The sequence below is a fragment of the Engraulis encrasicolus genome, chromosome 1, assembly GCF_034702125.1.
Source record: "Engraulis encrasicolus isolate BLACKSEA-1 chromosome 1, IST_EnEncr_1.0, whole genome shotgun sequence".
Taxonomy (NCBI): Eukaryota; Metazoa; Chordata; class Actinopteri; order Clupeiformes; family Engraulidae; genus Engraulis; species Engraulis encrasicolus.
Genome location: NC_085857.1, coordinates 57,543,012 through 57,678,448, shown reverse-complemented (window position 1 = coordinate 57,678,448; position 135,437 = coordinate 57,543,012). Strand labels below are relative to the sequence as shown.

Here is a 135,437-nt window from a genome sequence, read left to right as displayed (position 1 = left end):
GGATCCACTGCTTAAGATCCTGCCGGATCCGGAACCGGCTACCGGATCCTACGAAAGGGTTGAAGCACATAGCCTACTCGCACACGTGGGCCCTTTTTGTCATGTTGGCTCAAACTTTTTTGACTGAAAAGCCTTGGCTACGGGATCCTGGATCCTGGAACCGGATCCCGTGAAAAACCCTATTATCCTGCCAGATCCGGAACCGGATCTTGGATCCTGTGCATCTCTAATAAAAACCTTAGTTGCTAAAAACTGGATTTTTGGATTTTATGTAGGGTGCATTCAGGTAAATTGGGCCACTTTTCGGCAAATTCAGAAAGACTGATGAAATCTGAGGAAGAACATCAATACATAACCCAAACTTAATAAGTTTGATTGCATAAAGTGACTCAATCTTCTATTTCATGACAAAAAAACAAGATGATTAATGTAAAAAAATTATATTTTTACAAGTTTTAGTGACAGGTGTGCCATCCTGGATGGAAAAAAATGCATTCAGGTAAAATGTGCCACCTGTTCATTCCAATGGTAAAATTAAGAATTGCACAAAAGAAAAATTGATGATTGCTGATTTTAATATTCCTCCATTTTTTTGCTTTCAACGCCTCTGTTTCCAAAAAGATATCTCGACTTCTTTAAAAGAGCTCCCCTGACACCTCCACATTCAATAATGGCCACATTGTTTTTGTAAAAAAATATGAATGGTAATTCTCATAGAAAAAAACTCACATATTACCTGAAAGGGGCGGCCCACTTCACCATGGGCCTGTGTTTTTTTTAAACATTATTAGGTATTTAAACATCACAATGTTGCCACAGCTATGTTTTTCCAGATAAAAGGCACATATTCAAACCTAAAAACATATCAGTTTTTCCAGTTTTTATCACATCTGAAAACAGTATCATCCTTATTTTGTCTAGATGATTTCTTATTTTGGCAAGACTGAAAATTTACTTTCTTCTGTCACTCTCCATATGAGGATTCCCGCTGCCCATCAAAAAATCGATATGCTATTCAAATGACTTTAAAGGTAGACTCTAATAGAAAACTATAAGTTTACATGGTTTCAAACGTGTTTTCATGTGTCTAGAAACAGAACTCTAATGTACAGAAGTTGTTTTGTTCAGTAGTAAGGACTGTTTTTAAACTTGTGTCAGCCAAAATATCCAATATCCAAATATATAATTTGCCTTTGAATTGAGGGTGGGAAGTGCACTGCATCTCAGCACACAGTGCACTTTGTAAAGAATGGAACGCACACCGGGTCATTAGCAGCGCCTTGGCTAACTGGATCTATGCACACTGTGGGAGCCGTGAAATTTGAGTGCCGATACGATAGTGATGTTATAGTTCAAATATACAATCTCTTTGTGATATAGAATGCATGGTGTTCATTATACAAGACAGCGAACAGTTTGCAAATGTGTGTGTAACTGCTAATGTATGTTTTTGTAATGGCCAGGACAACAATTGCGGTGTTTACAAATTACCTCAACATACTGTGTTTGAAAAGGGATGAAATCTGTAAGAACTAGGTTGTAATGTAGAAACCACGCAGACTCGGAAGTAGGGTTGGGTATCGAAAGGGTTTCATTCGATACCGGTGCCAAATCGATACTTTTAAAACGGTGCCGGTGCCTAAACGATACTTTTTTTCGGTACTTTTAAAAAATGAATAATAATAATGATAATAAAATGAATTTTAAAATCAGCACATATTTTCTAATGAAACAAAGACTTTATGTAGCCTATGTAATAGCCAACAGTAGCCTATGCAGTCCATCTTTCAAATAGGAAATTTCAGAGTAGAAATGTTGGCAATATAACTTCAGTAGGCTATTATTATTTACTATGTCAGCATACAATTATTAAACTGTTTAAAATAAAAATGGAACTGAATTATTACAAAGTCAAATTGGTCTCTACTCTAGGCCTACATACAGCAAAGCAACTTGTCACTGGAAATGAACAACAGGCAGACAGCTGTGTGCAAGAAGAGCTCCTCCTCTCTCTCTGTCAAAGCGCGTCCGACCCACAGACCTGCACAAACCTAGACTAAACGCATCTCCCCCTCATCTGCAGGCATTAAGCCAATTGCAGGTGTTTCATGGTTTTAAAACTAATTGACTTTAAAACTTTAAAAACAACACCGCTGATATGAACAACGTTAGCGCTGATGGTGTCGTGTGTGTTCAGAGTCACAACTAAACTAGAACAGCGTGCGTAACTCAAGTTAATAATGACGAGCGTCAGGTTCATGCCATGAGGCTCGGCGAAATCGCACCACGTTGAGGCAGATATGAAAAGTGAGTGAATATAAAGAAGGGGTGCGCCGACGTTAAAAGCAAGTATAGATGCATTTTTATGCCGCTGATTTTCCAACTCTGCACAGAGCCTGCGCTACCAGTGCAACGGCAGGGAATGAACCTGTTGGAATTCGTCTCGACAAGTTTCTCACTACTCGGCATATTCGGTTTAATGCCGCATTCTTAGATGTTTGACATGATGAAATGGTGTTGAACTGTCGATGGATACTTCCATTAGCAACACTAATACTAGCAGTGCTGCTGACATGCGTTTACAGAGCACCAAAACATCAGCACTGAGGGAAATTAACTGCTTCTGCTTTCTTCTGCTCCTCCTGCGAGTGGAGTGACTGAAAACGGTGCCGCTGTTAACAGTGGGCGTAGCCTAATTATGCCGCGGCTGCATATTTTGAGGCACCGAAATCAGGCACTGAAAATCACGTTGTATTTCGGTCTGGTTACTACCGCTAATATTTGCCCCGGTGCCATACTAGCACCGAGTTTCGGTACTCAACCCTACTCGGAAGTGCGTTTTCAAACTTTATAGTCAGGACAGCATCATGTCAGCAACTCATCTCGCACTTTGTCTCGCTAGCTGTAACTCTACCTGCATCATCTCGTTGGAGTAAACAATACTCCCCACGGCCACGGCTCTGAAATCTATGAGGTAACGGTGCCACCTAGTGGTTTGCCAACATGTAGGCACAACAACTACCCACATCATTAGTACAATGCAATGTAGACCTCCCTGGTATAATGCCATATAAAACAGCGTTGAAGCATTAAAAAATAACTTAATTCTTGTAAAAATCGATATTTCCGGAGTCATGAAATTCACCGTGTGACATCACATCCAATCAGAAACGTTTATTTTGTAAATTAACTAAAAGCTATACAATAATAAACCCAAATTATTTTTTACTTAATTAATGAATCAGGTTTATGGGTTTTGAATAATGGTGCACATGATATGTAAGAATGGTTTTCTAATAGAGTCTACCTTTAAACAGATAGAGTAGTAATGTTGCAACAATTTCAGTGCATTTGTGGTGGTTGGTCTGTAGAATTAAAAGAAATGAGACATCCAATGCTTATCCGGCCCAATTTAGCTGATGGCCCAATTTACCTGAACTACTATGAAATAAAATGTTTTTGAACTCAAAAACCCACACTGTCCACTATGGGTATTTTAGACCACATTTGTCTTTTATGAATTACACTAATCTGGTTGTTCTCCAGTATGGCTTCTCTGGTGTCGTTTTAGAGTACGGAAGTCTGCAAAGGCCTTTCCACATGAGGTGCACTGGTACGGCTTTTCTCCAGTGTGGACCAGCAAATGCCTCTTGAGTTGACAAGTGGTTGTAAAAGCCATTTCACATGTGGTGCACTTGTGCCGCTTATCCTCCATATGCCTTTTTTGATGTTTTGAGGCATATTCGTGTGCAAAGCTCTTGCCACATATTTTACAATGATAGGTTTTTTCTCCTGTATGACGCCTCTGGTGCCTTGTCAGTAAGTGCATATAAGCAAAGGCTTTTCCACATGTTGGACACTTGTGCTGCTTGGCGCTTAAGTGGGTTTTCTTGTGTGCATAAAGACCGTTAGAAGTTGCAAAAGTCTTTCCACATATCATACACTGATATGTTTTTTCTCCAGAATGAGTTTGCTGGTGTAAGAAGAGACCGAAGTTTTGAGTAAAAGTCTTTCCGCATATGGCGCAGAGATATGGCTTTTCCCCTGTATGACATCTAAGGTGCTTCTCAAGGCGTGCTGCATTCAGGAATTCTTTTCCACAAGTGGTGCAAGGGAGTAACTTGGGTGGGTCTCCGCAACAAAGACGGCCTTTTTCGGTTTGGGACGTCTTGTCCTCTTCTCCTCTTTGCCCCACAGGTTTGACGGTGTATCTTTCCTCATGCCTTTCCAGGTGCCCTCGTCGTATGAAGAGTTTTCCACATGTACCACACTGATGTGACTTTTCTGCAGTGTGGGTTTTCTCATGTCTCATCAGTTGAGATCGTCGTGCGAAGGCCTTCGGGCATGTAGAGCACTGGTATGGCCTTTCTCCAGTGTGAACCGTCTGATGTCTTTTAAGAACGCCTTTGCTTGCAAAAGTCTTTGCACATGTGCTACACTTATACGGATGCTCACCAGAGTATTGGTGCGCAATTAGATGTTTTTTTTCTGTGAATGGCTTCCCATTTCTGTTTGTAGTTTTCCATTCTGCATCATGACCTGCAACGAGATAGAGGCTCATTACTAAATAACATGGCACGCCAACACTGTATTCCACTTATCTGATGCCCTGTACTTTTCCTACATACATTTTATCCTTTTTTCAACACCCCCCCCAACCACATAATAAGCCTGCTAGTTTGACACTACCCCCAAGCCCCTCCCCCCCCCACCCCCCAAAAAAACCCCTCTCATTATCGCTCACATTTAGAAAGGGGAGTGACGTTCAGAACCAAGCGCCTCCTCACACACAATCACAGTGCTTGTGCAATTTAATTAGTGTACACCTCCAAGAAATGACAGATCAGCCGAATTAGGGAAAATGGCAGGTAACTTATCAGTCTCTCCAGGAATTCGCGATTTGCAACATCAGTGAATTCCGCGCGATAACGCAATTTTAACCTATCATCGCTACTTTCTGCAACTTTTGCCACCTTTGGCACCCTCTCCCCCGTCTGAAAGTCACTAAAGGGGTCTTATTTTGTCTCAAGTAGAAATGTAGAAAGGTTGAAATATTAGGCAGGCAGTTTATAGTTTCCGATTTTGACAGTTATTTCATATCAGAGGTTATTTATTTTGCGGCCATTTAAAAAGTATTTTTAAGTCATGGGGTATGGTATGACATTGTCACTCTTTTGCCACCTTTCTCTCTTTTACCAACTACCCCACCAAAGAGGATGATAGCATATGAGATTAAATGTAATTAATTAAATTGATTACCGTATTGGCCCGAATATAAGACGTGGTTTTTGTCATAAAAATAGTACTCTAAAAGGGGGGTCGTCTTATTTCTGCGCGCTAGACTAAATAGCGTCATTTTAAAAAAAAAACTTGACCTGAATGCGGCCATTATGCTTCACAACACCACAAAACTGATGGATAGGTTAAGAGATTGTTTTGTCCAGATCAAATTTGTAGATGATTGTTTCGTGATGACTGTTGCACCGCACGTCTATCAACTGTCAATGTCAACGCGATGCGGACGACAGTGCAAGGGGAAAAACAGTCAATCGCGGCTCGTTGCTCTGCTTTTATTTGCTTTCGGTATTACAGTCTAATCAGGAAAGCTTTAGTTGTTCTCTCTGGTCACCCGACAACACCACTTGAAACTAAAGAAATGAAGGGTGATTTGACGAACAACCTGTAGGCCAAGTTTTGGATGCTGTCATCAGCCAATGCTGTGTGCGCGAGAGAGCGGCGCCTTTTGACAAGCGGTCCCTATTTAACGATATGCCTTGCAACGATGCAACAACACAGAATAATGGTTTGGGCAAGAGATTGTCCTGTACATATAAAATCACTTAGAGTAATGAATACCAATCGGACTTCTAATGTCAACGTGGTTCTGGCAGCGCATGGGTTTCAAATGCAATGCGTCAATCTGCTTTTGGTCATGTTCGGTTTCTAGAGTCCAACGGAAAACTTTGGATGCCTAAAATGAACGGCGATTTGGCGAGACGGCTGCTGGTTAGATATTGCTGTCAACTAAGCATTTTGCAAAATCTGTGCATTGCACAATAGGTAGCCTATCTCTACTGGACTGGTTGTCTGGCTGGCGCATACTAATGCTCTCAGTGTAGGCTATGTTGCGTCGCACTTAGAACAGGCGTGTCCAGGCGGCTGTTGCCTACTGTCGCTTGATAGGTAAAGTGAGCAAAGAAAGGAAAAGGGTATGAGTAGCCATCTATGGTCTTTAATCATGAACATTTCAAGAAAATTATATTGAGAAATTTGTTCTATGTAAAAAGCCTCAGATTTTCCAACAAATTAAAAACTGCATTTTGAATGAAGTTAGCAATGTGAAACAAAATTAAGTCTTCAAAAAAACTTTTTTCCCCAAAACATGAACCTGAAAATGGGGGTTGTTCTTATATTCAGGATCGTCTTATATTCGGGCTAATACGGTAATTACAAACTCGAATTAATTGGATTTTTTAAAATCAGTAGTTCAAATGAATTAAGACAATTTTAATGTAGATGCCTCATCATTCTATCTCCTTCTCAGCACCCCCAAAGGGCCCCTGTTGAGAAACACCTTACATCAACAGGAACAAAGTCACAAAAAAAACGTGCATAGAACTGTGATATCAATTTTCATCAAGAAAACCGTGATGCACATGATCAATACTGCTATTGACAAAGGGGCTTTTAATTCAAGTATCAACAGTGCAATAATCACATTACTTCTTAAACCAAACAAGGACCCTTCTGAATGCTGTAACTACAGACCCTTATCTCTTTTAAATGGAGATGTGAAATTATATGCCAAGGTTCTTGCCTCACGGCTTGAGGGTTTTTTGACAAAGTTAATACATAATGATCAGACTGGATTCATCAAGGGCAGATTAGCATCTGATAATGTACGCCGGCTACTCCACATCATCCATGCCGCTAATGAGAACGATTTACCATGTTCAGTCCTGTCACTCGATGCCGAGAAAGCGTTTGACAGATTAGAAAAAGATTATTTATGGGTCACTCTTGACAAATTTGGATTAGGTTCAAACTTTATCAAATTGATCAAGGTCTTGTACGCAAACCCCTCTGCCATGGTTTATACTAACAATACTTTCTCTTCACAGTTTCCCATATCAAGGGGCACCCGCCAGGGTTCCCCCCTTTCTCCTTTACTTTTCGCTCTCTCTCTTGAACCACTGGCTCAAAAAATCAGGCAACACCCATCTGTTGTTCCCATCTCTATCAATAATTCTGAACACCGTATATCTCTATTTGCTGATGATATTCTTCTCTATGTTGGTGACACAGGCACTTCTCTTCCACACATATTATCTATGTTTGATACATTTAGTTCATTATCTGGATATAAAATAAATTGGAATAAATCATCACTGATGCATCTAAATTCAATTAGATCTGTGACGCCTTTGCCTTCTAATATCCCTGTGGTTGGTCAATTTAAATACCTTCCATTTTTCACACAGCATCTCATAACTTTCAAAACATACTTAACCAAATTGTAAAGGATATAGAACGTTGGTCAAAGCTTCCAAACTCCCTCCAAGCCAGAGTATCAATAGTTAAAATGGATATTCTGCCCAGTGTCAATTTTTACTCCTCAATGATCCCTCTTCCACCCCCAAAAGGGTACTGGGATAAGTTACAGTCTTTGATATCTAAATTCATATGGAATGGGAAGAGGCCCCGACTGAAGTTTAAAACTCTTCAGAGAGATAAGATGCAGGGAAAATGTATTTCTGGTCTTTTGTTCTTAGACCTTTGTATGTATGGTTAAATTCTAGTGTGTCTGTTTCTTGGAAATCAATCGAGGAAAATATCTCCCAACCATACAGGCTCCAAGACCTGATATTCTCTAACATACCACCTAAGGCAGCTAGAACACACCTAGGTCCTATAATTTCCTATCTACTCAGGACTTGCAATACTGTAATGAATCATACTAAGGTCGACTTAAAGTGGCATAATCACTCCCCTATATTTAATAATTTTCCCCTCCTTGTTGGAAAAAAGCCCATTTCTTTTTCATTGTGGAGGGATAAGGGAGTTCAGACTTTTAACAATTTGTTTAATGTTGATGGTTTGCGTGCCTTTAGTGATATACGAGCTCAATATGACCTCCCGGGGACATCATTTCTCTTTTATTTACAACTGAGATCTGCTATGAAGGCATATGGCGTTCCTTGGGGTGTTCCCTTGTTAACTCATCCACTAAATTTACCAAGTACCAATTTCGTTGTACCTGTACAATGACAATAAAGTTTCATTCATCAAGAAGTTACTTGCCCCCCAAAATCATACACGTGGGTTGGTTTCTAAACTTTACAAATTTATTTCTGATCCCTGTTTATCATTGCCAGTGGAAAGTGTATGGGATAGGGACCTCACCCCTGTATTAGAGGAAGATATCTGCTGGGGCACAGTATGGGAAAATCTACATGGTACTTCCAAGAACCCAGACCACCAACTCATACACTATAAATGCATTCATAGGTTTTATTTAACCCCCAGGAGACGACATGCAATGAAAATTATTGCATCTCCTAATTGTGACCTTTGTTCTCTGAATGCTGTTGGATCTTTTATGCATACAGTCCCAGGAAAAAGTTTGTACACCCTTTGAAATTTCTCACCTTTCTGTCAAAATTGGTCATAAAACATGGTCTGATCTTCCCGAAAATCACAAGAAGGAACGACCAGAGTCTGCTTTAACTAATTCAACCCAAACATTTATAAGTTTTCATATTTTCATTGGCCATAAGATGTAAACATTCACAGGACAGCAAGGCATAAGTAAGTACACCCTTGCATTCAATAGGTTTTAACCCTCAGTTAGTCGCAATAACCTCAACCAGATGTTTCCTGTAGTTGCAGATCAGATTAACAAAATAATCTGGATGTATCTGGTCTCCCTCTTCTTTAGAAAACTGCCTCTCATCAGCAAGGTTTGTGGGATGTCTGGAGTGCATAGCTTTCTTGACTTCATGCCATATAATCTCAATTGTTTTTTGTCAGGGCTTTGACTGGGCTATTCCAGAATGTGTATTTCATTATTATGAAGCCATTCTAAAGTCGATTTGCTTCTAAAGTATGGGTTGTTGTCACATTTCAGCACCCATCCTCTTGTGTGCTTCAACTGTGTGACAGACTACCTCACTTTTTTTCTGTAAAATATCTCGATAAACTTCTGAGTTCATTGTTCCACTGAAAATAGCAAACTAAAAAGGGCCTGAGGCACCCAGGTAGCCGCATATAATGATGCTCCCGCTACCATACTCAAAGGTGGAGATGATGTTTTGGTGAAGGTGTGGTTCTCCAGTTCTCCTCCAAACATGACATTTTGTGTTCCCCTGAATAATTCAACTTCGGTTTCAATGCTGGTCTACAGAATATTTTGCAGTAATTCTATGAAGCACATAAATGCTTTTTTCGCAAACCTCAAAGGTGCAGCAATATTTTTTGGACAGAAACCCCATTAATTTTAGATTGGCAGAATGAATCCCATTTTTAGCTATTCTTGGTTACATCTCCTCTTCTGAGTATGGTAGCGGGAGCATCATTATATGCGGCTACCTTGCTGCCTCAGGCCCTTGACAGTTTGCTATTATCAGTGGAACAATGAACTCAAGTTTATTGTGATATTTTACAGAAAAAACGTGAGGAAGTCTGTCACACAGTTGAAGCACACAAGAGTATGGGTGCTGAAATGTGACAACAACCTATACTTTAGAAGCAAATCGACTTTAGAATGGCTTCATAATAATGAAATACAAATTCTGGAATAGCCCAGTCAAAAGACAATTGAGATTATATGGCCTGAAGTCAAGAAAGCTATGCACTCCAGACATCCCACAAACCTTTCTGACGAGAGGCAGTTCTCTAAAGAAGAGGGAGACAAGATACAAAACAGATTGCAAATCTGATGTGCAACTACAGGACAAGTCTGGTTGATGATATTGCAACTAACCGAGGATTAAAACCTACTTAATGCAAGGGTGTACTTACTTATGCATTGCTCTCTTGTGAATGCTATGGCCTTATGGCCAATAAAAATATGATAACATGTAAATGTTTGGGTGGAATTAATTAAAGCAGACTCTGATTGTTCCTTCTTGAGATTTCCGGGAAGATCAGACCTGTTTTTATGATCAATTTTGACAGAAATGTAAGAAATTTTAAAGGGTGTACAAACTTTTTCCTGGGACTGTATGTACTGGGAATGCCCCAGTGTGTCTGCATTTTGGAGACTAATTTCTTCCACCTTGAGCGATATGCTCGAGATCAATATCCCATGTTCACCCACTTTACTCCTGCTCAATGATGACTCCACCTTTGACTTTTCTTTGCAACAAAAGCGAACACTATGGGCAGGACTTACAGCAGCGAAGAAAATGCTGGCATTGAGATGGCAGCCACCTCATACCTTGCCATGGCGGCAATGGGCAAACTCTTTTTTGGACATTGTCATGATGGAGAGATCAGTGGCTCGAATGCATGGAGCCAGCAAAAAAACAATTCAAGCATGGGACGCAGCATACTCTCTTGTAAAAGAAAAAGTACAGGACAATCAGCCATAATGTATAAATAGAATGATTTCTGTTGTTGAAATATATTTTCAAGTCTTTTTATTTACCTATGTTTTGTTGGTATTATATTCTGAGATCCAGGGTGGGTTGGGGGGGGGGGGGGGTGTCGCCATGGGGTGGGTGGGGTGGGAAGGAAATATGTGTGTATATTGTTAACTGTTTTTTCTTTGTCTTTAACTCAGACTTTCTGTAATATCTTGTATCATATGCTATTTGGAAAATAAAAACATTTTATCAAAAAAAAAAGATTCTGATTCAGAGGAGAATCAGAAGTCGAAACGTAATCCAGCCATTAAATAATAAAAGACAACAGAAAGGAAAAAAAGAAAAAAAAAAGAAAACCGTGATGCACATTTTTTTCCAGAACCGCCCAGCCCTTGAGCAGGGGTAATAATATTATGGTGAGGTGATGTGATGTAGCAATGTACAGCAGAAATCATTTATGAACAAAAAACACTTTTTGAGAATGATCTCAACATCATGTCCATGTTGTAAAATAAAATAGTCCATATTGACATTGAGTGAGAAATTGATAAAGTAATGGAGCACTATATGGCAGTCCACCGATGCGGCAAAAAATATCACATAAAATAAAATGAGGGATGGGCAAACATGAAGAAATGTTATCACATTAACTCAATGACTCTCTGTGATTAATCACATTGTGCGGAATTCTCCCGTCGCCACTTAAGTCGGTTTTACGCGCGCAACTTTTCCGCGCTTCCATCCTGCTTCTCCCCTCTGAAATATTACCACACCCCTCGCGCTTAACTCCGAACAGAACTACAGCGCGTAGCCCAACATGGGCATGATATATGCTAAATGGAGGGCTGAGTCTTTACCAAGTTCATCAGTTGTGGCTACGAAGAAACCACGGAGCATGGATTTTCAGATCAACCATGTGAAAACCTCGGCAATCCATTGAAAGCAAGCCAAAACTTAACTTTAACTTTGAATTTAAAACCATGTGGCAAAAGTTGTCGTGCAAAAGCATTTCAAAATCTAACCTTCACTCCTTTTCACAAACACAAGGTGAGTAGTGGAGGTGAGATAATGAGATGGAAACCCGATGTGTCCCATTCGCGGGAACTGTAGCTCACCATTTTGGAGCACAGCAACAGTTTGATTGAAAATAATTAACATGATGAAACGTTTTGTTAAAAAATGGAGTTTGGCGTGTTGCCTAGACAATTTCGGAAATCAAAAACTGATTTAAAATGCTTATCATTGCCTCTTAATTCCCACAGTAACAAACACATTGTATTTGCTGACTTTCAAAAGCGGAATGGAATTAATTGGACATGGGCATGCAATGCCAAGCCAGGACTTTGAACGCGTAGCTGACGGGGTGTAATGGAGACCAGAAGCTAAATGCCAAAGACATGTTCTGATATGTAGGTCTACCTTTTTACTTTATTTTTTATTTTTTTATTTAACCTTTATTTAACCAGGAAAAATAAACCCGTTGAGATTAAGAACCTCTTTTACAAGGGTGTCCTGGCCAAGTGGCGGCTCAAGTTACAAAATTAAAATTACACAGTTGCATTAAAATAACAAATCAAGTAAAATAACACGTCAATTGAAACAGTTACAGACAATAGACTCTGTCTCAAGTGATCTCATCTTGGAATTAAAATCGTTCAATGGAATCAGATCTGTTAGTTTCAAGTCCTTCTGTAGATTGTTCCATGAGGTAGGGGCTGAAAACACAAATGCCCTCTTCCCCAGTTCTGTGCGGAAGCAAGGGACAGAGAGTAACAAATGGCCTTTAGAGCGCAGACCATAAGACTCAATATTCCTCACTTTGATTAGGCTGCAGATGTAAGGTGGCAGTAGTCCGAGTATTGTCTTGTAAATAAATGTATACCAGTGAGTAAGTCTCCTGGTAGTCAGTGAAGACCATTTAACTCTGGCATAGAGTTCACAGTGATGAGTTTGAGCCCTACAGTTAGTGATGAACCTCAGGGCACCATGATACACAGAGTCAATCTTACTCAGACATTGGGATGAAGCATTCATGTACAGCAGGTCTGCATAGTCTAAAATGGATACAAACTTTTAGCTGTAATGAGATTCAGAAAATATTTTCTACCTTACAAAAACAGATAAGACAACCTGTATCCTACCTTAGTAAGTGGTGGTTTTGTACAGTGCCTTCAACAAGTCTACACACCCCTTCTCAAATGTCAGGTTTTTGTGATGTAAAAAATGACAGAAAGACAAATAAATTCACAGCTTTTTCCACCTTCAATCTAAACTATTAACCTGCACAATGCAATTGAGAAACAAGCATAAGGCTTTATATGGAAACAATAGAAAATAAAAAACTTCAATTAACATGGTTGCATAAATATAGACACCCTTAAATTAACACTTAGTTGCAGCACCTTTGGCTTGTCTGGGCCATTCCGAAACCTCAATATTATTCTGGTGAAGCCATTCTTTTGTAGATTTAGGCGTGTGCTTAGAGAAATTGTCGGGCTGAACGATTAGGTCCTCTGCATCTTCAGCTTTCTACCAGGGGGGAAAAGATTTTGTGCCACTACCACGGCCCCTGTGGCAATGTTCATAATTCCTTCCTCTACAGCTGAAGAAAAACAGCACAAAAGAACAATGCTGCCACCACCATACTTCACGTTAGGTATGGTGTTATTGCGGTGATGTTTTGTGCCAAAAATACCCTTTTGAATTATGTCAAAAATGTTCAACCTCGGTTTCACCTGACCATAACACATCTTCCCACATGCATTTGGGAGATGACAGAAGTATTTTTTGCAAAATGTGCCTCACCAAGACTGAATTTTTTGGTCATAATTCAAAAGGGTATGTTTGGGGCAAAACATCACCGTAATAACACCATACCTAACATAAAGTATGGTGGTGGCAGCATTTTTCTTTTGTGCTGTTTTTCTTTAGCCGTAACTGGGGCCTTAATTAGGGAGGAAGAGAATTATGGAGGGAATTATGAACATTTCATTTATTGTGAACATTTCATTTATTGTTTCCATTTAAAGCTTTATGCTTGTTCCTTAATTGCATTGTACAGGTTAATAGATTAGATTGAAGGTTGGAAAAAGCTGTGAATTTATTTGTCTTTCTGACATTTTTTGTACACCACAAAAAGCTGACATTTGAGGAAGGGTGTATAGACTTTTTGAAGGCACTGTATGTCGGGCATCAGTTCAGAAAGTTTAAAGGTGCCGGTATGCTTGCTGTGAGCTGTAAATTACGCGCGTCACCGCGAGCAACCGGCATCACATGTTTGCTTCAAAAGCAGTTGACCAAGACGCAAAATACTGGCGGACAAACTCTAATGAGACGCTCTTAAAAGTTGCTGCCATTGTCGTTTTCATATCAAGCACACGCGTGGAACTGCGCAGTCTATCTTACGATCGCCCCCAGCGAGTTTGAAGATAGCCTATTGCACCTGACGCACGCATTTGGCTGCCGTGTCCAACGCGCGCGAAATTGACATTAAATACGCATGTTAACGCGTTCATGAACGAATCGTGCACGCGCTCACGTATCTTGCAGCAAGCATACCGGCACCTTAATAGGCTACATGCACATATGCACAAGTTCCAATAAATCACAAAAGTGGGGGAGTTTCAATAAAAACCCTTTACTTAACGTTGTGGCTACAACATTGTAAAAATGGTGAAGGTTGTTTTTGAATAGGCATACTTTGGGTGGGGTGGCTGTTAGGACGACTGGAACAGCGGTCTTTAGTCTGACATGCCTCGTCAACTTTCGCATGGTTCAACGAGGTGTTTTTGGTTTTGGTTACCGTCCGTGGGTACATCATGAGGATCCTCATACTTATTAATTAATTACTTGCTTGCTTTTGTTTGTAAGTTCACCGATATGAGAACATGCTCTGTGCAGCTGGTCATATTTTGTCACAATTAAGGATGTTAATGTGGAACTGTGAATGAATTTCGATTTGGAGGCTGACGCTGACGGTAAGGAACATCAACAAAGCCGTGTGACATGTTCAAAATGCGAGCATCAAATGCAATATTAAATTTTAGCTCACAGTGGCGCTTGACCTTAATACAGCCCTTTGATGTGTGATGATGAAAAGTGCGTAAGTGCACGGGAGAATACGCTTAGAATTGATTTACATGAGAACCTCCCCGATTTTGGCCTGGCCCCACCCAAAGTGCGCAACTGGTAAAACTTAAGCGGGTGGGAGAATACAGCCCATTGCGCACAAAATCCAAAAATCACCCATCACAGCCGACCAAGGAAAGAATTGGAATCTTTGCTCATTACCCATCTACATTGATATTTTCTAAAATGATGTAGACCAATCATAATCATAATTTGCACATGTACTGTAACCTATGTATAATATATCTATGTTTCAAAATGGAAATGTATTTGCCAATCAGACTAAATTATAGCTACAGTGTTAGGCATATCCAATGTAGGCCTGATTAAACAAATTATTGCATACAATTATTATATCCCCGAAACGCGGAGCGTCGGGGATGTAATGGTTTTGCGTGCGCCGCCGCCGCGTCCGCCGCCGCCGCGTAAGGTCTTTCGTGTTAACGCGATAACTTTTGAACGGATGTTTGGATTTGTCCCAGATTTTTTGGGTGAATGCTCTAGGGCAGGTTCATGAACTGATTCGAGTTTGGAGGTCAACACTTTCAAGATGGCTGAATTCAAGATGGCCGAATTTTTGTTTGGTCCATAACTTCTGACCGGGTGGATGGATTTGTCCCAGATTTGGTGTGTGAATGCTCTAGGGTAGGTTCATGAACTGATTCGAGTTTGGAGGTCAACACTTTCAAGATGGCTGAATTCAAGATGGCCGAATTTTTGTTTGGCCCATAACTAGTGACCGGGTGGATGGATTTGTCCCAGATTTTGTGTGTGAATGCTCTAGGGTAGGTTCATGAACTGATTCGAGTTTGGAAGACAACACTTTCAAAATGGCGGAAATTTCATTTGGCCCATAACTTCTGACTGGGTGGATTGATTTGCCCGGTAACACCTTATTTTAATGGTTCACCATTTCAGTGAATCTACCATATTAGGTACAGTGTAATAACCAATGTAACAATATTTAATACCATGTAATACTAGTGTAATACCAGTGTAACAATATGCAATATCAGGTACAGTGTAATAACGAGTCTAATAGTATGCAATACCATGTAATATAGTGTAATACCAGTGTAACAATATGCAATACCATGTAATACCACTTACGTACAAACACATGATGTAATGGAAAAAAATGGCAGTGTTACACTGGTATCACATTGTATTAAATATTGTTACACTGGTTATTACACTGTACCAAAAGTGGTATATCCACTGAACCATTAAAACAGTATTACCATTTGCTCCATTTTTTGCTTCATTTTCACAATAGTCGTTTGGTTTTAAGCCTATGCACGTCATGTCACGTCTGTATGTATCATATACATTTACGAAATGGTGGACCGGAGTGGTAGGAATGATGGGGGACTGGAAGCGTCGCGTTTCGGGGATATACCTTAAGCAGTCGAAGGCGACTGCACAGGCAGTCTAGTTAAACAATGCTATTTAAGATTGAACTGAAAATATTAGACACTCAAATTAGGATAGTGTAGGTACAGTTCCTGGCACTTCTCTACGAAGAGAAGCTCATGACAAACTTGTGAGAATCATGTGACTCAAACTGATGATGGTGGAGACTGAAGTCCTCAATAATCAGTAAGATAAGAGTTGCTTCTCTGATGAACAATATCTAACTTCCCCTCTGATCGCCAAATGGCTGGCCAAATCCCTGTCCACATTGTTCTCAGTCCTCCTCCCTTAGGAGGCGCTGTGACCAAAGCCCCACTCACAATCACCTGGGTCCCCTTTGGTAACCCAATGGCCCTTTGTTTTAACCACTCTCGTCTTGGCCGCTGGACAGGCAGGACACTAGAGCGACTTGCGCAGCTGGACAAGCTATTGTTTTTATATTTCGGCCGAATACAAACATAGACTGCTTAGTTCACCTTACACACGCTGTAAGCTTAAAACACCTTTGCAAAGAATTCCTCACTTCAAGTCTGAGACCTTGCCTGGACATATCTCAAGACTTTATCCGGACACTTGATTTATTTTTCATGTGCATATGTTTATTTGCATTTATCCTGCTTCTCTGTCCATCCTTCTGCCTAGTTTAGGTTACACTCTGCTAACTCATTCTGTATTACTGGCTACTAAGCCTAGCGACCCCGCTTGTGGCGTTCGCACGGAATAGTTCAAATATTGATTAACCATCAATGTTCGGAACTCTCCGAGGATCGTCATAACGTGACCGTTTTGCTTACTAGTCCAGAAATACACGCGCTGCGCCTTTTGTAGTAACAGGCCGTAACAGGCCCTAGGTTAGCTCAACGCGACGCTAACCATTTGTTTACACAGACACACATAGCCACCGAGAGTTCCATCTCTCTCTCGCTCTCTCTCTTCCTCGTTCTTTCACTCTCTTCCCCTTTGAAATGTTAGATTCTCATAACCCTCCGAGCATTTCAGTACTCTTTTATACACTTTTAGTGCATAATCTGTAGTAAACCATTCTCTGAATAGCCAACTCTGCTTGAAGCACTCTTGTTAAGAATTGTGGGCCCTGAAGGGTGGTTTATGCCTCGAGATCAGCGTCACTGCATCATGATGCAGTGAGCCGCGCAGTTAACGGAGTGAAGCCCCCCCCATCACGCAGGGACTCTGGGGCACCTCCCCGAAATTGTGTCTCGACGCAGGGAGCGACGGCGTGAAAGGGCGAAAATAGGTCTCTGATTGGTCCTCTCGACCAGCCTGCTCTGTCCTCGAGTCGAGAACAAGCGCTACTTCCTTGTTCTAACCTTCGTCGGTCTACGGACTGTGAGCTCTTCATTAAATAAGTTGCCCGTGCTTTGTTGTTTGATTTATTTACACGAACCAAAGACAACACATGCGCTTGCAAGTTACGACGCTGAAGTTATTTGGACAATTGAACAGTGGTTCCGAGGTCGAGGAAACATTCCGCTTCGTCCTCGACAAATGAGCCACTTCTTTGTTCCAAACTACCACTGTGGCTGCCAGTGCGATCAAACATGCACGTGATATAAAGATTTAATGTTTCATTTTCATTCTCGTCGAGTCTGTGATGCTAAAAAACAACCGACACGTCTAGTTTACTCTTTGTATTGAAGGCAGTTTCAGCGTGGAATGACATCGCGCAGACCGTGCTTCAAAACAGGGCATAAACCAAAATTAACTGCATCATGGCTGCGACAAGCTCACTCTGTGGCACAAGTAGGAAGCATAACCCGCCCTTCAGTCCCCTGAGCCCTCAAAGTCAGGTCTCTCCTCACTGGCCTTAGCAAGCTGCCCATCCCCCGTTGCTGGTGGGCTACCTGTCCCCCCTCCCTCTACTGCTCTGCTCTCTCTGCTTGACCTGTACACCGGTGATTTTCCACTCCTGGCCCTTGAGTGTGTTGCTAGGGGCCCCCGGCAACAGGCACACCCCCTGGCTCGGCACCCTGCTGTGCTGCCGTGTGCATATAGGGCCAGGACACAGAGGTCACTCCTCAGACCACTGTTCGGACGGGGAATCTATGGGACCCAACTCTCTCTCTCTGCTCTTGGACGTATCGGGGTCCCAGCGTCCACTCGTGTACTCTTTGCATTGCCGTGCGTCTCTGAGAGTGAGTCAACTGTATTATGTTGTTACTATGTTATGTCATGTCTGTATTTGTTTACTGTACTGTTTGTATCTAGTGACTGCATAGTATATTACTCATTTCTCCATGCCATGGTTCTGCCAGAGAGTACATTGGCTCAGTAATGTACTGCTGTGGTGGAGTAGTGCTTACATTTCACATGTTTCTGTTTAATGCATGCTGTATGTGTCTGCTGTAGGCATTCCCATATCCATGCTCAGGTCCACACAGCTACTGTAGGTAGCTGTGTGTCATGTTGTCCCCTTCTCATTCCCCCCTGCTTAAGATGGCTGCTTGTAGGCAGTCACCTTCATGTTCCCCCTCCCCCTTGGTAAGATAGCTGCTGTAGGCAGCTATCCTCAGTTTCACCCTTTGTATATATTGTATATTGTATATAGTATTATGTGTATTTTCATGAATGTATATTTTGCTTATGTCTTGTTTGTATTTCTTTACTTTTATAGTAAAACCACGGTTTCACGGTTTGCATTCCCATCTGTGTGTGTCTGACTTCATTGGACATCTTCATACTGTTCTGGCCGGACAGCCTGTGGTGTTTGTTGTATACCTGATCCAGCCCCTATCATACAGTCCTTTTTCGGGTGCACACAGCACTATATTTTTTTCAACTCTGTTAGTTAGCCATTGCCACGTTGGGCCCGCAGTGTTTACACAAGTACGCTGAAACCCCATTTCCTGTAGTTTTACTATAGTAGTTTTTTATAATGGCTACGTAGAAGGCAACATCTCCCACTTGCTATATCTTTTATTTCGTTTTCCTCTCTCTTCCTACTCGGACTTGTTATCGATAATTCCAGAACCTCTTGAGACATTCACGCGTCCACTACGGGACTTGAAGCGCCTGAAACCACAACGGTTTACTTGCTACATAGTCGCTAGCTATCCCTATTGTTCACGGTTCTGATGCTAACGTTAACCTAGCCGAGCGGACGCCATTGTTGGCCAGCAACAGACACACACAATCAATGCATTCCTCCCACTGACTACTCTATCATTCCCCATCATTTCTCTTTCCGTTCTACTCGGAATTGTGTACATTTATTATAGAAACCCCAGACATTGTTGTGGACCCTTTGGGCCCTGCCTAGACGACATTAAGCCTTTGCTAAGCTGCTACTTATCAGTAGCCTTTCCATTGTCTATTCTTTCTGTAGCTAATGCTAGCTTAGTCAACAACACACACACACACACACACACACACACACACACACACACACACACACACACACACACACACACACGTGATGGCCTATATAGCAACCAGACCTCTGCCACACACACACACACACACACACACACACACACACACACACACACACACACACACACACACACACACACACACACACACACACACACACACACACACACACACACACACGCTGAAAGCCTGCCTCCCCTTTCTTTCTTGTCCCCTCTTTTATTTTCTTTCTTGTTTTATACTATTGTGCCTTATAATTTTTATTATTATTCCATTTAATCGATTTTGAATGTAATGCATTTTATTAGATTACTTAGTAGTTAATAAAGTTATTAATTTGATTGCATTTTGTTGTCCTTGTTGCTTTGTACAACCAACCAACCTACTATAGAACTTTGCCTTCAGATCTAGTTTTGTGCTTGTGTACCCAAGCTGATCACAGAGAATAGGCCTTACTGTTCACTGTGCCCTGCTGAGGAACCCAGTACAAAACGTATTATTAATTCTGTGTTCAGGAATTTATTGTTGAATATTGTGATTGATAATCTTAAGGATTTTATGAGACGGCCCTTTAATTACATTTTAATTAATTTGTTTATTGCTATTAATGAATTCATAATTCATTAAATTCCCAAACGAGAATTTTGCCTTCAATTACTGGTATAGCCGCATGAGGAGTAAATCCACACGCAGCTTCCCCTACAATAGTCTACGTGGGATTACAGTACAAGAAACAAAAGACTTATCACTTGAAATGAACAGGCAACAGGCAGGTGTGTGTCTGAGAGAAAAAGCCCCTCCTTCTCTCTTTGTCAAAGAGAGTGGAGTTACCGGCGTCCACTCTCCCTCCATCTCTCTCATCTATAGCAGTTATTCAAGGGGTTTCAGCAACTAGAAAATAATCAACAGGCTGTTGTCAGCAATTACAATTTTCAAAACAATAACGTTAGCATGACAAATCAATAAGTTTAATGCTGACGACATGAGGTTGTCAATGTTGGGTAAACTTAGTGGGGCTCAGCTAAATCGGACCATGTTGCTACATGTTGAACTTAAAAGCAAGTAAAGATGCATTCTTTTACAGCAGATTTCCCAACTGTGCCCTGAGTCAGCATCTTCGGTTAGCCTACTATGCAAGTGCAGCATCAGATGTAGAAACCAAAATGTTTTGGTGGAATTTAATATTTCGCAGTCAGCTTCTTGATCAGGGCTTTAGTTTTCAGCTATGCACACCGTCAGTCCATGTGGTGTTATTGACAGCTGATAGACAGTCAGCATAACAAGGCGTTATGCCTACAATAGGCCTATTCTTATAACCTTGCAAGCTGCCAAGGCGAGCCAAATGCTGCTCGAGAGCCGCACAATGGGCTGTAGAACTTTGCACCGAAAATGTCCATTCAGAAGTTGACGCAATTCTGTACACCTATTTTGTTTTCCCTACTTTTCTAGATCCTGTTGTCTTTTTTCTGTCAGCTGTCACTTGAAGCAGTAGCATAGGAAAACTGTCACTTTCAAAATAAAAGGGAACAAATGATGGCCATAAAAGGCTTAAAAAACACACACAAAAAAACCCTGCTGCGTTAAACGTTAACAAAATGGTTGGGTGATACTGACCTCAAAAGCACCGTAACATGTTAACGTTGCCCATAAAACATTTTTGTTAAATCTTTTTATTTCAAAGGACACTCAAAACATATTTTCTCTGTCTTTTGTTTGTACAGTCTCCAAGTCCTTTACAATTATTTCCCCATCCCCCCCCCCCCCCCCACGTAGGTTTTGTAGATAAATTTGAAATTTGCTTCTTTAATTTTATTACTAGTAAAAGGGAAATTAATATTATTACCAGAGGTGGAAAGAGTACAGAAAATGTGTACTCAAGTAAAAGTATCTTTACTTTGCCTAAATTCTACTCAAGTACAAGTAAAAGTACCTATCTAAAAATCTACTCAAGTAAAAGTAAAAAGTACTTCACTTATAATGTAATTTGAGTAAAAAGTACTTAGTTACTTTTAATTAGCTTTCCTCTTGAGAATGTCATGTTTATTTTTCTTGAATATCGTCCTCCATAACCTCTATCTCTTGCTTAGCACCAGCCATCATCCAATACATTGATACAAGATAGTAAAATAGTGGAAATGCTGTGTGCCATCCTGCACAATCTTTCATTTCTGGCGGATTGTGGCATTATTGTGCATGGCATTTTGCCTCTCAGTCATTTTTTTTACTCAGTACTCAGGCCAGGTTCCAGTGTAATTGAGTAAAGTACTTGGGTCAAAATGTACTCAAGTACAAGTAAAAGTATTAATTTAAAAATGTACTTAAAAAGTACAAAGTATTCATAAAAGCTACTCAAGTACAATATTGAGTAAAAGTAATAAGTTACTTTTCCACCCCTGATTATTACAAATATTTAACCATGCATTATCATCAAATATTTTCCCTATATCATTCTCCCATATCTTTCTCAACCCCACAAATGATGATGAGCTTTCTTTTGTCATAAGGTTGTAAAATATACTTATTTTCTCTTTTAAAGTTTCTGAAGAAAATAACAACTCCTCTATTTCCGATAAGTCAAACCTCAATTGCCTTTCTTTCATAATTGCTGTGATATATAAAACATTTTTGAACTCAAACATGTAAGTCAAGTCAAAGTTTATTTGGAATCTAAATCAATTCGTGAAATAACAGGGATCACACAGGAATGTCAATACATAAGGAGGGTAAAAGAGGTGGGTTAAGTATGGAATAGCGGACGACGAGGTGTCCCGATATCAAGGGAAATAATGGACGAGGCGGAGCGTTCTAAACAGCCCGACGGCTGTTTAGAACGCTCTAAACGTTAATAAGTATTAATTTATTAACATGTTGATCTAAGGCTTCGTGAGAAGGTAGATTCACCACTGCGCTTGGTACGTTGCTATGGGCACCACTTCCTAATCTAGTGAGACGCGCCTCTATCGGAGGCATAAGGACGCGCGCAGAATGTTGGGGTGACTTCACAACCAAATGCGATAGAATTGACGACTGGGTTTTTGACTTGACAACCAGATGCGATAGAATTAGTAACGGGGTCTTGACTAGACAACCAGATGCGATAGAACTAACGACGCGGTCTTGACTAGACAACCAGATGCGATAGAACTAGTAACGGCACTTCGCCAGAAAGTTAGAAAAGAAGCAACTTGAACGCCCGCATGCCCGCATGACATCATAGGTGTCCTGCTACCGGGGAATAAAGGACACCTGCTCAGCCAATCAGAAGACGTTCCGTCTGCTCACTGGGTGATTAAAAAAAATACAGAAATAAACAAATTAATAAGGCCCAGGAGAGATTAAAAGACAAGAAAAGGATCAAGGGGAAATAAAAGCCTGGGCATAAAAATGGGTTTTTAGATCTCTTTTAAAAACAGCTAAGGAGGGAGCCAGGCGGATATGAAGTGGGAGCTCATTCCACAGTTTAGGGCCAACAACTGCAAAGGCCCAGTCCCCTCTTTTTAGTCTGGAGCGGACGCATTTTGTCGCATTTTGCGCACACAAAGTTGATTAGAACTATGGCAAATAAGTGCCCTGTGGTCTTGGTAGGCATACAGTAGTAGCCTAAATGTGTCCTGATCGCGTTGGTGTGTGACATTTGTTACTGTATTGGCCCAAATACAAGACGCGAATTAAGCCTTGTATGTTCTAAAAATAGCGCTTTAAAAAGGGAGCACGTCTTTCGATGACAAGACAAAATAGCGGCAAAAATGTTGTAACCTGAAAGATTTGGCCATCACTCCTCAAGGCAATACAACTCTCAATAAGGTTAAGAAAATGTATGGTCCATATTTATAGATTCTATCGTTGTTACTATGCTTCATGAATGAATGCCTAGTTGTCAATGTCATGACAGACGCAAGGGGGGAACAACTTCTCATTCGCACTCGTCTCCCTGCGCGTACAGTTTTGTCAGTGGTTTTTTTGTTTGTTTCAAAAGGAAAGGTCTGCTTTCCACGATCTTTTGACGGAACCAGTTCAGGCTACAATGCAGTGTGAAAAATGAACAGTGATTAGGCGAACCACCTGTAAGTTTTTGATGCTGTCGTCAAGCCATTCAATTGTGAAAATAGCTGGTGTGCGAGATCAACGTGTAAAATTTAACTTAAGACGCACCATGTGTCTCCTAGCCGCCGTGAACGGCTGTTTATCTGTCATCCCAAGTCAATCGAGCCCCACGTTGATCTTGCACACCGGTGTGAAAAAATCCGGTCACATGGGCTGTTGGCTCAACTGCTGGGACAGCCAGAGAAACTAGAATACAGGGAGAAGAATCAGTCTGATTGGTTCCCATTATAGCCAGCTTTGCATGCATACTGCGGTTCCTATTGAGTGTCCACTAGTTGGCGAGCGTCGGTAAGTCTGTCATGTGGGGAAATGTGTGGAATGGAAAAGGGAGCCCATATGCTGAATACATTGCTACTGCAATTTCCAGTCACAAATTTCATCAACAAAATATTCCTGGTAAGCACTATGGCTGGTGTTTAATAATAGGCTGTATTGTCAAATCTTTCAGGTGTCTAGTTTTACAGCAGGAAAGAAGATTTCGACCTGTACTCGCTAGCATCCCGCCATTGTTTATGGGTTTGCCCTCATAAATATTGAGCTTTGTGTCCCAGTATAAAATAATCTAGTTGCGCAAAATAATCGAAATGCTACTCAAACGAGGTCTTATTATTTCTAGTTCCAAACTGAATATTAATATTTCAGGGCAAAAAAATATATAAAATCACAAAAATTATAATAGTAGAAAACTCCATTGACACCCATTAATTTTGCACTTGTTCAGATAGGGTTAGCCATTTGTGGCTAGCTAGTTCCGAGACCGCGAGTGAACACCCCCTGGGACAGCACAGATAGGCTAAGCTTTGGCATGGCGGCAGAGGTTGCGCTAGACTTTGTCATAGTCAGGGTAGAAAAAAATCTTTCATCGCAATTTTTTTATTCGTCCTCTTCTTTCTCAATGTGGGGGGTCGCGACCCCGCACCGGGAACAACACATGCGCAATTGCGGCCAACTGAGAGTAAACAGCTGTGAATACATCCCCTTTCACTCGACATTCAATCGCCAAGTTAACCTTCTATACCACGAATCATTTCTCACTTTGCCCCCCCAGTCTAATTGCACTGTTTCAGGCAACTTTTGTCAAGCGGTAAAAAGTTGCCTGATAATGTTTAGGATCTTGAATATCCGTTTTTCCTGATTCATGTCCAGCAGCCGTTTTAAACCAGCATATTGCCTTTGAGTGAATGTTCTGGCTAGCAAACATGCTATTCGCATATTTTTTTTTAATCTTTCAAGCGAGGAGTGAAGCGACGGCTGAGGCGATTACGATATGAAACCATGCTTTTATGAAGGGCGGTATGAGGACAACCTCGTCATTGTCATAAAATCAGATAGTCGGTAAATGTAGTGGGCTTGGGTCTGCAAATCGTTTTGAATCTTAAATTAATCGAAGTCACACGTGTATGGTGGCAACATCATCGTTATTGTAATTCATTATTTGGAGCAAGTGCAAAGGCGCGCTCTGCTGCTGCGCATGGGATGAGAAGCAGGGAGAGGGAGAAAGGCGAAGGATATAGCCAGAGTTGTCTCTGCGCTGATAACCATGCCAAATTGAAATACACAACGTTTATGTACACCCCTATCAAGGAGAGCAAATGTGTGATTTATTTATTATCACCCTCGATATGATCCATCAAAATGACGGACAGGCTACAGAATTTTCCGTCATCCTTCAAAAAAATCCGACAATGACGGACATTTGTCGGTTAACGCGACCTCTGCATGGCGGTAATAAATGTGCAAATTATCATCTGCTCAAGAGAGAGGCGTCTGTCTGGAGCAGAGATGAGCCAAGAATCTCTGTGCTGCGTCGCCTATCCCAAGAGTGCACGTGGCTATTGGCCCGAATGTGAAATTATGTTTTTGGTCTCAACAAAGTCTCATTTTCGCGGACTACAGACAAAATGGCACCAAAAATAATGTTCCAATTTTCGCTGTGAATGTCGGCCGTCTATCAGCTGCCACTCAAAGCGGCGTGGGCAGACAGCGCAAAGGTGGGAATTTGAAACAACAATCAATGGACTTGTCGCTTGTCCACGTTCAGTTACTTTCAAAAGGAAAACTTTGTTTTTTACCTGGCCACCTGTCAGCACCCGTTGAAACAATAATGTGGAAAATGAACGGCCATTTGACGAATCACTCGGTTAAGTTTTGGATGGTGTCGTCGTCAGACATCCAATGATCATCTGTGCGCAAGAAAGCATTGCCTGTCTGTGGACGCGCCTGAATGAGCACAGAGGCGGAGAATTTTTGTTCCGAGTTATCATAAATTGATTAATGTGCTCTGTTATAAAGAGTGCTCATAGAAATTATACTGTGACACGTGTTTTATTAAAATGTGAACAGAACAGACTTTTAGCTTGACTAGGCCTACCCTTTCCTATGTAAAACAAAATGTTGATCTTGAAAAAAACTTTTTCCCCCCAAAAAAATGAAGTTGCAAAAAAAAGAGGGGGGGGGGGTCATCTTATATTCAGGATTGTCTTGTAGTCAGGCCATCAAGTTGGGGTGTAACATCAATGTGTGTGTGTGTGTGTAAGGAAGAGATGGTTGATGTTCATGCTAGGGGTCGACCGATACAGGTATTTTAATGGCCGATGCGATACCGATATTTTATCACCCTTGGCCGATATCCGATTTCCGATACCCGATACGGCCGATACCGATATTGTTAAAAAAGTGTTAAAAATGACAAAAATCAGTAACAGGAAAATATCAGAAAAATAACAGGAAAATAACTGTCATGTACAAAGCACACTGAGCAACTAGTATTTCAAGTTTTTCATTATAGCCACCTAAAAAGGTACATAAGGCATTAAAAATTCAAAGGACTGTGGCTTGACAGTGGTACAATAGCATAGAGCTTGACTGTAAATTTGAAAAATGTTGGGGATGACCCCAAGATTATTAAGGGTTTAAATATTTATGACTATTTTTTCACCTGTATAGGTGTACTTGATTAACTACGGCCTTTCACAAAATAAATCAAATCAACTAAATAACAAACAAAAGCCCAAAATAACAAATCAAAGAAATGCAAACAAAACACATAGACAAGTAAAACCATGTTCTTATTTTCATATTATAAAATACATTGCAAAGAATCCCACCAGTAAAAACACCCCTGTTCAAAATGATTTGGTCCGCCAAACGGCGGACACCCCTCTATTTTACACAGATTGGAACATTCACTTGTTGCGAACGAGGAAGTGGCAGCATGCCGGTGATCTGGGGTTCATCCCAATATGTGACCTTGCCTCCTCCACTTGCCTCCTCCACTTGCTTCTCGTCATGATGACATCACTGACAACAGCGTTATATTTCAATATCTTGCAAAAGCTCAATTGTCCTCAAAAGTTGTTGTGGCGAGGCTGACAGCTGGGAAACTTTATCGTTTTCTCCACGGAGGAGGGGCCAGGAGGCGGGACGAGGAGACAAGCACAAGTGGAGGAGGCAAGGACACATATTGGGATGCACCCCTGGTCAGTTAAATGTTACAGAAATGTTTTACACAGTATTTCTAAACAAATAAACTTCTATGAATTGAAATAGCCAGTTTGCAAGTGATGTTTGTTACTCATTGGAGATCGCTAAACAGATGGAAGTTAATGAATGAATGACGCTACGAAATGCGCATTTTGAAACGCGGTGGAAATGTACACTGAAACATGCTGGAAGGCACTCGTTACAACACTAGGTAAGAGTTATGGCAAATGGGAGTGATAGATGTCCGAACAATGAACCAGGGAAATAAAAACAGTAGTTTACCCTCGTTGGAAGAGCTGGTTGGTTAAATGGTACAGAAATGGTTTACAATATTTTAATTTAGCCAGTTTGCATGTCGCTAAAACAGATTGGAGTTGATAAATGAATGACGGTATGAAATGTGCGTTTTGAAATAAGACACTGAAACATATGCCGGTAGACAGTTACGGTAGGTAAAAGATGGCAAATGGTGGTGATTATTGACTGGACAATGAACCAGGGAATTAAAATCAGTACAGAAAATGGATGGAGCTGAAACATTCTCCCTTTAGGCCTATTACATGCACATGCCATGTCATTCAGTGTCCACATTAAAATATTATGCGTCTGAAAGTCTAAAACTTTGTGGCAGCCTGCAAGGCTGTTTACTTTACTCAATGAGAGGGGGAGGGGTGACGCAGCAGCGTGCTTCGCGGGTCTGTCAGCAACACAGAGCTGCCCATCTATAGTCAAAATCTCGGCCGATACCGATACACTTAATAAACGCAAATATCGGCCCGATATATCGGTCGACCCTTAGTTCATGCCCATGTGTATGTTGTTGCTGGTCTGTGGTGCGAGAAGGATGGGGATGTTGGTGTGTGGGCGCATGTTTATATGCCCGTGTGATGTTTGTGTGCCGATGTGCCCATGCTGGAGGTGTACTTTGCTGTGACACATTACAAAATGTGGCTCTTGATCTGCGACTGGTTGGCCACCCCTGCCTTAGTTGATAAAAACTGGATTTTATGGACATTTGGATTTTGGATTTTGCATGTACTATGAAATAAAATGTTTTTGAACTCAAACATGTTTTCGCTATTTTGCTTGCTTGGTATGAGTTACACTAATCTGGTTGTTCTCCAGTATGGCTTCTCTGGTGTTGTTTTAGAGTACGCAAGTCTGCAAAGGCCTTTCCACATGAGGTGCACTGGTACGGCTTTTCTCCAGTGTGGACCAGCAAATGCCTCTTGAGTTGACAAGTGGTTGTAAAAGCCATTTCACATGTGGTGCACTTGTGCCGCTTATCCTCCATATGAATTTTTTTTTATGTTTTGAGGCATAGTCATGTGCAAAGCTCTTGCCACATATTTTACAATGATAGTTTTTTTCTCCAGTATGGCGTCTCTGGTGCCTCGTCAGTAAGAACATATGAGCAAAGGCTTTTCCACATGTTGGACACTCATGCTGCTTGACGCTTGAGTGGGTTTTCTTGTGTACAGATAGACGTGTACAATTGGCAAAAGCCTTTCCACAGATCATACACTGATATGCTTTTTCTCCAGAATGAAGTTGCTGGTGTAAAAAATCCTTTCGCTCTCGCACACATTTAGAGAGGGGAGTTAAATTCAGAACCAAGCGCCTCCTCATACTCAATCACAGTGCTTGTACAGTGCTTGTGCAATGTAATTAGTGTACACCTCCAAGAAACGACAGCTCAGCAGAATTAGGGAAAATGGCAGGTAACTTACCAGTCTGAAAAGAAAATAAAGGTCCGCAACACTGTTAAATGCTCCCAAATATTTAATGGCACAACGTTTCGGACTAACCGTCCTTCATCAAAGTGCTACCATATCAGTCTGTCCAGGAATTTGCGACGATCCAGGAATGTGAATTCCTACGAATTACGCAAGATAGCGCAACTTTAACCAATCATCGCAACTTTCTGCAACTTTTGGCACTCTCTCTCCTAACAACTATCCCACCAATGAGGATGTGTCTGTGTTCACAAAAGGTCAAAACAAGGAATAAAAGAAAATATTTATTTTTTGTACTTTTCATAACATTTAACATTTCAATGTATTTCTATTTTGTATTCATCCTCCAGACGCACTTTATTTGCTGTGATTTTGAGTTTCTTTATGGTACCTTTATTTTGACGTTGTCCTGTCGTTCATGTTGGTATATGTCACTTTCCGTTTGTAAACAAAGAGAAATTCATGAATGAAAGCGGTAGCGTGTGAGTGAGTTGCTCCACGCAAGTTCACGTTCAAGTGCGCTTGTAAAGTCAAGGGCAAGCGTTACAGTTGTAAGCCTTTTAACACATTGAATACCAGGGGTGTTTTCAGAATTATGTCGTAGGCTCCCAGCGTTCTAAACCATTTAGGTGTTTTTTGTACAGTCATAGCATATTATGTGATATGGCCACTGCAACATGCTTTGGCTCGTTTGAAAGGTGAGACTTTCACCTCTTAGTGCGCGAAAACCGCATGTCTGTACGTGCTTTCATTGTCGAGCTATCGTGGGTCGTTTCAGAATCTTGCGCTTTTTCACGGAGTATTGGTGTACTAGACACGTCTCTCCTGCTCTGCCACCTCCCCCTCCAAATGTATCAATCAACCAAACACATTTTCGCCTCCAGAAGTACGTTTCAGTTCCTTGTGTACAGTCTGTTCCTGCACAACTAGTCTTTGCACACACCACACGAAACGGGTCGTAGTCACACCACCACACGCAGTAGGCAAAACATATTCAAAAACACGTCACTAAAGGCATTTAGTCCAACGTCTACAACAAAATCCGTTAATCGGATGCGTTTATTGTCTCCGATCCTTGTGTGGGGAAACAGCTGATTGTGCTGTGCCATGCATGCGTGCAACTGTTTACATAGCGATGCTAGCTTCACCGACAGTAGCAGCCAGCTTCTGCTGTTCACCACAGCCTCAAATTTCATCATGGGGGTAATAAAAGAACAAAATGAGAATGAACTTATCTGGTTGCCGATCAAATCCGAGGTAAGGGTAATAATCCAATCACAATGTGTATGGAGGATCTGGCCAAGGTTTGCATTATTCCCCAGGTGTGTTCAGTCGAAGTGAAAGTGTTGTCTTCTGTACGCTAATTATTGTGTGAACCATAATATAAAGCGCCATAGAGTGGACGCTGACTGTAGCCTACTGTAGCACTAAGGAAACAACATACAAACACGATCCTTGTGTTTATAAAGATGACAGCATTGCAGACACTTGGCAAAGTGTAGGCTACACAGAGAGGGGGAAGGGCACAACAGTGACATAACCGACCAACAGTTCCATACAGTAGGCTACAGTTATGAAAAATATTCTTGGGTTGGCGCCGATCCTGGTGTTGTGATTAAAATGTCCAGATGATGACACAAACTTTTGACTGTCATCTATGTCTGTTCTACTCATCACAGAGCTCCCAAAATCACACACAATAAGCATTGAGGTGTCTAGTTATGAAATATGCAATAAAACCTCAAAAACAGGTTTTTCAGTTTTGGGAGCCAACACATGGGAATTAAAAACGGGTTTTCCAGTGATTTGGTAGTCAATGTGTTAAGAAGAGTAATCTCAAGTCTCCAAGTCCTTTCTTAGTAGAGATGCACCGGATCCTGATTTTTAGGATCCTGCCGGATACCGGATCCACTGATTAAGATCCTGCCAGATCCGGAACCGGATACCGGATCCTACGAAAGGGTTGAAACACATACCCAACTTGCACACGTGGGCGCTTTTTATTACGTTGCCGCAAACTATTTTTAAGACTCATTGGCTTACCAGGGCCGCGTTAACCCTCGCCGAGGCCCGGTGCAGACGCAATACAGGGCCCCTACACCATAATGAGCCATATTCAAAACGCATGAAAGAATGCAGGCTACACGTTCTACTCCAACACAAAAAAGGGTGCGCTGAACGCCCTGCTGAGTTCACCAGTCGCAACGCAAGCCATTGGAAGCATAGCCAGCTGACAGAGAGGAGATTCTGTGCACTACCGTTTGGCAGAGTAAACGTCGGCTCAGCTAGAACTACCAAACAGAAGCACAACCAAAAGTCTCTTATTTTTGCTACGTTGCTGCCGACCAATTTGTCGAATCGAAACCGTCGTGGGAAACGCGTGTTAATTAATGTAACCTCCAATGGCCTTGGAAAGACTGGCTGTCTCAAAGGACTCAGCTGTCGCTTGTCGCGAGGAAGGGGAATCCCCTTAGCAGCGAACCACAGCGAAGCTGTCACGAAATCCCCTCAAAATGTATCATATAGGCTACCAATTAAAAAGTCAGCAGTTTTTTCATCTAGATGGTGCATTACACTGCAATAGTATGCAATCATTACAGTAGGCTAGACTACGGTGCAAACTTGTAATGTTTAGATGTGGATGTGGACTTATCACACAAGTTTTTTTCTCCCAGATAAGAGCCACTTGCTAACTGAACAATCCGCGAGTGGTACCCAGGCATGTTTTAACTGAACACAAACCCGAACGCAAAGATATAGGCCTGACAGAGCATCGACATTTTACAGTGCTTTAGGGAAATGGCCATAATTAGGAAAATGCGACTATATCATTTTAGTGTTTGCTAGATTGGCTTGCCCTGTTGTTGTCAGACTGTCGAAACTTTGAGTGCTGGTTGGTGCACTTGCTACGTAGCATTATTGTGAACACTTTTTAAAAAACACCTCAGAAGTGGTCCTCGCCGCGCCATGCAAGACTTTTGTTTTGCGAATGCAGTTGGGTGCGTGATTTATTTCCCCATGTTTTAACTATAGAGTAAGATAAAGTTAGGTTGGTGTGCTGTGCTCTGTTTGCTTAGCCTACATGATTGCATAAGTCCATGATCGCTATGCAACAATTACAATAAGCGATTATAACACTGACATTACAAAAATGGATAACGTTGCCAACCTTCTCTTCAATGCGTTATCCATGCCGAGCAGTTTATCCGTAGCCTACAATCTGAAGCAAGTGCTGACGCCGACTTTCTCGCATCTTTTTTTAGACAGTAGCCCATCATCAAACTCAAACATTATTGGCCACCGTTTTCACTGGTGGCACACAACCAGAAGCATCTGACTGAAATGATAAGTTCCGAAGACCTCCGATTCCTGCATGCAAGCAGAGGCGATTCTAGGTTCAGTAGGAGGGCCAAGCGAAAATTAAAAAGAAAGAACACTTGTGACAAATCGCCACTACTGTTCCCCAGCTACAGTCTTGGGGGGCCCAAGCTACCTGTCTAGCCTGGTGACAAGATATGCATATGCACCTCTGCTTGCCTACGGATGGCGAAATGCGTCAAAAGTACAATTGATCGTCTCAAAATATCGTTTCATATTTTCCAATCTCACGACGTCCGGGGCCCCCTCTAGTGGCGGGGCCCGGTGCTACAGCACCGGTTGCACAATAGGATAACGCGGCCCTGTGGCTTACTGCCACACTGCCTTCAACGGCCGCTTCCAAAGGGCTTTCACTCCATGCAGCGATTGGGGTTGTGAAAGACTGACTGACTGACTGAAAAGCCCAGGCTTACGTAAAAAGTAGAGATGCCCCAGATCCTGATTTTTAGGTAACTGCCAGATACCGGATCCACTGCTTAAGATCCTGCCGGATCCGGATAGTCTGAAAAAACCCATTATCCTGCCGGATCCGGAACCGGATCTTGGATCCTGTACATCTCTATTTCTTAGTCAACAAGCGGGAAAAGTGGTATGTAAATTCGTCTTTTGTCATTTTGATTTTGTTTACGTTTTATTATTTTGGTGTTTGAGAGCATATGATTTAGTCCTGTGTTTTTTGTTTGTCTTTTTAGTTCTACGGTGTTTCAAGGGTGTCTCAATGTATCTACATGTCGTAAGAATGCTCTGGTGAACAAAATAAACATCAGTAAACCTGGACCTCGACTTTGCCTGTTGACTGGGAACGGCACAGAGGATGATAACATACGAGATTAAATGTGATTCATTAAATTGATTAATTACAAACTCTAAATAATTGGATTTTTTTAATCGACTAACAGCAATAGTTCAAATGAATTAAGACAATTTTAATGTAGATGCCTCAGCATTCTGTCTCCTACCACTGTTATCAGTTTAATCACAAACAATGATGAAACAGCTTACAGGAAATAAACAACCTCATGGAGTGGTGTAGAGGAAACTTGTCTCTGAATGTGTCCAAGACAAAATAATTAATAGTTGACTTCAGGAGGAAAGAACACCAGTTTGAAACCATTAACATCAACGGTGAGACAGTGGAGAGGGTGAGAGACTTTAAATTCCTTCCTTCGTTACCATCTCAGAAGACCTCACCTGGGACAGTCACACAAAGCGCATTGTAAAAAAAAAGCCAGCAACGTCTGTACCACCTCAGACGATTGAGAAAGTTTGGAATGAGACCCAAGATCCTGAGGTCGTTTTACAGAGGCACCATTGAGAGCATTCTGACGGGGACCGTTATTGCATGGTGTGGGAACTGCTCTCAAGCCAACAGGAGAGCTCTTCAGAGGGTTGTGCGTACAGCTCAGAAGATATGCGGCTGTGACTTACCCTCCATACTGGCCATACTGGAGTTATTCGAGGGAAGGAGCATCAGGAAGGCAAACAAAATCTTGGCTGATCCTAGTCACCCCAACCATGAACTGTTTACTAGATTACCATCTGGGAAACGGTACAGAAGCCTGAAGTCTCACACTACCAGACTCCAAAGTAGTTTCTTCCACCAAGCAGTTAGATTACTGAATTCATGCTGAAGACAACAAGGCACTTTCTTTGCACTTTTTTCCAACCCCCCCCCCCCTCTCTTTTTTATTTTTATTTTTTAATCTTTTTGAGGACACAAAAAAGAAACACAACAATTTTTACTCTTTATAGGCTTTATAAGACGTAATAAACTAATCTTGAATCTTGAATCTTGAATCTTGAAATCTTGAATCCTTCTCAGCACCCCCTAAGGCCCCCTGTCGAGAAACACTTTATACAGTGCTTAATTTGTGAAGTCGGAGGTCCCGGAGCGCTGAGGAGGAGTAACTCCGGCGTGAAAAAAAGCTCATGAGGGGGTAGTTAGGCAGATTAGTGAGAGAATATTTCAGTTGGTCATACAAGCACCATATTTGGCACACTAGTGGTCATTGTTTCGCCGTTTTGAGTTTAAGCCGCGTACATTTCCATGCCACCCCCCCCCCCCCCAAAAAAAACGAATGGCCCGCGTGAAATGCCCCCCCACCCCCCCCCCAAAAGAAAAAAACCGGAGTGCCCCCATAGTTTCCAAAATTTCTGTGGGAAACACTGTACTGTATTGCAGAGAGTCTTACTATAACTGGGTGGTTGAATAAAAAAAAGTTTTTCCAATTCCTGAAAAAAATGATGGAAAAAATTGGAAAAAAAATACAAAAAAATAAAGCACTTAGTGTTCCGTGGAATTTCGCCTTATTTTTGCCATTTTTGGGGAAATGTGTCCTGCATCAACACATTGCATAGGCATGTCACACCACAGGAAATTCACTGCATTATGGCCATTTTAACTATTTTGTATACATGACTGACATCTGAGCTCATGCTAACTTGATGATGATATTGTGTTTAATCTTAATATGTGTTTTCATTTACAAAAAAAGCTTTTTTTCCTTCTATAAGAGCAGTCACACCACAGGACACCATAAAATGAACCTAAGCATTGCGTGACAGGAAATTGCAATATGAAGACATATTAAGAGGTTAATAGTCACCATAAACTTCCACAGCACTCTCCAATAACTGAGGTACTGACTGGTTAGGAGCCAGTCTTGAAGACCCTTGTAGTTGGCCTTGCAGCTGCCCATTCACAAACATTGACATACATGTCACCCCACAGGATGCAATTTGTGTTACGAAATTGAACTGGTAGTTAACTCATTGGCTGCCTTGGCCGTCGAATGACGTCATTTCAAATAGTGACGCCCCCTACCTTCGACGTCGTTTGCCGACAATTGCGTTTTTTTTACAGCCAGGCCTCGAGGACGGTCTGACCTATCTTCTGTATGAATTTCAAGCCTCTAGGCATTTTCTAACTGTTCCTGTAGGTGGCAGAAGTGTCCTTAGGAACAGTCAAGGCAGGGCTTTAGCTCAGAGCAAGATGAAATGTCAAGACAAAAACACCCCTTTTTTACTATTATAATATAATCTCAAAAGTAGCATAGCAAAATCATTTTTGAAAGTAAAGCACCTGTGACAGTAGTCTACTTTCTTGCCCTCTGATTTTAACACAGGTAGGCTACTGATTTTAGTGTCAGAGCCTGACCAAAAAAAAACCTTCCTCTCATGACCAAAATACAATCCCCTGTTGCTATCTAGCTAGAAGGCATTGTAGCTAACTTGCCCAAAATACACCATGAGATGATCTGTGTGACAACCTTTCATTTTGGATAATGTGATCAGCCTACACAACATCAGGATGTTGCTTACAAAATATCATCTAACAGGAGAATGCACGGGACTAGTGGTGATGTGTCCCAACTGAGGTAACTTGGGTATAAAGTTTGCTACGCTAGCTAGCTAGCTAGCACGAAATCGCTAACAACTTACAACTAAGCCTAAATAAAGGAGCCTTGGTAAGTCAACTATTTTTTACTCAATCCACAGTTATTTTTATGGATCTGTATAGTATGATCAGCTTACTGTATCATCAAAAAAGACAGGGGGGTTGCAGATTCTTGGAACAGAGTAGCCTTTGTGTCTGGTCAGATGCATTCAGCTCACATGAGAAAGCATTGCACTTAGCCTACCTGCCTCCCTCCCCACAAGACACAACACGGTACTATTTCTGGAGGAAATAAACCAGCTGTGATTCGTTCTCCAACGAGGGGAGAGAGAGAGGGAGAGGGAGAGGTAGGGAGTTACCGGAGTTAGGGGCAACTGCTGTCATGATCCATGCTGCGCGCCAGCAACTAAACCAAAACACCCTTGTTTTCGAGTCCCCCCGTTATATTTCAGTATATTAGGTTGAAAAGGTCATACAAATGATCTTTTTGTTCAGGCTACAGATGACAGAAGACTGTGTAATAGCAGCTGATAGGTTTGGAGTTGTTAGGACGATGCCATTACGGGCAAAAACGTTTGCAGTTATAGTTCTACTTCAAATGGCGTTTTCTCAGCTTTTTGGCTAGAAAGCAGCATTTTGGCGAATTCCACTTAATTTCAACAGATGATTATGAAAGAACGGAAAGGGGTAGAGAGACACCGTTTTTTTCTGATGACAGATGAGCGTCTAATCTGTGTTTTGATAGGTATGGTGTTGACATAGACACAGAACTCAATTTTCTGTGAGCCTCCAAAAAACACCCAAAATGCTGAAAAATCGCTGGCACTCCGAGGTACTCTTTTATGAAAATGGCTGGCAGCCAATGAGTTAATATTACTGTCTTGAGTTTTTTTCACATTCACATATCTTAATACAAAGTTAATATTTATACAATCATGCCAAATGCTTCATACATTATTCAAAATGTTGTTGGGCAATTTTTATATATAATATTATATTCCAGGTTTCATTAATGTTACAGTCACACCGCAGGATATTTGACATATAAACCTTTACATAAATCTTAACAAAAATGTTTCTTCTCATCTAAGACTAATATGAAACATAATGTACCACATCTTCTTTCATTGACATTTGTTTTTTAAAGGAAAAATAACAGTTTTGTAGGTTTTTAACCAATGTTACGAAAAAACAAGGTGTCACGTCTCCCACCCAACTACAATGACATAGTGAACACGGGGAGGGGAAAGTTGTTCTCTTCAACTCAGGTGTTGCCAAAAGATGTTCTGGGTCAAGTGAAAAAAGGGGATGTTGTTTGAGTTGAGTGTTTTGTTACTTTTTATTGTTTCTATCTATTTAGTTCTCACATCTGCAAGTGCATAACTGGATGCACCTCAGGCTGAAGTGAGAACATTTGCATAATCCTCTGCATTCTGTCTTGCAGCCACATTTTGTCAACTGCTGACAGGCCTGAGCGATGGGTGGAAGAATTTACCAGAACACTCTCCAGACCTCACCATCTTTATGCCATCCCCAGTTGCATAATCCTCAGTCTGCATTTTGCACATATAGTTGCCTGGCCCCTTATGCAGGCTGTCTGGAATGGAGACCGTTTCACATGCTGTACCAGAGATGCACTTGTTGGTGGAATCGAATCATATGATCTTTGCTTCCGAGCAAATAATTCCAGTCTTGCCTCATCAGCCTTGGCTGTAGTGCTGTGCTTGTCATACATGGTGACAACAAACCTCTCAAGGATATTGAGGTCTGCTTCAGCTATGGTAGGTCCTGGTATTCAGGTGTCTAGTTTTACAGCAAGAAAGAAGATTTCGACCTGTACTCGCTAGCATCCCGCTAATGTTTATGGGTTTGCCCTCATAAATATTGAGCTTTGTGTCCCAGTATAAAACAATCTAGCTGCGCAAAATAATCGAAACACTACTCAAACGAGGTCTTATTATTTCTAGTTTCTGAACTGAATATTAATATTTCAGGGCAAAGAAATATATAAAATCACAAAAATTATAATAGAAATGAAATGATGAAATGAAATGAAAACTCCATTGAGACCCATTCATTTTGCACTTGTTCGGATAGGGTTAGCCATTTGTGGCTAGCTAGTTCCGAGACCGCGAGTGAACACCCCCTGGGACAGCACAGATAGGCTAAGCTTTGACATGGCGGCAGAGGTTGCGCTAGGCTTTGACATGGCGGGGATAAATGTGCAAATTATCATCTGCTCAAGAGAGAGACGTCTATCTGGATGCGCCAAGAATCTCTGTGCTGCGTCGCCTATCCCAAGAGTGCACGTGGCTATTGGCCCGAATGTGAAATTATGTTTTTGGTCTCAACAAAGTCTCATTTTCGCGGACTACACACAAAATGGCACCAAAAATAATGTTCCAATTTTCGCTGTGAATGTCGGCCGTCTATCAGCTGCCACTCAAAGCGGTGTGGGCAGACAGCGCAAAGGTGGGAATTTGAAACAACAATCAATGGACTTGTCGCTTGTCCATGTTTAGTTAGTTTCAAAAGGAAAACTTTGTTTTTTAGCTGGCCACCTGTCAGCACCCGTTGAAACAATAATGTGGAAAATGAACGGCCATTTGACGAATCACTCGGTTAAGTTTTGGATGGTGTCGTCATCAGACATCCAATGATCATCTGTGCGCAAGAAAGCGTTGCCTGTCTGTGGACGCGCCTGAATGAGCAGAGAGGCGGAGAATCTTTGTTCCGAGTTATCATCAATTGATCAATGTGCTCTGTTATAAAGAATGCTCATGGAAATTATACTGTGACAGGTGTTTTATTAAAATGTGAACAGAACAGAATTTTAACTTGACTAGGCCTACCCTTTCCTATGTAAAACAAAATGTTGATCTTGAAAAAAAAAAACAATTTTCCCACAAAAAATGAAGTTGCAAAAAAAGGGGGAGGGGGGGGGTCATCTTATATTCAGGATTGTCTTGTCGTCAGGTCATCAAGTTGGGCTGTAACATCAATATGTGTGTGTGTGTGTGTGTGTGTGCGTGTGCGTGTGCGTGTGTGTGTGTGATGGTTGAGATGGTTGATGTTCATGCCCATGTGTATGTTGTTGCTGGTCTGTGGTGCGAGAAGGATGGGGGATGTTGGTGGGTGGGCGCATGTTTATATGCCCGTGTGATGTTTGTGTGCTGATGTGCCCATGCTGGAGGTGTACTTTGCTGTGACACATTACAAAATGTGGCTCTTGGTCTCCGACTGGTTGGCCACCCCTGCCTTAGTTGATATAAACTGGATTTTATGGACATTTGGATTTTATGTACTATGAAATAAAATGTTTTTGAACACAAACATGTTTTCGCTATTTTGCTTGCTTGGTATGAATTACACTAATCTGGTTGTTCTCCAGTATGGCTTCTCTGGTGACGTTTTAGAGTACGCAAGTCTGCAAAGGCCTTTCCACATGAGGTGCACTGGTACGGCTTTTCTCCAGTGTGGACCAGCAGATGCCTCTTGAGATGATGACTTGATGTAAAAGCCATTTCACATGTGGTGCACTTGTGCCGCTTATCCTCCATATGAATCTTTTTATGTTTTGAGGCATAGTCATGTGCAAAGCTCTTGCCACACATTTTACAATGATATTTTTTTTCTCCAGTATGGCGTCTCTGGTGCCTGGTCAGTAAGAACATATGAGCAAAGGCTTTTCCACATGTTGGACACTCATGCTGCTTGACGCTTAAGTGGGTTTTCTTGTGTACAGATAGACGTGCACAATTGGCAAAAGCCTTTCCACAGATCATACACTGATATGCTTTTTCTCCAGAATGAAGTTGCTGGTGTAAGAAGAGATAATCTTTTTGAGAAAAAGTCTTTCCGCATATGGCGCAGAGATAAGGCTTTTCCCCTGTATGACTTCTAACGTGAATCTTCAGGCTTGTTGCATTAAGGAATTCTTTTCCACAAGTGGTGCAAGGGAATAACTTGGGTGGGTCTCCACAACACATACGCCTTTTTTCGGTTTGGGACGTCTTGTCCTCTTCTCCCACAGGTTTGACAGTGTATCTTTTCTCGTGCCTTTGCAGTTGCCCTCGTTGTGTGAAGACTTTTCCACATGAACCACACTGATGTGACTTTCCTCCAGTGTGGGTTTTCTCATGTCTCATCAGTTGAGATCGTCGTGCGAAGGCCTTCGGGCATGTAGAGCACTGGTATGGCCTTTCTCCAGTGTGAACCGTCTGATGTCTTTTAAGAACGCCTTTGCTTGAGAAAGTCTTTGCACATGTGCTACACTTATACGGATGTTCACCAGAGTATTGGTGCGCAATTAGATGGTCTTTTTCCGTAAGTGGCTTCCCATTTTTGTTTGAGGTTTTCCATTCTGCATCATCACCTGCAACGAAATAGAGGCTCATTACTAAATAACATTCTAAGTACAAAGAAGCCAACACACTTTTCCTACATACATTTTATCCTTTTTTCAACAACACCTCCCCCCCAAACACACCACATAGTAAGCCTACCAATTTGACGCTATCCGCAAGCCCCCAACCCCCCCCCAAAAAATTCCTTTCGCTCTCGCTCACATTTAGAGAGGGGAGTTCAATTCAAAACCAATTGCCTCCTCATACTCAATCACAGTGCTTGCACAGTGCTTGTGCAATGTAATTAGTGTACACCTCCAAGAAACGACAGCTCAGCAGAATTAGGGAAAATGGCAGGTAACTAACCAGTCTGAAAAGAAAATAAAGGTCCGCAACACTGTTAAATGCTCCCAAATATATCATCGCGACTTTCTGCAACTTTTGGCACTCTCTCTCATAACAACTATCCCACCAATGAGGATGTCTGTGTTCACAAAAGGTCAAAACAAGGAATAAAAGAAAATGTGTATTTTTTGTACTTTTCATAACATTTAACATTTCTATGTATTACTATTTTGTATTCATCCTCCAGACGCACTTTATTTGCTGTGATTTTGAGTTTCTTTATGGGACCTTTATTTTGACGTTGTCCTGTCGTTCATGTTGGTATATGTCACTTTCCGTTTGTAAACAAAGAGAAATTCATGAATGAAAGCGGTAGCGTGTGAGTGAGTTGCTCCACGCAAGTTCAAGTTCAAGTTCAAGTGCGCTTGTAAAGTCAAGGGCAAGCCTTACAGTTGTAAGCCTTTTAACACATTGAATACCGGGGGTGTTTTCAGAATTATGTCGAAGGCTGCCAGCGTTCTAAACCATTTAGATGTTTTTTGTACAGTCATAGCATATTATGTGATATGGCCACTGCAACATGCTTTGGCTCGTTTGAAAGGTGAGACTTTCACCTCTTAGTGCGCAAAAACCACATGTCTGTACGTGCTTTCATTGTCGAGCTATCGTGGGTCGTTTCAGAATCTTGCGCTTTTTCACAGAGTATTGGTGTACTAGACACGTCTCTCCTGCTCTGCCACCTCCCCCTCCAAATGTATCAATCAGCCAAACACATTTTCGCCTCCAGAAGTACGTTTCAGTTCCTTGTGTACAGTCTGTTCCTGCACAACTAGTCTTTGCACACACCACACGAAACGGGTCGTAGTCACACCACCACACGCAGTAGGCAAAACATATTCAAAAACACGTCACTAAAGGCACTTAGTCCAACGTCTACAACAAAATCCGTTAATCGGATGCGTTTATTGTCTCCGATCCTTGTGTGGGGAAACAGCTGATTGTGCTGTGCCATGCATGCGTGCAACTGTTTACATAGCAATGCTAGCTTCACCGACAGTAGCAGCCAGCTTCTGCTGTTCACCACAGCCTCAAATTTCATCATGGGGGTAATTAAAGAACAAAATGAAAATGAACTTATCTGGTTGCCGATCAAATCCGAGGTAAGGGTAATAATCCAATCACAGTTCACAATGTGTAGGGAGGATCTGGCCAAGGTTTGCATTATTTCCCAGGTGTGTTCAGTCGAAGTGAAAGTGTTGTCTTCTGTACGCTAATTATAGTCTTAAGAAATAAATGCACGGCACTGATACATAAAACAAAATCTAAATATTACTTAAATGAAACTTCACAAAATATAAACAATCCTATCAAATTTTGGAAAACCATAAAGTCGCTTTCTCCATTAACCTCTTGTAATGATTTCACTGATCACATTGTACTGAATGATCAGTGTATCACAAATATGCTTGATATTTCGAATAGCTTTAATAAGCATTTTGTTTCATCAGGATCAATTTTTAATGAATCCACTGGGAGTGACGTAACAAATACGTCTCCTCCCCTGAGAAGAAATGTCCCAACATTTAGCTTTTCTGCCATTACACGAAACGAGGTCTTAAAGGCCCTAAAAAATCTAGATTCCAAGAAGTCTGCAGGGCCTGATGAAATTGAGCCGTATTTTTTAAAATTAGCAGCTGAGATTATTGCTGGACCTCTGTCTTATATTTATAATTTATCCCTTGATCAGAATATTGTTCCAGATGTCTGGAAATCTGCCTTAGTTGTTCCCCTACTTAAAGGTGGTGATCCAACCATCTTGGATAATTATAGACCAATATCTAAGCTGTCAATAATTGCCAAAGTTCTTGAAACTATACTCAGTGAGCAACTAAAGGATTATCTGGCTAGGAAGTGTATTCTTTCAAAGTTTCAGTCTGGTTTTAGAAAGAACCATAGTACAGCCACTGCTACTATGAAAGTTTTAAATGATGTTACCTATGCGTTAGATAGTGGAAAATCTTGTGCTGCAGTGTTTATTGATTTGACTAAAGCCTTTGACACTGTCAATCATTGCATTCTTTTATCACGTCTGCGCAGTATTGGCCTTTCTGATTCTACAGTAGGTTGGGTCTCTAACTATTTAAATGGGAGGACCCAGAGTGTGCAAATCAAAGGCTCCCTTTCTGACAAGTTAAATATTGATACTGGAGTGCCGCAGGGGTCCATTTTGGGCCCTCTGCTATTTACAATATATATTAATAATTTTGGTGACAACCTATCAGATGCAGATATTCACTTATATGCAGATTATACTATAATATATTGTTCTGCACCTTCCATGGAAAGCTGCATCTCAAAATTGCAAGAAGCATTTGAAAGAGTCCAGCGCAGCCTTTTATCTTTAAAATTAGTATTAAATGACAAGAAAACCAAATATATGATCTTTGCAAGGAGCCGAAGGAATATCCCTATTCCACCTCTTCTCACCTTGCAGGGCAGCTCCATCGAGTTGGTTTCCTCGTATAAGTACTTAGGTTTTGTGTTAGAGGAGGACTTGTCTTTTAAGCTTCATGTTAAACAATTGGTGTCAAAGCTAAAATTAAAGTTGGGGTTTTATTACAGAAACAGTGCTTGTTTCTCACAATCTGCAAGAAGGAAGTTGGTAGAAGCTACATTTTTACCTGTTTTAGATTATGGGGACATTTTTTATAGAAATACCACCAAGGCACCTTTACAATCACTTGACTCTACTTATCACTCTGCTTTAAGATTCATCACTAGAAGAAAGCATTCTACGCACCATTGTGTGTTGTATGACCTAGTAGGCTGGCCATCACTAGATTTTAGACGTCATAAACATTGGCTTTTATTCGTATACAAGGCCTTAGTTGGCCAGCTCCCCTTGTACAGTGAGTCCAACATGTATTTGATCCCTTGCTGATTTTGTTGGTTTGCCTACTAACAAAGACATGATCAGTCAATAAATGTTATGATAATATGTATTCTAATATGGAGAGAAAGAATATCAAAAAGAAAATCCAGAAATTAACTGAAGAGAATATATATTAATTTATTTCCATTTCATCGAGCAAAATAAGTATTTGATCCCCTGCCAACTGATTACAGTTCCGGGCCCACAGACCAGATGGGCACTTCCGATCAACTTGTCATCTGAATTAAAGACACCTGTACATACTAACATACATAAACTAGACTGCCTGTGCAGTCGCCTTCGACTGCTTAAGGTATATCCCCGAAACGCGACGCTTCCAGTCCCCCATCATTCCTACCACTCCCGTCCACCATTTTGTAAACGTATATACAGACGTGACATGACGCGCATAGGCTTAAAACCAAACGACTATTGTGAAAATGAAGCAAAAAATGGGGCAAATGGTAATACTGTTTTAATGGTTCAGTGGATATACCACATTAGGTACAGTGTAATAACCAGTGTAACAATATTTAATACAATGTAATTTTTTTACTTACATCATGTGTTTGTGCGTAAGTGGTATTACATGGTATTGCATATTGTTACACTGGTATTACACTATATTACATGGTATTGCATACTGTTACACTCGTTACTACACTGTACCTGATATTGCATATTGTTACACTGGTATTACACTAGTATTAAATGGTATTAAATATTGTTACATTGGTTATTACACTGTACCTAATATGGTAGATTCACTGAAATGGTGAACCATTAAAATAATGTGTTACCGGGCAAATCAATCCACCCAGTCAGAAGTTATGTGCCAAATGAAAATTCCGCCATTTTGAAAGTGTTGTCTTCCAAACTCGAATCAGTTCATGAACCTACCCTAGAGCATTCACACACAAAATCTGGGACAAATCCATCCAACCGGTCAGTAGTTATGGGCCAAACAATAATTCGGCCATCTTGAATTCAGCCATCTTGAAAGTGTTGACCTCCAAACTCGAATCAGTTCATGAACCTACCCTAGAGCATTCACACACCAAATCTGGGACAAATCCATCCACCAGGTCAGAAGTTATGGACCAAACAAAAATTCGGCCATCTTGAATTCAGCCATCTTGAAAGTGTTGACCTCCCAACTCGACTCAGTTCATGAACCTACCCTAGAGCATTCACACACCAAATCTGGGACAAATCCATCCACCCGGTCAGAAGTTATGGACCAAACAAAAATTCGGCCATCTTGAATTCAGCCATTTTGAAAGTGTTGACCTCCAAACTCGAATCAGTTCATGAACCTGTCCTGGAGCATTCACCCAAAAAATCTGGGACAAATCCAAACATCCGTTCAAAAGTTATCGCGTTAACACGAAAGACCTTACGCGGCGGCGGCGGCGGCGGCGGCGGCGGCGGCGGACGCGGCGGCGGCGGCGGCGGCGGCGGACGCGGACGCGGCGGCGGCGCACGCAAAACCATTACATCCCCGACGCTCCGCGTTTCGGGGATATAAAGACACATTGAATCAGCAGAATCAGTCCATAGTATGAGTGAATCAGTCACACTCCAACCTCACCAGCATGGGAAAGACCAAAGAGTGGTCAAATGATATCAGGGACACGATTTTAGACCTGAACAAAGATTAAATGGGCTGCAAAGCCACAAGAAAGAGACTGGGTATTAATGACCCAGCTGTTGATGCATTTCTTCCAAAATGTGAGGAATACAGCATGACTATCCATCAGCCTGTCTGGGGTTCTATACAAGATTTGACCTTTTGTAGGGATTTGATAATCATGAGAACAGAAAGAAATCACCCTAGAGCTGTACGTGATGAGCTAGGCAATGATATCAAAGCTACTGGGACCAAAATCACTGAGAAAACTACTGGTAGCATTTAATGCCACGGAGGTTTAAAATCCTGTAGTGCACACATGGTACCTCTACTTCAGAAGGAACCTGCGCAGTCCCACTTGAGGTTTGCCAACGGACATCAGACTGGTTTTGGATATGATAAGGAGGTGCTGTAGTCAGATGAAAACAAAATCAAGCTGTTTGGCATTATCACAATTCAATGTGTTTTGAGAAAGAGTACTGCTGTCTAAGATCCCAAGAACACCCTCCTCACCATCATGCATGAAAGTGGTATCATTATGGTTTGAGGGTGTTTGTCTGGCCAAGGCACAGGACAACTTCACATCGTCAATGAATGGATGGAGGGAGACATGTAATGTGCAATCCTGAGTGCAAACGCCCTTCCCTCCACCACTACACTGAAGGGTGGGCCATTTTTGGATCTCCCAACATGACAATAATACACAACATACAGTCAAAGCAACGAAGGAGTGGCTCAATAAGAAGCATATTAAAGTCGTGAAGTGGCCTAGACAGTCTCCAAATATTAACCCTATAGTAATTCTATGGAGAGAACTGAACCTCCCATTTGCCAAGATACAGCCACAAACTATTAATGTTTTAGTGATAATGTGCAAAGAAAAATGGGCAAAAATAGTTTCTACTATATGCACAAACATTGTCATTAACTAAAAGAAGCATCTAACCTCAGTGCTAGAAAACTAGGGCTTTGCCACAAAGCACTTTATCTTCTTTAGCTAGAGGGGTCAAATACTTGTTAGCCTAAATTAAATACAAATAAATTAAAATATATTATTTTAAGCTATTTTCTGGAATTTCTTTTTGATATTCTGTCTCTCCATGTTTGAATACATATTATCATAAATTTATAGACTGGTCATGTCTTTATTAGTGGGCAAACGGGCAAAATCAGCAAGGGATCAAATACATATTGGACTCACTGTATATACAGAGCCTTTTTATCTTTTAGCAGTCAAGGATACAACCTACACTCAAGTAGCTACATTGTTTTAAATGTCCCCATGATAAAAACTGAATTTGGTAAAACTGCTTTTATTCATTGTGCCCCAACTCACTGGAATGAACTGCAGAAATCTCTTAAGCTTGCTGTTTTTATGTCTGTAGCTGAGTTTAAAACCTATCTTAATGGCACTTTTAAATCTGTCTGCACTTGCTTTTAATATTTTAATCTCCTTCTAATGTTGTTTTATGATTATTATTTTATGGTTTTTATTGTGTAATTTTATCTCTTTATCTATATTGATTTGTTCTGTTTTGTCTGTGTCCTGTAAATGTAACTGTTATGTGTGCTGCCGCCTTGGCCAGGGCTCACTTGTAAAAGAGAATTTTATTCTCAATGTGATTTTATTTCCCTGGTAAAATAAAGGTAAAATAAAAAAAAAATTGTGTGAACCATAATATAAAGCACCATAGAGTGGACGCTGACTGTAGCCTACTGTAGCACTAAGGAAACAACATACAAACACGATCCTTGTGTTTATAAAGATGACAGCATTGCAGACACTTGGCAAAGTGTAGGCTACACAGAGAGGTGGAAGGGCACAACAGTGACATAACCGACGCAGACCAACAGTTCCATACAGTAGGCTACAGTTATGAAAAATATTCTTGGGTTGGCGCCGATCCTGGTGTTGTGATTAAAATGTCCAGATGATGACACAAACTTTTGACTGTCATCTATGTCTGTTCTACCAGAGAGAGTTTATGGGTAGTACGAGAGAGGAATCTCGCTACTTTTTCCGGGTGGTACTGTCCACTAAGTGGCGCCATCCAGACAGCGCAGAGGAGCGCCAAGGAGCGCAGAGGCTGTTGAAATGAATGGGGTCCCATGGAGCTCAACCACGATGCTGCCATTGCTTTGGATAGAGAATTGGTATCATCGTTTCATTTTATTTTTCCAAAAGGCAGGATAGATTATCCTTTCAAAGAGCAGTTGGTTTGAATGTTTAAACTTGCTGGATCTTTGTAAAATACGTCTTTATTGTCAATATGACGTCACGAGTGGCTTCACACTAGGGCTGCACAATTAATCGAAAAATAATCAAAATCGTGATAACATAGTGAAATCGAACTCATGATTTTAATCGTGATTTAATCGTGGCAATAGTGACCTACTTTTGAGAGCGTCCTTGAAGCCAGAACATACTGACAGGCTGGTGTTTCTGGCCTGAAATCTGTCCACTTAAGTTTCATGCTATTGCCTTTACATAATTATTACAATTCATTTTATTTTGCTCATCCCGTATGTAATTCATTCTTGGTTATATTTCATCTTGTTATAATTTTCAAAAAAATCTGCAAAAATCAATTATCGTGATGAATACTCGTGATTATGATTTTGACCAAAATAATCGTGATTATGATTTTTTCCATAATCGTGCAGCCCTACTTCACACACTGCGTTTGGATTGGTCGGCCGGCTGCATTGCTGTGATCACGATGGCTGTAAAGCAATTTTGTTAGCAAGATGCTAGCGGAGTCTGACTCATAAATGCCAAAGCTGTAGGAAATCAGAAGGACATAACTCCAATGTTATTGTACATTTCATTGAAATCCACATTGGTTTCTCAGAACTTACAGTAATATTGTCAAGTTTCAGCAGACAGCGAGCACAATTGTCAGTTATTAGCGCCAGCCTTATGAGCTCTGCTGTCTCGACAGCGCTCCCTATGTGAACTGCAGGCAAGGGTTTGAGGGCGAGATTCAACACTGTATGTAAACCCACTGTGGTTCTACTCATCACAGAGCTCCCAAAATCACACACAATAAGCATTGAGGTGTCTAGTTATGAAATTTGCTATAAAAACTCAAAAACGGGTTTTCCAGTTTTGGGAGCCAACACATGGGAAGTAATTCCAGTGATTTGGTAGTCAATGTGTTATGAAGAGTAATCTCAAGTCTCCAAGTCCTTTCTTAGTAGAAAACTTTTGACTGTCATCTATGTCTGTTCTACTCATCACAGAGCTCCCAAAATCACACACAATAAGCATTGAGGTGTCTAGTTATGAAATATGCTATAAAAACTCAAAAACGGGTTTTCCAGTTTTGGGAGCCAACACATGGGAAGTAAAAACGGGTTTTCCAGTGATTTGGTAGTCAATGTGTTAAGAAGAGTAATCTCAAGTCTCCAAGTCCTTTCTTAGTAGAGATGCACCGGATCCTGATTTTTAGGATCCTGCCGGATACCGGATCCACTGATTAAGATCCTGCCGGATCCGGAACCGGATACCGGATCCTACGAAAAGGGTTGAAACACACACCCAACTTGCACACGTGGGCGCTTTTTATTACGTTGCCGCAAACTATTTTTAAGACTCATTGGCTTACTGCCACACTGCCTTCAACGGCCGCTTCCAAATGGCTTTCACTCCATGCAGCGATTGGGGTTGTGAAAGACTGACTGAAAAGCCCAGGCTTACGTAAAAAGTAGAGATGCCCCAGATCCTGATTTTTAGGTAACTGCCAGATACCGGATCCACTGCTTAAGATCCTGCCGGATCCGGATAGTCTGAAAAAACCCATTATCCTGCCGGATCCGGAACCGGATCTTGGATCCTGTACATCTCTATTTCTTAGTCAACAAGCGGGAAAAGTGGTATGTGAATTCGTCTTTTGTCATTTTGATTTTGTTTACGTTTTATTATTTTGGTGTTTGAGAGCATATGATTTAGTCCTGTGTTTTTTGTTTGTCTTTTTAGTTCTACAGTGTTTCAAGGGTGTCTCAATGTATCTACATGTCGTATGAATGCTTTGGTGAACAAAATAAACATCAGTAAACCTGGACCTCGACTTTGCCTGTTGACTGGGAACGGCACAGAGGATGATAACATACGAGATTAAATGTGATTCATTAAATTGATTAATTACAAACTCTAAATAATTGGATTTTTTTAATCGACTAACAGCAATAGTTCAAATGAATTAAGAAAATTTTAATGTAGATGCCTCATCATTCTGTCTCCTACCACTGTTATCAGTTTAATCACAAACAATGATGAAACAGCTTACAGGAAAGAATAATAAACAACCTCATGGAGTGGTGTAGAGGAAACAACTTGTCTCTGAATGTGTCCAAGACAAAATAATTAACCCTTTTAATGCCAATGTTATTTTGGTGAAAATGCTCGATTTGGGCATCACATATTCAACAGGCTGTGGCTGGACAGTGGTAACAGATAGAGCCTAACTGTAAATTACAAAAATGTTGAGGAAGACCCAAAGTTTATTTTGGGAGTAAATATGCATACCTAATTAGCATATTATGGCGTCATATGGGGCGGCCATTTTGAATTTTTAATTAGTAATGGAAAATATTGATAATTTTCAATAGATTTTCAATAGATTATTGAATTTATTTAGAAATATGTGGCATCCCATTACTGTCATGTTGTGCACATACATTATGGTCAAGTAAAAAAGTAGTTTTAAGCCTAACATATAGTAAATATTGTAACTAATATTGTAATAATAATAACTAGCAAGAAACGGAATAACTGGGAGGTTGTTGCCTGGAGTGCCAAAAGTGTTTGCATCTACTGTACCTGTGACTTTTTAGTCTGTGAAAACCTTTCTCAGACAGGGTAAGCACACATATTCAGTACACATATATGCCTATATAGCCTATTTTACTACACCTGTGACCTACAGTGAGGAGAATAAGTATTTGATCCCTTGCTGATTTTGTTGGTTGGCCCACTAATAAAGACATGATCAGTCTTTAATGTTAATGATTATATGTATTCTAATATGGAGAGACAGAATATCAAAAAGAAAATCCAGAAATTAACTCTAAAGAATATATAATAATTTATTTACATTTAATTGAGGGAAATAAGTATTTGATCCCCTGCCAACCATTAAGAGTTCTGATCCCGCAGATCAAATGGCACTTCCAATCAACTTGTTATCTGAATTGAACACACCTGTTAATAGTAACCTGCACAAAAGACACATTGAATCTGCAGAATCAGTCCATAGAATCAGTCAATCAATCAAACTTAACTCGCCAACATGGGACAGACCAAAAAGCTGTCAAAGGATGTCAGTGACAAGATTTTAGAACTCAACAAGGCTGAAATGGGCTCCTGGATATTAAAGAGCAAACTGTTGGTGCATTTCTTCCCAATTTTAGGACATACAAAATGATCATCAATCATCAATCTGAGGCCTGTCTCTGGTTCCATACAAGATTTGACCTTGTGGGAATTTAATAACCAGAAACAAGGCCGACAGGCGGACAACAGATGCATCCCTCTATGCCAGTTCCAACTATGCCATTTTCCCCCCAAACGCCCCCCTGGCCTCCTCCTAGCCTGTCAACGCCCCCCAAGGATGTACTTTTTGTTTATTGGTCATCATGGACACTCCAAATATTGTGGCAGACAGCAAGGCAGCAAAATGGCGAGACATGGCTTTATTTTTTGCAGTTTAGGGTATAATAAGCTTATCATCATTCTTGGATTTGGAAAAGAACCATAGGCTATGATTTGAAATTTCACATAGCCTAGATGAAGTAGGCTACATTACAAATTACCAGACATTTATTAGGCCTAACAACCTTTAGTATCACGCCATTTCAGCATTATGTGCATGTGGGAAAGAATCTAAACATCGACAAATAATAAATAAATAAAACTGTTTGGGTGAATCATGCGCTTATGGGTTGACCCTTTAGGTGAATTATGGACTTTTTTTCAATACCAGCTTCACCGTCAAGGCACAAAGCAGTGAACTTCCGTGCCAGAGTTTATCAAATGCACACGACTGCAAAGCAATTACGAAAGACGCGTTCTCTCCTGTACTCTCTCTGAGCGCAACGAAAAGCACCATTGCCCTTCCAAATGGCAGTTGGTTTGATTTTTTAAACTCACTGCAGCATTATTTTTTAAAAACACACATTTTGTGCATTAATAACCTCCTGACTACCAGCAGTTCATTTTTGTCCTCTCTAGAGGACATTTGTAAACTGCAATATCTCCCACCCCATACACACTACTGTGCTAACTCCCAATAGTCTTTAACCCTCTAGCTACCATAACGGCCGTGAACGTCCGGCTGGATCTGTACCAGAACGGCCGCGGCCGGCCGGAATATTTTCATATGAAAATACGGCTGAACGGGCGTCATCGTGCAGTTTTTCCAGCTTTCAAACACTTTAGCTCAATATTACAGACCCTCCTCGATATACTTTCAGTATAAAAACTATATGTTTATATTATTTTTCAGTATTTAGATTTTATTACGAGATGCGCCGCTTTATGCGATTTGGCAATCTGCCGTGAATTCAAATGACGGCCGTCCGAGATTGGATGGCTACAAACACAACCATTCTGTTTCTACAACCAATATACACTAAATATGAAAACTTCCAACCCTCTTCGATCTATTTTCATGGTCAACAGCACATGTTTATGACTATTTAGGCTATGTTTAGATCATGTTGTTTTATTAGGCTTATGAGATGGTGTTCAACTGTGATGAGTTCTGCCATGGTCCTAAATAGCAAACACAACTGTCCAGCCGATGTCTACACGCTACATATTAAACATGTAAACTTCGATGTGTTTTCAGAGTCAAACCATATGTTGGTATCCAACTATCTTAGTTTCCTGGAACAACGGACAGCGACAGCTCTGCGTAACAGCGCATCTGGAAGCGCAGCATGATAGGCTACTCATTTTGCGTGTCAGCTTTGGCAAAGCAGTCAAGGACTGTTACTACTCCACGTGTCCTTCATAAAAATGTGCGTGAAGACGTTGAGTTGAATGCTAACTTCCAATAATAGCTTACCAACGTGGTGTTTGTAGCACTTCAATTCCGTATAACTCGGTGATGCCTGGCGCGTCTTACCTGTGCCAAATTGGGAGGGGAAACTTCCTTACAGCTCCACTCATGTCCTGTCTGCTATCGCGGACACTTCTAAGGTTATCCTTACACGTGTTATCCTTACACTTTGGCATGGTTTAGTTCAAACATTATTAGCTAGTGTAGTCCATTACAGTTATACCGCTTGAAACCGCTTGAAAACAGGACTTTTGGGTGAACGACATTTGTTGTCGTCACATGATCATTGTTCAACTTTGACCCTGGATGGATGGATGGATAGACGAAGGATAGATAGATAGATGTATAGAGAGATCGATAGATAGATAGATAGATAGGCCTAAATATATAGATATATAGATAGATATGCCTAGATAATATCGGATTTTATCACATTTTTATCATTTAATCCACATCAAAGGCACTCTATGGGAATACTGAACAATTAATTATCCATAAATGATATACCATTTGAAAGTGTGTTTTCTCTACTTTAATATGAAAGTAACTTGTAATTGACACTTTTCATTTCTTTTGAAGTTATTTCACATTATTTAAAATATGACCAAAATGTCAATTTTTCCTTAGAATTCCTGGTAGAATTCCGACCTATTCAAAAAAAAATCCTGGTAGCTAGAGGGTTAAAGAGGACATCCAGAGCTTTCCAATGATACCATGTGTGTAGGGGTGGGGTTTTGGGAACTTTCTATTTCTTAAGGAAAATGGTGTCCATTAAAAATAGGCAGCTTTTGGTTAAAGGGAAAGTAAATGCATAATACTTTAAAGTGGGCAATTATTGTCTTAAAACATCATCTTTATATGTTATTTCAATCTCTTCAGAGTACAATTAAACCATTTCTAAATTAATGTAACATTATTTAATTCCCATATTTAGGCGTTAAAGAAATGTCCTCTAAAATGGACATTGGTAGTGACATCTTCCATTTTGTTAGTATTTTTCCAGTCAGAAAGTCAGTATCAGAATCAGAAGGAGAGACACTTTACAGCACATTATTGATAAATAATCCTAGATGTGATGTTTGAGGAAGATGCTGAAGATTCAGAGACCTCTTAGGATTCATTTCAAGCAGGAAAAGTAGAATCAGAACAAGCAGAACGTTTCCTATTGATGCATTTGTCGCCCCATGTGGAGCATGACTCTGATGTGTGTCTGAACTTTGCAGGACAATATTTCAACCAAAAATTAAATTAAGACTAAATTAATCCTATAGACATGAACACATGTTTGTTCCAGAGATAATAACCCATATTTCACACATCAGAACTATAAAATTAGTCAACTCTGGTGAAAGTTCTCAGTTGAGGGACCACATGTCATTCAAGCTTCAACTGCAAGTCCAGTTGCTTGAAACAAAATTGCTTTGACTTGAGATGACCTGCATGAATGATAATGGTCACAGACACATCCAGTTTCCACCTCAAACCAATAAAACACTCATTGTTAACTCATAAATGCTCAAATTTACTAATAATTAAACTGATTGTTGTGCTTTTTCATCAAGATTGATTGATAGCAATTAAGGTACATTTTCAATGTACGGCCTTCCAATGTCCACTGTAGTGGACACATTAAATCTTTAAAATAAAAAATAAAAATTCGAAAAAAATGTTGTCAATCTCATTTTTTGCCTTCAAACAATTGGGACAGTAAAAAAAAGATTTTAAAACTTTTTTTCCCCTGGTAGTCAGGAGGATAACGTGAAACTCAATTACCCAGAATGCTGCACGTGAGCTCTCTACCCGGGTGATTCTGGAAAACAAACATGGCGGCAACTCGCTTTACTACCTTAATAATGTGTTAATCCGACGCTAGATTTCTTAACTGATGAAAATCGAAGGCAGAAATCAACATTGTAGTGTCTAAATATGAGGTCGATTGGTCTATTTGTGGCGTACATCACGATCGGCTGAGTTGTTGGCCTCACGTTTGTCAGTTAGCCTGTGGCTAGGCTACTTTTCGCCAACGTTAGCATCCGGTTTAGTATAGAAAGGCTATGCTTGCACGCATTCGCTCCGTAGTCTGCCGCCTTGTGGCCACAGGAAGGAACAATTTAAAGAAAGCGTTTCAGACGGACAACAATTGAATGAAAGCGTTTCAGACGGACAGAAATTTAATGAAAGCGTTTCAGGCGGACGGACGGACAGACAGACCCTGTTATAGAGATGCTGGACGCATCTAAAAAGGTGATAAAGCACCTTAAAACTGCATGGGAGGAGCTAGGAAATGATCTCAAGGCAGCTGGGACCTCAATTACTAAGAAAACTATTGGAAACACTTGATACCACAGCGGATTAAAATCTTGCAGTGCATGTATGGTACCCCGGCTTCAGAAGGAACCTGTTCAGGCTCACCTGAGGTTTGCCAATGAACATCAAACTGGATTAGGATATGATTGGGAGGTGCTGGAATCAGATTACACCAAAATCAAACTGTTTGGCATTAACACAACTCGATGTGTTTGGAGGAAGAGAAATGCTACCCATGATCCCAAGAACAACAGCTTCTCCAACATCATAAATGAAAGTGGTAACATTATGTTTTGAGGTTGTTTGTCTGGCCAAGACACAGGACAACTTCACATCGTCAAGAAATGGATGGAAGGAGACATGTAAACGTACAATGCTGCATGCCAACCTCTTTCCCACCACCACTAGACTGAAGGTGGGTCATGGATTGGTCATGGATTGGCCTCCCAATATGATAATAATCCATAACATACAGCCCAAGCAATGAAGGAGTAGCTCAAGCAGAAGCATATTAAGGTCATGAAGTGGCCTAGACAGTTTCCAAACATTAACCCTATACTAATCCTGTGAAGGGAACAGAAGCTCCCATTTGGCAAGCTACAGTCATACAACTTAAGTGATTTAGAGATGATCTGCAAAGAAAAGCGGACAAAAATCCTTTCTAATATATCCACAAACATTGTCATTAACTGAAAGAAACATCTGACCTCTGTATGAGAAAACAAGGGCTTTGCCACCAAGTAATTTTGTCTTCTTTGACTAGAGGGGTCAAATACTTATTTTCCTCAATGGAATACAAATCAATTAAAATATATTCTTCAAAGTCATTTTCTGGATTTTCTTTTTGATATTCTGTCTCTCTATATTAGAATAAATTTTATCATTACTATTATAGAATGATCATGTCCTTATTAGTGGGCAAACCAACAAAATCAGCAAGGGATCAAATACTTATTCTCCTCACTGTATATAGGCTACTGTACGCTATTTGGATAAGGCGCAGGGGCAGTGACCTCTGTATGCATAGGATCATCCTGGATGATCATCAGCATAGCTCAGTGAATGAATGTTACAGATTACCCTTAGTCTCATTGCAGGGCCAGCCCCGGGCTGGCCCGGACAAAAGGGGGCTGACGGTGATCTCATCAAAAGGGGGCTAGGTGCTAAAGATGGCCGCCGGGCCAGGTTGTGGGGCTAAGGGCCGCTTTTCCTGGCCCGTCGAATTCGATGGGCCATCAAGCACCGCCGAGGCTCGGAGGCGGGGTCAACCTCTGTGTAATAATGTGGCTGCATGGGGGACTTATCGCTAAATTCTGGGCAAATTATGGTTAAGCATTAGTTTGGGGTGTTTGGCTTTCTTATGGCATAATTTCATAAGATGCAACCTTGGCACTTCTGTTTGTGTTTTTAAAGTTATTTAGCCAACATAACTTTTTTGTTGTTATCAGGGCATCATGGGCACCACTACACTTAAACTTGGGATGTCATAGCTAAGTCATGTCGGCTTTTTTCTGCTTTTAGCCGCCAACTCTTGTGCCATTATCGTGATTTGGCATGCTTTCCACTGGACACCAATAAAAAGTGTCTCACAAATACTCACACATGACATTTATGTCGGCTTATTTAGCTTTTGCGCTATTATCGCCGAAGGTCTGGTAGGCTATATCGCACAGATCGCCAAACACAGTTTGAAATTTACACAAGGGCTTTAATGTCAAATGGATGGATATAACATGAATGAATAGACAGGTGGCACGCCGCAACGAGGGGGGGTGTCGCTATGTCCGGGGCTCATAATTTTCTATAGCAACTGATGAAGGTGCTATGTCTCCGGGATTTGGTCTCCTTTCACATGGTAACTTATTCAATTACCTGCACATTCATGTCTCGCTATGTCCGGGGCTCATGCTTCTGTGCGCGGGGGGATTAACTGGGCATGTTCGCACGTCTCCTTCTGTTCACTCTCAGTTGTCGAGCTGCTCGTATTTTCATGCGTCTTTGTCTTCTTAACATGCGCTGCGTCCCATACAGCTTCTGAATCGACAACTTTGCCATGTAATAAAACTGTTCTTGAAAGGCAAGCCATTTTCTTTGCAGTTCTTGTCGTCTTTGTCCGTAGGCTACGAGCCAAACGGCGACCTGCTCCAGCAGAGTTTGCTCCATTTTCTTCTCCTTCTTTGTCGTTGTTCTGTTGTTGTCCTTCTGTGATTTGGGGCGAAAGTGGGCTGTGCCCGACTGACGTTTCACAAACAAGGCGTGTACCTGAATGTGCCTGGGGTCGGCTATGAGTCCGATCAGGCAAAAAATGGCCCCGGGCCGCTGAAGCGCGGCTAATGAGATCAAGGCTATTGTCACTTACATTTCACAGAACTAATGGGCACAGCGTCAAGATAATGGGCATAAAAAAGGCCTAATTTGTATCATGAGGTGTACCCTTGTGAAATCAGTTTCAGGAAAAGGGGTGGAGAGGCGGTGCAAATCAGCATCACCTCTCCTGTTATCTCAGCTCTATTGACTTATAAACTGCTTCTATTCATTTTGGTATCATAGGCTACTGTTAGGCATACAGACATGGATCGAAAATACACACAGCCCAATTAGGCCGACGTTATCATGTTATAGTAGGCCTATACTTTATAAGTAACACCTAAAGTCGGCGATCAGAAGCGGCACCATCCACCCCAGCGCTTTCCTCTCCAGTCTCTCCGGTTCCGCCCCCTCTTCCATGCTGCTTTAGTGACATGACAAACTCTAATAAAGACAGTCCAACCACGGCGACCAGCCTAGTTTTCAACAAGCTTAAAATATTCATGTTATAGGGTATGCGTCTTCATCTCGCCGTGCGCAACGGTAAAAAAAACAAAAAAAAAACGCGGATATTTCCCCTAGCCATGAATCGAATTTCTACGGGATGTACAACGTCTAACAGGATAATCCATTCTTTTTTGTAGCAGTGGTTTTCCTTACGGTCTTTCATAGAGGGAAATGACATACGTTATCTTTATGTTTTAGCTTTTTCGCCTACTCCAGCTTAGGGGAAGACGCACGTCAAAGTTCACCACCAAGTGAAATATAGCCTATTTCGATGAACACATGATGACTGCAATCACTTTAGGGGCGACATATGGCATTGTATTGCATATAAAACCCACGACATAGAAATGGTGGTTGCCTATTTAGAGGTTTATTCAGTGAAATTACGCATATCGCCCTGTGGGTTTGGATGACAATAAACGCTTCTTGCATGTTCTAAGGAAATCCCCCGTAACCATTTACAAATCGCCAAGCAAACACATTCTCACAACCCCGCAAATGTTCATTAGTTTGTGTTCAGGATCACGTTTCCTAGGTCTACACCGTGTTTCTGTGTTTGACAGGGGAGGTCCCAAACAGCCGATTGATCGTCTGTGTTGCAATCTCAGCAGCAACATATTTTTTCTTATAATAATGGCTGCAATTACTTGAGGGGCGAAATACGCAATTGCATTGCACACAAAACATCATGACAAGTTGTCGTCTGGGGGCAGGCCAACTTGCTTCAGATTTATTCAGTGAATGAAACCAGTCGCATGGGTTCAGCTCGCCTGGAACAGGGCTTCGCCTTCGCGTCGCGTGTGTTCAAATGGGAACTCCCCTACGTAATGAAGTCTCCAAACAAACCACTTCTCTCAATCCCGAAACTTTCCATTGAGTTGTGGTTAGGATCATTTATGTTTGTAAAACTGTTTATGTATGTAAAACTGACGCAATGTTTCCCTGTGTTTGGCAAGGGGATCTATTTCACTGCCTATTCGAATTGGCTGTTCTTCTCTGTAGCGACGGCTAAGCTAGCAATAGGAGACGCATTGCATAAGGCCATATTATAAATGTCTACACATATACCGTATTGGCCCGAATATAAGACGTGGTTTTTGTTCTAAAAATAGTACTTTAAAAAGGGGGGTCGTCTTATTTCCGCGCGCTAGAGAAAATAGTAAAAAAAAAAAAAAAAAAAAAAATTTTTTTTTTTTTTAAACTTAACCTGAATTCGGCCATTAGCCTATGCTTCACAACAATGCCACAAAACTCAATAATGGATGGGTTAAGAGATTGTTTTGTCCATATCAAATTTGCAGATGCTTGTTTCGTTATGACAGTTGCACCGCACGTCTATCAACTGTCAATGTCAACGCGATGCGGACGACAGTGCAAGGGGAAAAACACAAGTCAATCGCGGCTTGTTGCTCTGCTTTTATTTGTGTTTGGTTTTACAGTCTCATCAGGAAAGCTTTGGTCGTTCTCTCTGGTCAGCCGATAACGCCACTAGAACTAAAGAAATGAAGGGTGATTTGAAGAACAACCTGTAGGCTAAGTTTTGGATGCTGTCATAAGCCAATCAATGGTCATCTGTGTGTGCGTGACAAAGCGACGATATGCCTCGCAACGATGCAACAACACAGAATAATGGTTAGGGCAAGAGATTGTCTTGTTCATATAAAATCACTAGGAGTTTTACCCTTGGTACGAAATGAATATCAATCGGACTTGGTGGTCAACGTGGTCCTGATAGGCAGCGCATGGGTTTCAAGTGCAATGCGTCATTCTGCCTTTGGTCACGTTCGGTTTCTACAGTCCAACGGAAAACTTTGGATGAATAAAATGAACGGCGATTTGGCGAGACGGCTGCGGGTTAGATATTGCTGTCAACGAAGCATTTCGCAAAATCTGTGCATTGCACAATAGATTGCCTATCTCTACTGGACTGGTTGCCTGCCTGGATGGCGCAGACTCTGAAAGTAGGCTATGTTGCGTCGCACTTTAAACAGGCGGGCCCAGACGGCTGTAGCCTGTTACGGTGCCTATTGGCGCTTGCAGGTGAAGTGAGTAAAGAAAGGGAAAGGATATGAGTAGCCATCTATGGTCTTATATCATGGAAATTCCATGAAAATTATATTTTGAAATTTGTTCTTTGTAAAAAGCCTCAGATTTTCCAACAAATTAAAAACTGCATTTTGAGAAAAGTTTCAAATGTGAAACAAAATTAAGTCTTCAAAAAACTTTTCCCCAAAACATGAGCCTGAAAATGGGGGGTCGTCTTATAATCAGGATCGTCTTATATTCGGGCTAATACGGTACAATCAACTTGTGGGAAAATATAATGTCAGTAAACATAAACCACCAAGACAACTTGCATTTGGAATGTATTTGGCCTTGAATTAGAGGAAAAAATTATGTGCACAATCTCACAACGCCGATCCTCCTTTGTTTTGAAATAGTGACTTGCAACCCAACTTCCGCGTCTGGGTTTTCAGATGGAAATTACTCGGAAAAAAATGCACTAAGAGGGGTCGAAATTCTTAGAAAGGATTGAAGTACCACATGTCTGCCACCCAGTGGAAAGGAGTATGGACAAGATTTTACACTCTATTCGACGTGACAGCCCACCTAATTCAATACCGCGACCTGTCGCAATTTTGCGACGACAGCAGTAAAAGGGTTAATAGTTGACTTCAGGAGGAAAGAACACCAGTTTGAAACCATTAACATCAACGGTGAGACAGTGGAGAGTAGGGCTTTGACTTGTGCCCCAAAATCATAGTCAAAGTTCGTTTCTAAATTAAAAACGATATTCGAATATATTCGAATATTTATCCATATTTTTTACCATTAAAATTGCCCCAGTTAGACCTGATGTCAAGCTGAAGTTGTTCTTTCCCCCAGTCAGTGACTAGTAAAAGGCTATTCCAACCAGAGATGTAGCCTAATGGCCCATTAACAACATGCATTCAACCAGCCATTATTGTTTAGCGATCGTTCAGCACTTATAAGAAGACGGTACTTAGAGGTGTGAATGCAGATTAAAACATGGCAAAGCTAGCAGCCATGTCAAACTTGTAGCCCAAGTTAAAATTTGAATTGGATCATATGGGAATCATGAGAATTGAGCACACAGCACCAATATCAACAAATATGTATTTATTTTCTATCACTAATGACGGACATTTAGGTAGTGTGTTTGTAGGTCCAGGTAAGATGACTGCTCTCGTCTAAAAACGAACATTACACAAACTAGCAGTGCGCTAAAAACATGCTAAAAGCATGCTAACAAAATCATCACCTGGAGTCTGCCTGATCTGACACCCAGACCAACGAAGCTAATTTGGTCAAAATCCAAAAAACAAGAAGTTATTATCTTACTCTTGGCGTAATCACGGGAACTGGGTTGGGTTGAATCACATAATTCCAGAAGCTCGTCAACAACTCCAAAAAGTAATGTGATGATGCTTTGTTTATTAACTGTAGCCATTCACTTGAATGGAACTCTGCAGCACTCATCTGCTTGTTATGCGGACACTGACTCTGGGGGAGACTGCCTGCCGCAAGTGTCCTGCTACGGAACACAGAGAGATGAGCCACGCACGCGACTCTCCTCAACACAGCTGTAGTGATTAACCAGCCATGGAAAAAATAAATTGAGACTGTGAATTGCGATGTTTACAAGGAAATGATTTTAATCAATAACAATGAAATACCCAAAAAAGCAATACCCATGACAGATTCGAATATTAATGGCCGTACAGCTCAGAAGATATGCGGCTGTGACTTACCCTCCATACTGGAGTTATTCGACGGAAGGAGCATCAGGAAGACAAACAAAATCTTGGCTGATCCTAGTCACCCCAACCATGAACTGTTTACTAGATTACCATCTGGGAAACGGTACAGAAGCCTGAAGTCTCACACTACCAGACTCCAAAGTAGTTTCTTCCACCAAGCAGTTAGATTACTGAATTCATGCTGAAGACAACAAGGCACTTTCTTTGCACCCCCCCCCCTCTCTCTCTTTTTTATTTTTATTTTTATTCTTTAATCTTTGAGGACACAAAAAAGAAACACAACAATTTTTACTCTTTATAGGCTTCAAACCTATAATAAGACGTAATAAACTAATCTTGAATCTTGAATCTTGAAATCTTGAATCCTTCTCAGCACCCCCTAAGGCCCCCTGTCGAGAAACACTTTACACAGTGCTTAATTTGTGAAGTCGGAGGTCCCGGAGCGCTGAGGAGGAGTAACTCCGGCGTGAAAAAAAGCTCATGAGGGGGTAGTTAGGCAGATTAGTGAGAGAATATTTCAGTTGGTCATACAAGCACCATATTTGGCACACTAGTGGTCATTGTTTCGCCATTTTGAGTTTAAGCCGCGTACATTTCCATGCCCCCCCCCCCCCAAAAAAAACCCAAATGGCCCGCGTGAAATGTATGTATGGAGTGCCCCCATAGTTTCCAAAATTTCTGTGGGAAACACTGTACTGTATTGCAGAGAGTCTTACTATAACTGGGTGGTTGACGTTTAAGGGCGTAACGCCCCCCGCCCCAAAAAAAGTTTTTCCAATTCCTGAAAAAAATGATGGAAAAAATTGGAAAAAAATACAAAAAAATAAAGCACTTAGTGTTCCGTGGAATTTCGCCTTATTTTTGCCATTTTTGGGGAAATGTGTCCTGCATCAACACATTGCATAGGCATGTCACACCACAGCAAATTCACTGCATTATGGCCATTTTAATTATTTTGTATACATGACTGACATCTGAGCTCATGCTAACTTGATGATGATATTGTGTTTAATCTTAATATGTGTTTTCATTTACAAAAAAAAGCTTTTTTTCCTTCTATAAAAGCAGTCACACCACAGGACACCATAAAATGAACCTAAGCATTGCGTGACAGGAAATTGCAATATGAAGACATATTAAGAGGTTAATAGTCACCATAAACTTCCACAGCACTCTCCAATAACTGAGGTACTAACTGGTTAGGAGCCAGTCTTGAAGACCCTTGTAGTTGGCCTTGCAGCTGCCCATTCACAAACGCAATTTGTGTTACGAAATTGAACTTGTAGTTAATATTACTGTCTTGAGTTTTTTTCACATTCACATATCTTAATACAAAGTTAATATTTATACAATCATGCCAAATGCTTCATACATTATTCAAAATGTTGTTGGGCAATTTATATATAATATTATATTCCAGGTTTCATTAATGTTACAGTCACACCGCAGGATATTTGACATATAAACCTTTACATAAATCTTAACAAAAATGTTTCTTCTCATCTAAGACTAATATGAAACATAATGTACCACATCTTCTTTTATTGACATCTGTTTTTTAAAGGAAAAATAACAGTTTTGTAGGTTTTTAACCAATGTTACGAAAAAACAAGGTGTCACGTCTCCCACCCAACTACAATGACATAGTGAACACGGGGAGGGGAAAGTTGTTCTCTTCAACTCAGGTGTTGCCAAAAGATGTTCTGGGTCAAGTGAAAAAAGGGGATGTTGTTTGAGTTGAGTGTTTTGTTACTTTTTATTGTTTCTATCTATTTAGTTCTCACATCTGCAAGTGCATAACTGGATGCACCTCAGGCTGAAGTGAGAACATTTGCATAATCCTCTGCATTCTGTCTTGTAGCAACATTTTGTCAACTGCTGACAGGCCTGAGCGATGGGTGGAAGAATTTACCAGAACACTCTCCAGACCTCACCATCTTTATGCCATCCCCAGTTGCATAATCCTCAGTCTGCATTTTGCACATATAGTTGCCTGGCCCCTTATGTAGGCTGCCTGGAAAGGAGACCGTTTCACATGCTGTACCTGAGATGCACTTGTTGGTGGAATAGAATCATATGATCTTTGCTTCCGAGCAAATAATTCCAGTCTTGCCTCATCAACCTTGGCTGTAGTGCTGCTTGTCATACATGGTGACAACAGACCTCTCAAGGATATTGAGGTCTGCTTCAGCTATGGTAGGTCCTGGTAAGCACTATTCAGGTGTCCAGTTTTAAAGCAAGAAAGAAGATTTCGACCTGTACTCGCTAGCATCCCGCTAATGTTTATGGGTTTGCCCTCATAAATATTGAGCTTTGTGTCCCAGTATAAAACAATCTAGTTGCGCAAAATAATCGAAACACTACTCAAACGAGGTCTTATTATTTCTAGTTCCGAACTGAATATTAATATTTCAGGGCAAAAAAATATATAAAATCACAAAAATTATAATAGAAATGAAATGATGAAATGAAATGAAAACTCCATTGAGACCCATTCAATTTGCACTTGTTCGGATAGGGTTAGCCATTTGTGGCTAGCTAGTTCCGAGACTGCGAGTGAACAACCCCTGGGACAGTACAGATAGGCTAAGCTTTGACATGGCGGGGATAAATGTGCATCCCAAGAGTGCACGTGGCTATTGGCCCGAATGTGAAATTATGTTTTTGGTCTCAACAAAGTCTCATTTTCGCGGACTACAGACAGAATCTTTGTTCCGAGTTATCATCAATTGATTAATGTGCTCTGTTATAAAGACTGCTCATGGAAATTATACTGTGACAGGTGTTTTATTAAAATGTGAACAGAACAGAATTTTAACTTGACTAGGCCTACCCTTTCCTATGGGTCATTCCATGTCAATTCACATGATTCCCTAGAATCTCCCCAGGTGACCCTCTCCGATTAACCCGATATCTCACATACAGGTACCTTTTGATGTCAATTGAAAGAATACCAAGTATTAGCACCCTATGTCCAACGGTTGCGGAGATGAAGCCCTCCAAAGTTGGGGTGCCATGCCCACTTTTCAAGCCTGTGAATTGCATACAAAATTTACAAGCAGATTTTGACACCTCTGCTTTTAGTTTGAAGGAAGATACAGGCCTAAAAATCACCATGGCCCCTCAATATGACCCTGTCTACCAGATGATGTACTTACAAATGGCATGCCTTGATTATTTTTGGCTATATTAAGCCTTAAAAACTGAATTAGTGAAACGCGTGTTGAAGAGTCTTGCCACTTTGGGGTTCCAGATCTTGGAAACTATGCATGCTTTTGGGAGTTATAATTGATTTTCCATCATATTTGGGAACTGTACAGTGTATTCCAAAAAAAAGTAGGGCGCTCAGACTTTAAAAGATAAAATAGGAGGGACTCAAAAACAGCTTTGGGACAAAATGACCTTACGGTACCCTCTACTTCAGGCCTCAAATTAACCATGTGGGCACTTGATGACTGGAACGCCATTTTAACCCCATGTACAGTAGCACTGTATCAAACATTCAAGCTTGGAAAAATGTTGTTTTTCAAAGTTCTTCATATTAATCTTGGCCTTCAAAGTATATGTGTTTTTCTCTATATCGTATCACAGTGTCTGTTTTGTCTACTGCCATCTGCTGGTCTAAAAAAGTAACAACAGCGTAATGTGAGAAAACAAAAGGGGCTGGAAAATCTTGCCCATAATTAACCAATAAAGCACTGTAATTATTATACAGCATATTGCTATATAGTTATGATTTTAACAAGCATGATGAATATTTCTAGTTTAAAACATTTCCTAGTAAGAGTGTACCCGGATGTGGCGCACGTAGCTGCAGCGACTCCTTACTCTCCCAACTCGCAGTGTTTATTTGTGTTATAATGTGTCATTCGAAATGTCTATCGTCGGAAACTATGTCGGAACGCATGTACAGTCGGCAACAGCTGTTGCAGATAAGAATGGACAACTCAAGCGATGTATTGGATATACCAATAGAGACACTGGCCTCTTAATGTATGTTCTCTACAAGTCTTCTGTTGTCCAGTCTTGCACTTTAAATGTCTGTATGAGCAATGTCTACGTCCATACTGTCTATGTCCATGTATGAGTACTGTCTATGTCTATACTGTCTATGTCCTTACCTAGATTAGTCTATGTCTGCATGGGAGAGCAAGAAACGCAATTTCAAATTCTTTGTATGACCAGTGCATGTAAAGAAATTGACAATAAACTTGACTTGACTAAGTGTGACTGATTAATGCTCAATCATGATGCCAGTCCCAAGATGGCCTCACCCTGCACTACATTTCTACCAGACATGGGGGTGGGGGTGTCCTGGTAGAAATGTAATCATGATTGAGCATTCTGCATAATGCTCGTTAAAATCATAATTAATTTATAGCAATATACTGTAGAATTAAAGTGCTTTACTGGTAGCCTAGCGAGCTTAACCCCTAGGGGCGTCTAGATTTCTCGGCTACTTTATTGGTAAATTATGGGCAAGACTTTACAACCCCTTTTGTTTTCTTACATTACACTGTTGTTGCGTTTTTTTGACCAGCAGATGGCAGCAGACAAACCAGACACTGTGATAAGACATAGACAAAAACATATACTTTGAAGGCCAAGATTAATATGAAGAACTTTGAAAAACAAAAATTTTCCAAGCTTGAATGTTTGATACAGTGCTACTGTACATGGGGTTAAAAGGGCGTTCCAGTCATCAAGTGCCCACATGGTTAATTTGAGGCCTGAAGTAGAGGGTACCGTAAGGTCATTTTGTCCAAAAGCTGTTTTTGAGTCCCTCCGATTCGATCATTAAAAGGCTGAGTGCCCTACTTTTTTTGGAATACACTGTACAGTTCCCAAATATGAAGGAAAATCAATTATAACTCCCAAAGCATACATAGTTTCCAAGATCTGGAACCCCAAAGTGGCAAGACTCTTCAACACGCGTTTCACTAATTCAGTTTTTAAGGCTTAATATAGCCAAAAATAATCAAGGCATGCCATTTGTAAGTACATCATCTGGTAGACAGGGTCATATTGAGGGGCCATGGTGATTTTTAGGCCTGTATCTTCCTTCAAACTAAAACCAGAGGTGTCAAAATCTGCTTGTAAATTTTGTATGCAATTCACAGGCTTGAAAAGTGGGCATGGCACCCCAACTTTGGAGGGCTTCATCTCCGCAACCGTTAGACGTAGGGTGCTAATACTTGGTATTCTTTCAATTGACATCAAAAGGTACCTATATGTGAGAAATCGGGTAAATCGGAGAGGGTCATGTGGGGAAGGCGTGTGAATTGACATGGAATGACCCCTATGTAAAACAAAATGTTGATCTTGAAAAAAAAAAACAATTTTCCCACATAAAATGAAGTTGCAAAAAAGGGGGAGGGGGGGTCACCTTATATTCAGGATTGTCTTGTAGTCAGGTCATCAAGTTGGGGTGTAACATCAATGTGTGTGTGTGTGTGTGTGTGTGTGTGTGTGTGTGTGTGTGTGTGTGTGTGTGTGTGTGTGTGTGTGTGTGTGTGTGTGTGTGTGTGTGTGTGTGATGGTTGTGATGGTTGAGATGGTTGATGTTCATGCCCATGTGTATGTTGTTGCTGGTCTGTGGTGCGAGAAGGATGGGGGGTGTTGGTGGGTGGGCGCATGTTTATATGCCCGTGTGATGTCTGTGTGCTGATGTGCCTATGCTGGAGGTGTACTTTGCTGTGACACATTACAAAATGTGGCTCTTGGTCTCCGACTGGTTGGCCACCCCTGCCTTAGTTGATAAAAACTGGATTTTAAGGACATTTGGATTTTATGTCCTATGAAATAAAATGTTTTTGAACTCAAACATGTATTCACTATGAATTACACTAATCTGGTTGTTCTCCAGTATGGCTTCTCTGGTGTCGTTTTAGAGTACGCAAGTCTGCAAAGGCCTTTCCACATGAGGTGCACTGGTACGGCTTTTCTCCAGTGTGGACCAGCAAATGCCTCTTGAGTTGACAAGTGGTTGTAAAAGTCATTTCACATGTGGTGCACTTGTGCCGCTTATCCTCCATATGAATTTTTTGATGTTTTGAGGCATATTCGTGTGCAAAGCTCTTGCCACATATTTTACAATGATAGTTTTTTTCTCCAGTATGGCGTCTCTGGTGCCTCGTCAGTAAGTACATACGAGCAAAGGCTTTTCCACATGTTGGACACTCATGCTGCTTGGCGCTTGAGTGGGTTTTCTTGTGTGCAGATAGACGGCTAGAATTGGCAAAAGCCTTTCCACAGATCATACACTGATATGCTTTTTCTCCAGAATGAAGTTGCTGGTGTGTGAAGAGACCGGATTTTTGAGAAAAAGTATTTCCGCATATGGCGCAGAGATAAGGCTTTTCCCCTGTATGACTTCTAAGGTGAATCTTAAGGCGTGTTGCTTTCAGGAATTCTTTTCCACAAGTGGTGCAAGGGAATAACTTGGGTGGGTCTCCACAACACATACGCCCTTTTTCGGTTTGGGACGTCTTGTCCTCTTCTCCCACAGGTTTGACGGTGTATCTTTTCTCGTGCCTTTCCAGTTGCCCTCGTTGTGTGAAGACTTTTCCACATGAACCACACTGATGTGACTTTCCTCCAGTGTGGGTTTTCTCATGTCTCATCAGTTGAGATCGTCGTGCGAAGGCCTTCGGGCATGTAGAGCACTGGTATGGCCTTTCTCCAGTGTGAACCGTCTGATGTGTTTTGAGAACGCCTTTGCTTGCAAAAGTCTTTGCACATGTGCTACACTTATACGGATGCTCACCAGAGTATTGGTGCGCAATTAGATGGTCTTTTTCTGTGAATGGCTTCCCATTTCTGTTTGTAGTTTTCGATTCTGCATCATGATCTGCAACGAGATAGAGGCTCATTACTAAATAACATTCTAAGTACGAAGAAGCCAACACACTTTTCCTACATACATTTTATCCTTTTTTCAACACCTCCCCCCCAAACACACCACATAGTAAGCCTACCAATTTGACACTGCCCCCAAGCCACCAACCCCCCCCCCCAAAAAAAAAAATCCTTCCACTCTCGCTCACATTTAGAGAGGGGAGTTACGTTCAGAACCAAGCCCCTCCTCACACACAATCGCAGTGCTTGTACAGTACTTCTGCAATGTAATTAGTGTACACCTCCAAGAAACGACAGCTCAGCAGAATTAGGGAAAATGGCAGGTAACTTATCAGTCTGTCCAGGAATTTGCGATGATCCAGGAATGTGCGATTTGCAACATCAATGAATTCCTACGAATTACGTGCGATATCGCAACTTTAACCAATCATCGCGACTTTCAGAAGTAGGAAGAGGGGCAAACGAGGTGGCGTCGAAACACGGCTTGCAGCCAACCCAACTCGTCCAGCAATACCATCAATTCTCTTGGCAAACGTAAGATCTCTGGACAATAAGATGGATGACATACGGCTACTAAGATCAGCGAACAAAACCGTGAGGAACTGACTGTGTTCACGGAATCATGGCTGAACGACGGCATACCCGACTCGGCTTTACAACTGGAGCAACTAACGTGCCACCGAGCGGACAGAGCCCTTGCAGAGAAAAAACGAGGGGGAGGAATATGTGTTTACACACATGATGCTTGGTGCAAAAATGCTACGGTGGTACAGAGGCACTGCTCTCCACTAGTGGAGTTCATGATCATCAAGTGCCGACCCTTCTATTTACCAAGAGAAATATCCGCTATTCTACTAGTCGCAGTGTATCTCGCTCCCAGCAACAACAACAGCGTCAGAAGCGAGGCACTGAACGAGCTGCATCGGGGCATCAGTGAACAACAAGATGCACACCCAGATGCCTTCACAGTAGTCTTGGGAGATTTTAACCACGGAAATCTCAAAACAGTACTTCCAAAATTTCACCAACATGTTAACTTCCCAACAAGAGGACAAAACACCCTGGACTTTGTTTACACCCCTCAGAAAGGAGCATACAAGGCAAAGCCCATCCCCCACATCGGACTATCAGACCACTTAACGATCCTGCTACTGCCAGCTTACAGACAAAGGGCAAAACTCACCAAACCAGTTCTGAAGGAGGTGAGAACATGGCCAGAGGGGGCCGTCTCACGACTACAGGACTGCTTCGGAACCACAGATTGGGACATTTTCAAAACAGCTGCCACCCACAGCAACCACATTGACATTGAGGAGTACACAGACACCGTGACCTCCTACATCACAAAATGCATCGATGATGTTACAGAAATAAAACAAATCACCACCAGGGCCAACCAGAAGCCATGGTTCACAGGAGACGTTCACCGACTGCTGAGGGCCAGAGACAAAGCCTTCAGAGCAGATGTAGCTGGCCTAAAAACAGCAAGGGCAAACCTGTCCCAGGGCATCAGGAAAGCAAAAAAGGAATACTCGGACAAAATAACAACACACTTCAAAGACAGCAGAGATGCTAACGCCGAACATGCCATGTTGACAACAATCATAAATATAACCATTTAACAAGCCCCAAATTGCTCGACATTTCGTTGGTTGATCAAGGAGGGCCATGTGGTTGAAAACGAGGCATTTTTGAACTGTATAAGTGAAAACACGATTCATTAGGAAACTTGTTTGTGGCTGTGGTCATCACACGCATTCACTGCTACGACGGCTCGAAGTTGCCGCTTCACCTACAAAGGGGCGTGTCGCGTGTACGTTGTGAAAGACAGCTGTGACGTTACACAGAAGTGTGTGGGGATTGGTTGTTCCATCATCCACCATCCTATTGCGTGACGTTGAGTGCTGAAGCAACCGTTTATCCCGCCCACACTGCCGCCCAGCCCTCCTAGACCCTGGTACAGCTTTTTGCTGTACGGGTCTGGCTCGCGCTAGGCTACAGAGAAGCTCCATCAACGCTAGCTACTAAAATGCTTATCGACCTTCTCCATGTCCAAACACAATGTCCAGTTTAATTTATTTTTATGTTTTTGTTGACAACAGCATCACCAATCCATAGCATACAGTTTAGTTACACATCTGCTCATAGAGCAGTAAACGGTGCAAGGCGTCTTGTCATGTAGAGCGAGTTGTTGACACTGCATGATTCGAGCAAGATACTGAAGTAGCACACTTTCCTAAGACCTGCCCCCTTCTTCTTCTGATTGGTTAACAATGTTAGCTTTAGTGCACTTCTTTGTTACCATTGGATGACAAACGCAAGAGGGATTTCGGTTGTCTTTTTATTTATTTATTTTTTTTATTTGTAGTTTATTTGGTAGGGACAATGCAGTGCACATTGTTACAAACATGACATGGCAGAGCCATGACACAGCTTGCAGATGTGAGTACATGGAAGGTTTATAGCTAGATAGCTAATTTGCAACCTCAGTCCCTGATCAGGCTACCTACTCTAATATAACATATACAGTAGATCATCCAAAAGTACAATTGTACAATACAGTATACAAGACAATAACAAGCCACCTTGAAACATGCTCCCCATAATATGAAAGCCTTGTGCATTAAGAAAAAAAAACAAGATGATGAGGGTGACCTATACAGTATATGCTGTGTGTGCATGTGTGTGTGTGTTAACTATTGTGTGTTATGATTACATTTTTGGTTTTCCTTCAGCCAGTGTTTCAGTTGTCTGTTAAATGATTTAAACTCTGTTTGGATTTTTATTACAGTTGGTAAACTGTTCCACATTTGAGTTCCAATAACTGAGAAACTAGACTGACCAAAAGAAGTTTTGCGCACCTCTGCAATGCAGTTACCATTCACTGCTCCTCTGGTGGCCACTCTTCTTGAGCTTATTTTTGTTACAAATGGACACAGTACATCAGGAGCAATATTATTTGCACATTTAAAAATGAGTTTTGCAGTCAATTTATTTTCGAGTGTATATGAAGGGTTTATTTGCAAAACGTTGTATCTCCATTTTTTTTACTTTTGTATTTTATTATTGAAAATGACTGTTCAGAATGGAATATCCAATACAAAAATGTGAATTTCCCAACATTCTACAAAATGGAGATACACCGTTTTGCAAATAAACCCTTCATGTGGGAGACGTGATGCCTTGTTTTTTCGTAACATTGGTTAAGAACCTATAAAACTGTTATTTTTCCTCTAAAAAACAAATGTCAATGAAAGAAGATGTGGTACATTATGTTTCATATTAGTCTTAGATGAGAAGAAACATTGTTGTTAAGATTTATGTAAAGGTTTATATGTCAAACATCCTGTGGCGTGACTATAACATTAATGAAACCTGGAATATAATATATATATAAATTAACCAACAACATTTTGAATAATGTATGAAGCTTTTGGCATGATTGCATAAATATTAACTTTATATTAAGATATGTGAATGTGAAAAAAAGACAGTAATATTAACTACAAGTACAATTTCGTAACACAAATTCCGTCCTGTGAGGTGACATGTATGGCAATGTTTGTGAACGGGCAGCTGCAAGGCCAAGTACAAGGATCTTAAAGACTGGCTCCTAACCAGTCAGTACCTCAGTTTTGGAGAATGCTGTGGAAGCTTAAGGTGACTCTTAACCTCTTAATATGTCTTCATATTGCAATGTTTCTGTCACGCAATGCTTAGGTTCATTTTATGGTGTCCTGTGGTGTGACTGCTCTTATAGAAGGAAAACAAGTTTTTTATAAATGAAAACACATTAAGATTAAACACAATATCATTATCAAGTTAGCATGAGCTCAGATGTCAGTCATGTATACAAAAGGATTAAAATGGCCATAATGCAGTGAGTTTTCTGTGGTGCGACTTCATTTTCCTGCGGTGTGACATGCCTATACAATAGCCTTAGTCTCACTGCAGGGCCAGCCCCGGGCTGGCCCGGACAAAAGGGGGCTGACGGTGATCTCATCAAAAGGGGGCTAGGTGCTAAAGATGGCCGCCGGGCCAGGTTGTGGGGCTAAGGGCCGCTTTCCCTGGCCCGTCGAATTCGGGCTCGGAGGCGGGGTCAACCTCAGGCGATATAGCCCACGTGCGATATAGCCTACCAGACCTTCGGCGATAATAGCGCAAAAGCTAAATAAGCCGACATAAATGTCATGTGTGAGTATTTGTGAGACACTTTTTATTGGTGTCCAGTGGAAAGCATGCCAAATCACGATATTGGCACAAGAGTTGGCGGCTAAAAGCAGAAAAAAGCCGACATGACTTAGCTATGACATCCCAGTAGTGGTGCCCATGATGCCCTGATAACAACAAAAAAGTTATGTTGGCTAAATAACTTTAAAAACACAAACAGAAGTGCCAAAGTTGCATCTTATGACATTATGCCATAAGAAAGCCAAACACCCCAAACTAATAATTTGCCCAGAATTTAGCGATAAGTCCCCCATGCAGCCACATTATTACACAGTAAAGCACAGCTGTTATTGACTTAGGCCTATTTAAAATCATCCTCACTCTGCTGCCCTAGTGTCTCATGTTTTGCAGACATACTAAACCATAGGCATACGTTTTGCAGACATGTGCCATAGTGCGCACACTTAGAATTCCCTGCAGGACACACACCGATGTTATGCAGATTGAACGACTTGTAGGCTACGCTACTTCCGTGGCTACTTTAATAAATAGTCGCTATTCCCCTGGCTCATCATTTTCTATAGCAGCTGATGAAGATGCTATGTCTCCGGGATTTGGTCTCTTTTCACATGGTAACTTATTCAATTACCTGCACATTCACCATGAATAGACAGGTGGCACGCCGCAACGAGGGGGTGTGTCGCTATGTCCGGGGCTCATAATTTTCTATAGCAACTGATGAATGTGCTATGTCTCCGGGATTTGGTCTCCTTTCACATGGTAACTTATTCAATTACCTGCACATTCATGTCTCGCTATGTCCGGGGCTCATGCTTCTGTGCGCTATTGGGGGGATTAACTGGGCATGTTCGCACGTCTCCTTCTGTTCACTCTCTCAGTTGTCGAGCTGCTCGTATTTTCATGCGTCTTTGTCTTCTTAACATGCGCTGCGTCCCATACAGCTTCTGAATCGACAACTTTGCCATGTAATAAAACAGTTCTTGAAAGGCAAGCCATTTTCTTTGCAGTTCTTGTCGTCTTTGTCCGTAGGCTACGAGCCAAACGGCGACCTGCTCCAGCAGAGTTTGCTCCGTTTTCTTCTCCTTCTTTGTCGTTGTTCTGTTGTTGTCCTTCTGTGATTTGGGGCGAAAGTGGGCTGTGCCCGACTGACGTTTCACAAACAAGGCGTGTACCTGAATGTGCCTGGGGTCGGCTATGAGTCCGATCAGGCAAAAAATGGCCCGGGGCCGGCAGCTCCGAGCCGGCCACTCTCCTGAGCCCCGGGCGGCCCCGGGCCGCTGAAGCGCGGCTAATGAGACCAAGGCTAATGTGTTGATGCAGGACACATTTTCTCAAAAATGGCAAAAATTAGGCGATTTTTTTTTTCCTTTTTTTTCAATTTTTTTCAATCAATTTTTCAGGACTTGGAAACACTTTTTTGGGGGGGGCGTTACACCCTTAAACGTCAACCACCCATATATATATTTTTGAACCCACGGTCCATCACTGCAAGCCGGAAATCCGGCCAGGGGCTGGAATACTTTAATCCCTGTGAAAGGCTATTGTACAGTAGAGCATGAAACGGACCTTAAACGTCAGACCGAAACCGACTCGAGCCTGAACGAACTCAACCCGCCCCAGTCCTAGCCCAGTCCATTATGAGCTTCATACAGCCCGAACCGGTTTGCAACCCGAAACTTTTTAATGGTGTCATATCAGTCAAGAATGCAAACACAGAAGGTCTATTTCAATTTTAAAGGTCTATTCTAATCTAACACATTTTACACATCGCTACAGTCGTTTAGATTCTTGCTCACGTTTTAGACCCACCCCCTATGGTATTTTCGATGCAACAGTGGTGCGCCGAATTACCCTACTTGCTCAGTTGGTTTTGACCTACAGCTGTCCACAGAAGTGTAGAATAAAAATATAGATACAAACATTTGTATTGAACACGAAAGTATATGTTGTATTCGCCTGAAAAAGAGCAAATTAGAGTTCTGCAGATGCACACATCAATTGTAGCTTGGGTCTGGTCACGAACCAGCTTTCCTTTTAGATCTGCACACAAGGTCTCATGGTGCGAGCCTCATTTAACAGCACGATTTCCTTCACAACATTGCAAGCACTGCGTCCATTATTAAGCAACGTAGCTTTATAGCTCAGTAAGCGTTGTATTGTCACACAAACTGCAAAGGCAATGTACTGGTATCTTTATTTGACATACTCAGTCTGTTTTTACGTGCAGAAAATGCAAGCATGGAAACATTTGAGTCTGCCGGTGTGTGCATACATTCGGTGGAGAACTATGTAGTCAGACTGCAGGCATTGTGCCGCGAGTGTTTAACTAATACATTGTTTGTTTGTTACTTCACTTGTAGCTTCATTATTTAGCCTACAAACACTAAAGAAAGCACTGATGGGCGTAGCGTAGGTGGAGTTATCGACTTGGGTGGGAGAAATATTATTTCTCATCAAGAGGATCATAAATGTAAATATAATTGTGTGAGAATCAAGATCCTAACACAGGTTGCATTATAAATGTAGGTCTGGATTTATGGAATCATAAATTGTTTTATTAATGATTGCATAAAGGGACCGTGTTCTTTTCTTTGAAGGCCTCATTTTTTCCTGCTAACTCAAACGAATGGGGTAAAAATAAATGAGGCCTTCAATGAAAATAACACGGTCCCTAAAGTCAAATATGGCAGAGTTTCCCTGATGTTTTTAGATTGCTTTGCTGCCTCTGGCACTGGACTACTTGACGTGTGCATGGAATTATGAAGTCTGTAGACAATCAACAAATTTTGCAGCGTAATCAGGGCTCTAAATCAGTGTTTCTCAAACTTTTTCGGATCGCGGACCACTTTGTCCCCCCAAAAATGTTCAGGGTCCACTTGTCAACCGTCTGTGTTATTGTGATTGAAGATCAGACTTTTGCTATTTTTAGCTTTCTAATTACGAATATAGCCTACTACTTGCTTGTTTTGGAAAAGTAGAAATCCCACTGAGGACCACCTGAGCTTGGTTGCGGACCACCAGTGGTCCCCGGACCACACTTTGAGAACCGCTGCTCTAAATTAACCTTTTCCACCACCAGCCAATTTGGCTAGTGGACATTTTTTCTTACCAGCCAAACAAAAGTTCAACTAGCCAATTTTTTTTTAATCTCGGCAAAATAAACTATGCGTTAGGCTAGTTGGTTTTTTTTTTTTGGTTTTTTTTAACTATGGTAATTTTGTTAAACTATTTCTGCAACACAGATACACTAGCCCCGTTTATACTGCGGGCCATTGGCCCAGGAACTTAGGCCCAGGAACTTAAGCCCTGGTCCTGCACCCGTTTATACCGTCAGGGCCAGGCCAGAACCGGGCCAGTCCAAGAACTGTTGTCTAGGTAACAGTTCCTGCTCAGCTACCTGGGCCAGCGGCTAAACCCGGGTGCTTACACGTCACATTGAACTGGTCACAAAGGCCGTCGTTCTATTTACAAAACGTGCACAAGCGGTTGGCTACCATTAGCATACACACAACGCAGACAAAATAAGAATTTGAGCTTTAATTTTGTTTATTTTAAGAGCGAAAAATGGCAAGCGATGGGAGCAGAATGTACTGGTCGACCGAAGACATAAAGTGTCTTCTGCAAGTTTGGGGGGAGGGATCGATTCAAGCGCAATTTGACGGGGTTGTACGAAACGACGAAATTTACCGAACAATTGGCGAGGAGTTAAAAAAGGTGGGTATTATTAGGGATGTCAAACAAATTAGGGAAAAAATTAAAAAGTTGAAACAACAGTACAGGGTCGCAAAGGACAATAACAATCGCAGCGGGGCAGGACGAGCCAAATTTCAGTGGTTTGACACAATGGACGAGATACTTGGCCATCGCCCTGGGAATGACCAAAGTCTGCTAAGAAACTCTAGTGCTGCTACAGCACCCCTGGACGACTCGGGAGAGGACACACTCCTTGGTAAGAATTAACCTGATACTCGTCAATGAAATACTGTACACTAAACCAAAAGATTACGAAAAACAAGCCTGACTATTACCGTCTAAAAGTTTGCAACAGACCTCGGCTATGCACATTGTTGTGTCACTCACTCACCAATGTTGTGTTCTGTGGGTAGCAAGGAAGAGGCTTTGTGTATAAATGTATAAACTTTACTTAAAGCAAGAGCATAGTATGAAACATCACATCGTAAGCAGAAGCAAGTGTGGTACGAGACTGGTATAGTCAGTGCACTGTCTTCTTCTGATGTCTACGGGTTACCGTAGTGGCTACAGTACTTTTAGTCCTAGTATGCCACCTAGTGTCGTAAGAGGACACAACACACATATATACTGGTAATACTCTTTCAAACTACAATTCAAACGAAATGCATTCTTCTTTCTCAGATAATTTCGAAACAACAATTGACTGGGATGCAGTGGAGGACCTGATGAGCCCATCCCCTCCACCACCTGCTACACAGACAGCAGGTAAACAACTGTTTTACTTTATGCTGCTGGGCTGGGCATGTGTTGTGCTACATGTAAATCACAGCATGCAAAGTACGCTATCGCCCCCCTGTGACTAAAATAAAAATTAAGGAGACAGTGACTAAAACCATATCTTCATAGGTTCAGCAGAATCAGGACCAGTGAGGGGCTCCTCCACTCTCATCCCAGCAAGAACCAGACCTGGTAAGTCAGGTATCAAATGAGTACCCTAGTATAAAGGCCTATAACAACAATAACAACAACAATGATGTTTGTAATATGTAAAGTGATGTTAAATTCAGGGTTCCCACACCTTTTTCATGAACAAATTCAAGTACTTTAATCGGTCGAGGGAAGGGGGGGTGGAAAATTTTGTGTTTTTAAGATGGAATTTCCTGCATTCTAATCAAGTTTAGGGTGTCGATGGAATGGAAAATCCCATCTGACATCTCACTTCCTCAGATTTTTGATGTACCTGAACATTTTATTTCTATTATTTGGTTTACTCAGTTTGACTTGACACAAATTTCAAGCATTTTCAAGCACTTCACCAAAAATTCAAGCATTTTCACAACCTTGAAAACACCTAATTAAAATTCAAGCATTTTCAAGGAATTCAAGCACCAGTGGGAACCTTGTAAATTACTAATATATTAAATGTCTGCATGTTGTCATTCCAGCAAAAAGGAAGGTATCGGCCTCGGCACAAGAACTCATAGATTTTTTCAGAGAGACTGATGAAACTCTCTACGAGAGAGAGGCTGCGCTGCGTCGGGAGGAGCAGGACCGAGAAGATAAGAGGAGGGAGATGGAGTTGGCTGCAAGGAGGGAGGAGAATACAGCGATCGTGTCGGTGCTGACACAGCTTGTTAATGTGTTGAAAGATAAATAAATTAGTATTGGTTCTGTGAATTGCCCTCCTTTTTATTTTATTATTGATCTAAAGTAAACTCTTACTCTTATTACTCTTAGGCCTATTACTCAAGAAATCTTAATGCTGATTATAAATAAGAGACCATCAATACCATAATGTAACTGCAATTGTAAATTTAATTAGTAATGTTCAGTATGTTTAATAGTAGTATTAAGTATTTAATATTATTCTTCAAAGTTCCTTATTGAGATACTTGATAATGGCCTTTCTGATGTCCTGGCCTGAGAGGGGGTCTGTGACTGGTCCAGACATGGCCTCTGGCTCTACAACTGTCCACTCTACATCGAAGGTCTCACAGTGCCTCTCACACAAATTGTGAAGCACACAGGCTGTCAGCGTGATGTCCTTCACAAGCTCGATGTTACAGTCATTACGTTTCAGGAGGCACCTCCACCTCCCTTTCAGACGCCCAAAGGCGTGCTCCACCACCGCCCGGGCTCTGCTAGTTGTGAGATTATACAGCCGCTGGCCTGCTGTCAGTCTCCCATTGTCGGGATATGGCTTCAGGAGCCAACTGTGTATAGGCAGTCCCTCCAGGATTTTGCCCTGGGATTTTGTGATTTTTGCGGTCAAAATGCCTGATTTTGTGGCGGCATTTTCTCATTTTTTGCAAAGATTTTGCGGCATTTTCTCATTTTTTGCAAAGATTTTGCATCCCTTTCTGGGTTTTTTTGGTAACTGAAAACCACAATCAGTCTAAGAAGGCTTAAGACAAAAGAGAGAGAGATTCAGAAACACACTTCCTATATAATAGAATAATAAAATATTGTCAAAAACTGTCAGAGCGTCTTATTAGCCAGTGCGTCCAATGTGTAAAAAAAAATCATGGCCGCGACACTCATAAATCTCTGTCGATATTTTAGAACGACTTCGGGGGAAAACGGGACAGCGCGTTATGAAAAAATACTTGTGGGTATAGCCTATCACTAGGCCTAATGAAGAGCGTTGCGGGGTACAGTAGCCAGGCTGTATGCAAGCGTTACAATGTCACCTGTTGGAAGACGCGTCTCTCTCTCTCTCTCTCTCTCTCTCTCTCTCTCTCTCGTGCTCGTATTGCAAGCTGTTGTATATTATTTGCTTGATGCAAAGTTGTGATGGCATACACGCTCTCGTTGACATGGTTGTGTGCATGGTTGCATGGATTCGCAAGACTTTATTGCAATAACACAGTGAAAGCGTGGAAGGGCCGTTCACTTCCTATCTCGGTGTCCTTGACTGAAACAAGTTGCAAAACTCCACACTTCCGAAACCTTTGCGATCGGCACTACAGTGATTGTTATCAGAAGGCTTGTGCCTACGCATAGACATAGACCCTTAAATTACAAACATTAGCGAACATTGAAAAAAGATCAGACAATGACCGTCGGGTAGCATGCTCATGAAAGCGACAGGGGAGAGTGGAGAAGTTCCGCAAAAATGTAGCCTAACGTAAGATGTTTGCTACTGTGTGACAGTACCGCCACTATTTCATGACTGCACACTTCTTCGTCATGGATAAATGGGCAACAATACTTTTTCCACCCAGGATTGCACTGAAAAGTAGGCTACTGCTGTTAAAAAAAAGGTCATGAGTGTGCAGCACCGACGCCTGCGTGTAGGCTATGTGTGAGGGAGGGGAGGAGAGACGCGGAACAGCTGAGATGAGGGTCGCGACTTCCGAAATAGCAGGCAATTCTTTTTCAATGTTTCAGTGACATATTAACAAAAATGCTTCGTATTGGTTTTCGTCTCCGGTGGTATTGTAGTCACTTTTTTTTTTTTTTGAGGAAAATATAAATCAATAAACTCCACAGAATGTTGAAATTTTGAGGGAAAAATGCGGCTTTACAGGAATTACGCGGCATCGTGAAATTATGCGGAATATCATTGAATTTGCATGAATCCACGCGATCGCTGAATCGCGAAAAACTGGAGGGACTGTATAGGGTAGGCAGAGTCCCCCAAAATGTAGTATCCTATGTCCATGTCCCCTACCCTCTTTAACCTCCCTGGGAAGTATCCATTTGTTGCCGTTTGGTAGAAAGCAGATCTGCCTAAAATTCTCGAGTCGTGTACACTTCCAGGGGTACCCACATTAAGATCCCAGAACTGCCCCTTTCCGTCTACAACTGCTTGTAAAACAACGGAGTGCCACCCCTCCTGTTGTTGTAATCCCTGGCATACTTTTTGGGCCTCACAATTGGGATGTGGGAGCCATCAATGGCCCCCATACACTGTGAGAGGCCCCACCTCTCCTCAGAGTAGCTGGCATGGGCCTCCAGCTCTGAGGCTGTAGGCAATCGTATGAACTTGGGCATTAATTTCTTAATGACCTCTCTACAAAATTCCTGAAGGCACACACACACTGTCGCCCGGCTCACTCCAAATAAACATGCAACCACACGATACTCAGATGTACTGGCCATCTGAAATATGGCAATAGCGACTCTTTTCTCCATAGGGATGGCTAGCCGGAAAGATGTATTTCGCCTTGCGATGGACTGGCCGATGGATGTGCAGATGTAATAGTAGGTTGATCTTGAGAGGCGAAAGTTCTGTATCCATTCTGTCTCGGAAAAATTACATGCTATATCTGTCCACCAGTTGTCTGACCTCCGAAGGGACTGGATGGATCTGGGTCTAAGAGCTTTGGAAAAGACCTGCAATGTAAAGGGGTTTACTTAGACTGTAGCCTAGGCCTATTCATCATGCAAGGCCTATAGTTTAGGCCTACTTAGAATAATTAATATAATCAGTTATTGATGACGAATTATTACGTTTATCATTTGTAATTGTGTAGAACACTGCTTCTAAAATAACATTCATGTAATGATTTCTTAGCCTAAATTGTAATTACGACTATTCCACAGGGGGGGGGCGCTACAGTAAAAGCTGTAGCCTAACAGATTCAGTTGTATGAGCTACAAGGAGACATGCGTGTTTACTTCCCGTAGTGTTTCAGAGTGAGTGGACTGGTGATTGCACCGTCGTGATTGCTACCAAAGAAAATGGAATATTGTACTGTCTATTATGAATAAACAATGTAGTATGATAATGGTAATGATATAATAACAATACTAATAATACTAATAAATAGATATACTAACAGCATACTTGTCTTTTCGTAAATGCAACGTTAGCTGTGAAAGCTTCGTGTAGCAGTTGCCAGTCAAGTGTCTGCGTACAAACACCTGTAGCCTATTGCGAAGTATGGAATCGCTTATGTGATGGAAAAAAAAGGTCAGTGCAGTTCTTACAGTAGCCTAATTATTAAACTTAAACCGCCTTAGACGGGAAATGTGTGATATCAGTGCTACACTACTCAGTATTGTAGGCTATATACGTAAGTCGTAGCTACGAGAATCAGCTGTGATTTCCAGCTGTGTAGCATACCATATGTCGCAGCCTCCTCAATTTCACCATCCGTTTAAACCGGATCCCTCTTGCAATAAGTCTGTATCTCAATCGCCGTTCATTCTCCTCATGTTGAAGGCGACAAGATGTCGTCACCCTACGTGTGAGGGCAATTACTAGTAAAATAAGGGTAGTTATCTGAAATGGCTCCATATTTGTTTGTTTGTTTACTTGTTACGTACTTGTCTTGGAATGTTGCAACATCTGTTTCTATGGCCTCTACGTTGGCCCTTAGATACAGGCCTACGCAGTATAAACGGGTCAGGAACTCTGGCCCTGGGCTTAAAGCCCAGGGCTCAAGTTCCTGGGCCTAAGTTCCTGGGCCAATGGCCCGCAGTATAAACGGGGCTACTATAGGCCTGCATACTATATGTCTAGCCTACATAATAGGCATATTATAGGCTATACATTTTTTCATTATTTTTTAACTTCTGCTTTAGTTTTTACTTTCATTACTTAGGTCTAATCAACTTCATTAGTTTTTATTCAATTCCTCTGAAAACAGTGAATCACATCACACAAGCCACTCACATAACAGACAGTAACCAAACACTCAGCCAAACACTACAAAACCTCACATGCGCACACCCCAAGGAAGGAGAAGAGATGAGAGGAAAAAGAGAGGAGAGAGGAGGAGCTCTTCTCTACCATGCGCAACAAATGACAAGAAGCCTATGTTTAACTAAAGGTAAATAATATCACAGGAATCTTCGCTTCCTTTGTTACTTCCATAGCTTCGTCGTTGATTGCTTTTTTTTTTAATTTCGATGGCGTGGGCTTTCCAACTTAGTTGCGCCAGAACATTGCGCTCGGAACATTTCAGAAGACAACTGTCAGCTACGCTGAGCGCTCACACTACTCTGACAGTCAGTTCTCCTCCTCTGCCCTTGTCGCAATTTGGTTCCACAACCACTCCTTTTTTAACGTCACTACTATTACTGTTACAATTAGGCTACTAGCATTCACCAACACACAGAATCTTGCTCTAACCCCCACCAGATTCTCATCACTCGCACAAAACATACAGAACAGAAGTAGCTCCATGCATAATCTGCGTTAGTCCTGTTATTGAAACGGCCAGGCCCTCGCAGCTTCAAAAAGGCAGCCTGTTACAGCAAGGTTCATGCTAGTAATAATGGCAGTAGTGACGTTAAAAAGGTTGTAGCGAAAGCGACGAGAGCACAGGAGGAGAGCTGCCTGTCAGAGCAGTGTGAGCGTAGCTGACAGAAGGCTGGTCGTCTGAAATGTTTTCAATCCTGGCGCGTGCAACAACATGGAGTTGCCGCTCGCTGCACTGGAAAGCCCACGGTGGGAGGCTACGTCGTGACGCTAGTGTCCATGGGTAATGTAGGAAATCTCGCCGTCTAACGTTCGTCATAGCAGCGGTTTACCGTTTATAATAATTTACTGTACTCGGGCGCTACTAGCCAAATTGGCGGGTGGTTATTTTTTCCCGTTAGCCAAAATGAATTTTCACCCGTGTTTGGCGGGTTGGCGTGTGTTAATTTAGAGCCCTGAGCGTAATGTAGGAGTCCACCCCTGAATCCCATAGAAACCTATGGAGAGATCTCAAAATGGCAATGTGGAGAACGCACCCTTCAAATCACCTCAAGGATGATCTAAAATTCTAGCAGAGCGTTGTAGGAAACTCATTGATGGTTATCAGAAGTGGTTGTTCGCACTTATTTTGTCTAAAGGTTGTGCTACCAAGTATTAGGCTGAGGGTGTCAATACTTCTGTACAGCCCACTTAACAGTGGTGTTGGCGCGCTGTAGAGACGGAACAAATTTGCCTCGGTCCTCCAAACGCAAATCAATGCTGTGACAGCGCGCAACGCGTCTGTCATTTTAGCAGCGGTTTTCTCCGCTGCGCAATGTTTCTTTGGTGCAAAGTGAAACGGACTCAAACACCGTTGCAATATTCATTTAAAATACAAGATACGTTGTATATATTTGGCTGTGTTTCCGTGGGCATTTAGCCATGTTTGGGTTTTGGTTTTTGTATAGCCTACCGTCTCAGTTTAAAAGCAGAAATGTTTGCTTGGTACACGTGCTTTAAAACATGAGAACAAAAGACGCAACACTGGTGAATGATTGTTGTCCTGACTACAGGGCAACATGGCGCTTTATCACTGTTATCACTGCTGCTTTTTCTTGTTCTTCTTGTGTTTTTATGGCGGTTGGCGAACCAGCAAAGTTGGTGCATTACCAGTGCCACCTCTGGACGCATTTTCACTGCTTCTGCTCGTTTATAAAACCATGCCGTCTTCGAGCAGTAGCCTCCCACGCGCAAGTTATCAGAACGCTGATTCCATGAATAGAATAACCTTTAAAAAATGTGTGACGTTTAGTCCGGAGCGACATATATATGTTTTTTTCAACTTCATAATGCATTTTTTGGCTGATGCGACTTAAACTCCGGAGCGACATATAGTCCAAAAATGGTATGGTATTATTAGAAACTTCTCTGGAAAAGTCTAAAGGCACGGACGAGACACACTGCTCGTTTTAAGATAGAAAATAAAATAAACAATCAATATTCTATCGGCAAGTTATTGAAACGTCTCCACGGAATGAAAATCAAGGTAGCTAATTTCGACGAGGCAGCATAAATAGATAGACGCCACTGTCGAGTTAGGCTACTGGTAGCTCATCTCGACGAGGCAGCTCATCTCGACAGAACACCGCCAGGTCCTGTTGTGTCCCGTCGGGCTCGGGCAAAAATTCCCAACTCTACTGTACAGATATGAAAAACGCGTTTTATTAGACAATGCCGTGCCCACTGGGTCATGTCAGATAACATTCCATCTGCTAATGTTTTACTTAAAAGTTCAGCTAGCTAACGGTTGTATCCAAAATGAAGAAACTGTTTATGTTCTTGCCATTATGATGGCAAATCAAGTGGAGAAAATGGATATAAATGCAGCACTGCACTTCTCCCTCGCTTTGGATGAATCAACTGACGTAAGTCATCTTTCCCAGTTCAGTGTAATTGCGAGATAACCGGTGACACAATGCGTAGGGTTGGCAACTGTCCCTCGAAATACCGAATCATCCCGTACTTGGAGGTAAGGTACTCGATTCGTCCCATATTTTCCATTAATGACTTAAAATAGGCATGCCAGTCATATAGCCACACTCTGTCTCCGGCTCCACAACTAGTTTTGGTTCTTCTTTCGTCAGCTCTCTCCCTTCATATCCCCAATGCAAGCATTACTTTTATTCCCTTCTGTGCATCACAATTAGCATAGAAATTATAGTGAAAAATGGTATGGCTCTCACAAAAAAATATTTTTAAAATATGGGCGTTCATGGCTCTCTCCACCAAAGAAATTCCCGACCCCTGCCTTACATACACCACCTTCTACACCCTTGATTTTCTCACCTACAGTGGAAAAGAAATAGATCATGAGAGGTGTGCGGGTGTGCGGGTGTGTGGGTGTGCGGGTGTGTGTGTGTGTGTGTGTGTGTGTGTGTGTGTGCGGGTGTGTGTGTGTGTGTGTGTGTGTGTGTGTGTGTGTGTTTCTTCACCTGTGTGTGGGCTGTGCTGAGACTCCTGGTGTTTGGTCAGCTGTTCCTCAACTGAGAACGTCTTGCCGCATGAGGGACACTCGAAGGGCTTGTCATGCAGCTTGGAGTGTTTCTCCAGGTGTGTGCGCCGCGCAAAGGCCTCGTCACACATCGGGCATTGAAATGGCTTCTCCCCCGTGTGACGCTTCAAGTCACGCCGGTCGGCCAACGCCTGCTCGCAGTCACACTGTAGAGGAGGAGTAGAGTAGAGTAGTCAAGTCAAGTCAAGTAGGTTTTATTGTCAATTTCTTTACATGCACTGGTCATACAAAGAATTTGAAATTACATTTCTTGCTTTCCCATACAGACATAGACTAATCTAGGTAAGGACATAGACAGTATAGACATAGACAGTACTTATACATGGACTTAAGACAGTATGGACATAGACATTGCTCATACAGACATTTAAAGTGCAAGACTGGACAACAGAAGACTTGTAGAGGACATACATTAAGAGGTATTGTTGTGCTTTTGTGCTTTTCCAAAAAAAAAAAAGTCCTTTATAGCGTTCTGACATGGTAATAGTAGCATTTTGAAGAAAAATAAATATTAAAAAGGTCTGAGTAGAGAAGTAGAGTAGAGTAGTTTTTCATTTATCAATCCCAGAGGAAATGAAGGTGTCCAGCAGCCAAGCCAGATCCACAGCACACAATACACAGTACAATAAACAAGAAAAGAAAAAGAACCTGCTTGGGTTTCTTTCCCGTATCTTAAGACCTGCCAATGTGTGCGTGCTGAAAGAATAATTAGAAACTAAAGCATGTCTTTACGGACATCTTCAACACCTCACTACAACAAGCCATCACCCCTCCTGTTTCTAAGCAGCAACCATGATGGAGAAGTCATCTCCATCCTGTTTCAACGACTGTCCTGTAGCACTGACACCCATCCTCATGAAGTGCTTCGAACGGCTGGTCATGGCACACATCAAATCCACCCTCCCCCCACCCTGGACCCCTTCCAGTTCGCATACAAAGCCTGGCGCTCCACAGAGGACCCTATCAGCTCAGCTCTACACCCAGTCCTCACTCATCCGGAGAAAAAAGACTCATGTGAGAATGCTGTTCATTGACTTCAGCTCAGCATTCAGTACCATCATACCACAACAGCCGATATGCAAAATGGATAAACTAGGCCTCAGCACCTCTCTCTGCATCTGGCTGCTAGACTTCCTACACCACAAGCAGTGCGTGTCGGCAACAACACCTCGGACAACATCACGCTGAGCATAGGATTCTCACGAAATCGAACATATGAGGTGGCACAAACCATTGTGGGGAACGAGTAAATGCTATCCAATTCAGAAAAAAATGGCTTATATACATATAAGCATGGGCTATCTTAGAAATAATAAAATGAGAACAATATGATTATTTTAAATATATATTTTTTACAATTTATTGTGAAATTCTCAGTACTGCAACGCATCCATGGCTAAATTTTGACTCTGAAAGTGTAAATAAGTTATTTCATATTTTTAATAAAGAGAAGTCAGAACTTTGGTCATACACCGCAATGGTTTTTCACAGCTCAGCAATGGTTTTTCTCATACACCGCAATAGTTTCTCATACTCCGCAACAGTTTTCTCATCCACCGCAACACCTGAACTAAGTTGTGGTGGAAAAGGCAAATTGTTCACAGAAGTGAATTAAATGACTAAAATACAATAAAATACAATATTTCTACATTTTCCCAAACAGTTGAGGGTTAGGATACCAGGAGGGAGCCTGCCAAGGAACTAAATCAGTGCAAGATCACCACTATTCTCATTACCGCAACACATATTTATCTGCAATTTATTTTAATGTTGCAAAACGATATTTAGTTTGTAATTGTACTAGGATAAATAGTAGTTCTTCATATTTCATCTGTATTAAAATCTATATACCGTATTTTTTGGACTATATGTCTCTCCGGAGTTTAAGTCGCAACGGCCCAAAAATGCATTTTGAAGATGAAAAAATATATATATACGTCGCACCGGACTAATTGTCACACATTTTTGAAAGGTTATTCTATCCATGGAATCTATGTTGTGATAGCTGGCGCATGGTAAGCTGCTGCTCAAAGACGGCATTGTTTTATAAACCAGCATCTGAAGCAGTGGCAACGCATTCAGAGGTGGTGGTAATGCACCAACTAAGATGGTTTGCCAACTGCCATAAAACCACAAAAAGAAAAAGAAGAAGAAACAGTGATAACGCGCCATGTTTCCCTGTAGTCAGAACAACATTCAATTTTTGGCATTGTTTTGCGTTTGGACCGTGGGAGGGTTCGAGGCAACTTTGTTCCGTCTCCAGAGCACGCCTTTCTTTACCCCCTTTTCTGAGACTTCAGCCCATGACGGTATCAAAGGTGATGGGGATTTCATCCATGTTGTGTAGCCTATGGTAGTGTCACGTTGTGCTCGTTTGTCAGAAGGAAGTCGGCTGACTGTCTTTAATAACACAGACGCTCGTTCTCGGATAGAGAGGCGATTGCGTTGCATAGCGCAAATAAATCCACGAGAGGGAATTGCATTGCATAACGCGATAAATCCACGAGGTCCCTGACTTCCGCAAAAAGTTCTATTCATTTCTTTGGCAATGTCATGGAGCCCGTAACAAGACCGTTGACTCGCAGCGCGCGCATTGTTCGAGAATACATTTGTCCTGTATTCAGCTCTTCTAGGCGTGGGCCTTGAATCTTCAGATAGCTTTTTTTTTTTTTTCACAACATGCACATTTTCCTCCGCTTTTCTCCAGTCCCCAAACAGTTTTCCATTGCATCCAAACTTTCGTTCAGCTGCCCTATTGCCATTTTCGGCTGCATATTTAATTACTTTCAGCTTGAACTCAGCAGTAGGCTATATTAACTTCTTTTGGGTGGTATATTTCTATTCAGTCGTCATTGTAAATGCTATTTTTTGTTGTGGTAAGTTGTAAAAAAAATTCTATCAGTGGTATTAGGCAACACAACATAGGCCTAGTTGCGCACATAGTGCTCTCCGGTGGAGAAAAAAAAAAAAAATTAAATATATATATATAACATATATATGTCGCACCAGAGTATACTGTATGTCGCATGTCCAGCCAAACCATGAAAAAAAGTGCGACTTGTTGTCCGAAAAATACGGTAGGTACATGATGTTTTAGTTAAATAGCCAAGGCTCCCACTTATGAAACATGTTGCGGTAATGAGAAAAATCATAAAAATAGAAAACAATATACAGTATTTCTGTGTTCTATACACCTCTGAGTACTTCTGTTAGAAATATTCCTGTGAAATGTCAAAAATATGTGATTTACAAATACTTTTTCTATTGTGATATCATGTTGCAGTACTGAGAATTTTGGTGCTCAGGCCGATTAAAATGACACTAAATATTCAGAAAAAAATATGATTTCTTGACAAAGACTTATGTTTTCAACTATTTCAGACCTCCATCTTGCAAAACCAAGAGGATTTTTTTTTATTTTAAAAAGATCATGATGTGTTTTCTCCACGGAGGAGGGGCCAGGAGGCAGGACGAGGAGTCAAGGTCGCATATTGCAACGCACTCATCTACACCACCCACCACAAATAAAAGCTCTCACAATTGTGAGGGATGAGACCCACCCATCAAAAAACCTGATTAGTCTCCTGCCCTCTGGAAAGGGGTAGCTAGTTCCACTGTGACATGTTGCCCTCTCTGCATTTACTGTCATATGCAAAGATCTATCCCCACTCCCGCACTTTAAAAAATAAACATGGCTTTTCTACCACCAGTTTTTACAGTTAAGTAGGTTAGACAATCGGAAATTGGTCAAGCAATTATGCTCTTTAAAGTAACTACACTCCTTGGCCAAGGAATGTGTTATCAATGAATTGGGTTTTTGTGACGGCAACGGTCTGACGGCATTAGGTCATGACCGTTTTATTAAAAAGCCAAATAGGCTATTATATGTCGCTATTTCCATGTGGGAAGCTCCACGTCTCCGTGAGAAGCTGCTTTGACGGGAGAAATACAGTATAAACAAAAGGACTTTCATTAGATTTCATAGCGCGTTGGAAGTGTGTGCACGCTGTGCAATTATGATAATCTAACGGAAAGTAGTTTTGGATGATGGGATGTCTGGCTATCCATTTATTGGCTTCCTGGTTTGCGAATGCACAGCTAGACAGAGGGAATTGGCTACAGGTACTAGTCCTAGAGCTAAATCTACAGTCCAACCTCAACATTCAATGGCCTACAATTCACAAGAATAGTGAGTAATGAGTAACTGCCTGGTATCGTTTTGATGAGGACTCCTTCGCTTTTGATATTTAACATGGCGTGAAAGCCTGGTCATTGTGTTCACGCGGCCACTCCGGGCGACTGCTCACCTAATGTACGGAACTCTGCAATGTAAACGCGTACCAATCCAGTGCAATCACCCCCCGCCAACTTTCATGAATATTTATGAAGCCAGAACAGTTCTGACAGAACTGATGTTAAAAAAGCCTATAGTAACCAATCACCGGTTAAGTCTACATAATATGAACTCCTACGGTATGTTAGGTCCTGTAAGGGTTTTCACAGTGGATTACAGACCAGAAGGCCTATTAAAAGATTCACCAGCTGGTTGCCATCTCAAATGTGCTCCAAAATTCCAAATGTTCTCTGTTTTTCAGAATGGCAGACTTTCATACATTTTTCTCAATACTGTAAGACCATAATTATCAATAAAGACAACCTATTTTCAGTGAAATTCTGTCCTATCTCCTATCTACAGACATGAGTACAAAGGTTGGCAACAGAATGATGTAAATATATATCTTGCCCCTTTGAAATATCCAAAGGATTGTTGTCAGAAAATGATTGAATTACACATACACAGTTGACTGCTGAAAAACGGCTGTTGATCTGCCAAACTTTTCACATTAGATAACTGACCAAAAGTTTTTCAGGCCTACATTTTTTTGCACAAAGCAAGGGTGAGTGTGCGTGCGTGTGTGCCCGCGCGTATCCCCCGCTCATCTTTCCCCTGCTCTAGTGTCTTTCCCCCACACACTATTCTGCCTCCCCCACCCCCTCACTCATCTCCCCCCCACACACTATCTGCCCCACCCACCCCCCCCCACACACGTTTCTGTCCCCCAACTCCCTCACTGATCCCCCCCATGCTACTCTGCCCCCCCCCACCCCTCACTCACCCCCACTATTCTTCCCCCCACGCTCACCCCCCATGACTCATTCTCCCCCCACCCCCCCCACAAAATACTCGCACACCCCCCAACCAATGTGAAAAGTTTGGCAGGTCAACCCCCCCCACCCCTGGACTCAACTTACCCCCCCCACCCCACACACACACACATACACTATTCTGCCCCCTGAACCCCCCACACTATTCCCCACCACCATCTCACTCATCTCCCCACACACTATTCTGCCCCCTCACCCCCTAATTCAATCCCGACTCATTCCCCCCACCCCCAACTCTGCCCCCTACCCCCGCTCCTCCACATCATTCGGTTCCCCCCACCTTACCCCTATTACCCCTATTACCCCACCCCCCCACCTTACCCCTACAGTATTGAGAAAAATGTGTGAAAGTCTGCCATTCTGAAAAACAGAGAACATTTTGAATTTTGGAGGACATAGATGGCCCCAAGATTTAATCTTTTTCAATGGGCCTTCTGGTCTGTAATCCACTGTGAAAACCCTGACAGGACAATAGGCCTAATTCTCCCAGCCATAGACTCTCTATGTGCATTTCAATCATTATTTTCAGCACTTTCCTTTGGATATTGCAACGTGGCCAACTCTATTTTCATTTGTTCTAGTTTAGTCAACCTTTGTAAACATGTATGTAAGGAAATAGGACAGAATAGTGCTGAAAGTAGTTAATCTTTCATGAATATCACCTTATAGTACAATGTAATAATGCATGAAAACAAGTCATTTTGGAAATTGGCGGCCATATTGAATTCTGAGCAAAAATTGACGTGGCCCCATGTTTTAATTTCTTCCAATAGGCCTTCTGGTCAGTAATCCACAGAGAAAAGTGCGGTAGGACGAAAGGCCTAATTTTCCCAGCTGATGACCTGTCTAACCCTAATTTTAAAAAAAACACACAAGACGAGTAGAATGTGCCAACGTCCTTTAGGCTCCTTCCAAGTGTGGGAAACCCATGCTGTAAATGGGATATTTCAGGCTAAGAGGCTTATTCAAAATATCCCTCAAGTTTCATTACAAAAATAGCAACTTTTATCGCAATTTTCTGGAAATTCTCCCGCACCATCGGGCATTTCATTTTCTTTTTGAAAAAAAAAAACGACTGAGAATTCCTGGGGGGACAGATTATGTCTATTATTGCTGTTATTATGTCTCTATTCTTTACCCTATGTGTTAAACGTTCAATGTTCACACATTCAATACCAGGCGTTTTTTGGAATTTTAGCTGTAGACTCCCAGCCAATTTCATCAATGTTTTGTCATTTTTTGATCAGCCACCGAATATTTTGTCTTAAACCTACAGACACATGTCAGGGCTTGTTCGGAATCCCAAAATCTCAGAAGGTTTCTGTATGTTTTTACGGTTTGTTCCTAGCGTATTCCATTCCGAAGTTATTCAACTCTAAGCGAGCATTGGTTTAGGTAGAAATAGCGTTTCCCCCATTCGAACCGGAGAAAAAGGCTTTTTGTCATGGGTGCGCTCTTTCACTGTCCGAGTTTAAATTGAGGGTCTAAATGCATCTTCACGCCCAAAGAACAACTCCAGTAGCTTCCAAGTAAACTATTTCGATAGAAAAATCACCTGGTCAGGCCATATCATCTGAAGTGCTAGCTAGCTAATGTCACTTGACTGGCAGTTTTCGCTCTGTAGATAAAAGTAGACGTGCCAAAGTACCCAAAATTAGGTTACTTCCTGCTGTGTTGCATGCTGTTTTTCATTACAACCACCGATCTTGATGACAGCAAAACTCCTTATCCTCCCATCATATGTTTAGGAATAGCAGGGCTCTAGAGTGCGATCAATATGGTCGCACATGCGCCCTAATATTTTAATAGACTCTGAGGTCGCACTGGTGCGACCAGCCTTTTGGGGGGGGGAAAAACGCAACTCTGAATGTCTACTTGGGTTCTGTCTGCGCCCCATATCGAGGTTTAAACAAATCAGAATTGAGGAAGGGCGGAGCCTTCATCTGGTTGGTCGTAGTCCAGTTTGTGTGTGAGCGTTGGGCACGTCTACCTGTCAGTGCTAAGACATAAGCAATTAGCTCTAGCTAAGAGAACATAGCGGAGCTAGTGTGAGATATAACATTTGGTGAGTCAGAATGGGGCAACTTCTGGGGCAACTTTTCGTCAAGTTAAAACCAACAGAACAATTTGAAGATCCGCGCCCTATTCTGACACGGAGCAAACGCCATCATGTTCGATGAATGAGACGGAGAAACACTGAACCACAGCTCGTAGCTAAAAAGGCGAAAGTATATCCCTTTCGGAAAGAGTGGCAGTTTCCTTGGCTACAATATGACAAAGGCGAAAACGTGATTCACGGCATCTATTGCAAAATGCGGAGATGCGATGGGTGGTAACAGGTCGTTTGCCACTGGCTGCAAAACATCTCGCATTGAAACGTTGAAAAAGCACAGTTCCTCAATAAAACGCTCGACATTCCGTGATAAACGCACTGCGGTGATCCACTGCCTTTAAGCGGCAGGTAGCATCAAACAGCATGAGGCCGCGGTGATAAGTTCAATATAGCTTAACATCGAGAAGTGGAGGAAGTCGAGGAACATCGAGGAAGTCAAAGTAAGACATAATTCTCCATGACAAATAGAATCTATGTGAATCTGACCCACAGCAACAATGTGTCGCGTGGTCATAGCAGACATACATATAGCCTAGTAGCAGACGTGGCAGAAGACGCCTGTGGAAATAGCAATCTCTTCCTATTAGACGGAGATTAACATTGCCACATTGCGTTGTCATTATTTACGCCCGTATCTTGCTGAGAGGAAGACCAGTGTACATAGCCTACTTATTATTGGCCACATGGAGGGGGAGCATGCCCATGCCCGAGTTAAGCATGTTGTTTTGACTGTGTCTATAATATGCCTATTTTATTTTATTACTGAAATGAAAAATAAATAAAAAATAAATCCAAAATGTGATAGTTTTAAACTTCTGCAATATAGTCTACTATCTTTTTTATTGGACTGTAGGCCTATAACTTACTGTTGTTAGCCATTTATTTACCAATGAACATAGGCAGCTATTTAAAATAATAACAATAACAATAACAACAACAACAACAACAACAACAACAACAACAAAAAAAGCATTTTAAAACCTTGTAAACTGCGATGGAATGTGTTCGGAATTTTGTGTTGGAAGTTTTGTGCTGGTGCACTCTAGAAAAAAAGTTGGGCGCACCAGTGCAACCAGTGCAAAAAGTTAGTCTAGAGCCCTGAATAGGCTAGCTAGCAAGGCACTGACAGGACATGTTTTGATTCTCTAGGAAGTAAGCTTACTTGAGACGTGATGTGACGTGATCAGGAAGTGGTTTGATTCACTATAATAAAACTCAAATACTGTGTGTAATAAAATGCACAGATGATGAAATATCCAGATCCTGACTTTGTTGGAGTTTTCAATTTGTAGGTGTTTTCATGATCTATGTCAGTTCTGTTTATCAGATCATTACGAAAATCACACAGAATGTGCATTAGAATGTACAGATTCAGAATCCATTAAAAAAACGCAAAAACGTATTTTTACGTGACTTGGGAGTCAATGTGCTAAATGTTAAACTGTTATTTATTACTCATTCCTTACTGACAATAAAAGCTGACTTGACGTGTGTGTGTGTGTGTGTGTGTGCATGTGTGTGTGTAGTACCTGATGAGGTTTTTCTCCTGTATTCAGTCCGTTCTTATTGGGGAAGGTTTTTCCACACAGAGCACACAGCTTATCGTCGTCAGGATCAGCTGCAAAAGAAGAGCAACACTGATTATTGTTCTTTTCTATGTCTCGGGAACGAACAACACATTTTCCATGCCTTCACCGCCTGCTGTCTGTCCATACAGTTAGGGCCCCTCTTGAGAATCACCTTGCATACACCGCCCTCTACACCCTTGATTATTGCACGTTGCGTATGGGGCACCTGATGTTTTTTCTCCCCAATCGTGTTGACGGAAGCAAGGGGGGAGAGGGGAGAAAAAACATCAGGTGCCCCATACGCATCTAAAGTGAAGGTATCAATGCACTGTCGAAGCGTGCAGGTGTTACGACACCCGTCTTTACTTTCCACAGCAAGAAAAATCCATGTTTAAATTTCCGTAACCAAACTTTTTTTCATGTCACTGGTCATATACAGTAAACCTATGTAAACAGGAAAAAATGGAAGACTTTGGTCGCATCTAACTACAGCCCCGAAACTTACCGTTGGCCATGCAGAGTAGAGTGCATCAAACGCCCCAATGTCTGAAAATCCTGCTCTGCTTTTGCAAATGTTTTCCTTTGCATTAACAAAGCGCCCTTGTAAAATCTCAGCAAATATGATTAATGTTAAATAGTACGGCTGATTAGACACACAAAAGGGTCTAATCGTGCACTTTTGAGTAAAAGCATGAAAATTGGTACACATATCCTAGTCGATATGCTGATTAATATTAGCGTTGGAGGCGTCGCGAAAAATGAAGAATTTTCAAGATGGCCGCCAAATCCAACATGGCCAACCCAAATTAATGAAACTACCTGACACGTTGTTGTAAAAGCATGAAAATTGGTACATATATCCTTCTTGATATGCTGATTAATATTGGCATTGGAGGCGTTGCGAAAAATTATGAATTTTCAAGATGGCCGCCAAATCCAATATGGCCAACCCATATTAATGAAACTAGCTTATACTTTGTAGTAAAGGCCTGGAAATTGGTATACATGTCCTTCTTAATATGCTGATCAATGTTATCGTTGGAGGCGCCGCGAAAAATGCTGTATTTTCAAGATGGCCGCCACATACAATATGGCCAACCCATATTAATGAAGCTACCTGATACTTTGTGGCAAAAACATGAAAATGGGTGCCCAGTTACTTCTTTATATTCAGATTAATAAAAGAAATGGAGGTATTGCAAGAAAGTATAATTTTCAAAATGGCCGCCAAATCAAATCTGGCCAACCCATATTAATGAAACCATTGATGAATTTAACACCCATTTTGTAGTAAAAGCATGAAAAATGGTACACATTTACCTCTTGATATGCTGATTAATATTTGAAATGGAGGCATAGCAAATAAAACCCGAATTTTCAAGATGGCCGCCAAATCAAATGTAGCCAACCCATATTAATTAATCCTCCAGGTACATTGTGGGATATACAGTACCTCTAGCAGTTAGTGACGACTGCATAGGCCTTGTGTTTAATATGCCTGTCATGACTACAAATTCAAAAGGATCAAGATTTCAGGGTTGCTAGAGTTCAATTGATTTGTCAATTCATGGACATGGTTAAGACATGGTTAAAAAAGAAACCAATAATTAATTACTGCTTCTAGCTGTACTTCAAGGTTTTCAAACAAACTGCAATCCTGTCCCATGCATTTTGTATGGGTATGTCTTGCCTGGTTAACACCAGTTGATCTCACAAGTGAGATACTCTGAAGGTTACATATGCAATTTCTCATAGGAAAGGTGCGGTTTAAAATTGCCCATAGCCGTTAATTGGGTGTTACGAATGTTTCATTTGGCATGTGCATAGCCCAAAGCCAATCGTGTCAGTTGTATCTTTTCAAACAAACTGCAGTCGTCGGCTTTCCACCCTTCCCTGCTCTCTGAATGGAGCCCAAGATCTAGGAATCTATGCTGTCTTTCAGATCAGAGACTAAGATTGTGCAAAGCAGCATGAGATTCCTATGGCCAACATCAATCAAACTGCCAACAATGCCTAATTAAAAGATACACACAAACCTTGAATAAATGGAGAAAGTTTACTTGTACAGTATTAGGATTCATTTTTTGGCTATAACAATGGTATGCAAGATTTGGCTTATGGTGAACCCCCATTTCTGTATTTGTAGTTCAAGGTATGCAAACTATGCATCATATGCAAGGTGAAGTTGATAAGATTTGATTTAACCCCCATGCTGAGGGGGGACAGATTTTGTTTTGTGACCTACAGTACTTGAGTGAAGGTTGTGCACATGTATTTCAATGATAAATGGCTCAAATCCATTGAAACATGTGACTAAAATATTTATTGACTCATCAAAGACTACAAATATGTTTCTACTACAAGTACAGAGAAATTTATACTGAGATAAATATAGGATATTTTATGCCCATTTATACATCTATGGGTTGGCCATATTTGATGTGGGGCCAACTTGAAAATTCTTTTTATTTTTTGATGAAAAAAATACATGTGTTTTCATGCTTTCGCGGCAAATTGTGCCCTGGTTTCACTAATGTACTGTAACACAATATGCAACACAACATATATAACATTAGTAGGCTAGGGTTTGATGTTTCGAAATTAGGCTATGTTAGTATCACTTCCAGAGTAATCTTTTTTAGGACTATTACGTGTGTGTGTGTCCGTGTGCGTGCACGCACTTCTCACGTGAACCCTTCTACATTATTATACATATCAATAAGTATGTGTGCTGATTGCATGCTCCTGATACAAAGTGCATGGTGGTTTCAATAATATGGGTCAAACATGTTTGATTTGTCTTGAAAATTCAGATATTTTTTTCATACCTCCATTCCTAATATTAATCTGCACATAAAGATGTAACTGTGTAGGCTACCAATTATCATAATTTTACCACAAAGTGCCTGGTAGTTAATATGGGTTGGCCATATTGGATTTGGCGGCCATTTTGAAAATTCAATATTTTTCACATCTAATATTAATCAGCTGAAATAGAAATGTGTAACAATTTTCATGCTTTTACTACGTACATAATGGATTCACTCATCTGCTATACAATTCCTGTTATATGGGTCGGCCATATTTCATTTGGTGGCCATTTTGAACATTTCAATTTTGGTTTTACGCAACAATTCCATTTCTAACATTAATAGGTACATCATAAAGTATGTATTTACCAAATTTCAGGCATTTATGACCATGCATGATGGTTTCTCACTAATATGGGTTGGCCATATTGGATTTGGCGGCCATCTTGAAAATACAGAATTTTTCGTGGCGCCTCCAACAATAACATTGATCAGCATATTAAGAAGGACATGTGTACCAATTTTCAGGCCTTTACTACAAAGTGTCAGGTAGTTTCGTTAATATGGGTTGGCCATATTGGATTTGGCGGCCATCTTGAAAATTCATAATTTTTCGCAACGCCTCCAATGCTAATATTAATCAGCATATCAAGAAGGATATATGTACCAAATTTCATGCTTTTTACAACAACGTGTCAGGTACTTTCATTAATTTGGGTTGGCCATATTGGATTTGGCGGCCATCTTGAAAATTCATAATTTTTCGCTACGCCTCCAACGCTTATATTAATAAGCATAGGAAGAGGTATATGTGTACCAATTTTCATGCTTTTACTCAAAAGTGCATGATCAATTCACCAATCCGCTGGACTAAAAGGGTGGCACAATATGCTTGAAATTTTGAATGGCAGTGGATGGGCTATTTTAGTAAAATCTTAGAAAAGTGTTTTTACTCTCTTTTTGGTCAAAACTAGTAAACAGAATAATTGGGAAGAATGCTCCAGTTCCCCTTCCACTTTCTCAGATTTGGAATTCCCCATGCCCTTTTTTAGAGCCTTCCTTCAGCAAGGCTTTTAGGCATCAACCCAAGCTCAGCCGTTTGAATTCTTGCACCAGGCCTGGAATAAAGTAACAATGTGAAGGAGTAATGCAACACATACCAAAGCGCATGAAAGCTATGACTACAAATCGGGATTATTCCACCAGATCTTGATTTCTGAAATTTTTCTAAATTAATAAAATAACTGTAATTTTTAAGTTAATATCAATTTGTTTTCTTTGCCTTTTTTGAGATTTGGAAACATTGCATATTATGCGTTTTTTTGACCATTTGAGATTTTCTGCAAATAAATGGTCTAAATGACAATATTTTCTTTCAATATTCAGGGGAAGTGTTGTCAGTAGTTTATAGAATGACATGACGATGTTTGTTTGTTTCAAAACATGAGTGGTAGATGTGACGCTGGCTATGCTGGCTGAAAGCAGGAAGTGTAGCCCAACTGGACGGCAGAATAAAGTATTTAAGCTCCAGTTTCGTCTTTAACATATATACTTTTCAGCTACACTGACATTTCTTGCAGCATTTCTTGTTTTTTTTACTGGGGTGCTGTACGTGCAGATTGTTTTGATGTTTGAGTTCTTATTGCTGTTCGAACTGCATTGAAAGAAGTTCTCGTCTCTCGTTAATGATTAACAATGTACACCCACCCCAAATTCTACACGGAATAAATGTGAGCAGAGTGATAAAGTGGTATGGAAGCTGTCTTCACTTTTTTTTTTGCACCATCCGTCATAAACGCTGGCTTCAAGGCAACAAGAGGCAGTCACAAATTGTATGCAGGCGGCATCAGAGTTTGGCAAAGCAGCAATGGAACCAACCGAGTAAGCAAGGTACAGCGTAGATCAGGGGTGCTCAAATAGAAACTGCACAGGTCCACTTGTCAAATTTCGAATGTTTCCAGGGTCCAAAAAAGTTGCAGTGTATTTCAAACTTTAAATGACAAAAAGTAGGTCTAGTATCGTATTGGCCTGAATATTAGATGACCCTGAATATAAGATGATTCCCCCTTTACTTCAAGGAAAAGAGGGTTTAGGGGGGGAAAGGTTTTTGAAAACTAAACTTTGTTTCACATAGTAAACTTTTTTGTTAGGGCCCGAGCACCGAAGTGCAAGGGCCACGCTGTGGTCCTTCGCCCTCTCGGTGCGAAGCCCTATTGTTTTTCGAAAGATTTTTTTTTATGTTTTATTCTCAAATCAAAAATGGCCACCGCTACTCAGATACAAAATATTAACCCCTGATGGTGCACGGGGACAAGGACATGCCCCCTAACGCGTATAGGGGTGGGGCTAATACGATGTGATAGCCAGGCCCCACAGAAAGTGAGATATTTTGACTTTTTTGAAAATGACATACAATGGAATGTGATTAACTCCTCCTACACCGTACATCCGATTCACTTAAAACTTGGTGTGCATGGGCTTACGACATTGACGATGAAGACAGATTTTTGATATCTTGTAATAGGGGTGTGACGAGGTCTCGCAAGATTAGAATCGACGAGATGTCTCATGGCATTACAAATGTGTCTCGCGAGATTTATGACCAAAAAAGTTTTAAAGAAATTTGGAAAATCACTCATAATGAGTTTTGAAATTGTGATAGTAGGTCATTTATAACCTCCAACTCATGTGATCTGGTCAATTTTAGGATTCAATTAAGTGATTACATTACAATGTGAGAAGAGAAAGAGGTTTGTTTACAATGCAGCTGCAGGCACGTGCAGGGAGGGAGACGGTAACAGCAAGCAACGTAGCCAAAGCAGTGCACATTTCACTAATAAACCATTCATAGTGGAATTATGGAATAATTGGTGATGGGGATTTGTAATCAAGGACCACAAACTGCAAAATGTGGAATCCTTTCCTCTCCCGGGAGTTAGCCAAACCAACTATTTTTCCAGGTAAGAAAGCTGTCAGTTATTCAGTGGGAGCTAGGCAATTGCAGTCTATACAGCTAGCGCTAATCAGCTAACTAGCGATCTAATTCGCATAATAATAGTGAACTATTGACAAACCATTAATGGACTGCTAGGGCATTTATCTTGCACAATGGCGCCCAACTGGATCTACCACTCATATAAGAATAAGAGAGCTAGACAGTGCGAAATGTTGAGGTTACAGTTGTTGTATGGTAGGTTGACATTTAGCCAGTGACGATGCAGTAATGCTGCCTGACCGATAAATAGAATCTACAGCATCTCTATCAATGAAACCGCAATGTGTTCCTTCATGGCTGGAAAGTTTTTCCAAGTTACTGGATGTTAACTCTGTGTTTGCAGTGTCTGTTCCAACTTCTCCCACTTTTCTCTCTCATGACAAGTATCACATATGGGGATGATACAAATTAGATTACTTTATTACAAAGTCTGTAATGAATTAGATTATTTTACAACCTATTTACAGTCCTATTTTTTCATTTAATTTTGTAAAGGAAAAAGTTTATTCAAAGTTCATGCTTACAACATGCGTGAGTTATAATAAAACATTTTAAAAAACATGTACAACTCGGTTAAATAAGTCTGTTGTCCAGTCATATGATTTGTCATTTAGTTTTCTTAAAATCTCGTCTCGATCTTGCGAACCCAATCTCGTGTCTCATCTCGTCTCGTGAGCATAGCATCTCATCACACTCCTATCTTGTAATATAGCAAGGTTATGGCTTTAGGAATTTAGGAATCATATTTTAAAATATAAAAAAATGTCATCAGTTCATTATTAAGCATTTTTCTCAGCATAGTTTGTATGATGACTATGAACATTTTTATGTGACTAAAATGGCAATCTGACATAGCACCACCATGTGGAACATGAATAAAGTGCTAGAAAAGAGGTATTTATGCATTAAGGGGCAAGGCTGGTATACAGTACATGGTATGGACCCTTTATTTTGTGCTGTATCTCACCAAGACAAACAAAAAAGGTTATCCGATGCCATGGCCACGCCCAACAGGAAGTGAGATAATTAGAGTTTTTTGAAACTGACATACAATGGAATGTGATGTACTTGTCCTACATCGTATATCCAATGTGCTTCATATAAGTTGTACATGAGCTCAAGGCATTGACGATGTCAAATAGTGGCCATATTTTCGATATTTTGTAATAAAACAAAATTATGGTTTTATGAATTTAGGCATCATAAAAAAATGGTAAAAATGTCACAAATTCATTAGGCAGCATTTTCCAACACTGTCCCTTCACAGGATGATTTGTATGATGATTACAAATGTTTTTTCAAATCTTGTGGCACAACAAAATGATGACTTATACGCATTTACTTTCCCTTTTTAGTGCATGTTGCATGAAGGTAAGTTGTGTGTATCTCAGGACATCCCTAATGAGAACATGTCCTGGGCAGCTGGTCATATTTTGTCACAGTTAATATGTGGAACAGTGAATGAATTTCGATTTGGACCCACGCGACGGTAAGGAACATCAGCAAAGCATAGGCCTACCGTGTAGCTAACATGCTCAAAATGCCAAGCGAGCATCAAATGCAATATTACATTTTACCTCATAGTGGCGCTTGACCTTACTACAGCCCTTCGATGCGCGTAAAGGAAAATGTGCTTAAGTGGACGGGAGAATACACTTAGGGTTGATTTACATGAGAAACACCCTGATTTTGACCTGGCCCCACCCAAAGTGCGCAACTGGTCATATCATTTTTTTGACTTATGCGGGTGGGAGAATTCCGCCCTCAGTGCATATAATCTGTTGTATAATACGTTGTATCATATGTTTCAATCTTACCACGGAATCACAGCGACAAGTATTGCATCTTGTGTGAATGAAAGGAATAAAATTATCATAAAACATCATAATTATGCTTAACAATAGAGAGTGGGTTTAAAGGGATCTAAGAGCTTGTTTTTGGAAATGACGCTACTAATTCATTTGCAATGGGATGCGAAGTGACCTTTGTAGTGTAGGCTAGTCTAGTAAAATAAATGAATAATGAAATAGGTAGGAAACGTGGGGCGAGGTGTTACGTCTACGGATGGGAAACAGTGCTTAGCGGCCAGTTAAATAAGACAACACATAAATCAAACACTGGGTGTCCTAGGGCCCTGGCATAATTAAATGAAGGAAAAATGTAATAAAATGTCTTTTCCTTAGAATTTGAGCGAGCAAAGGAGCGATTCGATGGAGCAGCAAGAAAATGAAGGTGAGCACGGAGCGTTTTATGAGTGGAGCGTCCTGGCGCAACTTCCAGTGGCAGAGCGAATGAGCGAACGTCCTCCTGAGCGGGGAGCGGTAAATGAGCCACGCTCAGCTCTGTTCACATGCTCTGCTGCGTGGTAACTGACAGGCGCGCCCGTCCATCCTGAGTCTGACATAGCCTACTTTGGAAGTGGGCGCCAGCAAGGCAACCAGCCCATTAGCCTGCAGAAAGGCTACTTTTTGCACAGATTATCTAAAATGGTTTTCTGACACCAACCTAACCTACAACTATCTTGTGAAATCGTTGTTCATTGTCTGCCTCCACACGCTTTCTGTTGAACTGTCGAAAACCGAACGTGACCAAAAGCTGATCGGAAGCGTTTTGAACTTTCCCCCCTTTGCGCTGTCCATCAGCACCACGTTGGCATCAGACATCCGTAGCGTTCAGAATTCATTAATTGTGCCTAGGATCAAACACAACTTAGTGATTTTATATGGACAAGACAATGTATTGCTCCCTCCATTATTCTGTGTTCTTGCATTGCTGCTTGGATATCACCAAAAATATATTAGGTCATAGAATTATTTTGGCGATATTTTGTCTGTCAGTCAGCTGTGCTTGACCCATGCTACTGGCAGCAAGACTTCGGGTTGCGTGCTCCTGTCTCATAGAGCAACGTTATTGATTCCAAGGAAATTAAGGATTACATTTTTGATGCTTGACTTTTGCATATGATTTCCGTTTCTGGTTCATACCACAGAATTTGTGGTTTAATGTTTGAAGTGCCCGTGCTTTGTTAATGTCAATCACGTTTCCACTCCAGACGATTGTTGGAACTGTATTTTATTCTTTATGAGAGCAAACATGTTGCCTTGGCACAAATGTGCCCTTTCACATTCAAGAATTCCTGTTCAAGGCTAAGCAGAAGATTACTGGACTGTGCGAGGACTTTATCTGTACCAGAACAATGGAATGCCCAAACACAACAGAGTTGCATCTCCACATGGCAGGCCAAGGCCTGTGTGTTCGTTGCCTGATTATCATAGACTTGCAATCGAGATTCGATCTGCAGCGCCGCCGAAGGTGTTGCGTCACTAGGAGGGCGCAGCCTGGCTAGTGTGTTCGTGTGTTTGTGTGTGTGTGTGTGTGTGAATGAATTAATCTCTATCCGGGTACGCCCCCTTTTCCCCTTAGCGGATAGAGATAATTGTAATCAGGGACAATCATTCAATAAATATGGCTTGGAGATATTTCAGGGTTAGAACGACTGGGGAAAATGGTCGCTGACGGTTCTCCCCATCCGCTCTCCAAGCCGGCTTGAAACTTAATTAAGGATTCTCTGTGTCTTTCATTTCAGGTGTTTCATATTTACAAATGTTAAGGGTTTGAACCTAACAACGATAGCTCATTTGCCGTCCTGTGCTCATCACTAACCTTTACACACACACAGTCCAATCGGTCTTAAATCTTACATTTTTTGAACCCACCGTTTGTTTCTTTTTTGGTTTAGCTTTCTGTGGTTATTTTGTTAGTAGAAACATGAAGATTTGAGTATCTAGAGGGTTCATGTGTTTTATGGGAATCGGTCTGTAGGGGTCGTAGTTTAGCTCTCTCCCATTGACTTCTATAAAAACGTCTGGGGTGAAGACTCCGCCCACTTTTGCCACTTCCCGTTCACTTATCATGGTCCTTTTCTAAAATTAATTTAAAATTCTGTAGCTAACTTCACAACAGAAGCATGCTTGATTTGGTATAAGCCACAGCTGAAGAGATTCCCGTTGTTTCAGAAATATATTTCTTAGTATTTTACATGGAAATTGAGTAAATGTCACCCATTCATCTCTATGTATTCCGAGCGATTTCGAGCGAGTTTCACCCCAGTCTCCATTTTTTTTTCGGAGCAACCAATGCCCGGAGGTTAACATTGTTATGAATACTGTAGATACTCGACTCTATATGGTAGAAACCAATGCTAGTTGATAGACACAGAAAATAGCCTCACTCGCTGGCGGTACTGGCCTCAATTTGTTGTGAGTTGTCATAGCAATATTTTTTTTTCTAATTCGTCAAGAGATTGGCTTCACGAAATAGGCCTACACATAGAAATCGCATGGCAACAAAATGTTGCTTGACACACACAAAGACAACAAAATAATAATAGTAATGGCCTCATTTTAATAGGTATTGTGTAGGGATCTACAGGGATTCCAATCATTTCCTTTGCATTTTGCTAAATACATCTCATATAGAAAACGTAATACACAGCTTCCTGCCAACGTAATAAGTATTACGTTGGCAGAAAATTATTGCGTTGGTGGGAAGTGTGGCACCCACCAACGTAATAACTTCCCATCAATGTAATAACCCTGCCAACATAATAAAAAAGAGCATTTCAGACGTAATAGCCCGGCCAACATAATAATATCCTGCTTCTTGAAGGTTCTCAGGCACCCAAAAGCAGCTTACTATGAAAGTGGTACATTCCATGTATCACACTTGTATCACACTTCTGCAGAACATTAAGGGAGCTTGAATTACTTAACTTTTATATTGTCCTGCAGTAAACATGTTTTTGTTGTTGTTTATAAACTCAGTGTTATGGAGGAGGGGCAAGACACTGGCAGCCAACCACGTGAGCTAATTTTTTGAGTTTCCTACAATCAGAGGTTGAGTTGTGCGCAGCCTCTCTTGGTCCTCCTCAGACGAGCCTTCCATCATTGCTTCCAGTCATCTCGATTCTAGGGCTGTCCCGACTATTCGACGTAATCGATTACGTCGATTGCGTAAATAAGTCGGCGTGTTCAACATACCGTCGTTTACGTGATTTGCGCAAAAAAAAAAAAGTGACTTGCGCGAGCCGCGAGGTAGACGTTCTATTTACTGTCAATGTGCTAAACAGAAGCGAAGAAAATGGCAGAGGCTGAAAGCCTGAGGGTTTCAGTGTCAGACGAATATGAAGGTGCAGTGGCACCACTAATCAGCCCAATGGAAAAAAGTGATTTGTGCGAGCCGCGAGGTAGCCTACGTGCTGAAAACAGAAGTGGAGAAAATGACAGGGGCTGCACGTCCGAGAGTGTCAGTGTCAAAGATGAAGGTAACAGTGGCACCACTTATCAGCCCAATAAACTGACAAAGACATCTAAAGTGTGGCGTTATTTTAAAGACAAGGCACAAGACCTGGTTGTGTTTCTGTAGGAGACAATATTTATTGAGGAAGTGAAAGTTTTTCAGATCGAGACGCGCGGTATATTTCACACTGTTTTATATTGTCGCTATGCTGGCGGCGTGCATAGCAACGACAGGGAGATAAAGCAATGATTCGTAATGTGCCTGTTATAGACGCAATATTCAACACCTTTAGGGTGACAGTGGTCGGGGTGTTTGTAGAAGAGCTTGTATACAAAGTTAAAAAGTAAATGAAGACAACAGAAGTGTGCATATTCCGGCCAACAGCGTGAGATGTGGAGGAGTGAGAGGAATGCATGCCTGATTCAGAAAGGTCTCTTCCCTTCTCCTCCACGGACGGTGCACGAAGTTCACCTCGCACTATTCAATATTGTTTGTGCCGACTGCAGGTCTAAATAAATAGTAATATTATTCTAATAATATAATAAGTCATAATTATGTCGTGCTGCAATTACTAACTGGGTCTATATTAGCGACAGAAAGGGGATAGCGCGTTATTAGGGACCAGCTGGGTTTTGGTGCGTCAACAGAATGACATGGACAGAGTATCCTCGACGTTCTTTCCTTGCAGGCTACTCATAAAATCTCTGGTAGCCTTTATAACCATAGTGGCCCATATTTGTTTCCACTCTCCTAATACTGTATAACTTGGGCCTCTTTATACATCAGTAAATGTAGGCTAATAAGCTTACTTGATTTGAACTGAAACAAATAGATAGGCCTATTATATTAGGCCTGTATGTATTATAGTCTATGACTCATTTATACAATGTCCCATTTTTTTTCTTTTTTACATTTTTTTTTTTAATTTTTTTTAGAAATCATTGTCCTAATAGGCCCTAGGTGCACTCTGCTTTATTTGTCTGTTATTTTTCAGGTCAAAATTAAGTGGCATATCACAGTTTTTCCCTTCCAAAAAAAATAAAAAATAATCGCGACTATTCGAAAAAAATAGTTGATAGAATAATCGGGAGGAAAATAATCTTTAGGGACAGCCCTACTCGATTCTCCATCTTTTCAGTTCGCTGGTACTCAGGGCTCTGCCGTCCTTCTTGAGTATGTCCACAAATGTTAGTGTGGGACGTCCTCTTAACCGGCACCCATGTGCCAGCCAGGGGAAAACAAAAATTGAGAACCCATGTATAGTGACAAAAAGCTGGAAATTGCAGAAGGTCAAGTGCATGATAATAGGCAAGCTTTTCAAGTCCTGCCCAAGTGTATGAGAATAGGCCAGCTTTTCAAGTCCTGCCCAAGTGTATGAGAATAGGCCAGCTTTTCAAGTCCTGACCAAGTGTATGAGAATAGGTCAGCTTTTCAGGTCCTGGCCATCATACAGACCCATTACAAGATATTGATGATAATAAGTATAGCATAATAATAATAATATAATGTTGCATTGTGTGTATTTTTAGTCAGTTTAGCAAACAGGGGAAGGGGGAACATGACATATAGGGTATTTTTCCTGCCATTGAAAGAAATGGGTAAAATTTAGTAAGGAATTTATACAAAACTAAACAAACCCTTTAAGTTTAACTGCATTAAGGTTGCACTTGCATGTAGACTTTGTCGCCATCACTATTTCTTTATTATTTTTCAGAACTGTGTGTATAGTGGGGCTATTTACATTACTTTTCATTACTTTGGCAGGGTTATTACGTTGGCAGGGTTATTACATTGGTAGGAAGTTATTACGTTGGTTGGTGTTACACTTCCAACCAACATAATAATTTCCTGCCAACGTAATTGGGTCATTCCATGTCAATTCACATGATTCCCTAGAATCTCCCCAGGTGACCCTCTCCGATTAACCCAATATTTCACATACAGGTACCTTTTGATGTCAATTGAAAGAATACCAAGTATTAGTGCCCTACGTCCAACGGTTGCGGAGATGAAGCCCTCCAAAGTTGGGGTGCCATGCCCACTTTTCAAGCCTGTGAATTGCATACAAAATTTACAAGCAGATTTTGACACCTCTGCTTTTAGTTTGAAGGAAGATACAGGCCTAAAAATCACCATGGCCCCTCAATATGACCCTGTCTACCGGATGATGTACTTACAAATGGCATGCCTTGATTATTTTTGGCTATATTAAGCCTTAAAAACTGAATTAGTGAAATGCATGTTGAAGAGTCTTGCCACTTTGGGGTTCCAGATCTTGGAAACTATGCATGCTTTGGGAGTTATAATTGATTTTCCATCATATTTGGTAACTGTACAGTGTATTCAAGAAAAAGTAGGGCGCTCAGACTTTAAAAGATAAAATAGGAGGGACTTAAAAACAGCTTTGGGACAAAATGACCTTACGGTACCCTCTACTTCAGGCCTCAAATTGACCATGTGGGCACTTGATGACTGGAACGCCCTTTTAACCCCATGTACAGTAGCACTGTATCAAACATTCAAGCTTGGAAAAACTTTGTTTTTCAAAGTTCTTCATATTAATCTTGGCCTTCAAAATATATGTGTTTTTCTCTATATCGTATCACAGTGTCTGTTTTGTCTGCTGCCATCTGCTGGTCAAAAAAAGTAACAACAGCGTAATGTAAGAAAACAAAAGGGGCTGGAAAATCTTGCCCATAATTAACCAATAAAGCACTGTAATTATTATACAGTATATTGCTATATATTTATGATTTTAACAAGCATGATGAATATTTCTAGTTTAAATAATTTCCTAAGTGTGACTGATTAATGCTCAATCATGATGCCAGTCCCAAGATGGCCTCACCCTGCACTACATTTCTACCAGACATGGGGGTGGGGGTGTCCTGGTAGAAATGTTATCATGATTGAGCATTCTGCATAATGCGCGTTAAAATCATAATTAATATATAGCAATATACTGTAGAATTAAAGTGCTTCATTGGTAGCCTAGCAAGCTTAACCCCTAGGGGCGTCTAGATTTCTCGGCTACTTTATTGGTAAATTATGGGCAAGACTTTCCAACCCCTTTTGTTTTCTTAAATTACACTGTTGTTGCGTTTTTTGACCAGCAGATGGCAGCAGACAAACCAGACACTGTGATAAGACATAGACAAAGACATATACTTTGAAGGCCAAGATTAATATGAAGAACTTTGAAAAACAACATTTTTCCAAGCTTGAATGTTTGATACAGTGATACTGTACATGGGGTTAAAAGGGCGTTCCAGTCATCAAGTGCCCACATGGTTAATTTGAGGCCTGAAGTAGAGGGTACCGTAAGGTCATTTTGTCCAAAAGCTGTTTTTGATTCCCTCCTATTCCATCATTAAAAGGCTGAGTGCCCTACTTTTTTTGGAATACACTGTACAGTTCCCAAATATGATGGAAAATCAATTATAACTCCCAAAGCATACATAGTTTCCAAGATCTGGAACCCCAAAGTGGCAAGACTCTTCAACACACATTTCACTAATTCAGTTTTTCAGGCTTAATATAGCCAAAAATAATCAAGGCATGACATTTTTAAGTACATCATCTGGTAGACAGGGTCATATTGAGGGGCCATGGTGATTTTTAGGCCTGTATCTTCCTTCAAACGAAAAAAAGAGGTGTCAAAATCTGCTTGTAAATTTTGTATGCAATTCACAGGCTTGAAAAGTGGGCATGGCACCCCAACTTTGGAGGGCTTCATCTCCGCAACCGTTAGACGTAGGGTGCTAATACTTGGTATTCTTTCAATTGACATCAAAAGGTACCTGTATGTGAGATATCGGCTAAATCGGAGAGGGTCATGTGGGGAAGGCGTGTGAATTGACATGGAATGACCCAATTAAGTTGGCAGAAAGCTGTCTATTATGTTGGCAGGAGGCAAGAATTATTATGTTGGCTGGAAATGATTATGTTTTGCATTATGAAATGCATTTTTTTATTACATTGGTGGGAAGTTATTATGTTGGTGGGTGTCATACTTCCCACCAACGTAATAATTTCCTGCCAACGTAATACTTATTATGTTGGCAGGAAGCTGTGTATTACGTTGGCAGGAGGCAAGAATTATTAAGTTGGCAGGAAGTTATTATGTTGGCCGGGCTATTACATTTGAAATGCACACTTTTTAATTACGTTGGCAGGGTTATTACGTTAGTGGGAAGTTATTACGTTGGTGGGTGTTAGAACCCCCCGACGCTGCATGAATTGTTGCCTGTACATGAAAAAAGCAGGCAAATCAAAGATAGTCATGTGGGGAGGGAGGCCGTGTGAATTGACTTGAAATGACCAAGATATTAAAGAAACACTATGCAACTTTTTCATAGTCATGAAATGGCTTGGTACTCAAGGTTTTGCTTGACTGACCCGTTATGGGGGAAATGGCAATATTTCCATCACCGCCTAGTGCTCCTGCTCCGAAACAGCACTTGCAGTTTTGCCTGGCGGCGCCGCGCCTTTTGTTGTTGTGGAATTTGCGGCCGCTAGGGGCGTCTAGATTTCTATGCTGTATGAGCGGAGCGAGACCTATTCCCCTTCGTTTGCTAACTAAGCAGCAGCAGCTTGCTGAAAGCTGGCTACTGGTCTGGCTGGCTAGCTGATTGTAAAATATCACGCTGGCATGCGGTGAAAACAATGAATGGGACTGCAAATAAATCACAAGATAATTGAGATGAAAGGTTTGGACAGGCAAATAAATCACTTGTGTGAACATTGGAAAAGGGCTTCAAACCGGAGAGAGCCGAACGCCAAAAGATGGGGATTTTATCATTCATTCAGTACACTGGGATTTATGCATTAGCATTCTCAAAACCCACGCCACCTCGTTTAGTTTACAAAGCTACACAAATGTATACGAGTTGAAATCTGATGTCGCACATTTTATTTGATGTCAAAGGACACAATCAGACGAGCGAGGCTAAAAATATAGGCCTATGTTGTTGCCGATGAAGAGGAGACAAAACGTGATCTCGAGCCGGCGTATGGATGTCCACTTTCACTTTCAACACCACACAAGATAAAAACGCGTCTTGTCACCTCGACTTCGAAATCTTTATTATGACAACAAAATAGCCTTTTGTTTCCTCGTTCTTCTAATGTACGGGTACTATAGGCCTATAGTTGCTGGAAATGTGAAATAAAGACGGGGATATCTGCCGAGAACAAGTGGATCATATCCATCTGAGGGAAGTGCAAACATGATTGCAGTTGTGTGAAGTGAATTACGAAGCAGCGAACTCATAAGCAAGGGGGAGAATCGCACATATGATTTATAAAGCCCCTTAGAAGTGGAGAGTACTGAATGCAAGAAGGGAATCTGGCTAATTACAGAAGACAAAGAAATTTAATTCGCACATAATCTCGAAGCCAATGTCTGTCTTATCTAGTTCAATGCACATTTTCGGCAGAACCACTAGATGCCGCTATAAAGTTGTTTATATCGGTGTGTTTATGTCAAAGTTGCATAGGATATCTTTAAGAAAAGTTAAAGCGTTTCCTGGAAGAAATAGATCCCCAAAAGTCATACTCTGACCAGCCGTCTCACCTGAATGAGTGTGTTGGTGCCTAATGAGATGGTCATTTCTGGCAAAGGTCTTTCCACATGTGGAACACAGATATGGCCTTTCTCCAGTATGCGTTTTCAGGTGAACTGTGAGTTTACGTTTGATTCTAAATGCCTTTCCACACGTGGTGCACTGATATGGCTTTACTCCAGTGTGGACTCTCTCATGTTTCTCCAAGCAGCTTCGTTCTGCGAAGGCCTTTGGGCATGTGGAGCACTGATATCTTTTTTCAGGGTTTTCTCCAGAGTGGACTTGCTGGTGTCTTTTAAGATGATACATGGTTGCAAAGGTTGTTCCACACGTGGTGCACAGATGTGGCTTTTCTCCGGTGTGAGTTCTCTGATGCCTTTTCATGGCGGAAATCGTTATAAAGCCCATTCCACAGGTAGGACAAACATGCTCCTTTACCCCAGTGTGAAATTTATTGTGTTGGCTTAGAGAGCCGCTAGTAGCAAAAGTTTTTCCGCATGTAGTACACAGATAAGGCTTTTCTCCAGTGTGAACTCTGTAGTGTCGCTTAAGATCACGTCTGTCTGCATAGGACTTTCCACATGTAGAACACTCGTAAGGCTTTTCTCCAGTATGGATCCTGTTGTGTACTTTACAAGCACCTTTGTCTGAAAAAGACTTTCCGCATGTAGTGCACTGGTAAGGTTTTTCTCCTGTGTGGATACGATGGTGATTTATAAGCGTATATTTGTCAGATAAGGCCTTTCCACAGGTAGTGCACTGGTAAGGATTTTCGCTGAGATTAATAATCGGTTGTTTCTTTCGAGGACGGCCTTTTGGTGTGTTTTTTCCTTTTCTTCTGCCAACAGGTTTCCCATTTCTGATTTGTGGATTCCATTCTGCATCATCATCTGCAATGAGATGGAAGGTCATTACTAAATAACACGTTTACAGCTCTACATGTATTACAGTTTTTGCCTACTGCTTAAACACTATAGGCCGATGTTTAAACCAAAGTAGCATATCGTTAAATTGTTGGTATTATAACTTAAGGCGAGACACTAAAGGTGAATAGGCTAAAAAAAATAACTTGCAGATATCACCATGAAACTTTTCCAGTGGATTACTCATACATATAGGAGAAAAAATGTATTGGAAGTTTTCTGAAATCTTATATTTAAATATGGTAATTAGGCTATGTTTAATTAATTATGCGCTAATTTGCATATATATTCAAAAGTGTAAAACTTGACATGTGGAAGAGCTAGACTCAAAATTCTTTTTTCATTGTGTTATTACAGCTATTTAAAAGATTTTGTCACAGGGATTCATGGATATCTCATTTTGTTTCCCAGAAAATCTTTAAAAACTGCTATTAGCCCTGAAAATGTGATTTTTCGCCTCATTTTAAGAGGAAAAGTCCTATAAATCAGGCTTAGAATGATATAACCACAAAATCCTGTGACAGAATCTTCCATATACAGTCAGGAATAGGACTGGAAAGTTTGGTGTATGTCAGTCATACAGAAGTGGAGTTTTAGGCCTTTGAGTGTGAGGAAAACCTCATTTTGAGAAAATGGCCGTTAAAGATTTGTATGGCAAAAAGCCATAGATTTCTGGTAAAAGCCACAACGTACATAAAAAAATGGCATTAGGATGAATGTAGGATGAATATATGCATGTATTACACTAAAACTGATAACTCTATTGCATTTAAAACAGGTGAATATTTTTATTTTATCATTAATGGTATCCACATGGCATGTACCGTGCCATCATCAGTGATCTGGCTTTCGAGGTTGCAATCCTGTACCCCCTATTTCTTCCAGCCATTCACTACACCAATTTTGGAGTGAAATCACCTATATCTAGGCCATATTTGTGCACTTGAAGCATACTATTTCACTTACCAACTGGTGAAGTGAATGGCTGGTCCTCCAATTTGCATATAGCCTACCAATATGTTAGAATAGGCCCTAACAGGCCTCAGAAACTGCCAGGTTAAAAATCACAAACTGTGGAGTAGGTCCATGGATGTTATAGCATCAGAGGTTCATGTTGACCTCTCTAAACATGTATTACTGGCCATAATATTTCCAAAAGATCACACAAAAGGGTCCTTAATATTGAGAATGAATAGGCTGAAATTGAATATAGCTCATCTACTTGACAGAACAGCTATAGGCCTATCGCTACAATAGCCGCACAGTCTGGTATAGGCCTACTTATTTGTGACAGCAAGGAGTTATAAACCATGTTTATTTTTAATCATGATTAGGCCTATGGTTTTAGTAGGCCTATAGGCCCTAGACCTAATTATTATTTAGTTTTTGGTTATGTTAAGGTTGGCTTAAGCTTCGGCCTATGGACAAACAGAATGTTTCCTGCTAGGCTACCCTTAAAGATAGGATTATTTTACTATACTTGTAATGGTGTAATGGTCTCTATTTGCTAGATGCCAGTGATTGGCAACAGCCCACATGATAGGCTACAACTAAATTGGGACACTTCTCTGTTTGTTCATGAAAGGGCCTTCTCTGCCTGTGCACACCACTGGGCCAATGAATAAAGCTCTACTTTTGTTTGTTTCTTTGTTTTTACTTCACTTAAAATATATAGCAGGGTGTATTTTATTGCCCATGCTTAATTTTTTTCATATATCCTGTAGGCTACTGACTTTGGGAAGTGAGCATGTTGCAGGATGACAAGCAGCCTCTCTGCTTTGCAATGCGTGGTGGTCAACTACCTCATCCAAAGATAGTCTGTTGACACAAGCCCCTTTCCATAATGTTGAAGGAAATAATATTTTCTGTGCCAATGGAGTCAATTATAGACTAATAATCAATATCCATCAACTTAAGAAATACTGGTCTATTGGAAGAAAAATATCACAGAGTTAGTCGCCAGGCTGGTTTCACCTCGGAACAACCTCGGCATGTTTACCTGTGCACTTCACTCGAAAACAAGATACAAGAGTGGTTATTAGGCTATGTGAGTCAATTGTGAGCTACATCGCACAACACGTTAAATAAACAGTACAATGAGTACCAATTCGTTGATTATTCAATTCAAACGCGCACTGACAGAGATTTCGTTGTGGTGCAAGGAGAGGGTAACCTAACTGTACTCAACGCATTGCAAACGCGAGCCCAACGAATGCCGACAGCGTACCGAATAATTCACTTTAAAACATATATTGTCGTTTGCTTTATTGTTTCTCCGTGCTTTCTGTTACATGTAAGCACGGGCTCTTGTAATTTCAATTCGTCTTGAAGAAGTGGAGACACGAAGTGCTCCGTTGGATACTTCTCACTCCAAAATAATCCACTGCAGCCGAGAGTGACACGTGACTGATTAGAACCAATCACAGTGCCGAATCTCCCATTCCGGCCAATCGGATTTCGTTTCAACCTTCTCTTCCTGGTTTTTTCGCCTTGTCTAAATCAATGATTGGTGGTTGACACAGCGGAAATATCCTTATTTGGAATACATGACTATATGCGGGAAGACTCAAGCTTTCCAACGAGACCTCGGAAGGCATATAAAACCCAACGGTTGCAAATAAACACTGTGCGTAACAAGAGGAAAAACACGACAGATCAACCTAAAAATCACAAGCGCAAGTCTACCAAATGTAATAAAATAACTATCTAATACTGTTTTTTAGACGTTTTCTTCACACCAGTGTGAAAGACAACAAGTTAAGGATGCAAACTAGCCCAAAATCTCAGATTTGACCAGGGCATGAAAAAACGATGATTTCACCTGCCGTGTCTCGCCTTAAACACATATTGCATTACTTTAAACAAAAGTCAAGCATTACACTTTCATACCAGTTTTGTTAAGCACTTGCTCCTTTACACAACACACAGACTCCAGCTGTCTGCACACAATTTTGTACACAAGACACTTTGTTCAAAAGTAAGATCTCAGACTGTCATTGTGAAAACACATCTGTTAAAAAAACAAAACACACTGGATGTATGACAAGACTTAGACACAGACAATAAAACACATGCTTTCAAAATTAACCACTATTCTGCCAGTTATAAAGTTGCATTCTTTATATTACATTGTACTTATTTTATTTTACATTTATTTGTTTTACTTTGATTGCTTCTATGCTAAATTCACACCTTCCTACACTCAAAACAAAACAACAAATAGCACAACGGTTCGGAAGAGTAGAATATGGAGTAGCCTATGGCATTGACTGACTCACATATTGTAAAACCTAGCCTGATACATGCCACCTAGAGTTACCTTTTGTCTTCATCATCACAGAACCAAGCACTTGAGCAAACTGACTGATTGAACATGATATCATTTTGATGGCGTCATGCAGATGTCATCTGCATATTGTGTCTGTGGAAATGTATTGTATTTCATGAAGAATACCTCATACCTCTTACCCAAACAAAGTATATTGACTATGATTTTCATTACAGCATGTTGACATCAAAAACATATTTATATCATATTTAGATGTTTGAAAATTTGTGAATATACCCCATAGACAAACAAATGGTTCATAAGCTCACCTACACACTGTTGTGTTTAGAGTGATGTAGCGTGATGTAGAGTGTGCTTGATATAGGCCTATATTTTGCTTCAGTTGAATGTCCTGCACTGTAAGGTGCAGTTATGTAATGTACAGTATTGCATTTTGGGGTCTTGTGAAGATGTACATTCTGTGAGACTGAATAGACTGTAACAAAGAGAAAGACTGCTGTGTTTTGTATAAAGCAGACAACTGTTTTAATGTTGATCTACTTTGTTTTCTCATTTGGTGCTAATGTGTGTCTTTTGACATGAAAGTGAGATTTTGACAAAAGATTGTTAAGTTTTTATGGCAATGTTTAGGTTTTGATAGCAGAGTTTCATGTTGGCATATATGTGCAGGGTTTATCTCCAAGTGTTGAGAGTTTTTGGCTTGTGTGTAGAGTTTTGACATGAGCCAAATTTTGCAAATTGTGTGCAAGCAGTAGGCAAAAACTGCAATAGATAGTTACAGGCGTACAACACTTGAAACCAGAGCTTAAATTCAAATACCTAGACCCCCTATACTCAAATAGCGGCCCGCGGGGCATCTATATTTGTGGCCCTCGAATAATTTAGAAAAATTAAAAGAAAAAAAGAAAGGCATTTTTTGGTCCGATCGCGCTGCCGGCTCTTATTTTGAAATCGCGCCACAGACGCTAGGAAGACGCTTGCCGTGCCCCGCCCCCTCAATCAGTTTCTCCCTGCAGGCTCCAAACAGAAGTGACTACGAGGGTGGCATTAGAGGTTGTTGTGAGGTGGACTACAGAAGGGAAGGACGGTATCAGAACTTGTAAATAAATAATTTACAAAGTTCTCTTTGCCTCGTTTTTGAAAGTAATGGTCCACATTTCATTGCAAACAGTGTGTTAGGACTTCGAATTGGTTTAGCACTAGCTGTAGCTAGTTGCTAACACAAATGAAGGCAAATTGTGTTTGAGCTCTGCTGGCAGCTAACTAGTGGTAGCCTACTTAAAAACAAATTGCTGGATAAACTTTTCACACTTTTAAACAGTCCCCACATAATTCATTTGGAATGCTAAGCCCCTCTTAAGACTACAAACAAAGTTATGAGCAACTTTACAATTTATTATTGGCTGTTGCATTTAACCAACATTGCATCACATGTGCCATTTTCTTGTTGGCAAAACCTGAGGTGTCCTCCTCTTTGCTGGGTCCATGATATTATTGCATTATGCAGTATCCATGTGAGAGCTGCATAAACAAAGTCATAATAAGCAACATTTTTGAAAAGTGTTATCTTCAGGCTTATTGGTTTTCACACTAAGAAATAAATATTTATGGATGTAGTCTGCAAATCTAGGCTAACAAATAATCTTGTGTCATTTAAAAAAAATGAAGGGTGGCAATGAGAGCAAGGCAGGCACCTCACCCAACAGTGCTCCAGGAAAATGCAGGCCCTGTAGTCGTATGAGAGAATTTCCCCCCCATCCTGTTACTGGAATCTGCTGTGAGTGCGTGGTTTGTGCTGACAAAGGCCTTATCATGTTTTGTTGTTGGCCATTTAATGGGAGGAATTTTGAAAAACTGGCCCTGAGTACCCCTGACCTAGACGGAAGAACACTACGGAAATATTAATGCTGTAAAAACAAAAATGGACATTGTCTTTACTCCTCGTCTACTCTTCGGTAGGTTTGAAGATATTTAGATTAGAAAAGTTTTTTTTTCTAAATGAAAAGATAAATAAAAATGGCATGTGCAGAAATATTGGCACCCCCCAATTGAAATTGAAACATTTGAGATACAGCTCCAGGCCACTTTATTAGAATAGCATGAAAAAGTTTATTTATTTATTTATTTCCATAATTTTATCAATAATGTTAATCTGTCATGGATTATAGATGCATTGTCCAACTTCTTTACTATTCCAATTGTTTGTTTAAGCTTATTTTTTACAACTTTTGGCTTTCCAGCTAAAAAAACATGAATTGGGGAATTCACATTATTGGAATCACCATTGTCATCAGAAAAAAAGACATTCGGGTCACATAGTTGAAATTTGGGACTTTCTACATAACATATTTTCACAGTTACAGTTACAGACTGTCAAGTCACTCAATCCATGCCTGCAGTTCACCTAGAGGGCACTGTCGAGAGCGCAGCCCCAGAGCCGTATATAGAGAGAGTCTGGCCAACTCGAATCATGGCACCATTTTCGTTCCCCACGCCGAGGATTCTACAGTGTAACCCTATGGGCAGCATACCGTCAAAATCGCTGGATCTAAAATATAGACCATCAAACTTGGGTTGTAGTATTATCAAGATCCCAACATATGAAAACAAACGTTAACAAGTTCGTTCGTATAGAAGGGGTTTGCTTAAAAGCGGGTTTTGTCGGCATAGTTTTGATGTGCTCAGCAGTGCATTCTAGCGTTGCCGAGTTGTTGTTGCCTAGGTACAGCCAACGTCAAAGTCGATATTTAAATAATGTACATACATAATATTCACAACGATGGTCAAGTTCATGTACAGGGACCCTGGTGATACTTGCGCCAAAGTTTCACGTTGTGTCGAGATTTAGTGGTTTTAAAATATCGATGTACTCAGCAGTGCATAATCAGGGTTGCAGGTCTCTGTAGCGGTGGTAGATGGACACTCCCAACTGAGATCGCTCCCGGACGTGCAGTCCCAGGTGTTTCTATCACTCCCGGACGTGTAGTCCCACCCGATTATATTTCACGTATTATCATACACTGCCACATACAAGCAATTTAGGGTTAGGTTTAAGGTCAGGGTTAGGGTTAGAAACAAAAAAACTACACATCAAAAAGATAACTAGCTCCGTTATATGGCGGTGGGACCGATAGTCTGGCTAGTGGGAGCGAGCCGACAGGGGAGCGTCCTGCGTTGGGAGCGTCAATCAGGGAATCCACTGTAGTAGGACGAGTCTAGTCTGGATGCTCGTAGCAGTCTGGATATTCATAGTATGAGACTGGACGTGAGTTTAAATCGCAGGGGTAAATGACCTTATTAGCGCGACAGAAATAATAAACTTGGTGGGCAAAGTTATGTTTTCACAGTATAGCATAGGCCTACTTACAGGTGGCAATTAAGAGTTGACAAGCTAATTTCAAGCTATGACAGAAACATAACCCCATGCCATCATCATGACTATTTATTTCTTTCAAAAGTAGCCTAATTGTTAACAAAAGTCGACGGGGGAAAATACGTTTACCTCACACAACACGGAGAAATCTGCTGCTTTCCGGTTATTAATTCTGACCTTTAATCCATATCCAGTTTATATCCATGCATGTCCCAAATCCTCCGTTTATGTCACGAGTTAAACGATGCTGTTTGTTTCTCCTGACCCGGCCCTGCACTACAGCCATATGCACAACAGTTTGTCATAATAATAATGTTATAATATTATAGTGAAGCGTTGTTTTTTATATCTGATAATGCTCATTAATGGGAGCGTGGGGAACGAAAATGGCGTCCATAAAACATGTGACCAGCCCAGAACCAATCAAAATAGCGGGATAGCTCGAACGTTCGACCCCATAGTTGTCCAGACTCTCTCTATATACGGCTCTGCGCAGCCCATTCATCCGAGGGGTGTCTCATTAAAAGTGAAGGATAGGGCCTATATACACAGTGGGCACCTTTCCCAAATACTTATTTACAATATAAACAATTCATAATTTCAAAGGTTGTAGACATATCTCTTCATAAGTCAGTTTTCAAAAAGAAAAACATATTCTGATCATTATAATCTGACTACACACCATAAATACATTATACAATATAGTAACCGATTAGAATTATCACATCATACACATGTTCAGTAAAAGGTTAGTCATGAGGAAACATGAAGTGAAAAGTCCACCACACTCATATCACAAAGAAACCACATAAAGTTACAGTATATCACGAAAGTGAATACACCCCTCACAGTTTTGCAGATTTTTGAGTATATCTTTTCATAGGAAAGCATTACAGAAATTTCACTTTGACACAATGATTAGTGACCTTTTAACAACATATTTAACCGCTTAAATTTCTTGTTCACTCAGAAAAAAACAAAATACAGCCATTAATGTTTGAACATGTACTCACAAAAGTGAGTGCACCCCAGATTAAAATCCGGTAGAGAAGGGGCTATGTTGGCTCGAATCGTCCCGAAATGAAACGAAATGAAAAGGGATGACAAGGGAGGTCATCAGTGTGCGTTTCAACCTTTCTTTGCATTGAACTTTTACATTTTGAGTCTGCATCTTGCTTAAATAGATTGGTGTGAGATTTGAATGCAATCCTATGGAGAATATCATGATCTGGTTCAGTAGTCACAGCGCATGTTGACATGTATGTTTCTTTTAGGTGTATTTCAGATTGCCAATGTTGACAGCATTCATGCATCCCCAAACCATGTCAGTCCCACTACCATGCTTGGCTTATGAGAGGATACACCTTTTTTGTAAAACTCACTTGTTTACCTGCCATGGCCAGGCACTACATGGAGGCAAACCATGGGTATTGAGAAAATCAGTTTACCCCCTAGAGGTGGTGATATTGTCAATAAGTTGCTATGCAGAGAGGCGTATTGGATTTATACATTGAACACACTTGAACCAAATGGCCTTAATGAAGAATTAAACTTATCTTGTTTTCTGTAGACTATTCTACTGCCCCGTCTTGAGATAATTGAGTCATTGTATGACGCACCCTTTGGGTGTTGATGAATTAACATGACCTCAAATGCCCCTTATGTTGATCTCTCCTCTGTGTGATTTTTCTTTGGGATATTACTTTGGTGCAATAGGATGTATTTCCCACCACTTTTCTTTTCTTGTGTTTGGCTTAATTTTGAATTTGAATTTGTTTCTTCTTTGTTTTTTTGTTTTTGGAGTGCAGCCTCTGTCATTGGCACCCTTGGGTGATTGCAGTCACCACCCCCCTACGCACCTGTCAGATGCTTCTGAAAGTTTTTTTAAGCACCACCTACCCAGGTTTGCCATATTGGCTCTGAAGAAGTGACTGTCGAAACGTTAAGCTTAGTCTTGGCGCTTGCCCAATAAAACAAGTTATTTTCCACATAGAAGAGGCTACGGTGATTCCTTTCTTCCCCTGCATATATTTATATCCATTTTTTCCTTTTTCATATATATATATATATTTTTTATTATTATTATTTTTTTTATTATTATTATTATTTTTTTTTTTAATGTGTTACGTCCTTAGACGTCAACCACTTATGTGTGTGTGTGTGTGTGTGTGTGTGTGTGTGTGTGTGTGTGTGTGTGTGTGTGTGTGTGTGTGTGTGTGTGTGTGTGTGTGTGTGTGTGTAAGCTTACTTGTACTAAACAAGGGTCGTAGCCACACAACTCTGGGAGTAGTTGCAGAAATTGAAGTGGAGGGTTAGGCCTACTGCATTTAGTTGGGGAACGGGCAAAATGATATTGAAGAGTCTGCTGCTTACCGTTCAGAGATAGCTCTTCTTCCGACGAGCCCTCTGAAACATCCGAACTGCTGGTCACTGATGAAGACGGATGGAACTCTTCATCCTCCTCTTCTTCTGCTTCTGATCCTGTCTGAGAGTCATTCTCGTATCCACAGTCCTCATCTGCCTCCAGTTTAACCTCTACTGTCGCCGGTAGACTTGGTGATAAGATTTCAGTTTTAGAAACCAGAGATTCCGAGGATTCCAGGGGAAAGACTGCATGCTTCCCTGCACCCTGACAACCCTCCGCGTTTTCTAGCGCGCTATCCATGTTTATCTTACACTGCACCAAGCCTCAAATTATTTCATAGTTATTCCTGCCAGGTAATTCCGTGATGATGACTTGACGATGATAGGCATTCACTGTAACATGTGGATTTTCCGTTTGTTTGGCTTCTCTCTAACTGAGGAAACCAGGAATGCGTGAAGTCAGCAGAACCAACAACTCTTTCAATAGCGAATCACTAGGAATTACATTTCAAAATAAAAGCAGTTTAGCGGGAGTGCAATGTTTTGTTTTCGTTTTGTTCTGAGAGAAGATATTGCATGGCGTTGCCATATGGCAACACAATCTTTTTTTTTTTAAATAGAGTATAACAAATATCCACCACTGTTTGAAAACATTACCTTATTAGGAAATCCTGTTTCCCACCTCTTTCATGTGGATGTGCCACACCAGAGAATCTCTAACAGGGAGAATGTTCACACTGATTGTAGCCAGTTAGCTTTGCATGCATACTGCAGTTCCTATGGAGTATCCACTAGTTGGCGAGCGTCGGTAAGTCCTTCATGTGCAAGTACAGTTCGCTGCCACACAAAGCCAGTTGGACGTCCCTGGAACCTACCGGAAGACAATAAATAATGTATTTATTGTTTCTAAACTCTATTAGCAGTTCAACGAACTGCGTGCAAGACTGATTTTCTTTCTTTTTCCTGTTCACATTCAAATTGTGGGCCGATAGGGCCTATCTTTGTTTTTATTTGAACTTTGCTAGCGGCATGATTTCACATTCAAATTGTTTAATATACTTTGAGGTTCCACGCTGCACAAGGCATTAAAAGCTGAATATGGACATGTTTATGCAATAAAACATTAGGATACTCGACATGTGTTGTGATATGTGATTAATATTGCACTAGTAGGCTACCCTACGCAAAGTAGAACATTGGCCGCGTTTTAAAGTGGACATGAAACATTACATTTATAGCGTTTTATATAAGTTAAGTATAGTTTTAATTTATTTAGAGATGAAAATTATAGCAATATAATCGTAGATAATTTAAAAAAGACATTTTGGATACATTAGTTATGTATTCTGATGGGTCAATCAGTTGATACCAAGCAAACATCTACTGTGACATTTATACCCGAGTCTCCTCGTCCTTGTGTTTTAAGTTATTACACAATAACACTTGAATGACTGGGTTCATGAAATCATGACTATTATACCAACGGCAGCATACAATTACAAACTGTTTTACAATTCTGTTGGTAATCCTCTGTTAACTGGTTCCTGCTCTGTGCACGTTTTCTGTTGCCCAGTCTTGCACTTACGTAGGCCTGTATGTATTAGGGTTTAATATTTTTCCCGAAAATGGCATGAATCAAATCCCGGGATCTGACGGCCCATTTCCCGGGAATCCCGGGAAATCCCGGGTTTTTTTTTTTTTTCTTCAAATTTTTTGATCTAGTCATGTACAGGCTATAATTCAACTGTTCCTCCCAAACTGGCATTTTGTAAATTGTTACTGTTTGTATCATTATTGGGAGAAAGGAATTAAGATTAAGCTCTCCTATCCACCAACACAATAATAATGAAGTGTAAGATGATAGCCTGTGCGCAGCATGCAGCACTTGTCAATGACGGTGGAGCTCACGACTTTCACCTATAAGTTTGATGCAACAGTGGGTTGGCTATTTTCCATTAAGGAATTGTGTTTGAGGTTGTGCGCAAAATCATGGCACATTGTCCTTCACCTGTGGATAGTATACACGTCTACCGCCAGCTTCATGAGAACAATGTTTCACTGTCGGCTACTGTGATAAGCGGTGGGAAATATAGCCTATGCGATGTCATCTCAATAGTGGAGTTCCGTGCATGGGATTTCATCTGGGTCAGTCAGAAATGGCAGTTTGCTTTAGCGCCAGGAAGAGTGTTTTTTCAAACAAGAAAACTGGTTCATCATAGGCAGGTATGCATGGCTAAACTGACTTTACCGTTTGCCCAAGTGCTATCGTTTTCCTCTGGTAATAGCACCGGGCGTCACTACAGTTAGGTGACCTCGCGCGCATAATAAACCCATTAAAATATAGGCATAGACTTGAGTGTCTTTCAGAGCAATATGAACCAATCAGCTCGGCTTTGCTATTAAGCAAAATACTTCCCTGATGTCTACTTAACTAAAATAAGCTGCATTTTGTCTAATATTTGGAGACATCGCCTTGCCCTTTCTGCAGAGCGATTTTGGGAAGCGCCTCTCTCTCGTTCTCTCTCTGGTTCTCTCGCTCACACACAAAGCGACGCTTGCACTCTTCGCAAGACATATGTCACTTGACTCATCTTGTTGGATAGACCAGCCAAACTTGCAAGCTAGATAGCCAATAGTTTCGATTGTGCTGCTTGGAGAGGAGGCAAAATTGGTACAATTTAGGCTGCATGAAAGCATACACGTTAACTTTCACGTTGTGCGATGGATGGAGACAAGTTTGGAATCGCTCCCTCTCTCACCCTCTCTCGCTCACACACACACGCGCGACGTAATTCTCTGCACTCTTCGCAAGACACTTGACTCGTCTTATTGGATACCATCCAAACTTGTAAGCTAGATAGCCAATAGTTTCGATTGTGCTGCTTGGACTGGATGTATTTAAACTGTTAAAATTTAGGCTGCATTAAAGCATCCACACGTTTCAACTTTCACGTTGTGCGATGGGTGGAGACAAGTTGGGAATCGCTATAAGTTAGAGATTTTTTTAAACATGGGCTGGCAAGATGTAAATGACCTGCACTGCTTGAAAAAGACGATCGACTATGTGCCTCAGGCATCTTAAATAGGCTACTAAAAACTAATAGGCGGATGGCGGGCGGATTCGGTTTTGGAAATTGGAGAAAAAACATTAGGGCGGGTGGATTAGAAATTCTGAGAAGCGGTTGCGGATGAAATAATACGTCAACAGCGCACCTCAGACATTGCTGAAATGGGCCTGTACTGCTGCTGCTTAAATGAGCCTGAAGTGTTACCGCTGCTAGATGGCACTGTTGCTTATGTTGCTGGGACAACAAATAGACACGCACTTATTTTTTTTCCCGGTTTCCCGTCATGGCTTTCCCGGGAAACGGGAAATTGTTTTGATCAGATTTCCCGGGAATCCCGGGTCCCGGGATTAAACCCTAGTATGTATGGGCATTCCTTTCTTTGTGTGACCAGCACATGTTAAGACATTGACTATAAAGCATAGTTGAATTGTTCATTTGGAAGAAGTTGAGACGGAGAGGTTGAAAAATGTTTGTATAATGATGATTTATTAATCTTAGCACATGAAATTTCAAAATAAGCAGGTTGGGTTGCTTGAATAATCTTGAGCCTTGATAGGGTCACTCCGATAATCTTGCCACCTCCTCTTCACCCACGGTCTCCATTGTTCCTTCTTCATGGCCTTTGACTTGCCCATCTGCTTCCTTACGTCTAGCCCATGGCCCTCATGCTCATGCTTTGCTAGTCTGCTTGGATCACCAACACACACCTGCACACAAGAGCACAATCCACTCCACCGGCAACACACAACTTTGCCTTGGAACATCCATATCCTGCTATAGAAAACCACATTGATATTGTATGTGTGTACAAATGTTAATCATGCAGGCCACCATCCAGTGATGTGTCTAGAATCAAATATATCAAGTTAGTGACACCATGCATCAACCACTATTACTGACAGTTTTGTTACAGGTGAAAGGAAGTGCACAAACACGTCAAGCTGTTTTTCTGATGTCCCGAATTCTGCATCTTCGACCTAAAAAGACATTAGATTAAAACTTTACTTTTCATACATTTTCACCCATGTGCAAAACCGTGTCTTATCTTTAGGCCTCGTGACTCTTTCAGGCCGCCATGCAACCAAATCACAAAGCCTTATCCAAATAGATCAAATCACTAACACTTATTCACATCTTTCATTTCGCCTGGTATCTTCTCCTGCGGCCTTGTGGCTCTGCATCACCAGGCAGACTTGACCTGAAAGAGGTGAACAACATTCATACTGCACTAATTAAGTGACTCAGAGGTGTCCGAAGTAAAAGTAAAAAAAAAGAAACACAGTTTCCTTCCTACACAAGAAACTTATCTGAGTAAACAGTAGATCTGTGTAGGCCTACTTGTCTGACGATCAGCTAACTGTGCACTGGTTGGATCAAATTTATGGTGGGTCCTTGTCAGGTTTTCAGTGTTTTTTAGTAACAACACAGTCCATCTATCCCATTAGTTACAATGGCGTAAATGGTGTGACAGCTATGAAATACCATGTGCAAGTGTTGTAATTACACCACAAAAGTACTTTTACTTTTACTTTTGACACCTCTGCTCAGAGTTGAGTGAACACAGAAATGAAAACACGATTAATTAAAACATCATTACATAATTGGTCTCTGTTTCTGAAAAAGAAATTGTTAATCCGGGTTATGAGGTGAGGCCACCATCCCTTCCCCCATAGCACCAGCTATATGAAATCAACAAAGAGCAGGATATCATCATGATCATGGTCATTTATTATGAATTATTTAAATAGAACATTCAAGAAAAAAAGTTTTTGCTGCACACAAAAAAAAAAAGTTTTTTCATCAAAACAAAAGGGACAACAGAACAGAACATTTGCCCTGAAGAAGCCCTGAAATATACATCCCCCCACCACCCCAACCCCTATTTACAACTCCCCCCATCTAGAACATTCCCAGCAGCAGTAGCCAGGCCAGTCGTCGTCGGCATAAAAGCCGCGAAGCACGCGATGAAGACACTCAGCCGTGCAAGAATAGCCAACTAACACGTGGCAAACACTTCACTTTGAAACGGCCTCAAAGAATAGCCATCAAACTATGTGCCAAATAGTTAGCCACGTGTTATCGTTTGGCAACATAGTGCATACCCAACCAATGAACACGTTCATCGGATCTTTCGTTGACATTGGTGTAATACATTGTGTTTAATGAAACAAATCTAAGGCACTCTCATTCTTGGTTGAAAAAGCTTTTAATACACTTAGCTAGTTCATGATGGAACTGTTAATTAACGTGTTTATTTTCATTTGCCAATATACTTCTAAAGCTGGGATAACCGCGGTTTGTCAGTCAGGCTGGCTGGCTAGCACATTCAAGTACATGCCACCAGCAAACAAACGAACGCAAGGAGACAGCCGAACAATATCGAGCAATACACAAAAAAGCTAAGTTCGAAAATATAAAAACATCATTGATGACAAATATCATGTAAGCATTTGGACGTATTTCTCACTTACTGTCTCCGCGATTTCGTCTGCGAGGTTCGTTGTCCGCTTCGGCTACTTGCTTCGGCTGGCTGAATGCTACAGACGGTGTGGCGCGGAGGGGCCTGGCCTGCTAGTGCTAGATCGAGAATGATCGTGGTGACCCTATCAATATGGCTATCAACCCTATCAACTTGGACGGGGGCCTTGACCTTATCAATATAGCCACCGTTTGGAACGTCCCTGGGGACGTCCGCCGTCCAACCAGCTACAGCCCGCAGCTGACTGCTACTCTTCATGTGGGAAAATGTATGGAATGGAAAGGGGAACCCAAATGATAAATACATTGCTACTGCGATTATCAGTCACAAATATCAACAAAACATTCCTGGTAAGCACTATGACTGGTGTTTAACAATAGGCTGTATTGACAAATCGTTCAGGTGTGTAGTTTTACAGCAGGTTAGAAGATTTCGACCTGTACTCGCTAGCATCCCGCTAATGTTTATGGGTTTGGCCTCATAAAAATTGAGCTTTGTGACCCAGTATATAATAATCTAGCGGTGCAAAATAATCGAAACGCTACTCAAATGGGATCCTATTATTTCTAGCTTCGAACTGAATATTAATATTTTAGGACCAAAAAATTATAAAAAATCAGAAAAATTATAATGGTAGAAAACTCCATTGGCACTCATTCATTTTGCACTTAGGTAGGATTAGGGTTAGCCAGTTGTGGCTAGTAGCTAGTTCTGTGAGTGAACACCCCCTGGCTATGAAGATACAAACTTTGCACATAATAGCCTATATTGGGCCTACTTATATTTTACACTTACTGTTTTTACTGTTACACTAGGTCACTGGTTACTGTGTGTATTTTCCGTAACATTACATTAAAACGTGTCAAATATGTCAGGTAGTGATTTTTAATTAATTCAATTTTGCTGTACTCAAGAGTCCACATTTACAGTATTTCATTATTATTTGTTTATAACAGTTTTCAATCACATTTCCATTTTTAAATCAAACATAAAAACTGCAGTAATTATCATATGCAATTATCTTTTGTTTATTAGCTTTGTCATTTCTGTATAGGAACTGTGATCATATTTGCAAGAGAAGTTGGGGAGAGCGGGGTAATGTGAGACACCCCCGGCCTATATCTCAGCATTGGAACAAATTTGTGATCATTTAACCACATTGTTTTCAACCCCCTTACATTCCCTAATTACCAGGAAGAAAACATGCTGCTTAGCTTTAGTAACCATGCTTTTTCACAAAAAAAATGTTTTTGGCACATAAAAGTTAAATTTCGCTCGGTATAATCAACTGTTTCATCAAAGAAAATAGTTTCAGGTAGATAAAGTTATACTATGCATGTTACTGCACTTCCAACACATGAAACCATATGGTTGATAGGCTGTTGTGTTCAGGTGTATACCGTACTGGTTTAAGATAGGCCTGAAAAGCCAGACAAGTTGTTTTTTTTTCTGAGACTGAGACACAAAACTGATACACATGGTGTAGAGTAAAATGAGACACTTCAAAACAAAATAAAACCTCTCACTAACATTTGACCATGAACAGTTTGCCTCATTGTTCTTCAGGACATTGGAAATCCAGTATGAGGTTATAAGCAGCACTATATGACAGGATATTGCTGATGTGCAGTCTGTGTTGGAGATGTAATAGAGCACTATATGACAGGATATTGATGATGTGCAGTCTGACGTTGGGGGTGTAATAGAACACTATATGACAGGATATTGCTGATGTGCAGTCTGCCCATGGCCGTAGGGACATTTGAGGCTAGCGAGGTCCGGACCTCGCCTATCGCCAGAGGTTTTTTATTATTATTATTTTTTAACGGCAAATATTACCAACTGCAACACAGAAAAACATCTATAAACCTTTGTGAAGCGTCCTTTGCAAACTGTGGTTAACCTCCATGTGCTATGTGTTCTAGTTTTGCCTTTGTGTTCTGTTTTTGCGAGTAAACAAGATTAATTAATATCGCAAGTGGTGCAACTCGTGGGAGAGAACACAACTCAGCCGACATCGCAAGTGTTTGGTCGCGTTCGTGACAGCGCATTGCGCAACGCAAAATTACCATGCTTTCTGGTTGGAAAAATGCATTGAAATGGCAAAGTGTGCGTGTGCAGCCTGCGCAGTAATGTGCTGTCACGAACGTGCCCATTAAGCACACGCTTGGTGAGATCTATCAGAAAGCCCGTGCTTGGTGAGATCTCCGCTAACAGAAAGCCAACTGTTGTATAGCCTACCTAAAGCTCATGCGTAACAAGTAGGCTATGGTGTCTTAAAAAGCCATTTGAGTCATTATTTTAAGAAGGCCGGCTGCTGCATCAGCTGCTGCATAAAGGTAAAAGTATAGGGTATCCGTGAAAGGTAGCCTAATTGATTGTTAATTGGAAAGCCTGTGATAAACACTGATAGAGGTCACCGTAACATCTTCAGATGTGGATATTTTACTGTTAATTTGGACAAGTGCCAAGACTATAGACGTTGCCACGTCTTCGTCAGAGTCAATCGCAGTGAAATATCCACACCTGAAGAGGCTCCCGTGACTACTGTGTCTGCATAGCCGTGACGCATCAGATGGCTCAGGAGTGCAGAGGATAGGCTACTTTTCTTTCTCGTTGATAGACTTTTGTCTTCTGCGCTTGTGAAGAACTATAACAACTAAATAAAAACAAAACGTTTGATGCGACTCTAGGAAGAAAAAAGTTTACTCCAAAATAGGTGGTTTGCACTACAGAGATAGCTATCCCTGTATCTTTGGAGGAAAACAGCTGAAGTGTAATTTCATTGGGAGAAAAATATGAATGGCTGAGCAACTTGCCATCTGAGGATGTAGCCTATTGTGCAACTTCAGGGTCAAACTTTAGTTTCCTTACAAAGGGCTTTACTCACTGGGAGAATGCTGTTTATAATAAAAGAGGCATGATACCAAAGCATAGCCATTCAAAGGGAATAGGCTGAGTTGGCTGAAAACTACAACATATTTATTATTATACATGTCTACATATTTACTATTTCACATTAGGCCTATACATTCATAGAGGAGGGCCCTATATATAGGCCTGTGTAGCCTATATTTATTTATTTTATTAATTCATTTTTAATTTATATTTTATATTAATAATAAAATTTCGGCATCATGGACCTCGCCTACTTCACATGGCTGGCTACGGCCATGAGTCTGCCGTTGGGGGTGCAATAGAGCACTGTATGACAGGATATTGCTGATGTGCAGTCTGTGTTGGGGATGTAATAGAGCACTATATGGGAACACTCTCCCTTGCCATCTTGCCTGCTTGTGGTCTCGTGATGACGTCACTGAAGACAGAAGTTTAATTCAATATCTTACAAAAGCACAATTCTAATGTCATTTTCTTATTTGCAAATAGGATGACTGGCTAGGCTGAAAATGGGGAAACCTTATTGTTTTCTCCACCGAGTCAGCTAAACATAAGGCCACAAGCTCAAACCATGTACGGGAGTCAGCATATTGGAATCCACCCTATGGCAGGCTACCGGTTGACATACAGTCTTCCATTGATGATGCAACAGAGTGCTAAATGGCAACATATTTTCATAGAGCAGGAAATTAGTCATGTGCAGTGGACATGGATAAAAGGAAATCGATAATGTACAGCTGACCACTAAATATATAATAGTACAATGTGAACCTGCATGTTATAAAATGAGTTAAAATTCACGCGGCGTAAATGCAAAACGGCAAAACAATGAGTAAAGTATGACATTGGCACATGGAGAAACAATAGGCCTACATTTCAGCCATTTATGTTTTGAGAAATTACATAAGATTTTACCCATGACATGTATAGTAGTACATTGTCATGTGTATTTTTTAAAAATGCAGTAGAGTGAATCATTTCTGTTTGCAACACACTTTTCATTCGTCCCTCATACAGGGGTCTATGCAATGAAACAAATATAACAAAATAGGAGCACAGATAAGAATTTTTGAGCACTGTGAAATTGTTAACGCACAGACAAAAAGGGTCTAAGAGAGTAGGCATTTCCCCACACACATAGGCGTACACATTCTACATGAGGGGTGCTGGTCACAGAGCCAGTTTTTCAAAATTCCTCCCAGTAAAAGGGCTGAACATCATTTCACACATTTATGTCTATATTCACATTCATTACACATTCATTTCCATATGCAGCCCGATGTCCCCTCTGCTGTGTCAATGAAGGCCTGTCGCCTAACTCATTGTCATACAACTGTAAAACAAAGCCTGGGGAGTGTCAGTAAACTCATCCCAACTGTCCCTTCTCTGAAGGTTTTTTTTATTGCTCCCAAAACCAAGTTAACTACAACAACTTGACTAGGCTTTTGATCCCTCTGTCTTTCAAGCACTCATGGTTTTCTCTATAGGATGTATTTACTCCAGGAGGAAAATGCGGACGAAATCGTTTTTCAAATTGTTTTTTAAAAAAAACGGAAATCTTTTTTTTTAAAAAAAAAACATTTTCGGAAACTATGGCGGTGCGCCATAGTTTCCTGAATGTATGGGAAACACTGCGCTATTTCCATGTGGGAACCTCCATGCCTCCTTCTCGTGAGAAGCCGTTTTTACGGGAGAAATACAGAACACGCACCATGCAAAAAAGTCACAGGGCACACTAATCTGGCTAGCATTAAATTAAATCCTTTTCATTGCACATCTTTTCATATGGGAGGTCTCCGTAGCGTAGGACAGGTTGCTTTTGTTCATACTGTGTTCAACTTTAGGTCATTTTTTTCTAGTCGTGTAGGCTATTGCTTCCAACACGTCCGTCTTTATGCTTTTAATAAGTAGGATATGGCAACAGAGCATGAAAACTGCAAGGGATTGGAAGTAGTTTGTTGGATGCGCAGGCAACAGAAGGGAAACGCCACCATGAATATGCAACTGAATATGCAGATAAGAGGACTTTAATATTTCATAGCACATTAGAAGTGTGCACGTTGTGAAGGTAAACATCTCACATGTCAAATGTCTGCTGTCCATTTATTTGCTTCCTGGTTTGCGAATGTTCTTTACGGAAGGAATAGGCTACAAATACCACGGCTAAAATCTACGCTCTACAGTCCAACCTAAATATCCAATTGCCTACAATTCACAAGACTATAGAGTAATGAGTAACTGGTATCGTTTTGATGAGGACTCTTGTGCAGTGTTAATTTCGTCAACCACGACGATGACGAAAATATTTCGTCAACGCCCCTTTTTCCCTTGACGATGACGAGACGATGACGAACTAAAAATTGCCTCAAGCAAATCAAAATATGACGAAAATAAAAAAATATTTTCGTCAAGCAGACTAAGACGAGACGAAATTTACAAGCCATGGACGAATGGACATTAAAAATATATAATTATTCATAAATAATTTGTAATTTGTAATTGTAATATAGGTCTAGTGTCTTGAACTTCATAGGTGATTGCGCGCTCACGCTGTGTCGCCTGGCTTGTATCTGCTGGCAGCCAATGCATGGCGCGGCTCAGTCAGTAGTTCTGTAGCCTAGTAGTTCAGTGAGTCCATTTAAGTTGAGTTTAGGTCCTAAAACATTCCCAGAGAAAGAGAAAAAATAGCCGACGTTGAGGGAAGTGTTCATTTTGAAACATGTTCAACAACCCTCTTATCCATGACGAAGACATGTGTTTCTGCAGTAGGTAATGACAGTCGCGCCAATCCTCCTCTGATACTGTCATTCTAAACCTCCTCGAGCTTCCACTATTCTCCTTTTCACTTAGGCTGTCTTAGCCCGGCGTTCGTTGTCTGTTCTTTTTTAATAATGTTTGCTATATTTGTTGTTTAACCATATCAGTAGGCAGCAAGCAAATCATGAAGGTCGGATTTGTGAATGTATTTAAATCAGTCACCGCGGGAGCGCGCGCCAGCAGGGGGAAAGTTGGCCTGTCTAATGTAACAGAGGCACGGCTACTGTAGCCCAGTTTTGAAAAGAATCAATGGATGGGCGATCGCTAAGGAGTTTTAAACTGTTGAGATTTGAAACTTGTTCTCGTCGAGAGCAACGCTAAAAGACCCAAGGAAGTCGACAGCATTTCCGTGCGTCTTCAGCGTCCTCCTAAGTTCCAAAAACTCATGCTTATCGAGCCTCGACATCCCCGACAAACAAAACAGCATTAATGTTTAAATATTTGTATGTGCGTGTCCTTTCTATCGTCCAGTCCGCATACCCCCCCTGCCTAACTATTTTTCCTGGGACTTTTGCAGGGCATACGAAGCGTGCTCGCGCAATCTATTTAAGCCTATTCCACACATGCCGCACGAGTCATTATCGTTCTCTGCTCGCATTCCCAATTGAAAACAAAAACCGCTAACTTGCATAGTCTACCATCAGCAGTATTCAGCAGTATTTTATCTGACTCGTGGTCATCGGGAAGCCACTATCAGGGAGACTTCTTGAACTTCATGCAGACTTGGGATGTCTGGTCTTCCCACTGCCGGCATTGGCAATCTGCAGGCTTTAAGTCCCGCGGTCAGGTGAAGAAGAGCATGTAGCTTCCTCCGTGATCAAACTCAAAATGAAATATAATATGCAGCAGCTTCTAATGCACGAGAGAGAGAGAGAGAGAGAGAGAGAGAGAGAGAGAGAGAGAGAGAGAGAGAGAGAGCGCAGCCTGAACCTGGATGTGTGTGTGTGCAGTGTTAATTTCGTCAGACGAGACGAGACTAAAACTATTCGTCAACGAGCCTTCTGCAAGAGAAAAGACGCGACGACGACGAGACTACAGTGTTCTAAAATAAACACTGACCAAAACTATTTCAAGAGATGCATTTCGTTGAGGAATAATAACGAGACTACAATGACATGCAATAAATAAAAACTAAACAAAAACAAATCCCATGCTTTAGTCGGACATGGGCCATATAATTTCGAGGATACCCCAGAACATGTTGTTTGAGCCAGCAGAGTCGTTCTACCAGAGATTCTATTTCTAGTCACTTCCCCGTTCCGGTGGTAGATGGACACTCCCAACTGAGATCGCTCCCGGACGTGCAGTCCCAGGTGTTTCTATCACTCCCGGACGTGTAGTCCCACCCGATTATATTTCACGTAGCCTATACACTGCCACATACAAGCAATTTAGGGTTAGGTTTAGGTTTAGGTTTAGGGTTAGGGTTAGGGTTAGAAACAAAAAACTAACATGAAAAGATAACTAGCTCCGTTATATGGCGGTGGGACCGATAGTCTGGCTAGTGGGAGCGAGCCGACAGGGGAGCGTCCTGCGTTGGGAGCGTCAATCAGGGAATCTCACGTTCGACATCAACTTGAATGTAATTAAAGTGGCACCAGACGTCCATGCGCCGTTTGCGACCGCCGAACATGATTCTGGTGCACGAAGTATGCAGCCTTCAGTCATTCCAGAACGTAGCGAATATGTGACTGAACTAGAGCGGACTGGCAGCAATTAGAATCTACTAGCAGTCCATGCATGCCTGCGCGGGAAGTTGATGTCGAACGTGAAGTGACTAGAAATAGTTCTAGAATCTCTGGTAGAACGACTCTGCTGGCTCAAACAACATGTTCTGGGGTATCTAAATTATGTGACGGTGGAATTTAGAGGTTATAATTTCATGTATGAGTTTAAGTGCTGTTTTCATAATGAATGAATACTTAGAATTAAACAACTTACAATGCGCTGTCCAGAGCAAGATAATGGAGGAGACTTGGTCCTAAATGACCATTCATTTCATAACGCTGGTATGGAGTTTTTTGTCATTTATAGTTTGTTGGCGCCATCTAGTGGTCTTTTTTGGTAACAGCAGGTTGGTCTTCTGCCTTTTGTTTCTGCCAATTCAAAAGCCCAAACTGGACAGGTTGATCTCGGTATGATTGACTTGATCTTGCATTGTGACTAAAATTACAAACTAAAACTAAGACTAAAACTAAGACTAAAATGTTAAGACTGAAACTAAACTAAATTGCATTACATTTTACTAAAACTAGACTAAAATGTTGGCGGCTTTTAGTCGACTAAATAATGACTAACAAAAATGATTTGTGAAAAGACTAAATACGACTAAGACTAAGAATGAAATTTGACACGAGACTAAGACTAAGACTAAATAAAAAAATGGGTGACAAAATTAACACTGTGTGTGTGTGTGTGTGTGTGTGTGTGTGCGCGTGATGCTCTTTTGCTCTATGATGTNGAAATGACTGATTTGGGTCGCTGCAATAGGCAATATTAGTAATACTTTGTGAAATAACAATAGCCATTGTAGGTTATTTATTTTACACAATATTGACTAAAATGACTAAAAATTGAAATGTTGACTAAAATTTGAAATGTTGACTAAAATGACTAAAATGACTAAAATTTGACTATGACTAAAATTGATTTTCGTCATTTTGACTAAGACTAAGACTAAATTGGGAAGGCAATGACTAAAATATGACTAAGACTAAAATTGATTTTCGTCATTGTGACTAAGACTAAGACGAAATTAAAAAAAGCTGACAAAATTAACACTGCTCTTGTGTTATTTACAATGGCGTGCACCTGGACATGCAGGCAAGAGTAGCGTTACTTTCATTAGATTTCACAGGGCCTTAGATGAAGCACGCTGAGAAATTATGATAAACATCACCAGAAAGTAGCCTACTTTTTCGACGATGGGACTAATGTTCATTTAATTGCTTCCTGGTTTGCGAATGCACTTCAGTCAGGCAGAGGAAAGGCCATACTACGGCTAAAATCTACAGTCCAACTTCAATATATAATTGAATTCACAAGACGACTTGCCAAGTGAGTAACGAGTATAACTGTTATCGTTTAGATTAGGACTCTTTAGCTTCTGCTATTCACCATGGCGTGAAAGCACAGTGTTGTCACGGTCACTTGCAGCAGCTGATCATACCTACGGCCCAGTTCTAGTCCCTGTTGTATGGAAATGCGTGCCAGACAGCACCATCGACGCCCCCGTCAACTTTCATGAATATTTATGAAGCCTAGTTGTGTTAGAACAGTTCCGCGGAACCTAATGGGTAAGCGCCTTTAGTTTACTTCGAAATGTGGGAACATTGAGTTTTAGAATATAGGGCCTGTGGGACCAATGGGCTCTGGGACCAATGGGCTGTGGGAACATAGAGCTGACCCCCATTTTTCCCCTGTATCTCTCCCATTTCCTTCTTGTCATTTCTTGTCATCACTTTGCTAGTGTGCGAAGGTCGGCCTCAGGTTAAACGCCAAGAAAACTGGGGTCATCACCTACAACATTCCACCAGAACATCAATCTCTGACTACAGCAGGTGGCACTGCGCTGAAAAAAGTCTGTGACTTCAAATTCCTGGGCTCATGGGTCAACTCAACGGAGCAAGATAGGCGAGAAAGGCGCTTGCATGGAGGGCCCTGAATGGCATGGCCAGTGTATGGAACTCCAACCTCCCCCTTCAAATCAAGCACAGCTTATTTTGTCTATGCAGCAGTAGAGTCTGTTCTCCTCTATGGCAGTGAATGCTGGACCCTGGAGAAATACCTTGATGGGTGCTACACCAGGATGCTACGTGCAGTGCTTAACATCAGCAACAGTGCACATGTAACCAACGAAATCCTGCACGAGGGAATACAAAGGAAAACTGCTGTAATGAGACTTGCAGGACACTGCCAAAGGCACCAAGAACTGCCAGCCAGCAAACTGGTGCTGTTGGAACCGTCGCATGGGAGCCGGTCAAGAGGACGTCCCACACTAACTTATGTGGATATACTTAAGAAGGACGCAGGAACCCAGAGTACCAGTAAATTGAAAAGATGTATGGAGAATCTGGATAATTGGAAGCAACAATGGAAGGCTTGTCTCAAGACGACCTAGAGAGAGATCTCTTTGACTGAACTGTCTAAATCAGGCTGTCACCATGTGTATCGCACTCTATAGCACTATAGTGCAACGCCTTTTGGAAGTTAAGGTGTGTTCCTCAACGCAACGGTAAAGCGCTGTCATGCACTTTTGGCACGTGACGAGGTCTGCACAGTTTTCCCGCCGTGTTGGCGATTTTGTGTTGCCACAGTGCATTTCTGTTACTTAACGCAAATACGCTTTGCTGTGCCTAAACCAAAACCATCCTTAAACCTAACCTGTCAAAGGGCGCTGTGGAGCACACTTTAACTTGTAAAGGCGCATTGGA

General features: G+C 41.1%; 2 protein-coding genes across 4 annotated transcripts; one reads left to right on the top strand and one right to left on the bottom strand.

Moving 5' to 3' along the window:
• Window positions 1-38,314: 38,314 nt before the first annotated feature.
• On the bottom strand, window positions 38,315-120,200 carry LOC134455604 (zinc finger protein OZF-like). Of its 2 annotated transcripts, XM_063206775.1 has the most exons (4): window positions 119,752-120,200; window positions 93,088-93,176; window positions 84,200-84,425; window positions 38,315-39,990 (listed from the first exon to the last, which is right to left on the bottom strand). In XM_063206775.1, exons 1-4 carry the CDS (start codon window positions 120,041-120,043, stop codon window positions 38,987-38,989), a joined length of 1,611 nt encoding a protein of 536 aa, XP_063062845.1. In that variant the 5' UTR covers window positions 120,044-120,200; the 3' UTR covers window positions 38,315-38,986. The 2 variants fall into 2 exon arrangements, with proteins under 2 accessions (XP_063062845.1, XP_063062853.1); XM_063206783.1 differs by lacking the exons at window positions 38,315-39,990; window positions 84,200-84,425; window positions 93,088-93,176 and adding an exon at window positions 109,303-110,683.
• Window positions 75,291-77,359, top strand: LOC134455774 (uncharacterized). 2 transcript variants are annotated; one of them, XM_063207068.1, is made up of 4 exons: window positions 75,291-75,833; window positions 76,259-76,342; window positions 76,484-76,546; window positions 77,023-77,359. In XM_063207068.1, exons 1-4 carry the CDS (start codon window positions 75,449-75,451, stop codon window positions 77,232-77,234), a joined length of 744 nt encoding a protein of 247 aa, XP_063063138.1. In that variant the 5' UTR covers window positions 75,291-75,448; the 3' UTR covers window positions 77,235-77,359. The 2 variants fall into 2 exon arrangements, with proteins under 2 accessions (XP_063063138.1, XP_063063148.1); XM_063207078.1 differs by lacking the exon at window positions 75,291-75,833 and having other exon boundaries at window positions 75,993-76,342.
• Window positions 120,201-135,437: the final 15,237 nt, after the last annotated feature.

What these genes read in the sequence shown, in the direction of transcription:
- LOC134455774 (XM_063207068.1), top strand. Translation starts at nt 75,449, where the DNA reads ATGGCAAGCGATGGGAGCAGAATGTACTGGTCGACCGAAGACATAAAG. An exon ending in GGGAGAGGACACACTCCTTG is followed by an intron (nt 75,834 to 76,258) that starts GTAAGAATTAAC and finishes CTTCTTTCTCAG; the next exon opens with ATAATTTCGAAACAACAATT. An exon ending in ACCTGCTACACAGACAGCAG is followed by an intron (nt 76,343 to 76,483) that starts GTAAACAACTGT and finishes ATATCTTCATAG; the next exon opens with GTTCAGCAGAATCAGGACCA.
- LOC134455604 (XM_063206775.1), bottom strand. Translation starts at nt 120,043, where the DNA reads ATGGATAGCGCGCTAGAAAACGCGGAGGGTTGTCAGGGTGCAGGGAAG. An exon ending in AGAAGAGCTATCTCTGAACG is followed by an intron (nt 93,177 to 119,751) that starts GTAAGCAGCAGA and finishes CTTCTTTTGCAG; the next exon opens with CTGATCCTGACGACGATAAG. An exon ending in CAGGAGAAAAACCTCATCAG is followed by an intron (nt 84,426 to 93,087) that starts GTACTACACACA and finishes CCTCCTCTACAG; the next exon opens with TGTGACTGCGAGCAGGCGTT.